At 48.7% G+C, this 142699-nt stretch overlaps 3 protein-coding genes and 1 long non-coding RNA gene across 23 annotated transcripts; 2 read left to right on the forward strand and 2 right to left on the reverse strand.

Moving 5' to 3' along the window:
* The first annotated feature begins 6445 nt into the window (after positions 1-6445).
* On the forward strand, positions 6446-25431 carry GJA5 (gap junction protein alpha 5). Of its 3 annotated transcripts, none has more exons than XM_056329250.1 (2): positions 6446-6752; positions 22516-25431. In XM_056329250.1, exon 2 carries the CDS (start codon positions 22569-22571, stop codon positions 23676-23678), a length of 1110 nt encoding a protein of 369 aa, XP_056185225.1. In that variant the 5' UTR covers positions 6446-6752; positions 22516-22568; the 3' UTR covers positions 23679-25431. The 3 variants fall into 3 exon arrangements, with proteins under 3 accessions (XP_056185225.1, XP_056185224.1, XP_056185226.1); XM_056329249.1 differs by having other exon boundaries at positions 6446-6746; XM_056329251.1 differs by lacking the exon at positions 6446-6752 and adding an exon at positions 11406-12005.
* Positions 23995-40265, reverse strand: LOC130144953 (uncharacterized). The gene is made up of 3 exons (XR_008820321.1): positions 39418-40265; positions 27360-39306; positions 23995-24129 (listed from the first exon to the last, which is right to left on the reverse strand). It is a non-coding gene; the product is annotated as an uncharacterized LOC130144953 (long non-coding RNA).
* Positions 40266-41199: 934 nt separating this feature from the next.
* ACP6 (acid phosphatase 6, lysophosphatidic) lies at positions 41200-48900 on the forward strand. Of its 4 annotated transcripts, XM_056329453.1 has the most exons (10): positions 41200-41476; positions 42082-42210; positions 42301-42431; positions 43088-43167; positions 43947-44034; positions 45615-45747; positions 46480-46580; positions 47954-48049; positions 48259-48424; positions 48722-48900. In XM_056329453.1, the coding sequence occupies exons 1-10, from the start codon at positions 41297-41299 to the stop codon at positions 48860-48862; spliced, it is 1245 nt and encodes a 414-aa protein (XP_056185428.1). In that variant the 5' UTR covers positions 41200-41296; the 3' UTR covers positions 48863-48900. The 4 variants fall into 4 exon arrangements, with proteins under 4 accessions (XP_056185428.1, XP_056185429.1, XP_056185432.1 ...); XM_056329454.1 differs by lacking the exons at positions 41200-41476; positions 42082-42210 and adding an exon at positions 43337-43436 and having other exon boundaries at positions 42300-42426; XM_056329456.1 differs by lacking the exons at positions 41200-41476; positions 42082-42210 and adding an exon at positions 43337-43436 and having other exon boundaries at positions 42417-42431.
* Positions 48901-54707: 5807 nt separating this feature from the next.
* BCL9 (BCL9 transcription coactivator) lies at positions 54708-115872 on the reverse strand. Of its 15 annotated transcripts, none has more exons than XM_056328465.1 (10): positions 87092-87109; positions 70209-70291; positions 69212-69337; positions 66890-67196; positions 64974-65290; positions 63872-64061; positions 63236-63335; positions 60567-62796; positions 58311-58571; positions 54708-56906 (listed from the first exon to the last, which is right to left on the reverse strand). In XM_056328465.1, the coding sequence occupies exons 4-10, from the start codon at positions 66940-66942 to the stop codon at positions 55789-55791; spliced, it is 4269 nt and encodes a 1422-aa protein (XP_056184440.1). In that variant the 5' UTR covers positions 66943-67196; positions 69212-69337; positions 70209-70291; positions 87092-87109; the 3' UTR covers positions 54708-55788. The 15 variants fall into 15 exon arrangements, with proteins under 15 accessions (XP_056184440.1, XP_056184439.1, XP_056184432.1 ...); XM_056328464.1 differs by lacking the exon at positions 87092-87109 and adding an exon at positions 86598-86759; XM_056328457.1 differs by lacking the exon at positions 87092-87109 and adding an exon at positions 84189-85629.
* Positions 115873-142699: the final 26827 nt, after the last annotated feature.

Below are 142699 nucleotides of genomic sequence, written 5' to 3' on the forward strand. Positions count from 1 at the left end.
TTAGACTGGTAAACTACTTCAGCAATTTCCTTCCTTTTACCTGTTCATGATCTGTAACAAAGCTTCCTCCTCAAACCAAGGCCACTCGTCCTCCTAAATAGCTTAATCTGAGGAATTTTTTAAAAATAAGATGAATAATTTCTCCTTTTACTACTTTTCTTGATATGCTGAAGAAATCCTGTACGCTGGTATGATTTACCTGTACAGAAGCAGCTGCACTGACCTTGACCTGCTACAGACCATCTACTCCCAGCAACTTATAATCATAGCATAATTCAGGTGGGAAGGGACATCAGGAGGTTTGAACTTCTTGTTCTTCAACTTCACCAGCTGAGATTAGCCTTCCTTTTTGACACCAAGTTTCCCCAGCAGCTCATCTTTACCGCCACTACTAGGCAGACCAGGAGTCTAGCCTGGATTGTGGCAAAGCTGCGGGTGGTACAGCTCAGAGGGCAGCCTGTCACCCAGCTGGGCAATTCGGAGGCTGCTGTATGTGATGCAAGAAGCCTCAAACAGTCCCAGAGCTCTGAGGGCTATAAGATGGCTTAAGGTTCAACAGGTGGTGGGTTTCCTCTGCTGTTTCCCCATTCTCCTTTACTGCAGCTCACAACCCAGTCGAGAATGAATTTCTCCATATTAACCACACTTACTGCGTCACCACCTGTCCCAACAATGGGAAATGCTGCAGCGCATTTCTGACCGCCACCAGCTGAGTTCAGCAACTTGGACACAGGGTTAACAGCAGAAGACTAAAGAAAGCAGAAGGCCCAGAAATTTCCACCTCTGGAGATCTCTGGCCATTACCAAGGCCAGACAATATTAATGTTGGCATCACATTAAGTTTCTTCAGCTCCATCTTCTTCTTTTTTCATAGATGAAGCATCTCACAGCTTTGTTGCAGTTGGAAACAAAATGTGAGCTCCCACCCAGCGCAGCACCAAGTAGCTTGCCTGCACAAAGCGGGCCAGATGCCACTCCACAGATCACCACTGACCTCTGCGTGGATTCCTGTAATGCTGCTCTATTTGCTCACACAGCTGCAGGCTACTATTTCAGATCACTTCAGTAGCTGAAAGATAATCTCGTGTCATTCCTCTGCTGGAGTTTCCATGCGGGTCCACTTTTCAGAGTGGAAAATAATTCTTTTTAACTATATGAAGCCATTTCTCCAGGTATCTTTCTTAATGCAAGGATGATCACACAGTTCTGAGCAGAGGAGGAAAAATGGAAAGGATTGCTCATGTGGAAGGGAAGTTGTGTGACCTGGACTGGAAAGAATTTGACTGGAAGACTGGCTTGGATTTGCCTAGACCTATCAGATAGGAATGGGAGAACTTCTCTCAAAGGTTTTGGGGATGGGGCTGTAGGGTGTGCAAGACAAAGCACCTCACATGATCAGTATGGGCAGCCGCAGGAGCTCCAGGAGAAATGTTTATTGAGATTTACCCTAGACTGTGGCACTTGAGAGTTCTCCAGCTCTTAGGAATCCGATGGCATTAAAGCACCAGCAGCTACTCTCAAGGCAGCATTTCTCATGTTTTCCAAACAATTTGGGAACTGCAAATCAGCACAGATTTCTCAGCTCAGTAACTGTGATGTTGCCTCAGCACTTTTCTATCAGCATACTTCAAAGCCCTTTAGATTTTCTTCCCAAATGCAGCCATCCATCCTTCTCCAACAAATCTCAGACCTCACTGATTATTACCAATAAAATTATTGATGTTAGAAATGCTGATGCAGGAAGATGAGGCTATTTAAGAGCGTTTCACCAGATGTTAGTTGAGTGATACTGCACCGTTTCATGCAGCACATTGCAAAGCCTCTTTCTTCCCTGCTGCGTTAAATTGTTACTTTCCCAGAGAGAGAAATGTGGCTCTTCACAAAGCTGGCCTGAGAGGAAAGTGGGAAGAGAGTGTGGGAATGGCAGACAACATCAAGGCTGCCCATTTCCCTATTCTCTGCTTCTTGTGAGCAATCTTGCATGACTTTTAACCACTGCCGTTCATATCCTGATGTGCTCTTTCAGTGAGTACATCCTGTGGTGTCCCCAGTTTGGTAGCCACGCTCCTAGATAGTGAACGCATTGTCAAAATATCAGTCTTGGGTTCCTCTTGGTCTGAAAGAACTAATTTACTTTTCTCCTTCAACAGGATTAGGATGACTCCAGGAAGCCTCCACATCATACCTTGTGGGTGTCACATGCAAAAACCATTAATCCTACTAATATGCATTGCTTAAGCATGTCTGTTTCTCACACACACAGAAAGGCAAACCATATCATCCCCAACCAGGAAAAAAAACGCTTGTTATTTTAATAGCTATTTTTGTCATATCTCAGTTGGGGGTGGGGGGGTAGTTCTTAAGGAAAATACGTTTCAGTTTCCTCACTGAGAAACCAAACTCTGCATTTGAGCACAGAACTGCAAGATTCAGCTCAAAACTGATGAATGTACAGCTACTTCAACTTGTTTCAATCAAGTTTAAATATCTCTTCCTTTTCCAGCATTTCAAGGAAAACAATAAACATCAGCAAACAAACACAATCCTGTCTGACATCACTGACTGGTCAGATTGGATCACAGGCTTCTGCATGAGCTCATACAGGGGTCATGGCGCCGTGCAAGCCCACTTTGATATCATCTGTCAATCACCAAATCAGAGAGGTGAAGAAACAGCAATCCACAAATGCAACGTCTCGGTACAGGACAGCAATTTTGCATATAGTTTTCTGCTAGGTGTCCCACGATCACACTTCATCTTCACCTCCGCTAGCATTAAAAGCAAGAAGCTACAGTGTGCAAAGGACCCCGTGAGAATGCAGTGCCTGGATTTATACAGAGCAATCAGCAGTTAGGATCAGAGCAGAGTGCATCGCACTATGTATGAGCAGCAAGGGGAGAGAATTTAAATGAAACTAAATGGGAAGGCAAGTGGGGAAAGCCCTATGTTCGGCCACTGGCAGGAATTCAGCGCTCAGAGAATTTCCTAGCCTCCTCCCCACTATTTGTAGCTTTAAACATGAGCATTGCTTGTGGCCAGCTGGGGAGCCGGGGTGGCTGGCTGCATGGCCTTGGCTGGCTGCTGCGGGGAAGCCGCGGCACTCGCTTCCTCGCCTTTGTGGCTGTAGGTGACTAACGCACACACCTGTTTCCTCTGCAGGCTGTCACCTCTTCTGGGCACCGGGCACTGCTAGGAAAAGTCAAGCAGATGGCTTTTTACCAGGAAACCCAGGTGTCCAGAAATACAATTAAGGAGATTTGAATTGACCAAATCCTTCACCCTTCCAGAAAGCAAAACTGGATACAAACCTTTTCCAAGCTTTCCTCTAATAAACACTCAGGACACCAGCTGACATGTACAGGTGCCTAATGCATCCCCGTGAGCCTATTTGCCGTTACGCAGCCACACACAAGGTGCAGCATGAAGGAGCAGGGCTGCCTGCTCCCCTCGTAGTGCTCGAGTCAGCCTCACGGCACTCCTGGGGAAGGGAAGCCCTTTGCAAGGCACCTTCCCTGCACACTGAGCACCACAACCTTCCTGGGAGTTAGTCTAGCTTCTGAGCTGTTGCCAACGAAAGAAACATAATTTTATTCTATCTGTGTGTGTGTGTGTGCGCGCATCCATGCACGCTTAGCACGTGGATATTTGGTCCTCTAATATAAAATGTACCCCTCTAATCTGCTTGGGCCAGCCATGTCCTCCCTCCATTTGCTGTAATTCATGTTGTTCACAGAAGGCTTCAGAATCCAGCCAACACACATCACAAAATTGGTGGGAAGAACCATTACTCATAAATTTGTGCAATTAATTCAGTTCTTAATTTTACCCAGGAGGTCATGTCTTGAAATGCTTTCAGACCATCACAAAAGAGAACAAGCTGGCTGAGAGCAACATCCACCATCTGAGAATCCTCCCATAACTCAGGCTGCTTACTCTTCAGCTTCACTCACAACCATCCAGGCACATGTCTCCTTTTCCTCAAATCCTTTTACTTTTTCTTCCTTTGAAGCTGACTTCCAGGGAAAGCTCTAGAGAACTTGGCCTTGAGAGCAGATTCAAGTTCTGATTATTCTTCCCCCGAGGAAAATGCATAGAGCAGGCTGAGGTCCTTCTACCCCACAGCAAAGCTAGCTTGCTGTATGATGAGACGTGTGCCTGTGATTCATTCTACACGGGCAATATTGCTCAAGCAGCCTTTTCCTAAAGCCTCAAGCCTTAGGGCTGGGAGATCTTGCAGCAGCACAGCTATCTAATCCCACCACAGGAGAGAACATCCCAGGAAATCAGTGCTGGCACTGGCACCACATGGCAGCATGTTGCAGCCTTCTTGGGTGAGAGGTCCACCAGCATCCCTGCATCCAGCTGGCTGGTGTGCTCTGTTATCCCAGAGGTTTCTGAGCAATCATATTGGCTCCTGATTGAAAAAACTGGAGCTTCAACAATCTACATTTTCTAGTCTATGACGTTTGTACATCGAGAGACCTTCACCCACACCAGTGGCCCCAAGCCATAACTACATCAAGTTCCTCACGTGACCAAGTCTTTGCAGGATCTCTGCCTCAGGGACTCCCGCGAGTCCAACAGTCCTGAGCAACCGACAAAAACCCTCTCACAGCACACAGTCGGGGTTGAAATTACTAGAACAAAGTGGGAATTAAGGGATACCAATCCAGTTGACACAGATTCCAAATAAGGGCAAATAAAATATTTTTCTGTTGCCAGAACACCATCATGTGATTTGCACATGACATCCCTTACAGCAGAGGCGACTGAGAAGCATATTGACTAGCTGGTATCTGCCTCGGAATTCCCCCAGCAAAACTGGCCTGGCTGGCAATGTAGTCTGCTTAACTTCCAGGCTATTAAATCTCGTTGAAATCAATGCAACTCAAGAATGTACTTAAAATTAAGTAAACGCCTACGGACTGTGATGAACTAGGATGCTGCACTGCTCTGTGTGCTTCTTTGGCTGATTTGTTTACCAAGCAAATATCTCAGAGGGATAGAAATTAGAGAAGCCTTCTAAAAGCTGTAAGAATACCTTAAATAAATGTGAGATTGTGGCATTTACATTAAAACTACCAAGTCTCTCAAGTTTCTTAGGCCCTTTCTGAGATCATGCACTCACTTTGACCCTTTTATAAGCATCTAACCTGGATAAATTAAAAGGAACATATAAACGGAGATCTTCTACCACTTGCCAATACAAGATGCATTATTACCCTAGGCCTCAGGGAAAACCATAGCTTTGCATTCCCGCTTTTGGTTAAGCTAATGAGGAGAAGAAGGAAGAGAATTTTTGAGGTCGGCTCTTCTTTTCATCTGAAAAGCATTGATCAGAGCTTGCGTGCATACCTCTGCGGACTCGGTGCCTCTCAGTGCCTGACTTTCTAGAGACTACTACTGCACCATTGCAAGGAGAGGTGAGTTCTTCCTATCTGCTCCCTGGAAGCGGGTTAAACAGTCAGCTAGCAGCGAGCCCTCTGAGAAAGGGATATGGCTTTGCATTAAGCAGAGTTCGTAAATGCTTCTCAGTTACTTGCTTTATTCTCTTCTTGTTTCCTTGCAAACGATACAACTCCTTAGAAAGGCTCGGGCGGCATGGACACTTTCTGCTTGTGAGTTTAAAAGTTGGCCGTCCATTCTTCTCACCAGCCACGTGCCAGCGTGTTTTCGGTGACTTAATGGCACTACTACTTTGGGGTAGCGGAATGGGGAAGCAGACTGCAGCTGCTTCTGAAGGATATAAATATATTTTACAGACGGGGGGCTGCAGCAGTCCAACAGAATCAAGGACACCTGGGCTCTATTCCTGGCTCTTCTGCAGACCTGCTGTATTGCTTTGCACCTTTCGGTAGCTCTAAACAAAGACTTTTCCTGCCAAATTTGTAATCTTAGGTGTGAGGCTTCCATGTCAAAATGTGAGCCACAGTAAGGAATTTGGGGTGATGGGGCTAGCCTACGAACACAAACCCAGGCATTAATTTGATAAAAACATCCCACGAAAGTCACTGTGATGGTGAACACCACGTGTGGCTCACAGGCCACCCTTACTCGCACCATTTACCAGTTAGCCATCTGCTGCCTTCAGATATTATTTTATGGTTTTCCTTTGTTTTCACCAAGGCCTAAACAGGAATGAAACTGTGAGCCTTGTCGCTAGCCCTTTTAAATAAATAGCTCTGCCATCGCTCTAATAAGTTTGACAAGTTGGTCCCAGGCCCTGGGCAGGAAGCTAATAAACTTCAAGTTGCTTTTCTATTGTTTTCCTAAAACAATTTGACTTCCTTTCTGATAGCCTCGAATTCCTTCAATAAAAATAGAGTAGCTGGGAGCCAGAGGAAGAGCTGAACTTGAGCCAAGTTGTGCTTACAATGCCGCCTGCGTAAGATCACATTTTTATCCTGATCCATGAAGACTCTTTAAAAGAATAGCAGGCAGACAGCTGCCAGTGCATGTCAGGAACAGCTCGGGAGCTAGTCTCCCCCAGCATCAGTCCTACAGGCTTGAGGGAATCTCCAGCCAGTGAGACAGTGTCAGACCACAGCAGGAGGCTGAGCTCCTGGGAGCTGACTGGGGTTTGCTTACCCTGTCCAGAGTGTCCTCCCTCAGAGACGGATCTCTTCTGGGAGCTGAACCCTGACGGAGAGGTGGGCTCCAGCAAGACCAAGGAGCTGTGCTGAAGCTCACCCTTCAGTCAACTTCACCTGCTCTTCCCTCTACCTGTGCAGGCTCAGCAAAAAGAGGTAAAGGTCTGTTCTTTCTGTTCTTCTCACTTTGGGAAACATATATATGTATACACACGTCTATCTTTGTAAAGCAGCAATTCATCTAGCTGGAAGTTAGGACAAGATGAATGTCTAGTGGCTAGGTAGATGAGGACCCCGTGCTTGAAAATGACTTGCTGGTCCTTTGGACAAACCCTTTATGCTCTCCATGGTTTGGTTCCTCCACCTGTAAAGCAAGGAGCGTGTTTATAGGAGCTGTAATTACATTACCATTTGCAAAGCACTTCTCTGCTCAGAGATGCCACAGAGTTGAGAACTGGAAGCAGTAGCTGTGAGAGTGCTGTGCTTTATTTCCAGTAACATAAAGCTCACAACTGAGCAGTCACTTTGGGACAGATGATCATTTCTCCTCAGTGAGATGAAAAAACCTTCCAGTTTTTCTTGCTGAAAACTTTACTGGTGAATGAGACTAACATATAGTGACGTTTCATGCCTCGCTGTTTCTTGTTTCCTCTTTCCTCACTCTGTGCTGGTTTGGTACTCTGGGCTGGGAAGGGGAAAGCATCCTTCTGTAATCGAATAATTTGGGATTTTTTACTAAATAAGGAACTGTTACTATACGACTGCTCCCCCTCATTCAGGGGCCCATCGTCACATGCTGCTCCTGTTCCCCTGGGTCCAGCCCGTCCTTGGGAACTTGCCTCCTGCTGGAGGATGCCTTCAAGCTGTCTCCAGTGGTCTAATGTATAACAGAGAACTTCCTTCTCCCTCCTTCTCTTTCAATCATGTCCGCGGTTTTTTAGATAAAATGTTTCACCAGGCAGGTAGCATCCATCAGTGCTTTAGAGAAGGTACTAGAGGTGCCTGTCCAGCATGGGACAAGATGAAGAATCAGAATATGTGCAGTGCTGTGGCCAGGCATCAGAGATGAAATACATATGAAAAGTTTCTATCTCAACCGCTGCTGGGTGATGTTTTTTTCTGAAATTTCCCAATGCAATAAATCTGATATCCTCCCCAAGCACGAAGTCCTCAGTAATGGCAGGAAAGGACAAGACATTTTCCCTTCAGCCTCTGAAGTTCTCAGATCTCAGGAGAGCATCTACCCACATTCCAAACAGCCTTCCAGCAAAGCCAGATGCTCCGAGAACATGTTTTATGTGAAGAAGGTCTTTCATATGTGAGCTCTCAAATATATTTGCAGACCTTCTCCACGCATTGTGTCGGCTTGCTCTTTTTGTTTGTTTAAAGCCCTGACACAGAATGAATCTTCCATTAAATATCTATGGGATCAATGCCAAAAAACTCATCACACATACTCTATTCAGGATTTACCTGGCTTCTGTGTGAAAGGGAGCGGCTCCGATAAGGCAATAAGGCAAGTACAGGAAACAGAATGAATAAGGGACCTCTTGGCTTATCAAGTTCAATCCCTTTGAATAACAGGCAAATACAAAACAAATGGCCTTTTCTAAACTTACTAAGCTCTGTCCTAAATCTCATTAGGTTTCCGCCCTCACTTGTGCTACTAGAACGCTGTTCCAGCACCTCCTCCCCTGCTCTGTTGCTTAGAAACCTTCTGATTCCCAACCTAAATTCATTCATGGCCAATTTATATCTATTTATTCTTGTGCCACATTGTCCTTTAGCTTATGTAGCTCTCCCAAACCCCAATTTCTAAAAGTATTTATAGGCAGCAAACCTCTCATCTCTTAACCTTTGTTCTGCCAGACTAAGTAACTAAGCTCGCTTATAGTATTCACCCTGCAGGCACATCACACCGTGTTTTAATTACCTTGGGTAGCTGCACTAGCATGAAGTTCAGTGCAAAATAATGAATGCAGAAAAGCTCAAACGGGCATGGCATCGATTTTCAAATCGGCTCAAATCTCTCTCTGCAGTCACTTCTATGACTGATAGGTAAACATACCCTTAGCCGAGAGACACCTTCCGTCCCTCGGATCCCCCTGTTGCCTCTCTCTGCACCTGTTCCAGGCTGGATATCTTTCTTGAATGCGGGTGAGCAGCACTGCACACATTATTCTGGTGGAGTCTCACATCCTCTTGGATGACATTCATTTCACTGGCTGCAACTGGAAATACTGCTCTGTCCTGAAAGCTCACTAGCCTTCCACCCCGACATAGCATCACTGGTTCCTCCTCCTTTGGTGACCTTCACCCAGGACATTCCCTGTCTCAGTCCTGCCAACGAGGAACTCCCAATTGCTAAAGGAGATTCCTGCTACTCCCTGAGCAACAAGTTCCTAGTGTGTGACTTTGCACTCCCCTGCTCAACCTCACCTGGATCGCTCCAGTCACAAAGAGCCTTCAACTCTCCGAGTGCTGGAATCCACCTCTGCCCTGGTGATACCTCCCAGCTTTGTTCCATCAGCAGATTTCACTAACATTTCTACTTTCAGTGCCAAGGGTAATTAACACAAATATTAAAAAATATCAGTCCCAAGAGCAACCTTTGAGCAGCCTGACAGATAACTTCCCTTCAGCCTATTAGGGAACTGGTGTCTCGGTTTTGTCAGTCTCTTAGCTGCCTAAGGATTTCTCCAATACTCCCTGTTTTTTTTTTTCAGCTGAATCTTCTCTACTAATTTGCTTCTTCTGGGACACCGTATCATATGCCTTACTGAAGTCTAGGTAGATCAGGTCTGCTATGTTTCTTTGACCTAGGGGGTCAGGAATCTTACCCCAGGAAAGCTATTTACCTCTGATCAAAAGATGGTACATGTCGTGTTATTTTCCCCTAACCTCCTGGCTTTATTTCTCCTTTCCTTCAAAATCTGTTCCACAGCATGGTAAAGTGCTGAGATCTGCAAGCTGCACATGGCAAGCTGTCAGCTGTTCTCCTCATTCCCACTGTCTGGGGGAGCATTCTCTTCCACTTGCTCTCCTCACTCAAGTCATACAAGTTTTGCATAGCAGTCTCCTGGGGAGGGGAGGAAAAATCCTTCTTCCCAGCTTATCAGTGGGCAAAGCAGCTATTTCTCTAACTGTGAAGCTGAAGAAGCTGCCATGACCCCTGGGTTTCCTTGAAGAGAGTGCAGTAGAGAAGGGACAACACGCAGAGGGGCTGGCTGAGGTATCCGTACAGCATCTCTACTCACCTTTCTGTCTTTTGCCTCCCTGTCTGCCTTCACCCATTTCCTTCCTGTGCATCAGAATTCAAATAGTTCCCAAAAACAACAAAAGAAAGGATCCCATAACAGTTACCTCACGTGCATGATGCCCGTATTGGAGAGAAACCTTCTCCCCTGCCTCGTTCATTCAACAGAACCAGGCTGGATCTTCTGGATCCAGAGATGAACTCTGTAGGAGAATAAAAGTGCCACTCAGGAACGATACCGGGGTAGGAAACACAGAGGAGGGAGCAGGGAGAATCCGACCTGACCATCCTGAGCGTACAGCAACGTGTCAGCCATGCAGGGAGGGGATTACATCTCAGACGGCTCGCTCACAGGACCTGCCTCTCCACAGCTCATGAGGAACGCTTGACAAGCCTTAGCTAGCCTATCCCAAAGCCATCTGTGAGCTAGATCTGTATTGTTAACACCTTTTTTTGGACACTTCTTTGGTGAAGTCCTTGACAATTTCACTAGCATAAAATCAACAGGACTTCACATAATAATGCTTTATGGAAATTACTCGAGAAAGGTGAAAGAACGCAGTGGTATTCTCCTTCCCATGAAATTCCATCACAGGTATGCAACTGCCAGGCAGCAGAGGGAGGGACAGCACCAGAAACATTCCCATTTTCTTGAAAGCCACAGAAGGCCTTTCAGTAAAGTTCAGAATGAAGCAGCAGATGACTACGGGTCTCCCCGCACCAGTTTACTGAGCTGCCATGGGAATTCACGGTGTTCATGTCCCACGCTAACCATGCAGCCCTCCTGAGAAGGAGCTGCCCTCAGCTTCAGAGGGAGGGTGTCCACGCAGGACATGCCTCCGGAGGCGGCCTCTGCACAGCACTGTCCCCACGTAGGCTGGCTTTGTCTTGTGACTAAAAGGGATTCAGAGGTTAACTCTGAATCTAAATTAGCAGGAGAACGGTGATTAGCTTAGAAGAGTTGCCAGCACTATGTAGTCTTTCTGTGGACTGCCTTTGCTTCACGAGCTACGCTATCTGCTCGCATAGGGACCGCTGGGCAGTTATGCTCTGGGTGGGAGATATCTAGCCCAGGATGGATTGCTGGAGGGACACCCGCCGGAGCTTGTGCACAGCAAGCCTGTTCACAGGGCAGCGGAGTCTTCTGTGCAAACCTCACCCTCCTGACACTGGTTGTCTGAGACCAGCCTTTATCAAAGCCAGGAGACGTCTCTGGCTCACCCTCCCCTCCGGGGCCTGATGGGCAGGAATCAGAGGCTCGACTTGACCCACACACGGAACACCAACCTTCAGACACTGGCTGTGCCAAAAGCATTTCTTTAGAAAGGCCCAAATGCTCACACAGCGGCCCGTGTGTGCGCAGGGAGGTGGCGGGGCATGCGTATGTGTCAAAAAACACCTCTCCTGAAGGGCAGGTTATTCTCTTTTTATCAGGAAGGGTGCCCGTCAGACCCTCCAGGGAAGCATCTGGTGCCCTACAGGAGAAGGCCACGGCTGCCCTGGGCCCCTGGGCCAAGCCAGCAGAGCAAGTGTTATGCTATTTGCAGAGGTGGAGGACCTCTACACACGGACTCTGCTTTGCCACGTTAAGCCGAAATAAGTCAGAAAAATGTCCTTTGTTGATGTCTCGCGTGGGAGAAGCTTCCCAGGGCTGGGCTGGTGTAGCTGTGGGACACCGCTGTCTCTTTTCATTTAAGGCAGGCTTAGACCATGGCGTGTTATCTGGGGGAGGAGGTGTGAGGGACAGCGGCAGCGGCGACTGGAAGGGACAGCGCGAAGCCGGCAGCAAGTGCATCCTGTCGGCATGGGGAGGGTGGCACAGGGAGAGCCTGAGAATGGAGAGGGAGGAATGAGGTCCATGGTCTTTAAAGGATAAACAAGAGGAAACTAGATTTGAAAAGAGCAAGATTAAGCTAGAGGGGGTGGGAGAGACGAGAAAAGTAGGTGAAGAAAGAAGAGGGGGAAAGGCAGAGAGCCAGTGGGGAAGACAGAAAGTGACACAGAAAGGGGGGTGGAGAAAGAGAGAGGAAGAGAGAGAGAGAACCATATTAAAGGAATAAACCCAAGCAACTGAGAAGAACAAGGAGTCCAACTCAACCTCAGAAAGGAAAAGTGCTAAAGCAAGGAAAGGAGGCAGAAGACAAGACACTGGAAAGCCGGTAAGTAACCACGCGGGGGAAATAACAGAACTGCAGAAGCATCGATGGCAGATGAAGCTGTTACACTCAAGGAGAAAACAGCATGAGGGGAGAGAAGGACGTGGTGAGGCAGGAAAAGAAGGACGGCCAAAAATAACCCAAGAAATTTACTTTTTCCTTTCAATTTCTCTCCAAAACAATCCCACTAGCAACAAGATGGGTTTGGGACATTTTCAAAATTAAACTCTTTTTGCCAGACAGCTACCAAAATGGGGAGGAAGCCTCCCTGCGATCAAAGGGATAGCAACAGACTTCAGTGTACGGGAAAGCAGCATAAGAGCCCCAAGTAGCCTTAGACGTTATAATGTGCAAATTGCAAGTTTCTGTCAGATCCCGTCTCAGCATGCTGTCAGGCTGCTCAGGGGAGGGTGGTGAAGGGAACTCTTACCTATGAGAGGCTCTCAGGGTATAAACACTTGATCAAGTGTCTGCGTTGAACCGCCTATATTCCAAAGCGCACAGGATGGTTTCAAAATATCGCCGTTTCTTTTCCTTGAGAATATTGGGTCCCGAGCGGTCTGTGACACGGAGCCTGGGAATGCAACTCAAATGTAGAGAAGTGCCTTGCTCGTATCTCCCAGTCACCCGTCCTGCACGCGCCACGGGGGGAATGCCTTTCTCCTCCATCCCGACACTGCCCAGGGCAGCCTCAGCAAAGAGGCACACAGACCTGAAGGGACAAATGCCCTCTCCCACTAACAGCTGCTGCTTACTTTTATTTGCCTTCCTAAGTTTTTTCCGCTTTTTGAACTTGGAATAATCATTCAATTATATTTTCCATAATTGAATACTGGTAGCGTTGTCACTGCATTTCAAAGAATAGTTTGGCTTGAAAATGCGGTACCCCTATACATCCACCTGGAAAGAAGCAATCACAATGAGTGTAAAGGTTGCCTGCTAATTGCCACCTCTGATCTGTGCTGACTCCTTTGATTTCCTGAAGGGTCATTTTACTTGCCATTTGTCATGTCTAATGAGCTTTGTGGCACTCTGATTTTAACAGCTCAGGTAAACTGAGGCAGTGCCTCTGTCCCTGAAGTACCATAAAAACAATTGGAGGATCGTGTAATTAGCATTTATTTAAGGACAAACCTTAGCTAAAAAAGTCATAGGCTGAATGAGCCTTTATCGTTGAATTCTTTCTTCATGCTAATAAACCTGTCAAACTATCTCGGTGAAGCAGTGTGTGTGAGAGTTTTTCCCTACTGCTGCCTATCTGACCCTCTCTTTAAGACTAAAGAACTTAATGCATGTAATATATGTGTGTATATGCATGTGCAGCTAGGAGCAGGTTGAACTGTTATTCAGAAGCCTCACAGTATTCAGTATTTGCACCAGAAGCAAAAAAAATCTGCATTTGCTGGTCTTTTCAAATTCTGCTCTGAGAAGAGCACAGATTTCTAACTCTTTTCCCCCTTTGCTTAGGAGTAGAACAGTAGTTTAGGAGAATTCCTGAGGCTTCAGGGTTTAAAATACTCATCAGGCTCCAGTCGCTTGGGAACTATGTTAAGTATTCCTGCTACTATAACTATTTGGGGTTGTTGGTTTTTTTCCACTCAACAGTATATATTATCGCAACATTTTAGTATTACGAGCTTTCAAATGAAAAATTCAAACCTTGCCAGAAAATACAGAACTTCATACTCTACCCTCTCTTTTCTTTTTGACCTTCAGGCAGATTTCACACATTCTGCACTTTTGCCCTTGTTTTGTGACTTATCTTGCAGCATTGAAAACAGACAAGAAGGAATGAGTAATTCAGCACTGTACCATGTCATTAGGGAGCACATTTCAGAGACTGCTCCACACCTCGGGTGTTGTTGTATGAGGCACAAGGACAGAGGCTTAAAATTAGAAATAGCTCCCAGGAGGCACCAGAGAAACTTCAGTTTGGGGGCTAAGAATTTAGGGGGGGGGTGGGGGTGGTGTGTCAATTTTACAGCTATTGATAAGCAACAGAGAGATCTCTATGAACTCGAGAATGCCAGCTCTTTCCTGCAACAAAGAAATATTTGTGCCACACAGTAAGCAATGAGCACAGAGACGCATGCTTCTAAGTCTCTCTAGTGTGTCTATAAAGAGGGGTCAGTGGTTTTTAATGTAAGAACCGAGGGGGTTACACTTACATTTCCATCCTTCCTCATTATCTTTGTCATTATGGACATGCCTTGAGAATGGCTGAGAATTTCCACACGAAACTCCTCTCCCCTAGAAGCAGAGAAGGTGACAGATGCCAGTCTGTGTCGCTTTGGAAGGGAAGCAATGCGGTGAGGGTGACTGCTGCAGAGCTCCAGGGTCTTCGGCTGATTCAGATGTCTGGTGAAGGGAAGGAATAGTGGGATGGGAGGAAAACTGTTTCCAGTTTAAAATTAGATAAAGCTCTCCAAGAGGACTGAGGTTAATTCTTGCTTCTTACTCCAATTTCCTCTGTTATGATGGGGCAAGCCACTTAAGCCGTGTTTCTTCACAAATGCCCCCTCAGTGGTGTCGTCTTATGGATATCTGACTTGTAGATGTGGTCCAGCTGGTGGAAGTGATAAACTCTCCCACTCCAGCATTAACCACACAGAGCTCTGCTTTGAACATACATTATATAGTGCTAAGTACACTGAAAAAAAAACCCCAGATTAGCAACATTGCCAAACAGTTTCAAAAATTAATGAACATTTTTTATCTTAATTTCTCACTGCCTTAGTTCCTCAGCTGTAAAGCTGATCTAATACCACCTCCCCACCTCCGGGTGGTAATGAAAATAAGTAAATTAATAATTGCGAAGCAATCAGATACTGTTGCGATGAAAGCCATAGGAAAACCCATGAGGAAACTAATAATTCTGTCCTTAGAACTGAACTTGAATAACGTACAGTAAATGAGGCACAGGCCACCCACTGAACAATGAGGAGAAAAGAAAACATTGAATAGCTGCTGTTCAAGAAAGCCCCAGCCAGGCTGGCACAGAACAAGGCAGGCATCCTGTGCAAAGAATGAGGTGACAATGTGAGGATGTGGTTAAAGGCTCATAGCTATGAGGCACAGGCACAAAGAGATTGAATTAAGATTACTGAAAACAGTAACTCTAGCATTTCCTAACTCCCTGCCGCTGGGTTTTGCAAATTCAGTATTAGATGTTTATAAAGGGGTGGTGGTGATGGTGCATGTATATACGTACATACACTCAGTATATAAAATAACCCACTCACAAGCTATAGACAGACTTCACTATGAATGAGAAATTAAATACTTCAGGCAAGGATACAGCAGTGAGGCTGGAGTGTGAAAAGAATCTTACGGATTTTTGGAAAGAAGGCAGAAATGAGATTTGACAAGGTAGTACTAAGTGGGAAGTAGATAGTCAGTGAAAAATTCCCCTTTCTAAAGCTGAAAGCCTTAGCAATCTGGGTGCTGTAAAGAGTTAAATGGTCAAAACTGCCAAAAACCTGAGGCAAGGCTCTGCAGGGGGGAGCTTGACTGTAGGAGAGCAACTGGGAAGTGATAGGCAGGGAGACACTGTGCGGAGAGTAGGGAAGAAGGGATGGGAAAAGTCTGAATGAGAGACCTCTCCTTCTCCCATTACCTCTCCAGTCTGTTTCATTTCAACACTATAACAAGTTGCACCTCGTGCAGTCTATGAAGCAGCCTAAAATCACATGGGCAGGTTTTTGCTGCTATATTGGACCCAGTGTGACGCCTGCCATCCCCGGCACCCTTCTTATACCAGCCTCCCCTGCTGACTCAGCAGCGCTTAAAATCAGCTTCTCTCAGCAGAGCTCAGGAACAGCTTTACTACAGCAGCCCCCAAATTTCTCAGCGTGTTTCTCTTTCCCAGAGCTCTCCCTGCCCTGTTCGTCCCCTCCCCTGTATACAGCGCTGGCCAATTCTGCATTGTCTGCAAATTCATACCAGTTAGCGTCTCCCTGCAAAGATAAAGAAACTGGAAAGAGCACCACGCTCTGTACCGAATCCTGACCTGGCTGCTCTTCAACCTGTTAGGTAAGGAGTAAGAAGAGTAATATCCATTAGCCTCTTTGCAGCATTTACATCAGGGAGAGAATTGGTGGTTTTTTCTAGCAAAAAGCACATGTAAGGCTTCACTTAGCTTATCCCAAGTCCAGTTTCATCAAATCTGTTGGGCTCTCTGGGGACCCACATTTCTCTAAGGCAAAGAGAGAGAGTCCCAAGAGAATTAGAGGGGCTCCCTGCATGCTAAGTGCAAGCCCGGGTACCACTGTCATGTAATTATTTGATGCATCCTTGTCAAACACAGTGGGACTAATTCATTCCTCAGCTTGACTCATCTGAGTCCAAGGTCTTCTCTCCTTGGTCTCCAGTATCCACATCAGGCAGAGCTTTGCCCTAATATTTGGACACATGAAAGCATATTTTGAGCCTAGCCAAGGGGAGAGGAGGAAAATAGCAGTAGATGTCCTGGACAGACAAATAATAAAAATGCAGTTAACTGGGAGACTGCCGCTTCCACCACCACTTCAGATTAAAATATTTCACATAATAATGCCATCTGTGTGTGTAACACATCCCTGATGTACACACTTGGAGGTGTTGAGTGATTTCCCTCAGTCTTTGTCTTCATGCATGTCAGGACTGTGTGTGTGTTCAGGAGGTGACGGGTCATTCAACTCCCTTATCTTCTCACCCACTCTCTTTTTTGTGAACTCGGAGATTTTCCACATTTGGAGAGGAGGGGGAAAGCACACCTCATCAAGGAATAACAAGCTGTCTGCAACTGCAAGCAGGGCCAGTGGTCTGGATACCAGTACGACCCTTCCAGAAATTGCAATGAACTCAGGAGAAGCAGAGGGATGAGAAACATCAGATGTCTGTCTTCTAGGACAGGAACTGTTAACACAGAGCTCTGCCTCTCCCATGAGATTGGAGCACTGGAGTCAAAGTCACTGCTCCTGATACTGGTCCAGCACAGGACTTTGAACCCAAGGAACTAGAAAGGAACCTAGGCAAACATATCAGATTTGTTGGGGGTTTTTTGAAGCATAAAGATGTACAAACCTATTTAGTCCAGATCCATACACAAATCAAGAGTTACAAATTTGGGTAAACAACTGGCCTATTTCAGGAAGAAATTTATCATAAGCACATGCATGCATATACAAAGCCAGAGGGATGGTGCTTGCACAAAAATGCCTAATAGGTCACTGCTTGTTTGTTGTATACACATATGAAGAAGCCAATATCAGTAAACAGTGAACAAAAAGATACCTGCTGAGGTGGGCTTTGGCATCAATCTATGTCACAACGCTATGAAAAGCCTCCAGCACTCACAGCATTGTACCCACGCTGGGCAGTGCATTTCTAACCTTATTCATCTTCTAATATTTTAAGTCATGTGTCCCCAAAATGCATCCTGACCAGGTCCTGGCCACAAAGGAACACCGTGTAAGTACATCAAAAAGGCTGCTTCTTCCTTTTGGGCACTCACCATGGCTGCGCACCCTGCCATGTAATGACAAGTTAATCTCTTAGAAAAGCACAAAATAATAATAATAATAATAATAATAATAATAATAATAATAATAATAATAATAATAATAATAATAATAATAATAATAAAGAACCTCTGGTTCTTCTGTGTGTACCTGCTATAGAAGAGTAGTACAAGAGAGGTTTCTTTCAGGTCACCAAGACAGTATTGTCCTGGGGCACAGGAGAGAAGGGCTGTGGTCTGTAGAAGCAGATGTTCCTTGTGCTGTAGAAGCAGTGTTGTGTCGCTATCACCAAGTCTAAGAGGCAGTGCTGCACAGAAAAAAAGACACAGGTTTGCAAGTCACAACCCCTGAGCTCTGTCCCCAGACTGCCACTAACACAGTGACCTCAAACTTGCCCTTTTTGTACCCCATCGATCACCATCTGCAGGACAAAGATGACAGCATCTGCACTGGGTGGGATGCTGCGAGGCTGGATTACTGCTAACGGAGGGGCTGGAGATCCTTAAGTGAAGGTGCAGCTGTATAGCAAAGCAACGTTAACTAATTAATCTCCAGCACAGAACTGAAAGTGTCCTTCCTAAGCATCGACAGGTGTGAGGGGCCAGTTCTGCAGTGCAGGGACCAGTCAGGCTGCAGCCTGACATTTGTCAACACAGGGGAAAAGATCGGTGTCTGCATACCACCCATGGCAGCTAGGTGTTTAATTTTAATTTATTTTAATTAACCCACACACTAGCCTGGACCTGGTATGAGGTGACACAGCTGGAGGAAGGAAGGCCACAAGCAATTCCCAGGCAGTGACCATGCCATAGGTGACCTGGATGCTCCACTGCACAGGGCTGTCACTTCTCGTGTGCCCAGTAGCTAAAGGAGATGGCTACCACCCCACTTGGTAGCCCAGAGGGGATGGACTTGTTGCATGGCCTCCACACACAGCCCCACGGCTGCTGTGTGAGCCTCTTCACGACATCTTGGGCCCCAGCCTTCCAGTTCGTTGGGACATCTGGTTCACTATCAGATACCTTTGTATCCAATTGAACAAGTCACAGACACAGACTGGGCAAAAATACAATGGCTTTGACTTCGTTACTTTCCCCCTCTCTGCAAGCTGTGCTTGCCCCACACAAAGGAGCCTTCCTCGTAGAGCCTCTCCGCGCACCCCCGGGACCTGCCAAGGGGAAGAGGTGAGCCCAGCGAGGGAGATCAGAAACAGCATTATAATCAGGCTCTCCACTTTATTTTAGAAACATCCTGCAGAGCTGGCGACCTCCTGTCACCTTCCTTGTGGGAAAAGTTAGCGTGAAGTGTCAAGCTCAGCTATTTATATCACTGCTGATAGCCTCGCCTGTCTTCAAAAGAGGGGGAAACTTTCTTCCTAAAACCCATGGGGAAATAAACTCATATAAAGAAGATGATTGCACACGAACAGCCCTCCTGGCTCTCTGGTGTGAATTTCCTAGCTGTTTGGCAGAGCTCTGGCTAGTCCCACCAGAACGAGCATGCTGGCTGGAACAAGCAGCAGCGATGTGAAATGCTTGCCTGTCCTTCAGAGCATGCGGCATCACCAAGAGGATGGGCAAAACTGCTCTGAGAGCAATGGATGCTTCCCCTCCCGCAGAAAAAGGCAGTGGAAAACAGGAATGGAGGAGAGCAGCCCACGGCTGGCAAGCCAGCCTGGCATACTAGCAGGTGCTATCCCCGCTGGGGTATTTTTGTCATGGAATTTGACAGTCACAAGGCAGCCCGGAGCTAAGCGGACTTTTTTTTTTGTTTTGCCCAGCTTTAGTAGCGTTCCAGGTGATGATTAAACCAGGACGGGCACGTCACTGGGTTTGTGCCAGGCGACGCTGCTCTTTGTCATACGCACGTTTGCGGGTGCCAAGATCCCATGACGGCGCACAGCTCCCCTGTTGATCCAGCAGAAAGCTGCCAGCCAAAAGGACAGCCGGGCAGCGGCACGGCCCACGGCTCTGCATGGATATGCATGACTCTGCTCTCACGACAGTCTTCTATCAGGTGCTGAGACCCCGCAAAGGTACCCAGAGGTGTTTTTTGCTGAGTCACGTCAGAGCAAGACAAGATTTGTCTGACCGAGCCCAAACGAGGAACACAAAAGGCCACAGACGCTGGCATTCTGAGAGGTCAAAGTAGGCAAGGACAACAGTAGTCTGGGAATGAGGAAAGGGAACTATATGGAAAATTCCCAAGAATAGTTAAGAAAGGCTAGCTCAGAGGCAGTCCTGCGTAGCCAGGAAAAGCTGTCAGGAGGTGACAACAATCCCTCTCTGCTTACTGGCAGCAGAGTGCTAGATTGCTCTCTTCTGCTGCTCTAGAAGGCCCTCGGTGTGGCATTGCCAGAATAGCTCACTAATAACTAAAAAACATCTAAGCCAAAAATACTGCTCTAGGAGGGAAACGCCTTCTCTTGGTTTTCAAAGCCCATTCTCCTGTGGCCACCTACCCCCTGGCAGCAGTGTCTCACCTCTCTGTGAGGCTGCAGCAGGATGCTCGGCAGGCATCTTTGGGCAGCCCCTCCTTTAAGCAGCCTTGTGCAGGGGAGCAGCCGGCAGGGAAAGGCAGAGGAAATGGCCCTATTATCCAGCCTAATCCTCACGGCTGCCAGCCTTGGATCCTTCTGATTTACATCCTCTTGGAAAATTTTCTTCATGCGTGAGCCAGGTGAATTACTGTTATTCTCGCATCCATTAACATTTTTATTTCTGAATTCCTCTTGTGCTTACATTTGCTTTACTTTGTGTTCTGTACACATTGATTTTTACAATTTACAAGTGTCTAGGTTTAGCAGCCTTCCCTAGGGAAAACAAGCCATGGTAAAATTTCAAACTGCCTGCACATTGAACTGTAGGTAGCTGGTTGCCTTGTCTGCACTCTGGGGAAAAAAAAAAAAAAAAATTAAAACCCCTGACTTCAGTGCAACAGTATGTAAATATTTCTCATCCCTGATTTATCTGCCTGTATTTAATGCCCTAGTACTCACAGAGTGAAGCCACACGCTAAATTCTCCAGAATGCGGTAACTGTGCTAAAGCCGTTTCAGAAAGTAAGACAGACCCACACATTTGGCAGTTTTTATCAGCGCAGACAAGAGGAGTCAGAAAGACTTGCTGATTTTCTGCATTACTGCTCCTCCAGTTCTGGGCTGGCAGCAGATGAAAGCTGCTGCATTCACCAGGCAGCCGCCAGGACCCACGTCAGCCCGAGTGCAGCATGCCTGCCACAGCAGACAAGAGCCAAAGCCCATCCTTTCCTTCCCAGCGCGCCCTTTCTCCCTCCTCACCCGGCTTCTGGCAGGCGGTGGGGCAGCAAGTGGCCACCTCCCTGCCTCCTGACCTGCACAGTCCTCACCTTGCCACAAGGCAGTCCTCAGCAGCACCGGGAGTTTAGGGATTCAACTTCTGATCTTTGCCCCATCCATCCTTGCAGATGGACGCCGCATACAGACAAGCGATGGCATAAGTCATCGTGTGCGCTGCTACGCTGGATTATATCACTCACGTAACCAGAGGAAGGGATGCCGTTACCCCAGCAAGTGTTCTCTCTCTGTTCTCCAGCTCTTGCTCACAGGAAAACTGCACAATATTGCTGCAGTAAATTTTCAGCTTTTAACAGTGTCTACTCTCCACAGACATTCTTTGCACAGTAAAACTAATTGGCTCTTAAAGACAGGCCAAGGGACAATAAAGAAGAGTTAACAATTTGGTCCCTATGGCTTTGGGATTCACTTTGTCTAGTGCTTTTCATATTTCATTATGATAATTATTAGGTTTTTCATGTATTTATCAAAAGCATATTTTCAAAGAGAGTGACTGTGGGAGAATATTCTCTCTGAGGTAACACTGCACACTTCATAGCACCTGGCCCTTAACTCATGCACAGGGGAGGGCTCCGCTGGGAAGGTGAGTATGGTGAGTATAACTGGATCAAATGATTGCTCAAGCACTCCCGTAGAGACCCACAAAAGATGGATTAAACCCATCGTTCTCTGTTTATCCACGAGGTTAAGTGACTTGGCCAGAAAAAGTCTGTCAGAGTCAGAAACAAAATTGAAGCAGGCCCTTCTACATCTTCACTTTGCAACCTTACTAGCAGCCCACCAAACCTTTCCTCTCATCAAACCACCTACCAAACAGCGCTTCCCAGGAGCTGCTGGTCCTCGGGCGGCATTCCAGAGGAGACTTTTCTTTGTCTCATTTCAACTATGAATTTTGTCTGCTCTTAAGCAAGAGCAAGATCCACCATACAGAGTTTGCAGCAGTCCCCTCTCAGAGAGGCGTGACAGGGTGGCAGCAGATTAGGTTTGCAGGGCTGGCACAGCTCATCAAAGTCTTCACACTCCCCAGAACATTTGCAGCTTGTAAATGAAGCGCTTGCAACTGGCGACACTGCAAAACCAGAGCAAAACCTATGGCCAAGGGGCAGGTGGGCAACAGAAAGGTTTCCTCTGCATTTCTTTCAGTGGTGGCATCGAGCCCAGAGCTGCGAGCACTTCACATTCCAGCTGTCGGTGCAGGTATTGCACAAAGGCAACATGAAAGTGCCAAGGCACTACTCAGACCAAGCTGTAGACTCCAGTCTTACCTCCCAGGGGATCAGCCCACTAAGGATTCCTCAGAGTGCAGTTTGCAGACAGACGAATGCCGCTTTAACTGCACAGTGCACAGAGGATGTAATGTACAAACAGCAGTGAAAGAGCTTTCTGAACCAAGAATAAATCTGGCCCATCCTCACAGCTTTAGCAGCCCATTTAATGGATTGTAGTTGGGTCATGCCAAAAAGGTGACTTTTCATTTCAGGAGCCGAATAAAACAAAAAAAAAAAGCAACACAGTATTCAGTTGATGTGAAACAAAATTTTCATCAAACCAGACCTCATTTATTTCAGGTGAAAAAAAAAAAATCCTTTGACACAAAACAAATCATTTCACTCCATCCTTTCCTAGTTGCCCATTTCCTAACCCTCCTTAGAACCACTCTCTTCTATTTTCTCCCACAGAAGCTGTGTCTAATTCTCCCGTCAAGACCTCTCACCACTCCTGGTGAGCTGAAATGGGGGACTGGAGTTTCCTGGGAGAGTTCCTCGAGGAGGTCCACAAACACTCCACAGTGGTGGGGAAAGTCTGGCTGACCGTGCTCTTTATCTTCCGGATGCTGGTGCTGGGCACAGCAGCTGAGTCCTCCTGGGGAGACGAGCAGTCTGACTTCATGTGTGACACCCAGCAGCCCGGCTGCGAGAACGTCTGCTACGACAAGGCTTTCCCCATCTCCCATGTCCGGTTTTGGGTCCTCCAGATCATCTTTGTCTCCACCCCATCTCTGGTGTACATGGGCCACGCGATGCACACGGTGCGCATGGAGGAGAAGAGGAAGATGAAGGAGGCAGAAATAGAGGCTCGAGAGATGAAAAGCAACGGTGACACCTACTACCAGCAGAAGTGCGCTGCGGCAGAGAAGGCTGAGCTGTCTTGCTGGGATGAATCAGGAGGCAAAATTATACTCAGGGGCAGCCTGCTGAACACCTACGTCTACAGCATCTTGATTCGCACGGCCATGGAAGTGGCCTTCATTGTGGGACAGTATGTCTTGTACGGGATCTTCCTGGAGACCCTGTATATCTGCCAGCGGGCACCTTGCCCCCACCCCGTCAACTGCTACGTTTCCCGTCCCACCGAGAAGAACGTGTTCATCGTCTTCATGCTGGCTGTGGCGGTGCTCTCCCTTTTCCTCAGCCTGGCTGAGCTCTACCACTTGGGCTGGAAGAAAGCCAAAGAGAGGTGCTCCCGGTCTTACAAACCCAGCCCCAGCACAGCCCCCGGGAGACTGGAGTCTGCCCCGCAAGTAGAAAGGGCCCAGATGTACACTCCTCCACCAGATTTTAACCAGTGCTTGTCAAGTCCCAATGGGAAGTTCATCAGTCCCTTCAGCAACAAGATGGCCTCCCAGCAGAACACCGCCAACTTTGCCACCGAGAAGGTCCATGGCCAGGAGGATGCTGCTGGTGAAGGGCCCTTCATTAAGTCCAGCTACGTGGAGAGTCCAGAGGTGGCCAACGAATGTGTGGCGCCCGCCTTCCCCGAGAACTACTTCAATGAGAAACGCCGGTTCAGCAAGACCAGCCGTGCCAGCAGCAAGGCGAGGTCAGATGATTTGTCTGTGTGACCTGTCTCCAGGAGGGATGAGAAGAAGGAGCAGTCTCAGCACTTAGAAAAACTTCTGCAAAGTGGACTCCAGACTCTTACCACTAATCTCTCTCTGTTTTAACACCCCTGTGCTCCCTTTCAGTGAACATCATTGTTATATTGTAGACAGCATCTCTCACAGCTTAAGGCAGGGGCAGACACTGGGAGACAGGCACTGAAGAGAGGCGCCGATCTCAAGATGTGAACCTCTTGGCCATATTTTCATCACGAGACCCACAGGGATTGGAGACTCACCGTCCTTAGCCTGGTAGAGCACAGGTCACCAGACTCCTGAGGCTGCCCAGTGATACCCACTTCGACACTGTATCCACCAGACTGACTGGACCTCAAGCCCTTTGCATCTTCTTTGGCATCCAGTCAACATTTGCTAGATCAGCTTGGCAATTATACTGAGCTGAAGCTTCTCCCACCTGCAGGGACAGAAACACACCATCAGGCTTTCTGGAAGACACTCTCATCTGCTTTGTTTTCTCTCTTTCTAACCACCCCCACTCCCACCCTTTTCTCTACCTGAGCCCAGATATTTTATACGTTTACCTATACAATAAATCCTACTTGAATTTTTTGACACTGTGTATATAACTTCCCCATGAATGAGGATGTCTGTGGTCCCTCACGCACAGCTGCTTCATGTCTAAAGTTGGAATCCCTTCCTCATTCCTAAGTCAGCACAGCAGACTGGCCGCAGGGATATTGCTTAGATGACCAGTTGATGGAAATCAGGGAATTTTCCCAAGATACTTGTGTCATCCATTCTAAGCAAGACATCCATTAACAGAAATAGACTCTCCTGTGAGAACAGATATCTTACCAGTAAAAAAAGAGGAATTACCATGTTGAAACCAAATGGGCTTCCCCCCTTTAAAACTCATCTTTCAAGTAGCCTGAACGCTGCTGCAAGGGTGCTGCCAGCTGCCAGCTTGAGAGAAGAACATCCTTTGTTTATCTGCAGAAGAGGTACGGCCTGTGTCTTCTCCTCACTAACATAACAAAACACTTCAGCAGCTTTTGCAGGGAGCAGGAGTCCTCTCCAGGTCCTGCACATCACTCAGCTCTTGGCTGCCCTCTCAAGCCTGCCAGCCAGCACAAGCCCAAGTATTTGTCCTCACAGCAAGTCTTTGTTCTGCCATCAGGTCATCTTCATCTCTGCTTTCCATCCCTAGCGCGTACGGCGTAAGAAATCACCCATGGACCAATTCTTTTTACTGCTGTAGCCTTTTCAGAGCAGCCACCAGTGCCCAGCACCGCACAGCGAGCCCGGTGGGTGAGGTCCGTAGGCAGCTCCCGCCCTTGATACATTTTCTCGGTGCAGAGCCAACATCCCTTTTTTAAAAAGCTTTGCTAAACAGCTAAGCTGCTCCCTGCCATTTACCCTGTGCTGCCCTTTCAGACACAGACCACAGCTTCCCAGCACTGGGCTGTGGGAGGGAATGGCTGGGGACCAGCTTACGAGGGGACCGAGCCATCCTCTCTTAGGGCCACCGAAAGGGATTGCGAATCCTCGCTCCTGACACACGGTTAGCTTTGGTACAGTTCCCTGTACATATACATACATATTCACACACACACGGGGGGGGGGGGGAAACATTTTTTTGTTTGCAAGTTGTTTTATACATGTGTATTTTTTAATCCTGAAAAGACCTGCGTGCTCTCCTTAACAAGAGATTTTAGTCAATTGTGTCTAGGTTTCTCCTAATAAAGTTCTAACTCCATCTCTCCTTGTTGATGTTTCTCCTCTCACGTGGCTGAGAATGAGCTGCTAGCATCGACCAGGCTGCCCGCCAGCCTCTGCTGCTCAGAGATCACAAAAATTCCCGTTGCCCAGAGTGGCAGGGACGAGGGGAGGGCTCGGCCAGGGGGATAAATAATAAACATCAGGAAATGATTGATTGACTGGCTAACAGAAACCCCCTCCAGCTCCCCTGCCTGCCTCTGCATTACCAAGGAAGACTGGGAAGAACTGGCCAAAAAGCAGAGCCTCCCCCCTCTTGCAATGGAAAAGCTCCCTCCTTGCATCCCCTAACACACCTCTGCACCCAGACGGGCCACCTGCATGAGGCCAGCTCAGCGGGGAAAGGACAGCAAAAGCTGCCCCTGAGCATCTGATTGCCTGTCCATGGAGTAGCAGGGTCCTGAAAGGCTCTTTAAGAGGCAAGGTCTTGAAAGACATTGAGAATCCACAGCTGACCGTCTCTGCAAAGGGTTCCTGTGGGTACTCAGCTCACTTTAAGATGTAGTTGCCCAGCCCAAAGAAAAACCCTTTCTTTCCCCAGCCGATGCCTCGCCTCTGAACTTCATCTCTGCTCCCACTTTCCAACTTTCACAGGCTCCCTCCTTCTGACCTTGGATCCTTCTGTCCACCCAAAGGAAGTGCCCTTCTTTCCTTTCTCCACACAATCTCCCATCTCATGGGACTCTGCAGGCTGGGAAGGTAGAGACCAGTAAAGTACTGGATCCCAGCAAGGAGCCTGGGGGGGGGGGGGGGGGGGGGGAAGCATAAAGAATGAAACCAGAATTTGATGAAGACACTGGGACTAGGACTTTCAACTGTGTTAGAAACTGCAGGGACCCTTTCAGATTAAAGGACCCTTGGTCTGGGGGCTTTCAGCCCAGAAAGGAGGATGCCCCCTGAGCACCCACAGGTACACAAAGCAGCAAGGAGGCAGGATTAGCCCTGCAGGCCTGAGGTTTTTAACTGGTATGTGCACAGCCATGATCACGCCTGCCCCTTAGGGTGGCACCTTGCTGGGACAGTTGCGCAATGACTAAGTCAGGATCACTCCCCTCAGAAAACTTGGTTACTGAGTGACATTACTGTTTCATAGGGCCACTCAAGCACTACCCCAGGCCTTGTTTAATAAACTGTTCTTAGTTAAGAACAAGCAATAGGACCAAACTTTAAAAACTCTGAGCTACAGTTGCACAGCTGCACGCTGCATCTATACTCTGCTGCAGAGCAAGGTATAGATGAAAAACAAGGGTAAGGAGCTCCCTTATGCCATTTCAGTCCTCTGTAGTCCAAGCGTGTTCACAGGTGGTGTTTGGGTGATCTCTGAGACCACCGGAGTACAACCCAGCTCTCTGTCCCCCAGCCCAGAGGATACACATATCAAAGCAGATAATTTCCCTCTGCCACTCGTTTCTTAATGCCTCCCTGGTTCTGTATAACAAATGGGGAATATTTGACGGATGGATGTTTGCACTCGCTGACAGACCATAAGCTTACAATTCCTGGAATCCACTGTCAAGGCCGGCCAGGCTATCGCACCACGATAGGAGCACATTTACTTCAGCCAGAGAGCAGAGAGGCTGGCCTGTCATTTCAGACAGAATTTTTATGTATTGCTTTGTGCCAGACAGACGGATGGATGGACAATCTTATAGTTGTGACCTAAATCAACATTATATATTAAATTCAGCCCTTGGATAGGCACTCAGTCTTTAAATGGCAGTACTGCAAAGATAATGCTCTGGGGCAGGGGGGAGAAAATGTGGGAGCTTTTCATTCTGCTGTCATCCCCCCTTTCTCCAGGTCTTACCTGCAGGGTCTGCTCACCCTCTCAAAACTGTGAATTCTCCAGCGACAGCTGGAACTGACATTTAACAGATGTAGTGTGCCCAGTCATCTTGGTCAGCATACCTCAAACCATTTCAGCATCGCCTCTAACTGGTGTGTGAAGGAGCCAGAAGTCAGTTCTGGTCTGCAGCCTTGTGCTGATCAGCTGCCGAGCCCAAGATAGGAGAACAGAGAAATGTGTGTTTCAACAAGCTCTTAAAACAGAAATACTTAATCCTATAAAAGGAAAAGCTATATTTAAAAATACATAGAATGCCAAAACTAACAAAGTAATGAAACGAGACAAGGTCATGCCTGTAAGTCCCTCTCCCCAGACAGCACAGTGGGACAGCTGAGCAGGCTAAGAGACAAATGAGGGAGAAATTGAGAGACACACTTAAAAGTAATGGCTGATCTAGAGCACATGGGTCAAGCAAGTTGTTTCCTCTTTCAGAATATGTGAGCGAGGCAATGCTCAAGCAAACTCAAAGCTGGTAATATTTCAGACTGTTACAAGGGAACAGGTAAAAAGATGCCAGACTACACAATCTCTCCTCAAACGCTTTTCCACGAAGTGTCACCGAGGCCAAAGAATTAGGAAGACTCAAAAGCCAAAGAATAATAAGCGCTGCGTGTCGAGAGGAATGAGAACATGCTTGACTGGGCTGCAGATGGCCAAAGTACAAAGAATGGAGAAATTCACAATTCAAAAAGTCAGCGGAGCATAGCAGAGAGCCCGACCCGCAGCAACGGCAAGCACTCCAGGCCACCAGCATCAGCAGGAGCCACGGAAGAGCAGCATTCCTGCCAGCTCTGCTGCCTCCTGGGAAGCCTGGGACTAACACAGGCACGAGGGGAACTGCTGTCCCCCGGGGGAGCCCCCTCTGTCACTGCTCCCTTGGGAGGCTTTCAGCGGCAACGCAGTCTGGCCAAAAGGATGCTCAGGCTCATAAACAGCCTGTGCTCAGCAGGCTCTAACTATCCCAAGGGATTCTGGCACCTCCTCCCAGCAGGGTTACAGGAGGGGTGCCTGTGCAGGGCTGATGCCAGTTTTTGCACACATTCGCGAATAAAGCGCAGCGTTTTAGTGATTAGGTTACCAGCTGCAGCAGAGGTGTGGATGGACTGAGAATGAGGATGGAGTGTAGCAGCTTCTTAAGGTACACTTTTTAGGGGGAAAAGCTGTGACTTTGAAGTGCAAAATCAATAGCTTTGCTTTTGCATTAAATGTTCATTGCTTATATGGTCTAGACGATTAAAGAACTTTCTGGGGACCACAGGAATTGTAATACCATATAAACAAAAAAAAAAAAAGTCATGAAAATGTGATGACAAAAAAAGAAAGAGGATCAAATGAACTTCTAACACCCATTCTAGCCAAATAATGTAGAAATGCTTCATTTTTCCTACAGTGAACATTGGTTTACATTTTTTTAAATGAATTTGCTGAGACCACATTCACATACCACCACTGGCTTCCCACAGACATTTGAGCAATTGAATTTGACGGGCAACAGAGTTCTCAGAAAGCAAACGTCAGTCATGGAAACCTACATTTTAAATTCATACAGGCCAATATCCACCCCAGAGGCAGCTGTGTGTTCCTCCAGCCATCGGGAAGCACAAACAATATTGTGTTAACTAACACTGTCAATCACAAACCGAGCAATGCACCTCCACTGGAGAGTACGTGCAATAAATAGACACCAAAAGATGTTTTAAAGACAGTTGTGCATTAGATCAGTGATAGCAAACATCAGAGAGAAGCATGATGGTGGAAACAGTGGTTACTTCAAATGTGGGTTTAGGTCCCTTCCACTAGTCCCTAGGAGTCTGAGACATGGCTGGGAATCCTCGATGCCCACGCAGGAACCCCGCAGAAGGATGGATGTGGTTAAGGGGCACAGAAAACCCTGCTTCCTCAGCTGCTCGTGAAGCTTCTATGGGAAGGTTCAAGTCCTTCAGCAGTTTCTCCACGTGAACGCTTTCCACCATTGCACGCTCCCACACAGAGGGTTTCATCGCCCCCTTACAAGCCCCTCGCTTCCCAGGCACAAACGTAGCAAAAGCACTATGAAGGCACTACGGCGCCGGCATAAAACATGCTCCTCGTCCTCAAATGCAGTTTGTGACGCTGGGCTTTGTAGCCTACCTATTAGGGCAAAATCACTGGTCTCTGGATGAATAAAAGCAATCACACCACATTTTCTCTCAAAAAGCATTCCCCCAGAGCAAGCCAGGAAGCAAAACTCAGAAAAGCTGCAATATTTACGTATTCCTTTAAAATTATTTCTGGCCCAATGCCTGTAGGGCTGCTACATTAAGCCATTTTTATCACTCGAGGTGGCTACATTTTATCAACAGATTAGCCACTTTTTTTTTTTTTTTTCATTTCTTTATTACAAACTCCATTTGGCTGGCCCATGACAAGCTCCTGTGAGTCAACCGCCCCACTGCAACATTTGTAAGAGAAAGAGCAAGCCCCCTGCAGACCACTGTTATTTTTTGAGAGGACATCTCCATCTCCTGGGGCTGGACCACAGCAGCAAGGTGCTCAGGCTGGGGTTTGTGAGCCATTATTCACGTGCAGGAGCCCCTCTTTATAGTACGGTTAATTTTGATGGGAAGGGCTAAGACAGATGGGGCCAAGCCAGGCATCAGAATGAACTGTTAGGGACCCACACAAGAGTTAAATTTTCTTGTTCGTGTTGGACATGAACCTAACCCTAAAAAGGCATGTCAGCAACGGTCAGCTACATGATAACATAACGAAAGCAAAAGGCACCATCGAGAGATTTTTCTAGAAACTGGATACGGGCTGGTAGGGCATGACATTTCTGACAGCAGCCCCAGCAAAACCCAGCATTCTCATATCCAGCTACACGCAGGGTTTCACCAGAAATCATGTTAGCCACCAGCTCCTACCCTTAAAAGGGAATCAGATCAGCAGGGAGAGGCAAGCCTGAGGTCAGAAAACTGCTGCTATTTCTTTGGGTTTGTTTTTTAAGTAAATGTTGGGCCAGCTCTTCAGCCTGGGAACAAAGTTTGAGGTTGAAAAGTGTTCCTGACAGAACCAGTTTGATGGGTGCCAGGCTACGGGCAAGACATTTCAGAAACAAGTGTCTAAAATTAGCCATCGCTAAATCACGTAGTCCAATGAAGCCATGTTCAGTTCCCACCTTGCTTTTCTTCCATTTCAGCCCAGATTCAAGAGAGCACTTAGGTACACATGCATAGCAGAAATTACCATCACCTTCGCTGTATAACATGCACTGTCAACCCAAAAACATATGTGGTAGCTGGTATTTCACTGAAAAATGGATTTTTTTGCCATTCATTTTCCTCTCACAGTTCATGAGAACTCTTTTCTCACCGTTTTTTCATCTGTAATTAGGCTTTGGATTATTTTTTCCCCTCTGTGGTCTTGTATTTTCTTAGGATACAGTTACACTTTCCTCTCCATATTACTAGTTTCTTCAGATTCATTTCATCGTTGGCATTTCCAGAGAAATGCCAAATTTGAGGACTTTCTGAAACGTTCGTTAAAGTGCCCAGCCCTAAATCAACAACAAAGACATTCATTAAATGAAAGAGAACTCAGAATAATCCTCACTGATTCCTGACGGATAACTCTGACCACACAAGCACATCACCACTCCCAGCACAGTGAGGTACCCGAGAGCTTGAAGAGACCATCAAAGGGAAAACACTGAGATACTTTAGCCCTTTCCCTCTCCTAAGGTGTACTCAGGGCTAAGGTGAACAGCCTGCTTCCTATGGTGCAAATAGGCTACAGCTTTCCAAAGCACTCCTCCCCACGACCTACATCACAGCTGCCACCACCCTGCGCGTCTTTCGAAGCAAGCAGCAAGGCTGCAGGGCACAGACATACATGCATCGCATCACAACATCACACAGCCATACCATCCCAGACCCAGAAACCCAAACACGGCCGGGCCTGGCTGCTCCGTGCTTGCACACAATGCCAGCGCCGACGTTACCCCCAGCACCTCTGCACCACGCGCTGGCCTGCAATGGGAGTCTACAGCTTGCTCTATGTCACCTACCAAGACAAGGTAAGAAGCATTTTAATCCTAATACATAAGTACTAGCAACAGTGACAACATCTCTGACAACTGATGCTCTTCTAACAGAAGCCCTCTTATACTGAGAACTATTATTTTAATTAACAATTGAAAAGCACAGTCTAGGGATGAGGTAATTTCTAATTGTTGCAGTGGGGTTTAAAAAGGTATCACTGCTAATAGAAGTTACTGACCCCATCAGAAATTATGGGTTCAGGTCCTTTCCCCTACACTAAGCAGACAGTCAGACCAGACAACCCAGCATTAAAACCTACAAATCTGTGAAAAATTCACTGTGGTCAATACACTGCAGTTCATAATGATTATTTTTTGTCCACAGTGCTGCTGTTTGTTTCAATCCATTTAGCAATATTCATTAGCTCCCCACTTCAAATTAGGGTAATTGAGAGTAAGAGAACATGTAACGGTTTTTTACTAAGGGCGACGTGCCACATTCCCTTCCCTGATTCATTTGCTGACTCTGTTGACTTGCAATCACGTTTTACCAGGAATCGTTCTTCAGAAATGCCAAATGCATTACGAAAAATGTTGTGCTGTCCCTTTCTTACCATCTCACTATCACTAAAGATTTTAAATCATATGTTTCTCTTCCGATTTATTCTATTATCTTACAAGGGGAGGATATTAAACTCCTATGCCAACACGGTTTTGCCTCTGACCCTTTTTCATGGCTGAAACCACAGATATTGAAGCCGTAGGAAAACTCATGTGTGTCACCAATCCTTAAAATAAATACTAAAAAATAGTCTTACGACAAAACCGATGTTAACCATACCATTGCTTGGGATACTTCACATTCTTCCTCTCAAGGAATCTCAGTCACCCGCGTTAAATGACTCCCAATTGAGACATGAGAACTGGCAGCAGCATAAATACCCACGGAGCCCTGGCTGGTACAGCTGACAGCCAGCTGGGATCAGAATGGCAACAAAAGATAACACTGAGTCTGGACAAGCAGCTCAGGCACCAGTCTGAAATTTGGAGCGCCCTTGGGTTCCTACTCCAGCAAGTTTTGTGTCTGACAGCAGGCAAGTCACCCAAGCCTTTCTCTGCCTGAAATTCCCATCTGGAAAATGAACATAGTGGCCCTTGCCTCCTGCTAGGGAGGTGCCAAGCTCCTACAGGAATGCATGCCCTCAGATAGACAAGAGATGGGCAGGGGAACCAGAAAAAAAACCCACCTTTGTGTCCACAGGAAAATCAGTTGCAGAAGAGGACAAATCAGGATAAAAAAAAAGTTTAAACTCCATGTCTGGAGTGACAGTAAAACACAGATATGGCACTGTGTGTGCACCCAATGCAACATGCACAAAAGCAACACAGGACTATCTCCTTTTTGTAATAGCAGTGTTGTTGTAGCCATGAGGGTCCAGAACTGTCAGGCAAGACCTGAAGGAAAGGTCACATACGTCAGTCAAGCAGCTACTAATACAGTTCAAAAAACAGCTGAGCTCTTGCACATACAAAGCCTTCTGCATGTGCTTTGCTATCTCACAGCCTTCCTGGTGAGGCAGGGAATAAGCATTATCCCCCATCCGCCAAAAGATAATCTGAGTTTGAATGGCCTACTGAACACTGCATGTGAAATTACACGGACTTCCATTCAGCTCAGGTTCCCAGCTCTCCCTCCACAACGCTCATCGTGTGTCAGGACCCAGTTTCAAGTTCATTACCTTCATGTTTTGAATTAGCCCCTACCTGCTGCATACAAATGTACTATTTGCAGCTAACACTTCAACGGCTTTCAAAAACAGTGAAAACTCTCAGAAGAGATGCAGCTCGGTCCTTCCAGCACTGTTGCACGACTCGGGTTCCCAGGTGCTGTGCTCTGTTTTGCCATGGATTCCCGGCATCACCGGGGCACATCATTACATCTCCTCACAACACCGTCTCTCCTGGGTGTACACCAGAAATCACAACGATGCCTGTACGACTTCACTGGGGAATGGCACAGATTAGCAACTATGACCTACTTTGCACTGCATGGATGGAAGACACTATGGACATGTGAACCACAAAGTTAATACAGGATAACTATGTATTTCTTCATTCAAATCATCAGCTGCTGATTTGTAATGGATTTCTCTTGCTGATTGCACGTAATAGCAATATGCATGTCCTTTGTTTATGAATGTAAAAGACCCACGGTACACCTCAACTGTCTGCTAGTAGTTGGCACAAAGGGCATTCACCCTACAGTTCTGCAACCGGTATCAGACCCGATCTGGAGACTGCCCAGCCTCTGCCATAATTCAGCTGGTTTTGTGCTTCCTCATAGCTGGTGGAGGGGAGCAAAGTGGTGTTGGCTCCCTACTGATTTACACCATCCAGTGTCTGTGTCAGTCTGATATGCAAAACAGTTTTTCCATTTGACCATATGAAACGTATTAAAGAGACCTGCCACACATTTGCAATTAGGCACTGAAAAAGAAAGTGACAAGACTCAACGTCTGCTTTGAGAAAGTTCCGGTTTAGGCCAACAGAACTGAATTTCACAAACCTTTGGGGAAGATGCAGTTTTTAAAAAAGTGGCTTTTTTTCCCAGGATATGAAAGCTGCAGGACCGAGAATAGAAGGACGAGTTATAAGCCTTTCAAAGCAGGGATTTATCATGGAAATTCTGACAACCGTCAATGTGAGCAATGCCGCCAGGCACCACTCTCGATCCACAGCATCTTTCAAACCTGTCAGGAGTTTTTAGAAAGGGCTAAAAATAAATGCAGAAATGCAGCAATATATACACACACACATATATATACATATTATTGTTCGAAAAAGAACAGGTGGTCCTGCCAGCAGTGTAAACATAGACGACTCTTGAAAACAGCTAACAAACACCCGGCTAAGCAGCCTTTCCTAGCCATTCAAGCAGCACATTCAGAGCTTTCCTTGAGTTCTCCCAGTCTGCAAGCCACAATCATCTGGGATCCTGACTCTCTGTCATGACAAGGCCTGAGGACTTCCAAGCGTCTTGATCTCCTTCACCCGACGTATTCACACAATTCCACCCTCCTGACCTCCCATGGATTATTGCCCTTCTGAAAATAACACACATGGAACAGCTGGTGGGGCCAGAAACCTCTTGAATGTAAATAGCACTGGTCCCCGAGACGTTTATGTCCTCTCCTCTAGCTCCCCACCACTTGATCTGACCCCTATCCTCATATAACAAAGATGAGTATATACTGCAGGGGAAAATGGCTCAGGGCACTACGGACAGCTCAGAAGGACTGAAACGGCAAGCCTGGATGACGGCATGTTGAAACCCATCAGGTCCACCACCCGCAGGGAAGGCAAAGAAGAAAACTGGAAGCAGCCCTGGAGCCTTAAAATTTATCCTGAGCCTGCAGCAAAATAAGAGGATCACATCTTACCCCAGATTCCAGTTATGCCTCCCCAGCCCACCACAGGAAGAAGACTGAGGTCGCAGGGTGTATCACACACATAAATTCTACTGCTTGGGCACTTCTGCGTAGGTATGAAAAAGCATAACAGAACAACTTTGCTAGGAAGCCACTGTAAGGCTCAGCGTGATCTCCCCGTAGCTCTCTTACCCTGGGCGCTTAGAAAAAAGCGACTATCATTTACACTTCTACCATCTCCTTTAATTTCAAACCACTTGGTGTAATGCATATTCACAAAAAGCAAAGGAGGTGGTAAAGATTAAAAGCACCAAATGGTTAAATGCTGCCACAGGGAAGCATGTCTGCCACCGCATCAGAGCAGGACGCAGCATCTCAAACACTGGCAGCTCTCCCACTGCACCCAAACAGCTCCACCATGCAGACATGAAGAGTGCACCCGACAACAGCTTATCCAGCTTGTTTCTGGAGGTTCCTTCTTACTCCAGCCTTCCTTTGCGCAGGAAAAGCACTCTTTCAAAGTTGAAGAGAAAACTGGCCTGCTGTTATCCCAGAGAGGCGCATAATTGAGTCGGCATGATGCCGCAGACTACCAAATGCAGCAGATGGCTGTAGGCATCATCCAGTTTAGGATGACAAAGTTTGGACAAAAGAAAAACAGAAGGCAGGGAGTGCATCTTCTGTGCTAGATTACAGGGCAGGGGATGAACCTTCACACAATCGGTGTGTTGCCCACAGCGCACAGCCGGCTTCCAGCTCTCTTGCTACCACACCGACAATGACCAAATGCCCACACTTGGAATTTAAAAGGAAAAGATAGGGAAAATCATGCCGCCCTAGGCAAAAGGGACATGAAACAACTGACTCCTCGATACCCTGTTTCTAAAATCCACCGAAGAAAATCTTTGAAAATGTCCTCATGACACCAACTCTAAATGCCATGACTTGACTTCCAGGACTGTCCCACATAACCTGCAGCAATTCAGAAATAAAAATATGACCTGCAAGTATCGACAGACCATTTCACTGCTGGAAGGTAAACTGCTGATGTGAAAGCATGCAGAAAAGGAGACGAGATGCATAGATCTGTATGCCGTACCAGGAATGGTGCCTTGAGGGAGGGGCTTGGTCTCCAGTGGCATTTAGGAGTGTATTCTTGCTGATTCCACCCCAAAGGATCACAGAAATTAGGAGTGGAAACATTCTTTCCATTTCCCCAGGCGCCTTGCTCACAAAGCAGCTGGCTACAAGGTTCACAACAACAGACAGACTGGAGTACACAAGAGTGATACAGCTCCACAGGAAAGAACACAGCACACTCGAACAATTTATAAATAAATTTCTGCACTTTGCAAACACAATACAGTTTGCGTGCCCAGACTGACTAGTTTATAATAGCCACCATGGTCACCCATCCTTGCAGGACACAGAGACATCACCGTTAGCTCTACAGTCAGAATGGTGAAAGCTGTTCTGGCTGCAGGGCAAAGCGTCCTGTGACTCTGAACATGAATGCTGCGCGTATTCTTGCCCACGTTGCAAGAGTGGAGACCTGCCACTTACAACACCTGAGGCTGTGCTAGCCGTCGTCACTTCAAGGGACCAGAGCGAAAGCACCTGAATTGGACTCAGAGCGCCAGCCATGGCAACATTTTGGGATGGAAGGGGTAGTTGGAAGGGTAGGAAAACATTTTGTGCTAGAGCAGAGCAGCAGACACTCCACCAAAAAGCCGCTCTGGCAAGCAAAGTACCTGGCCATTAAGACGTATTCCGTGCACTCCATGGAGCTTCCCCAAAGAGGCACATGCCCCACAAGAGCAGGGCACGGAGATACCGTGCTTGCCATGAGCTGCTTGTGGCTCTTTGGGCAGTCACACCAGCCTGGTTATGCCACCACGCTCCTCCGGCAGCCAGCATCACTGCCAGCTTCCCAGAGCAGCTGCAGCCTGTGCGGTGTAGAGCTGTGGGAGAATGTGTCCAGCCCAGCCCAGTCCCCTTGCTGAGCAAAAAGCCCTCGGGAAGGAACCAAAGAAGCCAAGGCAATGTAAGTCTATTTTCTGACCCCTACCATTCAGAGGGGAAAAGCTCACCTACTTAAGGGGTGTCCAAATGCTATTTGTGTCTCTACTAGGCAGACATTTTATGGTAAATCTCCGATTCACACCACAGCTACAGCCCTTTGTTCAGGGAGGTGTTCACCTAATCCAATAAACATAAAATACTGGAGCTCATCAGGCTAAATAGTTTCTTTGGCAGGTATTTTTTAAACAGTATTTCCTTTCTATACATGTCGTGGAACAAAAATCTAATCATGATAGCTGGTCACACACCTTACCAATGCTTCAGCCACAAAATGACTGCATGGCTTGGTCAAACTATGAAACTCACCGTGACTCAGTTTCCTCTTCAAGAAAATCAGGATGAAAATGCAAACTTAACATACAGGAGTATTCTGAGGTGTCATACATTCGTGAAGCACTATAAAAAGGGAAACGACTGCAATAGTAATATTTTGCGAAGGTAGTAATCATTTTAATTTGGTTAAATTCCAGCCAGGAGGAAATCTGCACTCTGCTTTCAGAGTGGAAGGTTTCCTGAAACTTTCTCGTTTGTTAGAGTTCATTAACTTCCTTCAGTGGAACAAAACCCACCCACAGTGGCCACGGGATTAGCCTTCTGCTCCTTGTCTGGTCACAAAAAGTAACAGAAGGGTAAAAATAACAGGTCCTTTGAAAATGCTTTTGTAAAGATGATGCATATTAGAATAAATTTCTAACACAGTTGGACAAAGAAAAAAAAGGGCAACACCATTTGCTAAAAAATTGACAGCCGCCTGCTATTTTGGAGAGCTCTCCTCTAATTGCACACACCTGCTGTGGCATGGTATATTCTAAAATATATCTCAACAGTAACGCTGCTTGGCAGCAGCCAAGTCCCCCCAGGAGGGAGCCTGCAGTCCCAGTCTTCGCAACTTCACAGGAACTGGGGTTTTATTCCAGGGTAACATTTCAATGGACATTCAAATAAATTCACTGTGAGCATCTTTCCTTGTTCCACCTCTGCTCATTTCTAGCACATCACCTCTCACGCTCTTCCTCCTTCCCTCCCTCCCCTTAACTACTTCTTCCTATTCCCCAGCATCCTTGCCCTGCTCACCCTCCCACAACACAAGATTTAGGCTTGATTCCTCCATTTGTTATTTTCTTGGCTTCTGAAATATTTTTTCCTTCTCTCTCTGCTCATCATGCATCTGTGTTTCACACGCTCTAAGCTCAGAAAACTGAGGTAACCCTTTCAGAACAGCACTGCTTTGAGAAACACGAGGAGATCACCAAATCCCCCCATCTGCAAGCCCTGGTGGCCGCGCCAACCTCTTGCCACCTGCAGCAGTTCCTCCCTCTGGCCTTTGTGCACGTCACCATCCTCTCCCTCCTATTGCTCCTTCATCCTTGTCCTCCCCCACTCAAAGGACTTGCTTTTTATGGCCACGTTTTCCTCCCAACACAAGGCAAATTATTCAGTTGTTTTTGTCGCAGATTTCTATCTGTAACGTGGTATTTTGACTCCAGAATGGTTTGAGGTAACTTGCGCTTAAATCTGGCAAGCACTGAGCCACCCTGGTGATACAGGTTATAGATGGGTTTCCAGTGGGTCCCCCTGGGAGCAGGAGATCCTGGCTCTGCAAAGTGGACATTTACAGGCACGTGCGTTCAGCCTGCATGGAGCTTGTTTCCGAGCCTAAATGTCAGCTTGGCACCCGCGACACATGTATCCACACAGGACTCCTCTTTCTTTCAGGGGTGACCTCATGGGAAATAACCTTGTGTTTCTTTTCAGGATTTCTTTAATTGCCTGCAGTGGAAAAAATGGAAAGCAGGACAGCTGGGAGCCAGGGAGAAATAGATGGGATAGGAGGGTACGCTGGGAATAGGGACACTGTGTCCTCTCATCCTCACTGTCCCAGCTGGCCCCAGGCAGCACAGGCAGCCTACAGGCTGCCAGCACTCACTGGAGGTGCTGAGCTTTTGAATTCAACAGGGCCAAGAGAAGGGTCTCTGCTGGTGTAGAGTGCTGCCGACGCCAGGCCAAGGACCATGATGCCAGCCCTAGCGTTAAGCGTTAGGTATGGCTTTCTGACATTCACCCCCTGTGTCACCCACGGCGTGCCGCTGGCAACAGACCAAAGGAAAAGTGGCAGGAAGCATACAGATGCCCGAAAGCTCAGAGTCCAGGCAGGCAACAGACCACGCAGAAAATCAAATTCTTAGAAACAAAGGCAAGACCATCTGCAGAGGATGGGATGCTCCATCCTAGGGCAGCAACGAGGCGCTGAAGGGACTCCTTTACCCTTGCAACAAACCGCAGGCACTTTGCGAGCCCCCAGCGACACCAACTCCTCACTGCAGCATTCTGCACTCAGTAGCTTTCCTGAAGACCTCATTTACTGTAGACATCCTCTTTGGCCCAGTCTCCACAGCATTCTTCTGGTGTGCTGCCTTTCAAAGGCCACAATCCACCAGTTCCACCGTCTTGGGGAGTGCCCCAGCTCCCAACAGACAGTGCCTGCTTCCAAATGGGAAAGTCAGAAAGAGGGAGATAGCAAGTGCAGTGTGGTCAGGCCTGCAAATGTCTACAGAGAAGTTAATAAACTGATCTTTAAAAACAGTAAAATACCTGCTTGGTAGCTTCCACCAACGTGCCAAATTCCTGTAAAGCTTCCCCTGATCTCCTTGAAGACTTTAAAAAATGTTCACACCCTGAAAGATTAAAGAGAAATGGGGGAAGGCAGAGGATAAGGGTAACCAGGAAAAGGAGGGCACCAAGATCCATCAGCACAAGTAGGAAGCGGGGGGGGGGGGATTAATGAGGTCCTGGGTAAAGTAAGAGGTCCAAACCTGCAGGAAAAGGAGTACTGGAGCCTATAACATACCTAAAGAGGCAGGATGGCAGACAGGGGGGGACAGAGGAATCCCCGATGAATCCAAGTCAAACACACATGGTCTAAAGAACAAGCAAACTGTTTATCCCCTGATAAAAATATTACTTATGCCAGAGTACTGTTACCACCAGGTCTTGAACCAGAAGGTTCGCAGGAACCAAGGAGACGAGGAACCTGTTGATTGCTTCATAACGCCCAAGAAAGGCTTTAGGAAGCCTCTAGCTTTCACAAATAGGGCAGTTACTGGCCACTACACTAAAAAGATGCTAAATAGAATTGAAGTTAATTTGTAGAGTCACTAGTCCTCCAGATCACCGCCAGGAAAAGAGAAGCAAGGGCCTGAAGAGACAAGGAGCGGAACACGCACCTCCACGCATGGGGTTCACGTTCCCTCTGGGACAGCTTCGAGGAGTGCTGCCGGGGGGACCGAGGAGGCGGCTCCCATGTTACAAACAACCCTGAGGGCCTCCAGGTAACACCGGGTGACCCACACGGGGACCATGCCCTCCGTGCCTTCCCCCGCCTGGCTGCTGCGGCTGCCACCGGCCCTGCGCCGCGGTGGGAGGAGAGGCCAAGAGCGGGTCCGTGCCGCTGCCCCCTCCCCAGGGTGGGAGGAGAGGCCAAGAGCGGGTCCGTGCCGCTGCCCCCCCCCCCAGGGTGGGAGGAGAGGCCAAGAGCGGGTCCGTGCCGCTGCCCCCCCCCCCCAGGGTGGGAGGAGAGGCCAAGAGCGGGTCCGTGCCGCTGCCCCCTCCCCAGGGTGCCCGCACCTGCGCATCCGAACTGGAAAAGGCCGCGTTTGGCGAACTCACAGCAGGAAAAGACGTTATCTAAACAAGAACAAACCGCCGTTGCCGCATTTAGCGCTGATGGCAAGGCTTTGCCGGCAAGGTTAACGGGGCGGCCGAGTGCAGGCAGGGAGCGAACTAAGCGATGGGCGAGGAGCAGAGCCCTTCCCCCCCTCACCTCCGCCATGCCGTTACCGGGAGAGGCGGCGGGGACTGCGGGCAGGAACCCTTCCGCCGAGGGCACCGGGCTGCGCACAGGCCCCGGGCCCGGCAGGGCTGAGCCTCCCCCCGCCAGCGGCTGCTGACCGGCGGCAGCGGGGACCCTCCGCCTCGCAGGCCCCTTCCCCGCACCCAGCTCAACGCGGGCCCGGCGGCCTCCACCGGAGCGCGCTGTGCCGGCGGAGGGGAGAGCGGGAATCGCTCACCCCAACCCGGCCCTGAACGACGCCTCCCTGCCGGGAAGCCGGGCCCTCTGCGCACCGTGAGCCGGCCCGCAGGGAGCGCCCGCCCCGGGAGGCGCTAACACAGGCGGCGAGGCGAGGCGAGGCGGCACCGCCGCCCCCCGTGCGGAAGCCCCTCTGCGGCCCCACTGCCCCTAGGCCCCCCCGGCCCAGCCCGGCCCGGCCCCGCCGCGCAGGTGTTGGCGGCGCTGCCTCCGCCCCGGGGCCGCCCCCACCCGCCGCGCCCGCTGACGGCGGCTTCCCCGGCAAGCCCGGCCCCGCGGCGCGCCGCCCGCCGGGAGCCGCAGTCCGCCCCCGGGCCCGCCCGCCCCCCGCGGCCGGTGGGGGAACTCCGCTTCCCGCCGGCCCCCGCGCAGTGCCGGGCCGCCATGGGCTGGGGCGCCCGGCTGGCGGGGCTGGCCGGGCTGGCCGTGTGGGCGCGGCGGCGGCGGGCGGCGGCGGAGCGGGACGGCGGCGGGGAGCGGCGGGGCCTGGAGCTGCGGCTGGTGCAGGTGGTGTTCCGGCACGGGGCGCGCACCCCGCTGCGGCCGCTCCCGGGGGCAGCGCCGGTGAGGAGCGGGCCTGGGCCGGGGCGGGGGGGTTGTTGCCCCTTCCCAAGGCGCTACCGAGAGGGAATCTGGGGGGAACGTGGGGGAGCTCCAGCGGACCCCCGCGGGCGGGGCGGGCGGGGGCAGGGTGCGGGGCCGGCGGCCGGGACCCCCCGGGGCAGGGGCGGCGGGGCCCGGGCCCGCAGCGGCGGTGACACCGGGTAGCGCTGCCCCCGCCGCCGGTTGGGGCCGGTGCCCGGCGCTCCCGCTCCCCTCGGGCTCCTCGCCGTTGGCCCGGCCCCCGGGGGGGCGGCCGCTGGAGCCGGCCGGTGGGAGTTCGGGTGGTTCGCGCACGAAGCCTTTTCAGTGCGTAACGAACAGCAGCGATAGCGATTTCCCGCAGCTTCTGTCCCGTAAAGGCAGGGAAGCAAAGCAAGCGCTTCGCATCCCGCGCACCGTCGGCGGGGGATGCGCCGCGGAGGAGCAAACCCAGCAAACGTCGCTTCTGCACGCAGAGATCACTTTGGTCCTGCATCGCTGGCAAGGCAGCACAGAGGAACAGCCTGGCGTTGGTTAAAATGCTCTTGAAAGTCCTCATTTTCCATTGAAGCGCTGTTTTGAAACAGGTGGAATGGCATTCCGCTCTTTTAGACGTGCCCGCTCACACCGAGTTTGATTACATGGTGACTGACCTAAATGGAGGCCCTCGCCCTCCCTCGCCCTACGAGGAGCAATACAAAAAGACCACGTTCAAGGTGAGGCTGCATTTTGCGGTGGTTTCATATTCCCTCTGTAGGCTTTATTTTCATATTCCTCTGGAGACCCTTCCTTTTCTTTGTACTTAGGGTGGTGCAATCGCTGGACAGCTGACAACAGTAGGGATGCAGCAGATGTTTGCCCTGGGGGAAAGGCTAAGGAGAAGATACGTGGAAGAAGCCAACTTTCTCTCACCAACGTTTAAGCCCGCTGAGGTCTTGTGAGTTTCTTGGTTCCCTCCTGGATCTTCCCATCCTTCCTCCCTCTCCCAACAAGCAGCCCTGTGCTAGGGCAACTTTCTGACCAGCACACCCTTCTCTGCCCTAAGGCAGACTGTGTGGCTCCTGCCCCTTCACCTTTGCTCAGCCTGCGGAGCCCGGTACTGGAACTCACTCGACACCCAAAGCATTCAGTGCCCCAGCCATCCCGAGAGTGTTGCCAGGGACAGGTTCATCTCACCTAGTTTTAGCTATTGACGGTGGTACCATGCATCTTTGTGGTGAGTGAAGGGAAACAGGCATTTCTGGAGCACAGTTTAACCCACTGTAGCTTAAGTGACTAAATTTCAGTGAGATGAAGCACACTCCTGCTGCTCACATCAGTAATGCTGGCAGCATCTGGTTCAGGATGAGATAAAAATTATGCTAGAGAAGTGCCGATTTGTTACCTCCACTTGCCTCTGAAGGGAAGTTAAATAGACATCTATATCTGAACTGCCCTTTAAGACGGCTATAAGTGAGGGAAGATGAATCCTACCACGGGTTTCCAAAGCCGCAGTGAAACCAGAACCTTCAGTTCCAGCAAGTCCTCCCCAGCTGCAGCTGTGTCCACGTGAAAGAAAAAGTGCTACCTCACGGACTGCTTTCTCTGTTTCAGCATCCGCTCCACTAATATTTTCCGGAATCTGGAGTCCACACGGTGCCTGCTAGCTGGGCTGTACCAACAGCAGAAAGAAGGTTGGGGAGACTTCTGACTCGTGTCTTTCCTTTCTCAGTCTTCCCTAGATGCACACACACCTTGCTCATCCCAACTCTCTCTGGGTCCCAGCTGTTGCTTCTTCCCCCTACTCTTCTGGTTCTGTGGGTTCTTACGAAGTTGTCACTTGCTCCCTCTCTCTTTGTGTAGCTTTCTGCTGGTGCTCAGCTTGGATCTGTTGCCATGAATGCTGACATTTCAGACCTACTGAGGAGGTTAGCTTCAGAATCAAGAGGGCAAAGAGTTCCAGGTCCGTTGTTCATGAGATGCACATCTGAAAAAAGTTTCTCAGAGAAACCCAAGTATCTTGGCCAAGATCCATTACAAGTTCAGTATCTGGAGTAACTTTCAGTTGTATCCTGCAACTGACAACTACTTGTATGCCCTAGAAATACACTCTGGGTTTTCAAGACATCACCTCTGCTCCCTCCGTATTCAGTTCCAGGAACAAGCAGTAGGAGTGACTTGCCAGAGCTCCTTGCACTTCATGACACAGAAACTAATTTTTGGCACATACAAACACTAGACAAATTGAGCACGCAACTAGAAAGCTTTACAAGGTGCACAGCAGACATCCCTGTGGAACTAAATGCCGTGTGCACAGAAACAAGCGCAGTGGCTTGTCTGGCAGGTGATAGCTCAGGGGGAATTGCTAGTTGGCAACAATGGACTTGAGGACAAAGACTGTGGGAGTGATTAAAGCAGTCTAAAGATATGCAGATGCACTAGTGATTGCAGAAGCTTCCTTCTCCTTCCACAGGATCTGTTGTCATTGTCACTGAGGAAGCAAGCTCTGAAATCCTCTACCCCAATTACCACAACTGCCAGCGCCTGAAATGCCTGAGCAGGTAATTGCCCACCATATCTCCCCCTATGATTTCACTGCTGTTTCATTTCAGCAGTAGCAATTTAAAACAGCACATTTTCTTCCCATTTCCCAGTTTCTTCCCCTGCCACTTACTGTTCTTTGGAATGGTTAGCTAGTTATATAAAACACTCAGTGAGCAGAGTCATATACCAAGCAGTGGCACCATAAGAAAAAAAAAAAATAGAGACTTTTTTTTTCTTGAAAGACCAATTTAATTTAGTCTGTGTCTAGCAAACACTCATTACTAGCTAATGTACAGCTATTCTGCGGCATTGCTGCAGGGCAGAATTAATGTCATCTACATCCCTTAACAAGCCTTTCAACTGTGAACATATTGGGCCTCCTTTTATATTCAACTTCTGGTTCGGGGGTTATTACAACATTCCTGTCACATTTATACCTTGAAGAAACTGAAATATACTCAGCCTTAACAGATTTAACAAAGACTAATGAAGTAAAATAAGGAACATCCTACATAGAAAGAACAGTTAATGTTTGCAGAGTCAAGTACTCTGAATGCCTGTGTCAGGTTGGGCATGGGGTGGAATCTGAACAAGAAAAAAAATGTATTATGGCTTAGTTGGATTATACAGTGCCATATTTTTGTCCAAAATTCAAGAGTTGTCAGAATTCACTTGCAAAAGCTCATTATATAATGCTTGATTCTGCAGGCAAAGGATTGTTTCTTGAAAGTGGTGAGGTGACAGCCCATAAAAGCAGCACATTCAGCCCCCTCTAGTAACATCAGCTGTCCAAAAAGGGAGTAAACTGCAATCTCTTCCACTCCCCCCTCAGCCCACCAACTGAGTACATTGTGTGACCACATCAAGGTAGATTTTTTTAAGCTGCAGTAATAAGCACAGCCTCAGCTTATAGGCTACCTATGCCAGAACTTCTAGTACATTTGATTTCAAACAGAAACTAGAGCTGTCCCTAAAAAAATAAAGAGCAAACTTAGAAACTTTTCCCACCTCCTCCCCAACAGATCAGGGTCAGAGAAGACCAAACCTATGCAACATAATTTGCTTTAAGTACATGACCAGCATGGATGTTCCAGCTAACCTTTTAAAAATAAGTTTTAAACCAGTGTGAAGAGCTTCTAACAAAGTGAGAGGTGAATTTAAAGCTCTAAGTGAGTACCTAGGTGTTTCCCTTTTCCCACACCATACAGCGATCAGTTCAAAGCTGCTACCCCTTCTTTTTTCATAAGGCAGTTAAAGGTGTACTCCCTGAAGACGCAGACTTCTTCTGTTCCAGTATGACTAGATCTGTTAACTGATACACAGCCCTTCCTTATGGGAACCACTTCTGAGGTGTTACCATCTCATCTTAATTTTTTTCCCCCACCTCTGTGAGAGCAGATAGCCACCTCCGATCCTTGACATCTAGATATGGTGTCTGTCTGCTCTCCATCTTAGACTTCCAACATCAGGAATCCCTCATTCTGCGGTGCTTCTTTTACCCCTCACTGATGTGAGGCTAGGGTCACAAAAAAACCCTAAAACATAGGAAGTCTGATGTATTAAAAATTTTTGGTTTGTTTTCTTAATTCCCTGACAGGCATAAGTTGAAGAATGTTCTGCAACAGCCAGGTATCTCTGATGACTTGAAAACAATTAAGGAGAAGATGGGTATCGATGGTGATAAGTCTGTGGATTTTTTTCTCCTCCTTGATAACATTCTTGCTGAGCAGGTGAGCTGAGCAGTTCTGTTGCACTGTCACAGAAAGAAACATCCCTTTACCATGCATATGGAGGAAACCATGGAGTGCCAACACCGATACCAGTGGGTACCCCAATACCTTTCTATGTAGTCCATAAAGTTTGTAGAAACAGCATTTTAAAAAGAAAGATGTGGAGTAAGCCTTGCTCCAGCATGGGTGAAGACTCATCTCCAGTACTTACCTTGAAATCCAGTGCCTCTTTTAAATGTAATGAAGTAGAGCTAAGAGCAGTTTGGCCTTGCTTACCCCGTTTACAAAGTGCTTTCCCTTTTTGGCAGTCAGCACTTAGCAGCGTCATCATAATCCTGGTTCCACCGTACTACCTGTAAGCCAGACTGCTTCTGCCACTGGAAGGGAGCTGGGCTTATTTGTACCCCCCTTAGTACCTCTTTTTTGCTTGAGGTAATGAGAGTTGGTCTGGCTGTTGGTTGAATAGCTCAAGGGGTTACACTCCCATCACGTAGAAATGTATCCTCGAGAACAAACATCCATCCTTTTGGTACACAGAGAAAGTTCTGTGTGTTTAAAACCACCCTAGAACCCCTCACGTGCACACCGTAGTACCGTACATGGTGCTACAATACTGTAGTACAAATGCTGTGACATGAACAGCTGTTTTCTGTGGGCAGGCATCCATGTGTCTTCTGGCTGGGTTCAGAAAGGGTCAACCCCCTCTTGTTACACTACATCTTCTCCTTTCAGGTGCACAATTTGCCAAGCTGCCCTGTGCTGAAGAACTTTCAGCAGACAGTTGAACGTCGATCTGTTGACTCGGTGCTTTTCCTTCTGGAAGATGGTTCGAGGTGATTGCCTGTAGGCCTCCAGCCTTAAGGGTTGTCTTAGGCTCAGCCAGGGCAGACGAGCTACACCAGCTTACTGCAGCAGACAGAAGTCATTTCTGATCTGCTGCATTCCCCCACCAGAGGCTACCCCTCACGAGGTTTGTGCCTCAGCCATCTCAGTAAGCCCAGTGCCTTCAGCCAGAAACATGAGCTAGGAAAGAGGAGGCCATACTGAGGAGGCCAAGATGTAGGCTTGCATCCCGTTTGGCTGACAGTCACAGAGCAAGTAGCCTCTGAGGAACAGTAGTAAGCCACTGAGGTAAGCAGAGAACACCTCAGTTGCCACAGTTGTTTAAGGGAACTTGCATCAAAGGCAAAAGGAGAAGAGCAGAGGAGATGCTGCCAGCCTGAGCGCTGAGGCGGCCCTTGCAGGTGCACAACTACAGTCTGAATTCCAACCTGGGAAGTTTATCTCAGGGATGGCACCTGCACAGCTGGGCTGAGAAGTGTTAGTGCTAGTGGAAAAGGTGATGCCAGGCCTTGCACACATGCAACTACTTGCAAAAGTACCTGCTGCTACATGCAGTTAATTACCTCCTCCACAGTTGTTTGTGAAGGCGGCTGAGTTGCTAGCCTAGCAGCCCTTTTCCTTTCGGATTCATTTGCAGCTGCTATATTCGCCAGCTCTTCTTGGGCGGTGGTATAGGACTGCCTTTTCTGTTAAGGGCCTTAGCCTTGTTTTTTAACTTGTGTTAGAGATCTTGGGTACCGAAAGACTGATTTTCTGATTTCCCCCACTCCCACAACACCCAGGACAGTCACAGTGGCGCTCATCCTTCATTTGCACTGATGTATTCATTAGGTAGAGCGAGTCTCTTCACACGAGAAGATGTGTAAAGATCTCTTTATTCAATACAGGGGTAAAAGCTAATTTTAAAATATAGCCACCACCTTCTCGAATCCCACCCCTCCCCTTCCTGCCAAAGACCCCAGCAACTTCAGCTGCTGTTTTACAGGCAGCTGCAGTCATCTTCCCTAGCTGAAAACCATGCATCTAAAAAAAATCACAACTAGGGAAACAAAACAGCATAGAGAACATCAAGGAGTTTCTAGATTTCCCTTTATGTGGGCCAGACCTCATGAGACTGCTTGTTAACACCTCTCCCCTCCCAATCTGCAATCACATTAGAACCTCTGTGGTGACTATGTAACTGCTGAAATAAAAAAGTAACCACAGGAGTTGCATTTAATAGTTCCTAAGTACACGCTATACATGTTATCAATTTGTAGGAGAAAAGCCGGTTCCCAGGTGTTCATTTGAAATTATTTAATTTGAAAGTTTAAAACCTAGTAATTTATTTCTGCCTTTTTTTTTTTTTTTTTTTTTTTAACAGAGAAGTTCTTCAGATGAGTGTTGGTCTCCTTTTCTATACCTTACAGAAGAACATTACAGAAGCAATAGATCCCTCATCTGCAGCTGAAAGGGCCAGGTACAGGGCAGATCTCTTCTTCCAACAGTTATAAATTCTGACTTGCTGTCAGTGCAAAAGGCTGGTTCAGCAGGATATTGAGTGTGTGTGTGTTAAAGAGAACGAGTGCTCATCTGCTAGAAAAAGCCCGAGTGCTGCTGGCTATCCATGGAGGTACACAGCTAACATGTTAGGTTTGGGTTTTGTTTGTTTTTCCCCCTTTTTAACAGAAAGCTCATTCTCTATGCTTCTCACGACGTTACCCTTATTCCTCTCCTGGTGGCACTGGGCACCTTTGATCACAAGTGGCCACCTTATGCTGCCGATGTGACCCTGGAACTCTATCAGCACCAACAGTCCAAAGAATGGTTTGTTCGCGTATCTTACCATGGAGAGGTAAGATCCCAGGGGAAGCCTCTTGTACAAACCTTGGGCTTTTGGTTTTGCCATGCATCTGTGTAAAGGTGTGAAACAAGACTTGTTCTGAGCATGCCATCAAGCCATATAACAGGGTAAGACACCTACCGCGCATCCGTGGTAGCCAAGATATCTGTTTAGGCAAAGACTTTGAACCTCTGCCTCTCCGCGTCTGCCTCGACTAGCGTATTTCCCTGTTGCAGAATGCATCAGTATCAGCAAAAAAGGGCTTTGCCAACACACAGGATCTGTGATTTTGTCTCTTTGCCTTTGCAGGAGCAAGTGGTGAAAGGATGTAGAGCAGGTCTCTGCCCACTTGAAGAATTTCTAGAAGTTCTTTCACAGTACTCAGTCAGTCCAGAGGAGTACGATAACCTGTGCTCCCAAATGGAGGGGAATCGGCAAACTGGCTCATGATTAAGTTGTCTTAAATTAAAATTAAGTTACTGTCACAATCTTTGACTATTTTTCTTTATATTCCTGCCAGCCTTCTCCACTCTAAAGGTATTTTAGATGAGGGGACTTTTTCCTACCAGACACAGGGTGGCACAGCGTCACTTTCCACTGTTAGCAGCCAGTTGAAAGAAGCCACATAACAGAATGGCTTGAGTTCACTTCTGAGGTAGCCAAGCAAAAGCACAAAGGCTGAAAACAGCAAGGGAGAGAACAGACTTTTTAAACGGCCCTGCTGCTTCGGGAATATGATAGAAAACATACCTGTTCCTCATATGCTGGGACTGTGGGATGAAGCCCAGCTTGCTCTGTGCTGCCAGACTTGAGAACTTTGACATAACGATTGCTTTTGTGTATGCTGAACTGCAGAAGCCACTGTGCCTTTCCTTTTCTCTTGTCATGTTGGAGGGTTGCTCTGCAGACAGATGAACCTCCCAAATTGCATAGCGTTTAGCTACCCCATCTTCTTGAGGGCATTTTTGTGCACACAAAACCTCTCCAAAGGGACAGAAAGCCTCCAGACCTCTTTCCTGCACTCCTGTAATTATGGAAATTCTGCTGCGAACATGCAAAACAACCACAGTGGGCCAAGTACAAGAACATGCACTCTTGGTGAACTCTGCTTAATGTGCTTTAACAAGGAAGTCCGGGGAGCTGCTATTGACTTCAGCTTTGAGCAGCGTTGCATCCATTTTGCACTTCATGAAACAGGAATACACCAGCATAGCCAACAGAAGTACTTTCAATCAGTAAATAAAACTTGGATCCTGACCTATTTCTTTGGGATAAGTAAAGGCTAAAATAGGGGGACCACATACTAAAATGGCCCTGCAGTTTTGCTTCTGCATTACCCTCCCCCCTTTTTTTTTTTTTCCCCTCCACTTAGCAAAAACAGACTGCAGTGATGTTAATGTAAGTCATTGACAGATATGTGACTGGAGGCACTACAGTACCTTCTCCCTGAGAAGCGTGGGCTGGATTTACCTCTACTCTCTCATTAGCCTGCCCCCACCACAATTACATGTTGACACCATGCACAGTGAACAGAATAATTTGAATCCTAAATACATAGCTGGAGGTCTCACTGAACTGCTATTAGAAGCTGTCAGGAAAGCAAACAAAACATTGTTACTTTTCACCAAGTTTTTATACAGCCTAAACCCGTAATGCCATTATATAAAAATCAATGGCCCTACCCTTGCTTAAGAACAGTGTGTTCTGCTCTGATCAAGCTCTCCGTTATGCACAGTCTGAAGTATTTGGAGAATGGCGATGGAAACATCAGGCATACGACTGCAAGTTATTTGTGAGACGTGGACTCCTTGGGAAAGGGGTATCGGGGAACCGCATGAGAAGCTTTGGCCACACCACTAGACAAAGGGGGAATTCACACACCTTCTCCTAAGCAAGAGCTAGGAGCATCTCCCAGCAAAACTGACCAACCACCAGGTTAAAAACCGCAACATGGGCAAGACCAGCAGAATTCAGCAAGCTGTTCTAGTGCAGGTAAGATTCTTAAAGGGCACTGCATTCACACTTGAAGTGATCGTATCACTCTAAGCAGGGTAACACACATTTCAGTAACATTTCAGGGAAGCAGGCCAGCTTCTTGGCAGTGGCAAGGAAGAGGCGTCTGCTGGGAACAGGTTACTTCATCATTGCCCTCTACAGGGTTTCTGCAGTGCCCTGTGTGCCCTGCTCCAGCCTCACCCTGTCCCTCAGCGTAGAAGTGGTTGGGCTGTGCATTGGTCTCATCCTACTAAACAACTCCATGGCAGTCGTGGCCCACAGTATCGAGGAGGAGTTATTTCTGACCACAGCTAACAAACAGCCATTTCAGAAGAGGCCTGGTGGGACACTGGAAGTTTTAAGACCAAAGGACACAGGTAAGTGGGAAGTGCTGAACTGCAAACACAGCATGGAAGAGCTGAGACATTTCTGAGAACGTGCAGTAAAAACTTCCAGAAATCAACAATTTCCCATGGAACCAGTGCATTTACATAAATAGGCTGCCTCCTTCCTAGGACTGGGAAAGACACAAATCCCAGGGGACAGAAAAAGAAATCCAAAACTTTCTTACCCTGGGCTGTTACTATGAGAACTGCTGACACGAGCAGCTAGTATGTACAACCTCAGGTTCCTTCAAACTTGAGCTGGGGCTGCTAACCCAAGTTAGTCTGTCTGCCTTGCTATATTAGTCCAATGCAGTTAACGCAAGTTGGTCAACTTAAGCCTAAAAGACGTCCTTCTTATTTTGCATTGCAAACCTATCCTCACACAATATGTTTCATTTAAGGCAATGTTAGTATAGTAGGTAATTGGCAGGAAAGATGTCAACTTAAATTTAAGGTTTTGTTTTCTCCTTGTGTAAACATCCTTTTTTAAAAAGTTTCCAACATCCCAGAAAAAAACCAGTATCACTTTTCTCTCCTGCCTCATTCTCTGACTCAAACACAACCGTAAGCTTCAAACCTGAGTGCATGAGTCACAAGGACCTACATCTCTCGGCACAAAAGGTTTGCCAGTTAAAGTCAAAAGATCAAGAGTTTAGGGATCTTGGCATATTTGTCAATAAATCCAACATAATAAAACTAGTAGTCTGGGTCTTTATCAGGAGTGCTCTTCAGACCTTAAAACGTGCTTTAACCGTAAGCAGAAAGAGCATGATAAAGCTAGGTGGTACATGCCTACCACAACCAACAGCATTAAGAGAAATTATTGGAAACTATGTGGACTGGCTAAAAACTGAAAAATCTTTCACCTCACCGGAAAGATGACACAGCACATATGCAAGACAGCTCACCTTTTTTAGCTTAAGAACTACCACCAATTGTTACAGTGAAGTGCTCTACTAAATACAGGCCTATATCAAACAACATGGATCATTTCTCCTTGAGAAGTATCAAAATACGGAACAGGTTTCAGCCAACAGCCTGCCAAGGCTGCAGGAGGAAAACAGTCACCATCGTGAGTGCAGAAGAGCACCACCAACGAAACACAGCATTTTCTGCCACCAGAATGAAAACCAGCACAGCAGACTGGCACCATACCAAGCACTGCAAAATTAAGCCCCATATATGCCATGTTTGTAATGGCCCCAACACTCTGGCACAACAAACGCTGTGTTCCAGCAGCCTAAGAACTGCGTGTTTAGGATGCATACTTATCCTCAGGAAGAGGTGGGCACCCACATCCTACTCCAGGGTACACATATTGTGCCAGAAGCACCACCAGCATTTAAATCCCACCCAAGACCAACGCGGATCAGATCTCCGCATACTGGTCTGTCTTCTGAAATGTTACCCACTAGATGCCACTAGGAGGTCGTGACTAAACTCGCAAGGCTGGCTACTTGCTTGTCAGGTCTTTGGTAGATTAGCTAGCCCATGATACAGGTACAAAGCTCACGTTTATTTGGACAGCGCTTAAAACTGCCAGTGCACTTCACAGATGACCTGTTCGCAACAGCCTACTACTTTAAAACAAACAGATTTCAAATATTTTAAACTTTTGATTTAGCAGGCACATTACTTTGCATTTCAGAAGTTCACCATCTGCTGGGTTTACCTTTTAAGTCTCTCCGCACTCCGGCTGCGCAGCCATCTGGGATGAGATAATTTGAACAGCAGACTGTTTCCTCCCATGTTACTAGAGAGGAAGAGCAGCCAAGCATGTATGAATAAAGCCTATTTCATTCTTTCAAACAAAGGTGGAGGAGGATGATTTGAAAGTTTAAAAAAAAAAAAAAAAAAAAGAGGGGGAGGGGAAGAAAACTAAAAATGGCAACCTCACTTTCCGTCTTCAACTGTACCATGACTACCAGAGCTGAGTCACAGTTACTATTGATTATAAATAAGCAGGAGAGAACAGACCCTGACTTACAGAACCCAAGGTGAATTTGCAAAGCTGGCAACTAGAAAGCTTTTTCATTTGCAAAGCAAAAAGGGGAGAAGTAGAATCAGAGGGAAACAAAGAAGTTCAGTTTACATCTACCAAGTCATTTTTCTGACTGGAGCCGACTAAGGTATTAAGCATCTTTTGTCCATCAGCTAGTGCAAACCAGGCAATGCCACTGAGGTCGAGTGCACCTACGTGGACTCAGGAGAACTCACATCATCTGCATTTTCTGTAGGAAAACTCTTGTTAAGATACCGAATGCCAGCATCTTAAGTTAGACAGACACAGAAGGTACTTTAATTATCCAGCATTTTTTAAATGTACCCTTTCACTATCAAGTGGCTTTGAGACAGTGAATCCCCTAGGCTAATTTTTTTTCTAGAATGACTCACAGTCACCTTAAATCCTTTGCTATTCAAAATGCCTCAACAGACATAGGAGGCACTGCAAAAGGCTGTTAAAAAAAACCCAAACCCTCCAGGTTATTTCCACGTCAATCAAGAAGTTTGCTTTGACATGGTAAAAACAGTCAGGAGTTGTGGCAGAAGTGGCAACACTTAAAATGGTTGCACCGTGACAGTCCCCATGCAAAAGGGAGCTGTGCAACCGTTTAAAGAAGAGGTAACTCCGCTCTACAGAAATAACACTTACTGTGTCATTGTCAGCTCTTCTTAAAATCTTGACAAGCCCGTGCTTCAGGCACGCTGCTTGTCAGAGGGAAGCACCACAACATACATCCTACACTTTGTCAAAAGAGTAATTCTCACCCAAAATCATTGTAAATTTGCATGACAGCACAAAGGTGAATTTGGAAGCAGGCAACAGAAGGCTCTGAGGCTTGCGTGCCTGCAACGACGCGTGGCTTCACTCATTTTGAAACACTAGCAACGAAACTTTGGTAAACTGGCCACCGACAGCAATTTTTTCCACCTGTTAAGCATCAGTTAACTCCAAAAAACTCTCACGCACAAGCATATTAAAGAGACTCATTCTCCACGTGAAGTTTCACGCCAAATAGCCAGCCCTTTGAGGAAACTACTCATTGAAAGAATTTCAAGTAACAGTAGGTGGAAGGAGGGACAGAAATGACACACTCCATATACAGCACTGGGGGACCGAAGAGCAGCCAGCCAGAGAGCCCTGCCCTAGAGATCCACACCCCGATCTTCTCCAGGAGCAGGGCTCAACTCCCAGTCCATGTTTCAGCATCAAGTCTTCCGCTCCTCATAGACAAAACCATAAAACCTTCTCGCTGAAATTCTCTCAAAAGGCAAGCTCGAAAAGACAGGGGATTAGGAGTTGATCGATGAGAACTGTGGCAAAGCAACAATTTACCCAGCAGGGTTTTCTTGATAAAAATCTGCGTACTGATGATTTCCCTCTCACCTTTGGTATTTAAGCTCATCCATCCCCCACTATCTCAGCCTCTGAGCACCGGCAGTCCAAGACCCTACCGGATCCAAAGCCCCCAGGGGGACACTCAATCCCAGTGCCCCGCCGCACAGCACTGGACCACGGTGCTCAGCAGACAGACGCTGCTGCTCAGGGAAAGCTCAAAACCACGTACCTTGTAGTGCTGCAAACACTCACCAGGAGGAAGTGACAGAGACGATGTTTCATCTGTTCCTTGACCCTCGACAAACTGAGGAAGAAAGACTGTAACAATTGTCCCTGGGGTGTTCTGAAATAAGACCTTACTCCGAGAAAAAACAAGCTCAGTTCAGGATTAAGTGAACAGAAGTGCCTTGCAAGGAGCATGCAGCTGCCTACAGACCAGACTTCTAGGAGCTGCCAAAGCTTGCCGCACCTGGCCTCTAGGCTGGCTGTGACCGTAAGGAAGAGCAAGCAGTCATCTGGCCAGCTGTCTGATGTACACAGAAACAACTGGAGTGGATAAAAAAAAGACAGTTCATTTTTGTAAGAAACAATATATTTTATTTTTCTGACACCACAGCCCTGGCGAGTGGTTTTGTACCAAATTTAATGGAGGTTACACAGAACGTTTTACGCTGGGGAGGAAAAAAAAATAACCACAAAAAAAATCCTGGATAACTTTTAGTGTCTGTTCCACTCCCACATTAATAAAATCACTTGGGGTTTCTAAGAAAAGGAGAATAGGAAACAGTGAGAGAGACTACTGTAGGATGTAACAGTGTCCAAGTCCAGCCCCTTCCTAAAAGTGGGAAGAGTCCCCACATGAGGAGAGGCTCTCCTAGATTTACTCCCCAAAATAACACAACGTATTGCAGCTGCCATAGGAGGAGACAGAAGGGGGACGGAGAGAGAGAGAGAGAGAAGCCTATTTAATAAAGAGTGGGAGGGAGAGACAGAAGGTGCTGGACAGCACGCCATAATTTGAAAAATATGTCCTTAACTTATTATTTATTTCTTTTAAAAGATTCTCCTCACTGAACTTAAGTTCCTTTTTGTGCTTTTCATTAATACTCTGCTCTGAGGTCGTAGTTTGGTTTTTCTATACATTGGAGTTGAAGGAAAATAGTCCGAAGTTCTGAAGATGGATTCTCCACCTAAAGTAAACAGCCTAGAATCCCATTCTCCTCTCACCCCAAAGACTAAAGTCTCTGCTAAAATCCCTTTTACAATATAGTACAGTACACAAAAAACCCCAAAAATAACCAAGAGTCCTGGGAGAAGCCAGTCCGAAGGACGTAAACATACAGAGAATGGTGCAACTTGTGACAAATGGCAATTCTCAAAATACAGCTACAGATTCTCAAAGCAGGTGCCGTCACGGGATACCCAAGTCCACAAAAATAATTTTTAAAAAATAAATCTTAAAAAAAAACAACCTGTTAAAATGAATAATTTTTTTTTTCAGGTAATTCCATACATTCGAGATTTCCCAAAGCGTCCTCTGGTCTCTTTTCACCTATTGCATGGCCAAACTGTACTCCTGAAGCTCCCAAAAAAGCCCTCAGGACTTGGAATCTCATCTTGACAAGGATCAGAACATCCAGTCTTATGGTAGCAGCTTAAAACATCATGTTCCCTGGGTTTCCAGGGCCTTGGCTAAATCCTCCCATGCCAACGTCAGCAGCCATACCTCGGGGCCTCATTTGGGGGGGAATCATGATGTTTTGTTGGGGTCCCATCATGCCCTGCATTGACATCATCATACCAGGCGACCCTACAGGGCCCGGGTGGCTGTACAGCCCTGCGGGGGCTCGGTCCTTGCCTGGGATCATGCCCACCGCGGCCACAGGGTTACTCATTAGCGCGGGCTGGCCAGGCATCGCCGTCTGTGCTGGTGACATCATGCGGTGGTGCGGCCCCATCATGCCTTGCTGCAGGAAGGCAGGCGGCCTCATCGGGTTATGACCTGGCATGGATGGAGCCGTCCCAAGAGGGATATCTGGAGTTCCCACTGGCCCGGGGCCCCCCATGCCAGGCAATGTTAGTCCCATCCTCGGGGTCTGCTCTCCTATCATCCCCTGCATGTGGGAGAACCCAGGCCCAGGACCCTGCGGCTGCTTGCGGCCGGGCACCTCCCCACGAGGGAAATACTGTAGTGTCTGGCTAGGCTTCTCCGACGGGATAATCCTGGACAGGTCAAACTCGGGTATTCCCGTGGCTCCAGGACGGATCACCTCCTGCAGCTCTGGATCAGTGAAAACCGAAGGCATATTGTTTCCAAGAACAGTGAAGGAGTCTGGACCGCCAGGGCCTCCAGTCTTGCAAAGTGCTGGATCTGTCGAACTTTGGGGCAGGTTGGTAGGACGCCCCAGAGGTCCTTCTCCGTGGAAGCCCATTCCTGCTGGGAAGTTGCCTTGTCCACCGCTGGGCCCGTTGTGTGGAAATGGCACCTGCTGCGGAGGGGACTGTACAGGAGGGAACCCCTGTGGGAAGCCCAGGCGTCCTTGAGGTACCATTGGAGACTCCTGGGAACCGTGCCCCATCATCGGGTTGTGTGACATCAGGCCGGGTCCCACGGGAACCCCATGAGGAGGTATATTGGGTCCCATAGCATTTGGAGAGGGCATCTGGTTGTTATGGGAAAGAGGCTGGGTCATTCCCATTGGGCTAAGGGTTGGCATTGGACCCACTGGGTTTGGACCTGAAATTCGAGGATTCTGAGAATTAATGCCCATTCCTAGGGAAGAAATAAGGAATCACATTTAGACAACAGCGAACAATAAACAATAAAGCTATCGAGAGACCTTTCTGCAAGGTTACCAAGCCCGCGCGTGCGCACAAAAAAAATTGTGCTAATAAAAATACATCAGTAGTGGCTCTGGAAAATGTTACTTTAACCAGAAAACTGAAACCATCTGCACAGCTGCCTCCCTAAGCTTGTCGCTGCCCTATCAACAAGTGATCAAAGCCTGCTCTGCAAGTACAATCTCAATCCAGCCCACACCTTTACTGCTTCCCTGGCACTCTAGGTGACACAGGCATTAACAAACATGTCTGTGACCCATTATCGGTGTATGGACACTTGTCCACTGGGAAGTGACTGAATCTCCTTTCAAAACTCAAGTAGAGATAAATCAGGTGACCCTCATAAGACTAAGAGGCGGCAATCAATGAGGTTAATGAGCTATCATCATGAACTTATTCAATTAGCCAGCTTCCCCAGGTATATTCAGCCACTCTGATCATTACTGTGTGAGACAGCAAAGCTACAGGTAAACTCATCAAGAATTCATTACCAATTGCCGGTTTCATGAAACATCCACCCATCCCCTCTTTCAAGTATGTTAATTCAATTGGGTGGAGGGGCTACCGCCTATTTTTGCATTAAACACATGGGTATGTGTTTAATTTAATTAAAGTTAACATTAATTTAATTAATTAACATTAAGCTATCAGCAGGGACTGGATTTCTCATACGAACACGCTCACCCACAAGACAGCCCAAAAGAATGATGTTTCCTTTTACTTTTTCTTCAACTTTCTCATGTAGGGACCAGGACAGTTTTTTCCTTCAGTCCTGGCTGAGGTCACCTGCCCATTACACATTCCCTATATGAAAAGATGTACATTTTGAAAAAGCTCTCTAACGCTCTCTAACGTGGATTGACAAAGGCAATCCACGAAGCCCAGAAAAAAACGCAGATGATTCAGTGTCAGAAAAAAACAAACCAAAACAAAACCACTGTGACACTGCCTTAAGACAGGGAAGAATGGTTTCCTCTCGATAACATGTTGTAGGTCTGACCCTTATTCCCATGAGCAGCCTTCACTCACACAAGTAATTACAGTCTGCCTGAGTGAAAATCTCTCCTATGCATAAGGGTTTTCCAGGTTATACACTTGCTGCAGAGCAGACACTTTCTGGACAAATTAAAAAAAAAAAAAAAAAAAAATGGTTGCAATGAGAATTCCTGTCTCCCCATTTCAGAGAATTGCAACTGTTTTCCTCAAAAACAACCCATGGCTATATATTCTTCAAGGTTTTTCCCCTCTCACAATCTTCATTTGATGAAGCTTCCGTAAAAATCACCCTCACTGTACTGCCTGATAGCTTGGGCTGATGTTTCTTTGAGTTTCTTACCTGGTACGCTGTTCATAGGTGGTAAGTTTGGGGAGCGTGCTGGAGGGGAGTCATCATCCGAGCTGGCCACAGTTTTGATGGCATCGTGATAGAGCGGTGTAGAGCTGGGCATGGCAAATTTGGACATCCTGGACATCATAATGGAAAGGGGATTCTGGGAGAGGGTCGGCTCTGGGGGCATTGTGTAAGGACTGCTAGAGGGAAGATTTCCAGGGAGAGTCACAGGAGCAGACTGGCTAACTGTGGAAGGAGGTGGACCACCTTAGGGGCAAAAAAAAAAAAAAAAAAAAAAAAAAAAAAAGGGGGGGGGGGGGGAGGGAGGAGAGAAAGAAAGAGACTTCAGGTTTTTTTCTTAAAAAAAAAACAAACAAAAAACCCACCAACTTTTCAACTATAAATCTCAATGACTAGAAATCCCTTTTATTGCAAGAGACCATCTGACTAATGCAGTCAATGCCTGTGAAAGGTAACCAGAAAAACAAGCCTATTGATCAAGATGGTTAACATTAGTTATCCTGGATTCTGCACTTCTACTGGAACTATCTTGAGCCTCTACAAATCCACATGAAGAATTACCAATTATCTGAAAATCCTACTGTTCAACTTCCATACACTGATGACAGACTTAGGTACCAGGTCTAGCCATAGAAATCAAAATCTAGTTAGTTAATTGTTTCTACACCCACCAAATGTCAACTGTAACTCCTCCTTTTCTTTAGAAGGCAAACAAGCACACAAGACATAGGCAGCACAACAAAAGCTGTAGCAGATATTATGCAGAGACATGTGAGCAGATTTCTGACAAGCTGCATCAGCAGCTACAAGTAAAACTCCCTGTTTACGTTTTATTTCAGGTTTTCTATACATATATTTACTGTTCTTTCCATTTAAAGAAGCATTCTCTGCACCTATTAGCTGAATATCATCCTTGCTCTCCCAAAACTGGAAGTGCAGTTAAATTTATTTCGAATCTCCTTTGTTCTTCATCAATGAATTTCATGCCACCCAGACCACATATGAAGGAAGATGCTAAACCGAAGTTGTGCTGTCACTGAAAATTCACCACACGTTCCCCCGCTGCCCCCCTCTCCCTGCCAAAAAAAGGAGAACAGAGAATACAAAAATCCTGCAATGCCAAAACATTTATGCTTCGGAAGAGCTGCATGTAAAAGCATTCATTAAGCACAACGGTTAGGGATGGAGTAAAGCACTTGGTTCTGACTTGTAGGCACTCAGGCTGATGGCAGGCTCAGCATCAGCAGCCACGATAGATGCCAACCACCAAGGCTCGCTTCCCTCGGTGCAGAGACCCAGCCGGCAATCCCCACAGCCCGTGAGAGGGGCCACCCGTCCCGGCCCCGGTCCCCACAGCCGGTGCCAGGGGCCACCCGCCCCGTCGCGTCCCGTCCCCGGGTCCCGTCCCCGGCGCGGCCGCGCCGTTACCCGCAGCGGCACTAGGGGGCCACGCGGGCAAGCGGCGGCTCTGCGGGCGCGGGGCTGCCCCGCTGCGGCGCTGGGAGCCCGGCCCGAGGGGCGGGTGTGCCCGGGGCCCCGCCGGGAGGGCCGGGCAGCGGCAGGGCCGGGCAGCGGCAGGGCCGGGGCCGGGCAGGGCCGGGGCAGCGGCAGGGCCGGGGCCGGGCCGTGCCGCCCCCCGCCCAAGGCCGCTCAGCAGCGGGGAGCGCAGCGCCAGCACCCGCCCCCGAGGTCCCCGGCGGGGCAGGGCTCCGGCGTGCGGCTGCGGGGCTGGCTCCCTCCGAAACGGCGCTGGGTCAGGGCCGGTAAACCCTGACAGCACCGGCCGCACCTGAACCGCACCCAGACACGCGACCGGCCAGCTACACTCAGCGTGTCTCCCTAGGAGCCTTTATCTGCAGCATCTTCTCCACAAAGCTACGATCAGCAGAAGCTACGGCCAAACAGCCAAAAACCCCTCGAGAAAGGACTTCTCCCACCAACACTCCACGTCTTTTCACACCTCGTGACCCCACCATTTCACTTGCGTGTCCTCCGAGTGACCAGCCCTCACCTCGACACCATGGGAGGCAAGGTACAAACCCACAAAGGCAGCAGGAGGAACAGCCCACGCGCTCCGCTCGCACAACCTCCCACCAGACCCTCGGCACAGCCTCCAACAGGCGAAGAGCCATCCAGCTCCTGCCACCCTGCAAGAAACCTCCTCCCTCCCCTTGCTGCACCCCTCGGGGCAACCCACCGCCAACCCGGGAGCCAAACGTGGCGAGCAGAGGTGGCACTCACCCGACTCCACGTTCCCCAGCATGGCTGGGGAAGACATGGTGAGAGATGCCTTGTGGTTTGGGGGAATCCCGGGGCTCTGCAAAGGAGGCTTTGGAGATGAGGTCCATCCGGGAGAAGGTGCAGGGAGAGACGGAGACTTGAGGTGGACAGGAGAAGCAGCAGCAGACCCCAAGACAGGGGGGGACTTAATGGAAGCAGCGGCAGCTGCGGCAGTGGGGCCCGCAAGCATTCCTGCCAGCTGGGAGGGTGTCTGAGGAGACTTGAGGTTCCCCGAGGGAGACCCCATCATGGGAGACTGGACCTGGCGCATCGTGGGAGACTTCAGGGGGTTGATTCCTGGCGAATGCACCTGACCGGCTGCGGAGATATCCAAGGGCTTGCGGCCGAGGCTCCGCTGCGCAGGGGGAGCAGTGTTGAGGCTATTAGGGTTACTGGTGGGATTGAGAGGTAGTGGCGGCATGTGGCTGAGCCGGTTGTTAGTCCTTTGGTCAGGCCCGATCTGTTCTCTGAGATTTCGGAGACCGACTCCTGGGCCCTGAGACATGGGAAGGAAAGGCCTGGGACCCATGCCATACTCCTGCTGCGGGTGCTCCCCAAACGGCAGTGGCACCATTTTCTGCTGCGAGGAGAGCATCTCCGAGACACCGGGGCGCAGTTTCATCATCTCTTCTGGCCCGACTCCTGCCTCCCTCAGCTTCTGAGGGACCAGGGGTGGGTTGGACCCCATGCTGACATTCATGCCCATGTCCCCCTTCATGCTGCTGGGACCCATCCCGAACTCCAGCTCCCTGCTAGAGGCCATTTGTGGGGGTATTCCTTTCGGGAAGTCCCCCCTGGAGGGGCTCATCGGCCCTTCCACCGGCATGCGAGGGAAGATGGGGTTGTTCCCAGGCTCCATGTGTCTCTGGGAGGGCATCATTCTGTTTATCTCCATGCCAGGCCTGATGCCTTCCATGTTCAGGCCAGGAGGGAGGCCCATCTGCTTCTCCGCCAGCTGCTGCTGATAGAGCTCTTCAGGCAGGCCCTGCGGGTTGGGGAACCGCTCCCCTCGGCCAGGGCCGCTGAAGACACCCTGGCCAGGAGGGAAGTTTCGGCCATCTGGGATTTTTGGCACGTCGTCTGGCCAACTAACTCCCGAAAGCCCAGGCCGGGAGGCGGGATTCGGGACACTGGGGCCCTCCATGTCAGGGTTCATCATTCCTGCAAAACCAGGCAGGCGCATCTGGCTCCCGGGCACATTCGGATGAGGAGCCATGCCCCTGGGGGGCAGAGAGTGCGACATGTTCATGCCTTCAGGGAAGGGCTCTGGACCCCCAGGTCCCCAGCCCTCCCCAGGGGTCATCTGGTAGGGAGGGGGAGGGCCTCGGACCACCCCACGAGGCCCGTGCTGGTGGACCATCATGTCCTGCAGGGAACACTGCTGCACAACCACCTGCTCTTGCTTTCTTCTTTTCTCCTCGTAAAACTCCTGCTGCAGCTTGAGCCAGGCCACCTGCTCAGGAGTCATGTGGTCCAAGTGGTCTGGGCCTATGGGTCCTGACTGGGAGTTCATTGGTGGTGGCCCCATTTCATCTGGGGAAAAAGGCATGTCCCTGTGTCCTTGAGGGCCAAACGGAGCCCCTCCGTCTGTCCGAGACCCTGACCCTTTGCCTAAACTTTGGGATTGAGCCATCATGGCCTGTATCGGCCCTTCAGGTTTCTTTTGGGGACCATCCAGCACCCCAGCATTTGGGGGTGGCCCCCCACTTTGCCCTCCCGCAAACTCCTTCTCGTCAGGGAAGAGCATGCGCTGTATGTCTCTCAGGGTCTGCAACGAGCGCTCTCGATGCTCCAGCTGCTCCTGCGACAGTCCGTCTGGATTCTCGCCCAAACTGGACGGATCCCCACCAGACACCGGCTGGGGAGGACCTTTGGGGTCTGCAGCAGAGCTATTGCTACCTTGGGAAACTGGGCTAACTGCTCGGTTATTGGGGGTTGAACTTTGTCCAAATCCTTCTGTCTGCAACGGGGTAGAGTTGGCAGGGCTGCCCACAGACATCACTTTGCTTTCCACGCTGGGGCTGTCCTGATCTATGGGACAAGGGGGGCCAGTGGATTTGGATACTGGCGCTGACACAGGTGGAGTCGGCTGCATTTTGGCGTTCTGGGGAGGGTTCTGGTCCTGGGCAGTGGGGGGCTGGGGCTGCGGCAGGGGCTTGGGTTCAGTCCGAAGTGCAGTGATCTGGGGGTTCTGCAAGAGAAAGCCACACACTGTCACTCACTCTTCTTACAGCCCTATTGCATAAGCAGCGGTGCAAATGAAACGCCCTGTCTCAACCCCACCAGCCCACACTTTGCAAGGAAGGGTAGCCTTCATGCAGTGATTACAGAGCAGCATCTTGGCCACGCAGAAACCTGTTTTCCTCAAGCATTACAGCAGGTACTCCTTGCCTGTGTGCTAGCTCTGCATAAGCAATGGGTCTGAAATATACTACCAAATATCGCAAGACTCAAGCTCTTCTTTGGATCATCCAAGACATTTATTTGCAGAAGGCTAGAACAACAACTCTCCCTCTCTTTTCCACCCTAAAACTTATTTCAGGATATAAATACTCATCCATCTCTCTGAATCACATGCACACAAGCACATTTACCATTTCCCTTCCCACCCACATGCAGGTATTCCCTACCAAGGGTACAGTATTTCGTTCCGCCTTGCTGTTTGAGATGTTCTGGATATGAAAGGACACAATGGTTTCCACCTGTCCCTTCAGCACAGCTTCTGCAGCCCTGCAAAGACAGACAGACAGGTGCACATATCCAGTTGACGCTAAGAATCCATTTTTATTAACCACCCTCCTCCCTTCTCTCCTTCAGCTGAAAGAAGGGAGAAAGACTTAACCACACATACTTCACTCTAGATGAGTAGCAAAAGAAAAACGCTTGCACCTACAAACTCATCAGCATTCAGGGTTCATGTCTCAGTTTAAGCCATCCTGGCTGCTACTCACTGCATGGATTGTAAAACAATATCTACCAGCATTTGCCAAATGAACAAACAAGCAAAAATGAAAACAACCAAAAAACCCCCACAACCAACCAAAAAAAATAACAAACCAACCCCCACACTTCAGAGAAACAATAACTTCTCAGAGGGCAAGAGAGTGACATTCTCCACTCCAGCCTCTTCAGCATCCCCAAAACAAGTAATGACTTTTTGCTACAAGAACACACTTGATGGAGAAAGTGTACTTGAGAATCTCTTAAAAAGGGAGCACAAATATAAGCCCCGCTCCCTGAAGACATTCAAGCATCTACCTACTTACTTGTTGGCCATCTCAGTAGAAAAGACGTAAACCACTTTGGATGGAGTCTTCTGCCCACTTGCTGGCTCCAAAGAGGCAGTCAGGCCATGAGAAGGTGTGGAAGACCTTGGGGCTGAAGCATTCGAAGGAGTCATGGAGTGTGGTGTGTGTTGAGACTCCTGGGACTTCACATGATCAGCAGAATTGCAGTCTGGAAGGGGAGAAAGAAGAAAAGAGGGGAATCACTACCTTGGGAGCTCCTTGGAAACCATTTCTGGAAACTGATCAGAGCTCTTCCTCCTCTGAAATGTCCCACTTGTCTCTCAAGCACCACTAAAAGTATTCTATTACACCACACACCTTCCCTCTAATGCCGTGCTGCCCTTCAGGCACCACTGGGAGAAAGCTCATTTTGTCCCTTTCCAAGGCAAGTGGCAGTTCCCAGAGCTGATCCCTTTGAAGTCTCTGATGGCCACACAGAGTAGCAGGAAAATTACACACCAAAACAAACAGACATAAATATGTCTGCACCCAAGGAGAACACTGTGTGAAACTTTACTTCTTTTCCCTTCAGCCACCTTAGCCAGGTAACCTAGCAAACAGATAACAAAAGGAAAGATGGACAACTGCACATCTAGCGCACATCTTTGCACTGCCTCACACAGGCAATGCTGGAGCCAGGAACAGAACACAGAAATCCCATTTCTGCCTTGTGTTACCAGTCAGGGTGCTAGGGGTTATGTATCTGTGTTGACAAAACAGGCTTGCATTTTGTTCAAAATCCCAGTTACAACAGAGCAGTTCCTGAAAGGCCAAAGGCCAGAAGGAAACCAACAGGTTGCAGTTGTACTTTCAGATCCTCTGGAGGAGTTTCAGAGCTACAAGGGAACTTTCCCACCAGGGTCAGGTCTGCATTTTAACTGAGCATGAACAGGTCATTTACCAATGCCAGCTATGACAACCTCTCCTCTGCCTCTCTCAAGACCTTCAGAGACTTCGTTGGTTCGAACTTACAGAACCCCAGACAAATAAATGTTTCTCTAACACTTGCATAGCGATTCTCCATCTCACAGAGGACTAGGACTAAACGTCTGCACTTGCACACAAATCCTAGCAAACGTACCTTTGATTTCAGGGTCATCATGAGGAGTCCCAGCTTCCCTCTGTTCAAAGGAGTCTGCCGAAATGCTCCTCTCTCTCTTCCCCTTCCCCTTGGCACCATTTCCAGCCCCATTCTTCAGCCCCATGCTCCCACCTGGGCCAGGGAGCACTTTAGGGGGGTGACCTCCACTTTTGGGGTCACAGGGAGAGGGCTGGGATTGGCTGGTGGAGCCCCCTTGTTTGCCCTGGTTGGAAAATTTGGAATCCAGCTGGGGGTTGCCAGACGGGGACATCACTGTAGGGGGACGGACCATCACCTCCTGCTTTGATTTGGGGCTACTGGGGACAGAGCAAAAAAAAAAGAAAAAAAAGGAGAAGAAAAAAAGTGACAAATCACACCACTGATTCGTTCAACCCTGTAGGAACCAATCAGAGAAGCAGAAGCAACCACTGCCACCTTTGCAAGCTAAGACAATTGCTGACAAATAAAAAATGCCTGCAAGCTTAGAGTCATGCAGGTGCTTTTTTGAACATGCCCTGAAAGGGTTATTATCCAAGATGGGATCTCATTGCTCAAGAAGGCACCAAAGCAAGCTACAGACCTGCCAGATCCCAGGAACTGCTGTCACATGAGGACCTACCTCTGGGGCTTCTGTCAATAAAGACAACGGTTTCTATGTGCACAGAGAAGCGCCTCACACCAAGACCAGCTCAGAGTAAACAAACAAGGCACAACAAAGTTCACCTCGCCACTCTCCTGGACCCCAACGATATGCCACAGCTCTGATCAGAGCAGACCCCACCACCCACACCCCCTCCCTTGCACCTCCCTATCCAGTTCTACAGGGAGCACAAGGAAAACCCAGCATTACTGCAGCATTCATCATACATTGGGGCGAGCTGCCAGGCAAACACAAACCTCTGACCGTGAAAACAATTAAACCAGCTACAACCTGCCTCTGAATAAGGGAAGAGAAGGATACCATCTCACTGCACACTCCTGCAAAATGGGGCAGATGAAACTTCTCTAATTTGCCAAAGGAGATTCAGAGTCTTTCTTTCCCTCTTGATTCAGCAAATTGCATCCTAAAAATATTTTGCTGCTCTGGGTTTTACAGACATACTAGCCACCCCCCCTTCCTCCTCACGCTCCAGTCACTCCATTGCTATCGGATCTTCTGCACTGTGTTTTCCCATCTTCATCACTACCACTTCCAACAGGCAGCGCTTGCTAGCATCCTCACTGTGGGACTCACCCAGGCAGTTTCCTCCTTTGGACAGACAACTGACTCAGAGGCGTTCCCTCTCAATTACTCTTAAGCTCCAGATGACCTCTAAACAATCAAACTCGAGAATGCTGTCAATCAAACCATTGCAAGTCCCTGGACACTGCTTCACTTCCATATTTTTCCCCTTCCAAATTAGTGGAGGAGAGATACTGACCTGCTGCACCGGCAGGTAAATGATGCAGAGGATCTGATCAACTCTCCAGGCTGTTCAGGCCAATAATATGGAGGAAGCATTTTGTGTGAAAGCACAGACAGGGAGACCTTCTGCTGCCCAACCACCCCTTGGGGAAACAGATAATTAGAAGAGGGGGAAGAAAAAACAAAAAAAAAGAACCCCAACCAACCAACAGACAGAAACAGCATGTTTACTCTCCTACAGCCTGTTCAGACACCTGATGGGAGGGAGGAGGGCACAAGGAACGGAGAATCTGCACATCACAGGTTTACAGCTTTCAGCTCGTCCTGAGCCTAGCAAGCATGGAGGCTCCCCAGCACCGTGCAGCCAGCACTCAGGTACTCGGTGGTTCCGATGGGCGCACAAAGGAGGACCAGCAATTCACATGCACCGGTCCTTGGCCAATCCTGCAGCAGAGCGGGGACAGCATCGTGCACCAACCCAGAGCAGCTGACTGCAGGCTCTTCTCCTTACCTCTGTGTGTTGCCTGACGGGGAGTTCCTCACTTTGGGGTTACTGGAATGCATTGACAGAAATCCTGAGCTCACAGTCTCACACGCGCGCAGATGGGCTCTCGTCAAGTTCCTCTGGGGAGCGTGCCGCCAGAGGCAGCGTCGAAGCACTTTCTGCCACCCGCTTCTCTCAATGCTGGCTGTCTGCTTGCCTTTTTTCTCTTTGTTCCTCTCTGGTTTTGCACTGGGCACTTCCCTCCTGCAGCTCCAGCATTCTCTAGACGCGTGCCTCCTGCTGCCCAGGGGAAGTCTCGCATCTCCAGGGCACACTGTTAAAACCACCCCACAAGAGAACAGAAAACCAGTGAGGAACTTCCCAAGCAGATGTATCTGGTGCGAAGCAGTAAGCGGCAATTCTCCCCCCATTACTGAGAAGACACAGGAGAAGAGCTTTCAGATCAGTACAGCTCTGTGTTTCAAACTGGAGGCAGCCCTTGCTGGCCGTTCGGTTTACAGGCAGTGAGGCCATCTTCCCTTCATCCAAAGGAAACCACTCTGAAGTAAACAAAACAGGGAAGCACCTCGTATCTGGACACTTTCATTCTGTATTTGTGCCCAGCTTGAAGACATCTCACAGCAAGTCAGTAGGAAGCCAAAATTACAAACCCCCAACATGACTTAGCTATCCAGGACTCTCCTGTGGATGGCCATAATCTGATATTTCTTAAGAACATAAACTCTGTTCAAATCTTTTGCCTCCTTGGTCCAATATAACTAGACATATGTTCAATGATGCGTGCTAAGGGTTGCACAAAGGGAGGAAAATAAAATAAAATGCCTTCCTGACCACCTGTAAGCAACCAGCTATGCTGTGATTGCTCTGAAAACACCAGGTTAGTCACTCAGTGTATCTATTAGAAAGGCCAAAAGATCACTAGAGAACTACCTCTCTAAATTTGCTCAGCAACACTATGCAGACTCTTGAGGCTTTAAAAAAAAAAAAAACAACCAACCAAAAACAATCACACAACAAAAGCACTTTTTTCAGCTTCTTTCTAAGAAACAATATGCATGACACAGGCAATAAGGCACATAAAACTGTTTCTGGAGGAGGAAACTATTGAACATTACTGTTTACGTCCTTTGGGCTAAATTATTCTGGAACAAATTTCTGTCTTGTTTATGTTTCAACAAAATCTCTCCTGTTCATCTCACCTACTCAGATGCAAATCCACTTAATTTAGAATCTAACCAAGATTTATTGTTAATGTATTAAGCATTGCTAGTTAAATATTATTCAAATGTAAATATTCCTGGTTTTCCTTCTCAGCACCCAAAGAAGCAGTTTCTTCCCGTGTATATCAAATGAAACAAAATAAATCTCACCAGACTGGGAGCGTCTTGAATTTTATGAAAAAACTACTGTTCAAATTGTGTTTAGAAAACAAAAATTGGTTTGCTTAATTGCTGACACCAGAGGATTAAGAAACACAGGCACCACATGACCAACTAGCCAAGGAGTTACCAGTAACTTGTAGTATTGAGCACCATGGGTTTCCAGTTCCCCAAATATATCTTGTTGTGAGGTTGTGCCATTACAGTTTTTAGTGACTTTGCACTGCTGTACATGATAGTGCTCCACACTGCAGTTGTTCCATGAAGCTCTGCATCCTCTCCAAAAATTCTCTTCTCTACCACATGCCTCCTTCGTAAGCCACAGAAATCATCCTGCTCCCTATTCTCACCTCCACCGTGCTGCACAAACCCATGACTGTGGGGAATGTTTCTACAGTAAAGGTCTCATTTTTAATGCCTTCTGTTAGGTAATCAGATGAACTCCAGTCTGAGCCACACACTCCACAGGATCCACTTGCCTCTGGGGCTATCAGCTGGTTAGCCCTCCAGTTATGCCAGCAATGTTGGAGTTACTCTGTTACTATTGTTACCACTAACATGCTGTAATTGGAGCTGGTGCTATACAGATACATTAAAGACAAGAGAGACCATCTTCACGAGCCTCTACATTGTACCATCTTCGCATGCAAATTTGGCTCTGTTTTGACAACAAAATCGTAACATTATCAACAGCAACCAATTCCACTTTTCAGAAGAGATTTATGCATCTTTAAGTCAGTGCAACTCAGTGATACATTGAGTTCCTCACTTATGGTGAAGGTATGACTGAAAATAGGGTAAATTTCAGGTAAAAAAAAGAAAAAAGGAACAAAGTAAGCAAAGCTCAATGCTAAAAGCAGGATGTAGATGTCTGTGTGATGAACTTAAGTATTCTACTTGTTTCACCCTCTGCTTTTCCACTTTTGATATTTATGCATTATCATGTTACCTGTTATTGTAAGATGAGAATTCTCTCAGACTCCCAGTCTTGCACAGTGCAATGAGAAAACATGAAGAACAGAACCAGGATCACACTGGCTGCACAGTATTTCTGACATCACCAAACTTTCAAGTACTTCACGGGGGAAAAAAAAAATAAAAATCAACCTCCTCCAATTTTTTAACCCTACTTTTTTATTATCCTATATACACGTATCTTCCATCTATTAGAATTGATGCGCTCTGCAAGGGAACTGTATTTTCCAATCTCACTTTAAATTTCTTCTTACCAGAGAGAGCTATAAAGGATACATCAATATATTCATTGGTGGAACAACAGCAGCTCAACCTCCTCGGCTTCTCATTTCTGCACACTGGGAATGTACCATCTTTTATAATGTGAAATGGAATGTCTCATGGTTTTTCTAAATGCACTTCTAACATATGTATGTCTGGGAATCTAGGGTTCAATAATGGAAAAGCTCTAGAGAAATGTATTTTGCAGCTGGAGTCTGCCTGCCATAGCAAAGCCTTTATCATTGCTCTAAAATTAGAGGTAGGGTCACTGACAGTGAATGGTCAAGCCAGCCACTTTTCAAGACATTTTGGCAAGCTACATCCAAGGCTGCATTTTCAGGATTGCTTTAAGGTATGCCAAGCAACAGCTGCAGGGAAAAAGGATGGTTCAACTGGCTACTCATTCTCACCACCTCTCTCCTGACCACATCAGGGGAAGATCTGAATGGGAACAAACCCAAGGGAAACAGCAGAAATCTCTATTCAGCTGGATTAGTCCCCTGATCTGGTTGATCATGTAACCACATCAGCGCCACTGCCAGCTCAGAGGAGGAAGTGAGAACAGGTGAAAAGTAGCCTCACCCCACTTGGTTGCAGCTTACAATTGGGATGGCTTAAAATGTCTTCAAACCTCAATTGCAGAGACAAAAGAGATGGACCCACAGCTGTGGAGATATGATAGGTCCTCGCCTTTCCAACAAGTAGCTTACCAAGACCCCTGGTGTCACGACACGGCAGTACTCATTGTGGAGGCCATGAGTTGCAAACCACTTGTCTGACAAGAAACGATCACCTGGAAAAAGAAGAGAGGAATAGTTTCACCAACAAGAATGCACAGCCAAGCTGTGTGTCCCTCCCATGCAGCCAGCCACAGAAGCAGAGGAATCGAAACTTGCTCTGAACCATTGACAAGGGGAAGCCTCTGCTCAGACTGGCAAGATTTGTCAGCAGTGAAAAAGCCACCGTCAGAATGGAAAAGTCTGAAGATGTGTGCTCCGCATAGAGGGGAAATAGGTCAGACCTGCTTTAGCACTCCCACATTTGAGCTAGCTGGATTCCCATGAGCTCATCTGTGCTTAGAGAAGCTGGCACAAAGCTCGGACATGTAACCTCCCCTTCTCTGCACCCATCTCTCTTCAAAGGCTCACCTTTCCCTCACTATGTGCCCAGCAACTTCTGCCAAACCCCTGTGCTTCATATATACAATCTCCTCCACAGCCAGACAACGCATAAATAAAAACATCAAGCATCAGGTAAAGCCAGGCAATCACATCCAGGGGAAAACCAGGCAGGTTTTAGAAGGAAGAAGCACTATCTGCTACTGTTCTGGCAGCTCCTGCTTCACGTCATTGTGCTACACTACAGGGAGAAGGGGATCCAACTGCAAACCTTCCCAAGCAAGACATACTGCAAGCTTGCTCAAGATAGATAGGTTAGCCCCACCTTGCACTACGGTTATTTCCTATAAAGCCAAAAGAGTTCCATGCCCAAGAACCGATCAGCCACACTTTCAGTAGTGGAGACAACTCTGCATCAATTAGCGTTCGCTCACATGTTAAAGCAAGTTTAAGTACCTGGAAGTTCAGTCATACAAAGAAACACAGACTCTGTGGAACGGCTTAATGCTAAGTTTGAGGTCAGTAAAGACAGACAGAGCAGCTACCTGCCAGATTCTCCCTCACCCACCGTGAAAACTGGAAATGCTGCAAGAGCAGTATGAATCCAGACAACTTTCACACTGTGGGGGCCAGCGCGGTCTCTGGGAGCACGCTCAGCGGTTTACACAGCATGGACAGTCTTGCAGTTAAAGTATGACTGCAAACTGAAATCACTACCAGAGGTTTTCTGTGTAATCCCAACGCATTCTGCTGACCAGATCTCCCAACAGGAACACAGGAGCTGTTGCGAGGCTCAATTAGTTACGCATTGTGAAATCCTGCGCATATTCTCTTCCCTCCAACATTCTCCAACTATTATCTACTGCAGCTTCACCTTAATAATGTAGCAATGTGCTGCCATGTAATCCACTTCAACAAAACCGAACTACAAAGCTAGTCCCAAACAATGCAGCTACATTCTCCACCCAGTTCAGCCAAATCAAACAATGAAATCATCGTGATAGACCATCCTTATCTAGCCAAGTCACACCTGCAGACAGAAGCTGAAACAAACACCTATCGCAACAAGCTGCTTCATCCAGTAAAACCTACCACAGCAGCATAATCATCCCTGAATCCAATTACCCAGTTATATCTCCTCTCTTCTTTCCCCCACCCCACCCAACAAAACAATACAGACTATGCCATGCCAGTGCCAATACTGACACACCTCTACCAAAGCAGTGACAGAAATCACCTTTTCCCTAGAAAGGAAACACATGTGAACACCAGCACACATCAGGATGGAGAGAATCTGTCACAGCAAACCGTCAGAGCTCTATTGCTTGAAACATTCAAGTCCAACTTGGCAAAGTACTGAAGCAGGGCAGCCTCACAGACCGCAGCTCAGGACCGCAAGAGGGATACATATGATCTGACACGATCCATCCTTAAGGCTACCCAGACAGTTATTGCAATGTAATTTCATCGCCTAGTTTACCATCTCTGCTGCTCACCTGCATAGTCGGTGCCAAGACAGCTCGCTTCACAGTGAATTTAAGAGCAAAAGGGTGAGAATGTGTAAACAAGCAGCTACTGCAGAGTAACTAACAAGACACAAATGCACATCTTGGTTTACCCTTTGGTAAAGTATTCATGAACCCTCCCTGTACTTCTACGAACTAGCCATCACATTACCGTGCTGCAAACAGAAGGGAAAAAAACATCCAAACTAGCTTATTCCTACTTTATGCCCTTAAACTGCAGAAGCTTGATAGTGGCAAGTGGTCAGGTACTTGGAGGTGTACAGCATTACGGCTGCTTCAGCAGGAACAGCTGCAGTTATCACCAATTCACTTCAGTCTTTTCTCCCTCTTTGAGAAGGAGAATGTGGAGAGATGAAATAAAGGCATACCAAGTAGATAAAAGTATCAAACTTGTGGCCTTACTGTGACACGAAGCATTAAAGGCAAGAAACCTCTTTCTCTGCATACAAGAAAGAGCAAGCTTCTTTTTTCCCCGCGGCCTTTCTGAGACTGTTAGTCTGTGCTGGACTGAGGGTGGTGAGAGCCCAAAATCAGCACGGAAAAAGAAAAAAGGCTAGAGACCTGCTGCTACAGAAAACAAACGGTAACTCTGAACGCAAGCTGAGCCCGCACCCTGAATTGCGGCTGGGATAGTGGAGTAGGCAAGAAAGAAGAGAGTGGAGTAAGAGACTGCTCTGGGAAGAGCAGGAGCTTCAGGAGGGACCAAGAACAGCAGCACCAACAGCCGTTCATCCTGACAGCCACCAGGAAGCAAACCTCTGCATGTGCATCCACCAGCGGATTCCCGGTGTGACCCGAGAGGTGGGGTAAGGCGATGAATCAGCCGACATGCTCCTTCAGTGCAATTTTACTGGGAAGGGCACATCCTATTGCTCCGACCCTCATTCAACCACATAAGAGGGAGAACAGCTGCACTGGCAAAAGGTGATTCCACTACACCCAGGACACCCCAAGAGCTACCACTGGTTTTCACCACATGCTGCACTTAGCAGTTTTGTTAAGCATTTGTTTATTTTGCACACTTGCAGTTGAACTGCACCTTACTTTTTAATAAGTTGCTGTTTAACAAAGTACTTGCTTACACACCTCATTGATAAAGAGTGCAACTGGGAAACAAGGAAGATGCAGGAGGTGTCATTCAAGGCTTTTATTGAACCGTCAGACTCCCTTCAGATCATATAAAAGTAAAAGCAAACAGATAAATTGACAAGAGTATTCTACACCCCACATGCCTCCCCGTGACACTTGTGGACACAGGGACACTTCAATCCCTTGAACCAGTCCCAATTTCCAGATAAGGCCCCTACTAAGGGCTTTTAACTACACCTTGAAATCTGCCTCTACCTCTTAGCAAAAGCTGTCCTCCTCATCCTTTCCCATGAATGCATAAAGCATGCGCTTATAACACGACTAGTATTGGACCCATCAGTATTCAAATCGATTTGTCAAAAATGCCTCCTGACGTACGTACACCGAGTGCATGCTGGACCCAGGAAAGCAACTTCAGCCAGCCTAAATCTATCCAACTCAATCCCTTCCAGCCATCACTAGCACTTGTGACCCAGCTGAAAACTAACTCTAGATAAAGATATGATTAATTTTCAGAGACAAGCTTTCCATTCCAGCCAGCCAGGTGGCCACATGCTCACTGGCATTGGCACAAAGGAGGCAGCAGCGACCGACAGCACAGGCGTGGATAGGCTTAGACTGGTTGTTCAAATCTACTTGTATTCTTCGCCCACGAAGTCCCTCTGTCCTTTTTATGAAACCCCTAAAGAACTACTGGGGCTAAAGACACAGTATCAATACGCATGTCATCCGGACACAATACAACTCTGCTTGTCCAAGCAAGGCATCAGCAGATGGGCCTGACGACCTACTGCCCTGGCTCTTTCCATTGCAGGGTTTGCAGACCTCATCCTTCAATGACACCGTAACGCTACCACACAGTAGACTTTCAGCTGACAGGCTCATGCCCTCCCTTCTGCCAGAAAGGCAGTGGCCACTTGCACCAGGGGCACCTCATTGGCACATGGACCATATTCTACCCAAAACAGCTGCTGACTGGGGAAAACACCACGTTCTGTCGTTCCCTAGTGAGCCACAAATACCGTCTACTTAGAAATTATTTTCTCAACATCATGAACTAACTTATTAATACTAAGCTGATTAGATAGCAACTCACAGCCAGTCACCAGTTTCTAGATGGTCCTAACTTACCCTGAAGCAGTATGGACTTTTCTGTGTTTATGTCTTGCCAAAGAAAAACGATGGCCTACACAAAGTTCTCACAGTTTTTCAAAGCCAAGAATTCCTCCTTATGCACATCAGAGAAATCACTGCTAATCCCAAGCCTGCACAGTGTTACCTCTTTGCTCATAGTCTTGCATCACAAGCAACTCTCAATCAAAAGAAGAATCAAGAATCTGTCATCTGAACTAATTTTCCTACACAAATGCAAAGACTACGCAGTCTTCACCGGGCAGCCTTACAACCTCCACAGAGAAAATATCTTCTCCTGTACCGGTGGCGCATACGCACCTCTAAATTGTCCGCAACTGCACGTCCATGCCTTAAAACACAGAGGAAGGGGCTGAGCAAAGAGAGCCTCGCTTAAAATTAACACCTTGATGACCTACAAGCACATTGACATGGAAAGAGCATGCAAGACTTCACTGTTACAAGGAAGAAAAGTTCCTTTGAGTAGCCTGGATTAACGTAAGAATTTAGGACAACAGGATAAGCCTCCCAGAAACTCTAAGAATATACTTAATTAACCACCCCTGCCTGTGGAAATGCAGTACATATGTTCATACAAACATAGCTCCGCTGAGCCTACCTCTGCCTGCCCATCCACATATCTTGAGTAAGACAGTGCAGATACCCTTCCTCCCACACCTCACCCCCCCAACTCCTATCACCACACACATGGACGCTTCCTGAAATCCATTCACAACAATGGCCACAGAAAGTCCAACCTTTTGTTCTCCATCCTTAAAAAGTGCAGTCAAGGCAATCACTGACAAAGCACAATAAATATAAACCCAAAGGCTCAGAAAATGAAATGTTTTATGACATTTCCATGTAACCATCCACTGCTCTCAGACAATGGTATCTCTACCAACTATTCTCTTCCTTCTGACAAGCACATCAACAATCAACAGAAGCCATGATGAAAAGGCTGTTTAAGTAATTATTCTTTCTAGGTATTTACAAAAATCATTCTGAAATAATCTTCTGCAACAGACGCATTGTCTACTACTCTCATAACCATCACTTCTATGAGTTGTGAGTAACACTAACACTTTTTATCAAAAGGACAACTATGTGTCAATTCAACTTTGTTTTCAGTGCATCTGACAATACTTCAGTGTGTGTTAACACAGTGGAGATGAACGGCCATCCTAGACAGTTTCTGATTTTGTACAACTCTTTCTACAACTCCTTCCCTAAAGTAACAGGGAAGACAGGCAATTACGGACATTGGTGAGCAGATTCAAGGTGCACATAGCCAGACATGAAGTCCCTTTCAATTTCCCAGATACTACCACGTAAAAAAAAAAAAAAAAACACTTGAAATACTTGGTCCACCTGGAACTAGAACAACCTCTTGGTACATTCTGACACAGTTCCAGAAACCAGTCTGGGGCAAAAAGCTAAAAGAAAAACCCTAAAAAAACCCCAAAGCCTAAACTACAACTATTCACTTCTGTACAGGAATGCTATTAACGCTTCCCCTTGCTGTTCACACCATTTCAGCTTCACCAGCATTAGTGGCATTTGCAGGTGCAGGTCGGCTAGGCTGCTGCCAGGGCGTTAGGCACGCTGTCGCATAACCCATAGCACACCACGACGTCGCGAGGACCTCAGCTCAGCCTCGGTGTACTCCAGCACAGCTGCCAACATCGGTTTAGCTCCACCTATGTTAGCAATGCTGGGAGCAGTCTATGTACATTACAACTGGAGTTTGAAGCACTTCACATGGGAGCGTCACTTACCTTAGCAGCAGCTTGTCTGCTCTAGAGTTCCTACTATTGTTAACACTGATAAAGATCAAAAGCTCTAGCAATAAGGGATTTTTCAAGAAATGTTTTAACAGTATTTCCCTAATATATGGCAGGCTTCTGCAGCTTACTACATGATGTCAGCAGCTACCACCACCAGCACCAGCCAGCATTACATGCAGGAGTCCAGCAGGTAACACTAGAGCTTTCCGCGGGCTGCTTTCATAGCTTTTCCTTCTGACAAAACTCCATCTACTTTTCAGGAAGTAGGTAACGTGTTCACAGCCAGAGGTGATCTCTTTTTCTCTTATTTCTCTGTGTTTATTTTTTCTGAAATTTAGACAGGGACATCGATGTGAACAACTGTATGTAAAATACACCTGTATCAAGCTTGCCAGCAGCCCATTCTTCAGGAACTAATCTGCAGAGGGGGAAGGACGTAGAAATAATGGATGGGAGGACAGAAGGAGTCAACACGTAGTAACACCAGCAGAAGGCTTGGGAGAAATAAGCCACCTATCAGTTCAGCAAGTAAAAAAAACAGGTGCTTTTTCTTTTCATTTCAGCATCCCTTCACTAGGCTACCAGAACAAAAGATAAGAAACAATCCTCAGGCATAACTCCTCAGGCTGCAATCTTGTCAGTTCTCATAAGCTAAGTGGGTCTGGGATGGGTCAGTACAGGACAGACCTCCTCTGAGGAAAAGCCAGCGCTACAGCAAGCGGCAGTTCTCCACTATGCTGCAAGGGGACATCACACATGATGCCTGACAGAATTGCTGGGGGCAACCAACCCACACACCTTCCTTCATGTTAACCTTCGCCTTAACAGGTATCTGGTCTCTCTCTTATCCCAAGCGAGCAGTTTTTCAAGACTCCCAGCATCGCTACCTTCCAGCGCTGCCTGTGAGACCCGTTTTCACTCAGGACTGATGCCACCAGCCATCCCTCTGCTCTTCTCTCCTACACAAGCCTCCTGCTGTCTTATAGCACCAGATACTCACACCTGGGGAGCTCAGCACTGCAAAACAAGGCATTCCCACAGGTGCAGAGCTGAAGAATTACTATATCATGCAGTTTACTGCTGGGTAAGATGTATGTCAAGGGGTACATGTTCCTGGCACATGAACCTCTCATTTCTTTGCTTTTAGACCTGCATTAGGCACATTAGATGCAGCACAACCTTTAGCAACACAGTGGAGTGCTTCTGTATACTGGTTTCCTAGTCATTAAATGTAGGATCTTAAACAGAGCAATGACTCTTCTAAGGAGTAAGGCACTTCAAAGAACTCCAGCAAGCAAAGACTACATGTACACAGTGCTCCACGATGCTACATGACTATATCAAAGCTGCTGTGATGAAAAACTGACATTTGATAAATAACATGAGGTCACCTAAAAGATCTCAAAACACTGCATGTAAAAATGTTATTTTGACAAGAAATTAAGCAATTGTATAATCAGGTCTATTATCAAATCTACTGCTTTGACATGATCTTACAAAAAATATGAAGAGCATGCAAATCCAGTTGCTGCGGGATCCTCCCTCACTCAACAAAATATGTCAATAAACTATATTCTTGTTTGTGTACATCCTTCCTACTTTTAAGATGTATACGCTTAATATTCTTCTAGTTAGCCACGCGTGTACAGCAAAGCCTAACGTACTTCAAAGTACTTACTGTACTGTATAAACAGAGCGCTATTTTCAAAGACTCCTAACTGTCAAATCAAAGCTAGCTTTCACAAGAGCATTCAGAAGCATTTCTGCTGGATGGTGGCTATTTGCCTGACAGTTTCAACTTTCTATCCCCAACTACAAGAAGGTTAATTTTTAATTTTTTTGAGAGAAAAAGAAGAAAGCATTTTTTTGCTAACAAGCTGTCAATCCATTTGGGCCTGAAGTTCTTTACTCCCTCCTCATGCATACATATACAATGTGGTGGAAAATTTCAACTCTGCTAGCAAAAGTTCCAAGAAGTGTCTCTCCATACATAAGACTGCCTAAACTTTCCACCGTAACAGCTCTCACTGTAGAAGCTGTGACTATTCACCTCAACAGGCTACAACTTTGTTTTATATTACACTGCAAATACTTTCCTAATCAGTCCTCAAACAACACCAGATTGGTACACCGATAAAACACTGCTATTTCACAGGCAGTGGAACAGCAATATCAAGACACCTGAAGAAGTCAGTCTAGCAAAATGCAGAGACCATAGCTCCGAGCAACCTGCAAAAGGGTCTAGTGCTTGATCTTACCCAGTGTTTTTATCAGTGAACCACTAAACCAGAGTTTTCCTTCAGGTTTTGCATAATTCTATACACACTGCAAGGGCAGCAAAGATAGCTTCATGCAACATACACGAGCCGACTCACAGATTTAAAGCAATTTGTAGAGCGTAAGTAACATGGTCAAGCAGATAAATCACAGGCACGTTAAGAGCCAGGTTCTGTTCTCAAGTTCACCACCAAATCCAACCTAATCTGGTTTTAAGAGCCCATGGGCCCTAGCCACACTACTGATAAGGTAAAACAGGTATCTGCACCCTTTGTTCAGAAGGCATAGAGGACAACAACAGGCACATGGACACCATCCAGTGACAAGATGGGTCAGCAACTTACAATCCCCTTGTTCTACTGCCATGCAGACAGCCCCAACAGAAAGCTAAATAGCAAGAATACAGTGGCACTGCTTTCTTAAGAGGCCAATCAGCCACGGAAACAGGACAACCACTCAAAGTAATTGCAAACGTTAAGAGTTGAGCAGGCAGCTGTATGGCTACCTGTGCCTGAAGCACAACTGCTCTGAACTCAATACAGAAAGCAGCAAGCTCTCCCTCAATTCCATATGCAGTTAAATTATTGCGTATATCATACACTCTTTTTGCCATAGATTGTACCACTAAGGAGCACTTAAAATCAGTATTGTTTTCCAGACTACAGCACCCAGTTTCCAGTGAACTCTCAGAGGATGTTGCTCCACCACCTCTCAACCCTGCTTTGTGGAAGGGAATTATGTCACTGGTAAAGCATACCTTCCATTTTCCTTCCTTCAAAAGGATTTCATTGATTCTGCCTAGGCTTTAAAAACAAACAAACAAGCCAACCACATTACAGTTCCACTTTTCCTCTCCCTTCCCTATTCTACAAGCTCCTTCCTTTGCAGAGGCCAAACAATCAGAGAGTTCACCTCTGCTTTTAAGTCTGGGAAAAAAATGGATCTCTGAGCATGTCTATCTACTCTAAAGAGATAACATTCATTCTTCAGATATGGTAAACTGCAATTTCCTAAGAGTCTTTAAAATAAATTCAATCAGTGTTGTCAAAGTAAATTGAAAACAGAGTGCTGAGATCTGACTGCTGAAGAGGAGGCAAGAACAACCCACAGAAGTAGGAGTAAAACAAATGTAAAAGGTCAGGTAGCAGTAGTTCACTTTGCAATAGCCACAGTTTCGTAGCTCAGACCAGATTTCAGGATGGATCACCAGGATCCAACCAGAAGCCTATGCAGTTCAATGACACATCTCACACACTGGTCTCAATCAAGTTTCCAGAGAAGTGTGAGAGAACCCCGCTGCAAACCCAGGCACAACAAGCTATTCCCTCCCTCTCTTTCCCAGTATAGAAGGGTATTTGTTAAAGCAGAACAAAAATCAAGGTTTAGACTACAGGCTTAGTACCTCTTCCAAAGTTTCTACTGTCACTGATTATGATAATTGAATATTATTCTTATTCCTACAGACATCTGATCCTTTTTAACTCTTGTTGAATTCTTGCTCCTGATGATTCTCACAGCATGAGCTTCACTGCTTAATTGCAACCACACTAAATAGTCTATCATCAATTTACACTACATGTTCCGTATCATCAGTCAGTCTTGAAGCAGCAGAAACTTTTCCATAGCTAAACCATCAAACTCTTCTTTTTACCCGGTTTAAAGCTTCTTAAAGAGGACTTCTCTTTTTATACATTGCATTCAGAGATGAGAAACATTTTTGGCAAAGAGAACAAGGTAAGCTGAAGGAACTGTTCTCAGGCAAAGGAAGGTGTAACAAATAGGTGTAAGTAACATTTAGCAAGTTTAGCAGACTCTTAGGGGTATAGATGAGCATTCCTCTTGGCAGCAACACCAGCTTAAAAAACTGCCACTACCAATATTTACTTCCACTCCTGCACCACGCTGTCTGATGTGCCCATACAACCATTTGCATGGCCAAACCATGAACCAGTTTGGCAAACCGATGCACGCTAAGTATAATTACTTTTTTGCCAGGCTACTTACAATCCAGGGCAGTTCCTTGATGCGTTTCAGTCTATGGCTGCTCCAGCACACACAGAGGGGTGGTGCAGAGTCAAAAACAGACCAGCGAGCGCCAAGGACTCTTCAGAAGCCAATTCTAGCACCAAAATAAATGCTCACAGGCATACTAACAAAGGGTGGCTAGGCCTATAGGTAAGGATACAGTCACAAAGTAAAAGCCTGCTTCTTCAAAAATAGAAATTTAAGTCAGTGTTGGAACAGTTCATTTGAATTCAGCACACATCAAAACATCACCTCAGGTTTTGCTATTGTTTTTGAGCTAACTAGCGTTTGTAAGACCCTGCGGTCTTAAAGGCAACTCTTCAGAAATTTCCCAACAGATGGACTTTTTTTGCTCAAGTTCTTCAAGATTAACTGGAATTCCTAATTATGAACAAGGTTCCTGTTCTTCTGCATTTGTATCACTCCCACCACAAAGTGGGGTCCAGCTCCAAAATGATTAAACTTTTAAAACAGAAAAAAAAACCCAAAAAACAACCTAACAGACAAGTAAAGGTACAGGGGAAAACTATTTTAAATACTACAGGCAGAGCAGTGCTCAGACAAAAATTCAGCAATGTCCTTCCATTCACAAACTGCTCTGAAAACCTGAGTTAACACCTTCATTTTGCCAGCAGGAAGACTAGAAGGACTCCAACAGAGCTTGTAAGCAGGAAATCCAAGCCCATAGCAAATCTTGCTGGGTTAAAGGACTTGGTATCTATGTAAACAGACCACAGACCTTACCAAGGCACAGAGATTTCTGTGAAGTCCAAGGCCAACGCAAACTAGATAGAAGGATTTTATGAAGGCTGCCTGCATCACTGACAAAATTAGGGTAAACTTCTAGAAAGCAGAAGAGATCAAACCCTGCTAGGTAACACAACTTACATTTAAGATGGGAATTAGTTTGAATACTCACTTGCGTGTAAATTGCTCCACAGGATAAGGTTGTTGTGGTTGGGGGGTGGGGGGGGTGGGGGGGTGTCCATTGAATTTGTAAGAGACCAACAAAATTCCTGAGCCATAGGCACAGCTCGTAAGGCAACAGAATTGACATAGCATGTCAGGAACTCAAAAGGAAAAAAATAATCTAGAAAGAAACATGTAGAAATAGGTATGGAAAGTCAACATATTAGAGAGTTGCAAGCCTTTGAATAGCTTGGAAACATGGATCAAAGGCACTCCATTCTTATCCACCTCAAACATATAAACTGTTCAGAAAAGTTGTTGTATATTAATATTTTAGCCTTGTGGCTTACAGTTGCCTTAGTTTCTATATTTGGATATTTAGTGACAAATGTAGTTTCTCTGGCTGTGGAGGACTAACCCTGAGTGAAAACAATCCAAGTACATGAACTGTAAAGATGAAATGCAAGATGGGGAGGGGGGGGGGGGGGGGGGGGGGGGGGAAGAGAAGCACAAGGAAGAAAGAGTCCACACCCTTTGTATTCACAATATACAGAAGAGATCTACAAAGTTTCAGGTTGTATGAACAGAAACCTATTTATTTTCTGTCACTTTAAAGTTCAGATCCTGCCTAGCTTAGAAAACTGTTGTTGTTGTTGTTTTGCTTTCCCCTTTTGTGATCAGTTAATTTGTTTATTGGTCAACACATCTCCCCAAAACAAAACAAAAACTAAAAAAGGCACCTATACACACACCCCTAGACCACAAAAAGATGGTTCCAACAGTGCTGTCATAGTCTAGCTACTTCCCTCACAACAGAGTAAACTGCAGTTTCTCCCAAAACATCTTTATTGCATTTATGAGCTAAATAATCTGTACTGGGAAAACTATACTGGGAAGTCAGCAACAGAACTTTACCAAACGTTGCCAAAACCAAGTACATACACAGGAAAAAAAGACACCCCCAGAAGAATTTCTAAAGTTAACCTGACCAAATATGAGCAGCTGAATGGGAGGGGGACTTAGACAAAAACTTGTTTAGGGTGGAGGTTTTTTTGTTTGGTTTTGTTCACACTTATTTAACGTCAATGATTGATTAACATTTTGGATAAAGGAGGTCTTTGTTAGTGATCAGCATCTCCACCCCTTCAATTAAGGTGTTAAGAGTTCACAACAGTGCAGTGAGACCCAAGATCCCCAGACCCCTCTCCACACACACACACACACAAAAAAAAAACCACAACCAAAACCAAACACCAAAAACCACCAAAAACCAGATCAACAACAAAAAAAACCCAAAACCACCACATCCACCCCGCTGAAAAAAATTCCAAAATCCCAAAACTGACATGGTTGCTAAGTCCAAGTTAAAAAGAGAAAGATGCCTTTCTTTTGTTGTTTGAGGAGGGGCCAGCAAGGGAGACAGGGAAAGAATATGAGCCCTTGAGCCATTTTTATGCTCCGAGTAAGAAAAAGGGCACATTCATTAAAAATAATCTCTTTGGAGATCACTGTTAAAAAAACAAAACAAAACACCAACCACCACCCAACAGAGCCATCATGCCAAATTGTCCAAAATGGCTATAAAATCTCACCAAAGCAACCCCTGTCATTCCCAGGAGAAAGCAGATCGGTCTGCCATGGGATATGGGCATGTGCACTCTGTGAGCACAGGATGAACACACAACAACCGCGTAGTTAGCCTCTGTGTAACTTCACCAGTTCAACACCTGTAACTGCCCACTGTAGACAGCAACCGGACACGACAGCCCTAATATAAAGCAGGAGTAAGGTAAACAAAAATACAGGAATAAAGCTGTTTAAATATGTTAATTCTTTCATTCCATACCCTGTGATATTTTTTTATCTGATTTCACGTAATGCCTTGCCTAGCTTCCCAACACTTGTTTTTGTAATATTTTGAACAATCACTGACCAGGTATTACCTTCCAACAAAGCAGAAGAAAAAAACCAAAATCTACACTGCCTTTTTTTTTTTTTTTTTTTTTTCCCTCTCCTGCCTTTTAAAGCTTGATACACTTAAGGATGCTTCAGAGCATCCTATGATGTCTGTGTGGGCTTTTCACAGAGAAACCGAGGACAAGATACTTTCAAGGAAAAGAAAAATGTTACTGGAACCCCTCAAAACTGGAAGAACTGTTTCCCCCGCTTCTCCAACTGTATTTTGACAGTAAAGCAACTAGTCACCAGCAGGGAGGCTTAATGAGACAAACTTGACTTGGCATCTCTTCTTCTCTGCCCAAAGTCAGTGAGGCTAATGCTCAAACTAAGGAGACGTTACTTTACAAGGTAAGGACTACAAGATTTGGTGCTCCTCTCCCAGAAAGCGAGGTTCACGGTTATTTCCAGACCAGTTCCAGAGTCCAAGTTAGGTTTGGCTCTGAAGGAAAAAAAGTGTCTCCCCTTTCACATTGGTGGGCTTTGAACTGTTCCACAATCAGCTCCCTACTGCCACTTACTATTTCATACTTTCTTCCTTCGCTGCATGGCAGTTTCCTCATTTCTCATTTTGTTTACTATTAAGCCACTAACCATGTAATCATCCCACCTTAATATTGTATAGTGAAATAACAACCCACAATTGACTGTCACATCGGGTTCTTCCCATCTGTGTCCTCATGCTTTGTCTGCCCTCCCAAACTAACACCCACCTTCCGCATCCCAAACATTCAATCGTCAGAGGCCTTTTTGGTCCCATCATCCCATCGCCAACACAAGCGGCCTCCAGGACAGAAAAGTTGGACAACACAGAAATACAAGGTGATCTTTCTCATCCTAGAAGTAAAGCCTTGCTGCTTGCATGCACCTACCTGTCCCATCATTTCCCTAAGCGTTTGAGGTCTCCAGTGTTGGGGTTTTTTTCTCCCACACACATCCAAGCCTTAACCTCATGAACTTGAGTATCTCCACAGATTTAGCTTCTCTCATCCCCACTGACAGCCTCCCATACACCCCTTTGCAGTAAGCCAGGGCACAGACTCCCTCTCATGCGTGCACACACACCGTGCCTCTTCTCTACCTAGCAGAAACACTTCCAAATAAAACACATTTCCCCTGCCTTGTCAGATACTACTCTTCCCCACAATCCCTACACACAAGATCCCCTCCCACACTCTCAGTATCCCACAAACTCCTCTTGCACAACTATCCTACATACCAGTTTGACGCTACACGCTTAGCTTCCCTGGATTCCCACTCCCCTGAACTATCTCCACTGCTTCCCAGCTCTGCACCCCTGCAATTCCCTTCCCAACATGTACACTGCTGCCCCATACCACAATCCCACTCCCATATCCCTTTCTCCCAAGCACTTAAGTCCCAGCTCCTCACATCCTCCCATCACTACAATCCATCTCCTCATTTATCAATTTATTTCTCCCCAGCATACTCCATACTTCCTCATCCACCTCTCCACCTCCCTTCCTACAGACACCTGTACTTCAGCTCTTCCTGCAACAAAGCTCCCCATCCCTTCCTCACAGCACATCCCAGATGATCTAATGTCCCACGTACCGTCTCCCACCCCCTCACTGCATGCTTCGCCTCACACCCTACTCCCTACATCCCTACTGCAGGCTTCTGTGCCCCAGCCCCAACGCGGAGTCCGCACACACAGCTCTCACCCCACTTGCATCAGCTTTTTTCTCCTAGGACAGCCAGCAGAGGCAATTCCAACAATTCTAAACCTGGTGTTGCAGCCCCTCCTATGCTACATCCCAGCCCCTCACTGGGATTAAAAACTCAGAGAACTACCTCTGTAAACCACCCAGCGCCATCCTTTCCATACAGCACAGCCCCTAGGGCACTCCAAGCACATCAGTGCGCCTCAGCACAGCACGCTCCACTCACCTACTCACACAGCACCCTAGTGCTGCAGCCCACCGCACCCCACACAGCACAGCCGTGTGGGCACCCAGTGCCCCCAGCACAGCCTACGGCACCCCACACATCCCTCCGCACAGCAGAAGCCCTAGGGCATCCTCCTGCACCGCAGGGTATCCCACACACCCCTCCATGCAGCGCAGCAATTCGGGCATCCCAGGCACCACAATGCAACCCAGGACGCCCCAGATACCCGCCCACAGAGCGCAGTCTCTGTGGCATCCCCTGCAAGCCAGAGCAACCCATAGAGACCCCAGGGCATCGCCTGCACCACAATGCAACGCAAAGCGCTCCACGTGCCCCTCCTTCAGCATAGCCGCCAGGGCTTCCCCGGCACCCTGCACCCCACACAGCCCGCCACAGGGCACCCCCTGCACCCCACACAGCCCGCCACAGGGCACCCCCTGCACCCCACACAGCCCGCCACAGGGCACCCCCTGCACCCCACACAGCCCGCCACAGGGCACAGATCCTGGGCACCCCCTGCATCCCCCACACATCCCTCCATAGAGCACAGCCTCCAGGCACCCCCTGCATCCACACATCCCCCCAGAGCACAGCCCTTACAGCACCCCCTGCACCCCACACATCCTCCCAGAGCACAGCCCCCGGGCACCCCCTGCACCCCACACATCCCCCCCACAGAGCACAGCCCCCGGGCACCCCCTGCACCCCATACATCCCCCCACAAAGCACAGCCCCCGGGCACCCCAGCACCCCACACATCCCCCCACAGAGCACAGCCCCCGGGCACCCCAGCACCCCACACATCCCCCCACAGAGCACAGCCCCCGGGCACCCCCTGCACCCCACACATCCCCCCACAGAGCACAGCCCCCGGGCACCCCCTGCACCCCACACATCCCCCCACAGAGCACGGCCCCCGGGCACCCCAGCACCCCACACATCCCCCCACAGAGCACAGCCCCCGGGCACCCCAGCACCCCACACATCCCCCCACAGAGCACGGCCCCCGGGCACCCCTGCACCCCGGAGCACCCCCTACCCCTCCCTCCGGGGCGCCCCGCATGGCGCTGCACAGAGCGCAGCGCCGGGGCACCCCCCGCACCTCGGAGCATCCCCCACCCCCGCCACGCAGCACCCCCGGGGCGCCCCTCGCACCCCTCACGCCGCGCCGAGCCCCCGGGGCACGCTGCGGAGCCCAGCCGAGCCGCCGGGGCGCCGCCGTCCCGGGGGCAGCGCTCCCCTCAACCGCCGGCGGCGCCCCCTCCCCGCGGCCCCCCCGAGCCCCCCCCAACTCTCAAACTTTGGGCGGGCGGCGGCGGCCGGTGCCGGTGGTCGCCCGGTGCCCGCCGCGCCGCCTCCCCCTCACTCACCGCCGGGCCGTGGGGGAGGGGCGGGGGCCGAGGCTCCTCTCAGCCCCGGGCGGGAGGGGGCGGCGCAGCGTCTCCCCCCGGCGACGGCGGGTCCTTCCCCCTCCCGCAAACACACACAGGCTCCATTGTCCGCCAGCGCCTCCCCCCCTCCTTCCCGCACACATGGTACCGCCCATCGCAGCCCCTCTCGCCCTCTCCCCCCCGCCCGCTCCCCCCCCCCCCCCCCCATTTTCCCCACACCGTTCCCCCCCCCCCCCGCCTGCCCCCCCTCCCGCCGCGTCCCGCAACCCGGAGAGAGGAATGGTACCGCCCGTCGCGTGCGCCCCGCCCCGGGAATGGTACTGTCCCCTACTCACTCCGCCGGCGGGACCGCCTCTTACTCCCCGTTCCGGGCAGTGGTCTCGCCCGGCCCCCCCGCCCCGCCCCTCCCCAGCGAGAGGGCGGGGACAGTGTCCCTTCCCCCTCGCACACGCTCTCCTCCCGCCTTCGCCTACACAGTGGTAGCAGCCGGGCTCTTAAAGGGACAGGCCCGCCGCGGCGAGCGCCCCCCGGGCCCGCGGGAAGCGCCACCCACCCCTCCCCGCCGCCCCGCCCCTACCATTAACATAGCCTGTCCCCCGCCCCGGGGCCGCCCCGCCCCTCCTCCCCTTTTAAAGAGACCGCGCGCCCAGGGCGCTTCTTAAAGGACCCGCCCCTCCCGCCGCCCCGCTCCCCTCCGCGGGGCCGAGCGCCGGCAGCGCCCCGCTCCCCGGGAGGGGCCGCGGCGGCAGGGGGCGGGGGCTCCGCGTGCCCCGGTGCCCGCAGCCGCAGGGGAGGTGCCCGGTGAGGCGGGGAGGGGCCGGTGCGGGCCCCGGGAGCCGTCTCCCCTGCCCCCCCCCCCCCTCCCCCCCTTCCCTCGCCCCGCCCCGCCCGGCGGCGCGCTAGCACCTCGCGCTCCCCTGAGGCGGCGCGCGCGGGGCCCGCCCCCTAACGGCACCCCTAACGGAAACGGCGCGGGCCCCGCGGGGGAGGGAGGCGGGGGCGCGGGCGCCCGCCCGCCGCTGAGCCTGGAGGCCTCGCACGGCCCCCGCGGCGGGCGCACGGCGGGGCCGGGGGCGCCGAGGGGAGGCGGGTGCCCGGGCCCGGAGCCTCCCCGGCTGCCAGGGCCGGCCTGCGCCACGGCACCTTCACCGGGTGCCGCCCCGGCTTGGCGGCGGGCCCCGGCTGCCCGCAGCGGGGCTTACAGGCCCTGGGCAGCCGAGGCGGGCGCTGGGCATGGCGGCCGGCCAGGGACGCAGCGGCCATCCCGGCAGGGGCGCAGCCCAGAGGGGCGGGCAGGACCGCGGCGGAGCGGCAGGGTGGCTCGGCCCGCGGACACCTGGCGTGGAATTTCCCTTCCACGTATTTCTGGAGCAGGAAGGGGCCGGCTGGCCATGGGCGAGGCGGGGGGGCGCGGGGGAACTTCTGGAGGAGAAGCACGTTTCTCCTACCTGTGGCTGAGCAACTTGCCTGCCCACCAGCTGCCGGGTTGGTGGAGCCGCTCTGAGATCTGAGGGCCTTTTCTGGTGGGAGAAAGCACTGGGTTAAGCAGCAGCTTGCAGCTAAACAGGGAGGAACCAGACAGTAATGACAAACAGACACAACCTATCAACTCTTAAATATGCTCAAGGGCCCTATCCTGAGAAAATGCTCTACGTTTGGGGGATTAAACGTCAATGTAGTTTGAAAACGGCTGGCAGTTAAGAGTTTTGAAGATTTGTAGCAATCCCCCGCCCTTTTTAGCCGGCGACTCGCTCCGTGAAAAGAGCACTTTCGACATCCACTAATCCTTCTCCTTCACCTCCACAAAATGTTCTTAAAATGGGCGATCTTGTGGGTTCTAAGGAAGAGCTTCCCAAGCCACCGGTGGCACACGGTTGCACAGAACCGCTGCAGTCTAATGAGAGAAAGCAGGCTGATCGTTTTTGCATATCTGCGATGCCTGAATAACCTGTTTTGCCAATACAACATAAGTGAATAGAAATGTGGAGCGAATTCTCCCTCTCCCTTTATCCTCAAACGACCCACTCTTTACTCTGTCCAGCTCCCACTTTTAAATAACCCAACTCTTCGGAGGATGACCCTTTCAGCACTGAGCACTCACCCCGGGCATCGCTCTGGCAGATGAAACCACCTCCTCCCTTTGCTCAGCCCTCAGTCCCTAAGGGGCTTTTCCTCTTGTCATCCTTCCCCTCCCCTCGTTCATGCCCACTTGGTAACATTGTTAAAGAACTCTTTACAGCTTCCTGAGCACTGCAACAGTACCTGATTCACACCTCTTACCCTAGACATACTCTTCCTTGAGGGGGATACTTCCTTACCGCTGGTTCTCAATCCCTGCCGCTTTGCAGACCACAGCCCTCAAAGGTTTCCCACTGGACAGACTTTCAGCCCACTGATGCCTCTTGCTTGCTTCTCTCCGTTACCTTTTCCAGACAAGTTCCTGGGGCTACAAGTGCCCCGGATCCACAACCCAAAGGTGGAAACCGTTGGTCTCTGGCCAGCCTTCCCAACTCACCGATGCTAGCCCTACCTGTACCTTTCCACTGACCACAGCAGCACTTTCTAAAGCTGAAGTGTTGGTTGAAACCTCACTGATCAGCTCCACTTGAACCACCACCACCTTTATTGCCATCGGTTCAGCCCGCTGCCTGACCTGGCATATAAGCCTTCTCTATTTTCACATTGATACAGGTCTTTTATAACCTAACACCTACAATTCCTCCTCTCCTTTACGCACCCCACACCAGAGAGGGCTCGGTGGACTGAGCCCAGGAAAGGTTGCAACAGCAGCACAGAGTAGACCAGCCAGGCAGCAAAACACAGCAGAAGGGAAAGATACGCCTCATGGTGCTTTAGACAGAAGACCCAGCCTTGCTCTCACCGACACTGGGGACCCATCGTGGTTTGCTTAAAAGAAAGTTTGTTTCCCCTGGGCAGTAGAGGCTGGAGTTTTTCTAAGGAGCCTAAAGGAAGCCAGGCACCCAACTTCCTTTTCCTGAAGGTACCTTTTGGAAATCCTACCCCGTGCTTCAATCCTGACACATGCAACATCAGCGATAAAATACGAAGTGTTAGCAGACTGCCTTTTTTGTTCTCCTCCTCCTCTGACCCGCTACTTTGCTGTATTGTCCCTTGAGGAGTTAGACCAAGGAAAATGCTACTAGTTCGCAGATGCCGTGGTTCCTCCAACTCCCCTCCCTCCCCCCCGACCCCATCCCCCCACATTTCAAACAGTTATAAATGACTGTGCAACTCTGCAGGCAGCGGTCTCAAATAACCACACCAAGCCTCTCCCCTCCAACGGCTTTATGTCTCTTCCTTCCTCTCTTTGGGGCTCCAGATAGCAGCCATCAAGGTGTTTTGCTTCACTCTCAAGTGAAGTTGCTACTTCATCCGCCACCTTTGGGAATCTGCCACAGCAAACTGCCACCAGCAGTGAATTCCCAAGGCAGGGATTCTCAGCTGAGAAATCCCTCCTGCTGTCCTTGAAGGGTTTTACCATGGGAACTGACAACAGGCTCCCAAATGATCTTAACTGCGATGATAGGTTGTGAGGCAGGATTTCAGGTAGCAGGAGCACCAGCCCATGGGACTGCCACTGCCAGCATTGAGAGCATCGCCCCGTACCGGGGCCTTGCCCTCGCTTGGCCAAGCTCATAAAAGCTGCCCCTGAGAAGTCAGCTGTCCCAGCTCTTTAGAGCACTCCGGCAAATCCAAGAGCATCTTGGAAACATTACAGCTCTCACCACACTGCGTACACTCTCCTCACAAGTCCCTGGCTGCAGCAGGGACAGAAGATCAGTCTTTATTCAAAAGCGAGGTTCCTCTACCATTAGAGCAAACGAAGACTAAGGAAAGTTGCTACTACAGGAGCTCCAGTTCTGCAGAGCAGACAGATCAGACAAGATAGGCCTGCCGACAAAATACATTTGCATTACACTTTCTATATATGGTTCAGAGCATGGCACACCCCATCGTGGCTTTTATTCTCTTCAAGGGCTGGGCCCTACAAACACTTAGTTTTACATGTGTAAGTAGAGTCCCACTGAAACACAATGGAGCTACTCATGCAAATAATGTTAAGAGTGTGTAGGGCTGTGGCTCTGTTTCACTACTTCATCTGCAGCAGACCCAGTTTAAGAGGATCCTGCCATGCTCTCTCATAATTATTGCCACTCACTTGTGCCAGTTAAACTATTTACGTAGCCACGCTCATAGGTAAGCTCTTTAAATTATCCAACTTCTTTTTCTTAAAAACCCTGCTAACAAGAACACATCCTTAAAGCTGGACCAGCTCTGATGCAGATTTCATCCCCACAAGCAGCTGAACTGGCACAACTGGAGGAGGTGGAAACATCTGAGGAACAAGGACTTTTGAAGATGAGATTGAGGGCAGGCAAAATGGTGACATGGAGCCTTAGCGTGTGAAGGCTGGAGGCATTAGTCTCTTCTGAAGTTACACCTTGCTCCTGACCATCCACTCTCTGACGCGGAGCCTCTTCCCCAACCACACAGCCGTTCCACATGAAAAAAGTTTCACCTCAAATGCAACAGCAGATTGAGCCCTTCCAATCATTACTGCTTAAAACCCTTCCCTTAAGAAAATCTGTCACCATTAAGAAGAATCTACTGATGGCCACTCTACCCAGGATCAGGGATGTGCGCTCCTCCTTGCAGGTAAAGGATGTAGTCACCATGCGCATCTGTAGCCAGTATACCGCATCTTCTGCGGTCAAAGGATCCCTTGCTATTAGCTTTGACATGGCGCATTTGGGCCATGCAAAGCGTTCCCTACAATTATTTTTTTTTTCCAGTTTATGGGCTGTTTTATCTCTAGCAACTCTGTGCTGAAAATTGCATCACGTATTTCCTGTCTGCTGAGGCAAGATTTCCCTCTTTCAGTGTGATTATAACCTTCCAGCAGGGAAGCTCCACTAACTCCTTAAGAGCTTTGCTCTCTATACTGCCTCCGACTTGTGCATTCATGTACACCTGTGCAAAGTGGGTGTAAAGCACTGTCGCTGTTGGAAGTGAAGAACACACATCATTAGGAGGATGTTTTGCTTTGTTTGTTTGCTTTGAGTTTGAGGGGGTTTTGCCCTCTTTTTGCTCTGGTGTAAATGATCAGAGGAGCTGCAGGACCAGAGAGAGAGAGATCAGGCTCTATGAAATCTTTTTCTTACAAGCTTTGAGTTTTACATGGCTGCGTGCTCTAATGAGCCTTTTTGAAAGGAAACAACCCATTTCTGTAAGGAATCCAGGTGATTACGGTTCGCTTACTGCCGTGATCTCTCTGCATGGGCACAGGGGAGCTGCCTTCATGAATCTTGCTGCAGGATGAAGTCTAAAGATGGGACAGTGTGAAAGAGATGGGAATGGACCACAGGGAAGAGGAGTTTAACACCTACTTAGCTTGGGGGAAAAAAAACCCCCAGCTTCTTTCAGAACGTCTTTTATTTATTGTAAATCATTCCTAAAAGATTAGGAAATCAGGCCTGGGGGAGGGGAGAGATTGTTGTGGCTTTCTAGTTCAGTGTCTTGTGTCTTTTGGTATCAGGCATCACCCTGAGTCTCCCCAGTTTTGCTGAACCTCAGTCCTGCAGACACGAGAGAACATTCTTAACTTGGTTCGGGTGAAGAAGTCCCTCTGCAGCCTGACTCGTGTGGGCTTCACAGAGACTCACCGCGGAAGGAAACGCAAATATATTCATTTCAATGTCAGTATCCATACACACACACACACCCCTACCTCTGTGCCCACTACTGGCTTAAGACCACTCGTAGCTCACCGGTACCGATTGCTACTGCCTCGCTGGCTGCAGTGCGCAGAGCTCTGTTAGGAAGGAAGCTGGCTGATGGATCTGACCAGCACTGGCTGCACATCACCCTACAGCAACAGCGTACAGATGATGGCAAAGTCAGCTGGGCAAGAAAGGCTTTGCCCTCACTTCTCAATCTACACCGAAAAGGGAGAAACTGTTGATCTTGTGTTTTCCTTTTCCTACTCGCACGTGAACACCCAAACAATCTGAGCCTTAACCAAGTTCAGGCTGGAGCACGGAACTGGGCCTGTGGTTAAAATAGTCTTCCGGATCTCCAGAGACCCTTCTAGGTGATCTATCCCCCTTCAAGATACTATCCTACATCAAAACTCTGACATGATGAATAAATCCCAAGTATTACAACATTCCAGTCGCAGGAAGCTCCTGCCCTATTTAGAAAGTCATCTCTCAAGTCAATAAGCAGGTATGAGGCAAATACCACACGGCCATAGAGATAAATGCTCAGCTTTATCTCCCATGATTAAAAAAAAAAGGAGACTAAGGAGGAGAGAAGAGATACTGAATCAGAAGGGAAATCAGGTAAACAGAATCTGGGGAAACGTATGCTCATGCACTACATGAAAAATGTGAATTCATACTAAACAAAGGTGGGAAATTTTGGCATACAGGAGACTCCAAAATCAATGTCTGCCCAGGAACACTGCTCCCGTTACACTGTCCTCATGTTTTACAGGGAACCGCTAACACACACTGAGTGCTGTGGTGCCGCCAAGAGAATTAGGCTGTGGAATTGCCTGACCCTTGAGCCTTTTAAGATTCTCAGCCATGACTTTACACTCCCTTTGTATGTGTATGAACATCTTTGACTTCAATGAGAAAAGACATGGCAGCAGCTCAGAAAATCGCCAAATTCATCTCCTGCTTCCATTCAGCCACCTGCTGAGCCTAGTCCAAGATAGCAAGCTCCCTTGCACAGCCACGCAGTTATGTTCTCTGAAATGCCTGCCCCAGAGCACCAGGACACGTGTGCACTTTCATGGTGTAAAACCAACCAAACGAAATTTCATTCCCAAAGGAATATCTCTGAGAAAGCCATGACCAGCTGAAGAAAGCACCTCTCACTAGGAGCATCCTTCTCACAGAATAAATAGGAGGAGGCTAAGTCTGCCCTCAGACAGACAGTAGTCATCATCTGTCGCCAACACATACAACAGCTCTCTCGGCATAAGAGGCTTTTTGTGCCTTGTGCTGCTCCTCCAGCATCCCGCCGTGCCTGCTGTACAACAGGGCGGCAGCGCACGCAGGTTACACTCACGGACTACAGCTGCCCCTACAGTCAGAGCACAGGTATTCACGGGTAAAATTTTGCTCGTGTCTCTCCTGCAAGGCTACAATAAAATAAAAATAACTTCAGCATGATTTCCCCTCTAGATTGCGCACAAAGAAGAAACCAAGCCCCCACTGTACTGCAGACTGGCCCGTTAAAGCGAATGGTTAAATTCTTGCTATGAAAAAGTAGGCGTTGTTGTCTGTTTTGTGAGGCAGAAATCAATATTCCCGCCTCCTCTCCTTCTGTTATTTCACCTTGAGATACTCATGCTCAGATAGATGAGATCTGAATCTTACTCACTGTTACTGCAACTTTTCTCTCTCCAGCATTTCACAGGGTCACAGATGTTCTTGGAGTCCTAACCTGCCTGTAATTTACCACTCAGCTCCCTAAACTGAACACCACTGGTGACTGAAGTAGTGACTGATTTTCCTTCCCAATCACACCGCTGCAGCTATTTCTATTTATCTGCACCTTCTATCTCAGTCATTTTGCTCCCCGTGCCCTCCAATAACAACCCTCTCTCTGCCACAGCCTCTTTCTTCTCTGGACCCCTATAATTCACTCCCCAGTGCTAGCCTCTTCCGCGCCGTGGCCATGTCATATAAATGATGTTTTATTGTGAAATGCCCCTTCTGCTCTCTGTCTCCCTTTAATCTAAATGTGGGGGGAAGCGGGGGAGTAGCTTGGTTAAGTCTATGAATTTGGGGGGTGGGGTGGGGAGTGTGCAAGGGGGGAAGGACCTGGGTGACTGATGCTCAGCCCAGGGAAGACTGAATCGATGTTGGCTGGGGAGAGACAAGCAGGGTACGATAAGGCAGCACCATACCTCAACAGCTGCTCATTCAACTAGGTTTCCCTTCGGTGGTTCAGATTCAGGGGCCTGAACCAATTCCTGCAGATCAGGTAGCAATAATGCCAGGCTGACTGGGCTGTTCTGATGAGTCCTCTTGGATGCAGCTCTGTCTACTATCATGCCTGCCTCTATCACCTAAGGATTAGACAACTGCAATATGCTCTGTTTGGCACCATGCTTTAAATCCATTCATAAACCGAAGGCAACGCAGAACTCAGCACTCTGTTAGATAAGCCGCGTCTCTCACCCACGATCATTCTCACGTTTCTGTTCCATTTTATGCCATCTGACCACTGGTTTTCAGACAGACTTTAACATGTTCCTGTTGACCTCCACCTAGTGCCTCACAGACCAGAACCCTTCCCACCTGAGAAATCACCTCTTATATTTCCTAGAAGCTGCAGAAAAGGCATCAGGTATTTTCACACAGGTACCTAGGAGAGTAGAGTTGAGGGTTGTTCAGCCTTTAATTTACTATTGTTTGCTGATGACAGTCTGATGAAATTGCTTGAGTTCTAATGAAGACAGTTTTCATTATCTGTCATTTAAAAACGTCAAGGGAGCTTAGACTGAATGGATAGGTGCTACCTGTTGTTCCAAATAGCTTTTGATGAAGGGAATACATTTCAAAAGTACCAGTCGCTGATTTACAGGTGCTGTGCAAAGATTACATAAAACAGTGAGATCCCTCCAAAGAAAACAAGCAGATTTCCCCCTTGCTTTTTAGTTTAGACATTGGCTTATCGTCAGTGTGGTGCTGATTTTTTTCTGCAGTAATCATCGGCAGCCTTCAGATCTGCAAGTTCCTAGATGATAGAGGATAATACTGACAAAAAAAGGAGTCTTCACTATTAGAGGGCACTTGAGGGTGTTGGCTTAGCTGCATAAATGCTTCACTCTCGTTCTTTTGCATTTTTCTTGTGCACTGTTATAGTGCAGACTATGGACCACTTTAGCAACAGATGTCATGACTGGACATACTTCTGCCCAAACATTTTGCTAGTCCCTCTCTGCTGAAGGTGTTGGCCTCTCACAGCTTAACTGCAACAACAGACTGTGTGAATGTTCCTAGTCCATCTGAGCACAAAATCTGCCAGCTTATTTTAAAGCGTATCTGTTCATTCCCTAGCATGAATACATCTGCTTACAATACCTGCCTTGCAGGTCCGCAGAGACACCTAGGACAGCATGTTTCTTTTCTATCTTTATTCTTCTATTTTAGAGCATCCTTTTAACATGTGAGAAGGTGCTGCATAGGGGACCTGCCTTGGTAATGTAACTCTGATGGGATACACTCCCTTGTGCCTTGGCTTGCTTACAAGATGGGCTGTTCCTACACACAACCTATACCATTTGCCTGTCGTTTCTATCAAACCATGACAAAATGAATGCCAGCAGTCCAGCCAGCATGCAAGGAATGCAGGTAGTGCTCTGGCTACAGTGTCTTTAAGAACCACTTGCGTTTTGGTAATTGCTTTTGTATGAGTATCCAGCATCAAAGACTGTAGCACTGATCTCTTTTAAACATTTAAATGCTGAAGCACAGGTACCTTCCACTTAAGAATTAGACAACAAAGACTGCTGCTGCTTTGTCCACACAACTTCAGCCTGCCTGACTCTCACGTAAGGCGGCTGGCTTCCTCATCCAGGTCCCTGTTCCTCCCATGTGCAGAGACTGCAGTGTCCCCCATGGTGTCCCAGCTCTTGGTGGGGTATATCGTGTTCAAAACTAAGACCTGATGGTAATGAGGAAGGAGAGAAGGACTGAGCCTTAGGATGGCGGACTCTGAAATTCACAGATGTGGGGTAGAAGTAAGAGCTGTTCTGAGACCTGATTATTTCTGCGTCTTGTTTCCATTAGGACAATGTTTCCCAGGCACTTACTCCAGCCATCCTTACAAAGCATCTCCCAAAGAAAAGGGTTTATGTTCCTGGCAACATGTTCCAAAAAAACATGTCCCTAGCTCCCTGCTGCCATAAGCAAGCACAACTCCAATGATTTCAATAAAGCTGCACTTTCTGTGGCCCTAAGGCTATAACACTACAGTAAACAAAGCCAAATACCGTAAGCCAGATGCTTTAAGGTCTTCAATGGCTTACACATACGATCCACCAGAAGATGGCTGAACCCACACTTCAGCTGGCTCGCACAGAGCACTTTCACCCACCAGCAGAACATGGAACCCAGGGCCTCATCCTGAGGCAGAGCAATGGCTGGTGGACCTCAGCCTGCTCTCCATGGGCACTTCCCCTCGGAAGGGCAGTGGTACCTCGCTCCTCTGGGCTCTGTGCTGCGCCGGCACCCCCAGCCTCCCCTCTGAATCCTCTGCTCTCTCCAGAAAGAAACCCGCACCCCACTCTAATGGCCACAAGGATGAGTCCAAGCAACAAAATGCTGATACCAAAACCAAACCACCTTACAATTTCAGCTGCTCACCACTCCGGTTTCTTCACTTCCCCATTGTACAGCTTGTTTTCCCTTTACATCTAAACCATCCAGACAAACACCACTCACTCCAAGCAAGGGATAGCTCAAGGCTGTTGCCAGACTAGGTTTGGGACACACTGGCACATGCTGAAAGCAGACCCACGGCTCAGTTAGATGACAGCGTACATCCTGGAGTAAGAAGGATGTAATGCTGGAGAGTTGCTCAGGACTGAGTGAACACAGCGAATGAATGGTCTTTCCAGCTTCAGAAGTGGTCCCTGAAGGCCAGCAGTAAGGGACTTTGGCTTGATAATATAGTCTGGGGAACGTACTGCACACAGATCCAGTGAGTAATGTTGAAAATCCATAGGCAAAGGAAATGTTTTAAAACAGAGGAGGAAAATCTACTTGCAATCAATACCCTGAAGGTCTCTAAAAGGAAACTCTCTGCAAAAAAGGACACATTTGCCACATATAAATCTTTAATGATATCTTGTAGTTCTAACAAAGCCTTTTTTTTAAAAAAAAAAAAAAAAGCAGATACTGTAATACACCTGATAGAGCAATCATCCTCACACAGCAAAATATGATTTTCACACCTGGTAAATGAAATGACTGCTGCATCTCGAGGCCAGGGTTAGGGGCTAAGGTGAGCTGCTAATGGAAGGTTAGAGACCACATAACAGCTCTTCAGGGAGCACCCTTCAGATGCTCTTTTCATGTACAGTAGCACACAGTGATCAGAAGGCACTGGCGGCACATACTAAAGTCACTGTCACTGACAGCGGTTCTAACTGTGCAGTCGCCAGTTGATAGCTCGGGTTAAGATAGCCGGCTGGCACGCCAGCGCTCCTCAGACCCTGGATAAGACTCACTCTCTTGTAAGAGCAAGCCTGTATTCTTTCATCTCCCTCCTCGTATGCCTTCTGCACCCCACCAGTGTTAACCAGTCGCCCTCTCCTCGCAAACGAAGAGTGAAGCTATAGAGCCGAGACAACAAACTTTGCGACCGCAAACAGCTAGAGCCTCTGAGCCGTGACAAGAAAAGCACGTGGTGAAAATCAAGGAAAAATACTGATCCCAGGCCATGCTGGTGGGGACCCAACGGCATTCAGAATCTGCCCTGTATCAGCTCGTGAGACCGCTAGATCCAGGCAGGGTAGCTACACAGTTTGCCAGTCACTTGGGAACAGGAGAGAAGTGAGACCTGTGGAGAGCCAGCAGGCCCTGGAGGTACAGGTATTTACAACAAAAAAATCCGGCTGGAATCTGCAAGAAGAAGACGCACGGAGAAATATACTGCAGGCACTAGCACCAAACAAGACACATGGCTTAACAAGATGCCTTAGTATATCCGGCTCCATAAATTAGACTGGGATTCCCAGTTCTTTAGCTCGCAGCTCCTGCTGATTTCTGTGGATAAAGGGGATGTTTGTCACTCCCAAGATCAGATGCCAGATCGAATGCTTTTCAAGAAGTACACAGATGAGTGTGTTCCTAGGGAAGAACGAGCTAGAGCTAAGCCTTCGAATGAGCACAAGGAGAACCTCCTGCCCACAGACAGGAAAGTGGTAACCTCCTTCACTTCCTTTGTGGCTTTAACCTAAACCACAACTCCTCCCTTTGGGTTAGGATTCTCTTCCACTCATTCAGATGTTTGTCAGCTTGTCTCTCTCTTAATACCCAGCATCCATCGCTGCCACATAGGGGAAAAAAAGCGCTCGTCGTCTTTTCCTCCCTCCCACACCCCTTTTGCAGTTTCTTCCCTAAACAAGAATGGCTTCAATGCACAGCAAAGCAAGTTTAAACTACAGCTCTTCAGGCACCGACACTGAAATTGGCAATTGCAACATGAAGGAGCAGGGAGAAAGGAGACATTGGCATACCGGCTACACCAACGTTTGGGAATGCTGGTAGTGAGGAAACGTTGCTGCCAGCAGGAAAAGTGATGCCAAACCAACTCACAGGGCTTTTCCATGAGCTCGAGCACTCCTTCCCAGCCTGAGGTGCAACATCCCTCTTCTTCCCCAGAGAGCCTCATGAGGAGCATGGACCAGGTGCTGAAAGCAGGGGGTGAGCGCAGTGAAAAGCTGTGGCACCACACAGGAGGCCCCTTGGCGGTGCATAGAGAGGTGAGGACAGGTCCCACCACCCCTAGTGTGGGGCATCAACGAGGGAGAGGCAGCAGCTCCCCCCTCACGGAGATCCCATCATCTGCTGAAGGGAGGTTTAAAGATGTGAGGAGACTGCGGCTCCCACCCAAAACCCTTGTCCAAAGGCTTAACCCTTTGATCCCCAGGTGATACTGTGGGGTTTTAGGGAGAGTTGGGTCTTGTGGAAGATTTGAGCAGTACTGCACAGCCATTTTTTTCTACCTTATAATATACCAGGTAGGCAGAGAGGTACCTGGGGGAGGGAACCTCTCCCACTGCTCCCACTGCTCCCACTGCTCCACACCCGGCAGCCACACATGGTGTCCAGTGATGCAGTCCACCTCCCACTCCCAGGACACTTTGGGACTATGTAGGGTGAAAGGGAATGTTTTTTGTTCCTTCAAGGTTTCCAGAGATTTCAAATCATTGCTCTATATCTGATTGGGGTAAAAAATAGTTTTCAAAACTTATACCTAGAAATTATGACCAAATTAATTAAATGCAAGATTTTATTTTACCTTCTTGAAGCACTTCATTTTGACAACTTCAAAACTTTTCTCCTTTTTTTTTTTTTAAAGATGGGACACAAAACTGGAATCAACTTTTCTCGAAAATAGCAACAGTTTTGGCAAATCAGCAATTTTCTAACAAAAATGTATCACTGGAGAAAAATCTTGACAAAACCTAGTTCTATTATTTCCTCCCAGCACCGCACAAGAATATGCCTCCGTGGTGTAATTCAGCCTTAAGTTTCATAGCAACTCTGATTCAGACATATTGCATGCACAGCTATTAGAATATGCCTTTGACATCATGAGAGCAATGCAAAATAGTGTATATACAATATGGCCAAGCAATGCTGCTATGGAAACTCTTGCTTTGAATTCCCGTATATGGGATGTTTAAATTCTTATCCCTAATATCACTTTAACAGAATGTTGTATATTTTATTTCCTTGCTCAAGTCATCTCCCTCCTTCTGGACTCTCCCCTTTGCAAAAGAAAAGTGCTTTTGTGGGTGAAGCAGAAGGTGATGAGATCTGCGCCGCGTTCCTGGTGTTGCCATATACACCAGCGCCATGAACTATAGCAAGGGAAGTAACGGATTTGTGCCTCAGTTTCTGCAGCTGTACTATGGAAATAAGATGACGTTTTACTTCGGATATGACTCCAATGTGCTTTGAAGTCCTCTGTGACAGCCAGAAGATACATGCATCCTTATTCCTATTTGTTACTTTCCGTAGGCGAGGAGTTACTGTCCTCTACAGACCTATGCTGATGATCTCTCTATATTGAAGAACCAAATCAGGAAGTAGTCGCCCACTCACGTAGCGAACAGATAAGTAATAAAGCAGCGCACTTGCCAAATCCTAAGGAGGTGGTTTCTTAAAAAGACATAGGAAGCTTTCATGTTTTGAAGCTGACTAATTTCAGAAAGTTCCCGTTTCGCTCTCTTTTTCTCAAACTTCCTCAAAAAACATCTGTTTACCTGCTCTTCTGAAGTGTCTTCTGCTAGGGGGGGTCTGACCGGCCAGACTAAAGGTAACCATGTGGGAAGAAAAGAGGACACTTTATCTGTCCACCTCTTCCATTTGCAAGGTGCTCCTGGTGACCCTAGTGGTACTTTGGGGGTCTTACCCCGACAAGGAGAGGATGCTGCAGCCAGCAGCGGTCATCCAGCCCTGCCCACTGCTTTGGGGTGCAGCACATCCCGGGACACATGGCACCACCTCCTGCAAAATCTGAGCAGAATGTGCAATCTCATAACGATCACCCAGCAGCCAAAGAAACTCACCCGTGCAATCCAGTGATCACAAATGCAGATTAAGTTACTTGCATTCATCTGATGGTGTAATTGCCAGACTGCACATTCAAATGAGTATTTGTTTAACTGTGTGATATACAGATAGAGCTTATGCACTTGAGGCCAAATTCACCCCTGTTGTAATTTCCCTAACTCCAGTAGCAATTACTCAAAGGATTAATTTGGCCCATAGTGTTTCCTAGTATGTGTGATTCATCATTTCTTTCCTATAACAAAGAATAATACACTGTTTCAATCAGTGGTGATGTCCTGGCCTCCTTGAGGCTGCCGGACTCCCTGTTTAATCAGACATAAAACAAATCACTTGCAGAGGCAGAGGCGTACAAGCATGCTTTAATTACAATATTGTAACACCAATTAGAGATCTATCTAATCGAGGACTCAGTACTTCCTACTCGAGTATTACTCCCATGTTGGGATAATTACTGCTAATTAAGCTTGGAACTAATTAGGCCAAATGATCTCATTTATACCAACATAGATGACTTCTAGGAGTTCACACACACCAAAAAAAAAAAAAAATCCAAGGGCGATTTTATCATTCCTGGACTCATCAGCACTTTGCTTTTGAAACGGACTGTCCCTCCCTGATGGATAAGCCCTGTGAAAACCCAAGTCCCACATCTCAGATGATCTCAGATTCTCCCAAGGTACAGAAACGCTCTCTGAAGGCATTGCAGTTGGTTGGCTAGCCCAAGTCACCTTCTGCTCTAATAGACACAGCGGATTAACAGAGCTGCGCCCCATCACAGCCGGGTTCATTCAAAACCTGGAGGCCACTCGCACAGTTACGGTGACAACTTCTCAGCGCACTTAGCACTACCTATACTGTCACGATTGCTGCACAGAATAAGGAGGTTTGCTGGAGGGTGCTGTGCAGTGTTAAGACTTCAAATAACTTTAAAAACATTTCTTAAACACACCAATAGACATACGTACTTGTCGCATGATTTGCATCAAAGCTGCGTACAATTAGAAATTGCATCCCAACGCTTCCGTGACGGTGGCTCAGCTGTGCTGTGGGTGATGACTGAGGGAAGAGGCTGACTCTAGCTCATAGAGTCACAGAGTCACAGAGTTCCTTGCAAAGCCCGTCTGTGCTACAAGACTCCCCGTGTTCACAGTCTGTCTAACAGAGCTGGCTTTACGCTGCAGCCAGAAAAATAAAGGACAGCCCGCTAAGCTGCATTTATGCTACAGCTTCTCCTCCTCCCCTCCAACCCCAAAATTTCTGCACCAGCTCAGCACCGAGACACTCAGGTAGAAGAGACACCCGGGCAACTACCATTTAGGCCTGCCCTTGGCTTATGGAAACAGCCGCCGGCAGTAAGTAGGGTGCTCCCCACAAAATACTGACATGGTTGAACTGGTGGGTAAAACAGAGCTTAAAAACAAAACCTTTGAGGACTGCGTTTTTGGCTGCATATTTTGGGAGCTATGAGCTGGCCAGTATTTCAACAGTTGCTTCTCACACAAAGATGGTTTGCACCAGTAGCGTGATATTGTCCTGCGGTATTTGCTGATTTCAGTTTCATGGCCGAGTGAAAGAATGCCACCTACCAAAACACCAGCCCCACCTCTCAAAGTGACTGGACATCTTTCAGATGCGAGGAGGGACTAGTATCCAAGAGCTGGCTGGGAGCACCCATCCTGGCACCCATCTGTCTGCGCTTTACAAACTTTACAAACCTCCTGTCTCTGGGTAGGCAGAGTACCTCAGCACCTCTGCTTAGCCTGCCACATCTGCTGAGGCTGCAGCTGGCACGGCTGTGCGGTCAGGCGGTACAGAAGTCAAGAATGGTTTCAGTCACGTTCACTGCACAGGCCATCTTCTTTCTGTACGTCCCTTCTTCCTACTCCTGCCTCAAATTCAGGCCTTCCAGGATCCGCTTCAAGGCGCAGCGTGCAGTAAAACCTGCTTTCTCTTTACTTTTGGCCTTCCCTCCCCAGCTGCCTCTATTACTCCTAAACCTTTCTCCTAAATACTTAATTTTCTCACACTTCCTCGTACTTCAGCCTGGAATCCTGAAGCCGTTTAACCCAGGAATTCACCATTGTCTCCAGGTCTTCTTCCAGCCTGCCCCTTTATCCTCGCAGCGATCATTGTTCCCTGGTGAGTCACAGACACCACCACCCCCCTTCTCCCCTCCAAATGCCTCCTGAACAATCTTCTCTTTTCCAAAGCCTGTCAAAACCAAGCCCAGCAGGATTCCCTACACCAACCTGACCTGGTTACAATACCTCCTGGAACTGATCCTCCAGCTGTCTGTGAAATTTCTGTCGAAGTGCCACTTCTTTATGCAGTACCATTAGCAGAAGATTAATAAATAATGCACAGGAATAACACAATCTCCAATAAACAACGTACTACTACTCCTACTTTCTTAAGTGAACAACAGGGATCCTAAATCTGATCTCTCCCTCCAGCTGTTACCCGATCCTCATCTCAGCTACCAAACTCTCTCCTCCCTCCCCTGGCAAGCCTGTCATTCCTTTCTTTCCAGATGCCAATGCCTTTGCTGCTACCTCCTCCAGCCCAAGTACACTAGCAGACACGAATGCGAGCACCCGTAAAACACGAACGTGAGCACCCATACAAGACGAACGCGAACACCCATACAACACGAACGCGAGCACCCATACAACACGAATGCGAGCATCCATGCGCATACCAGGTTGTGTGTTGAAAATGCACACACTTCCATACGCTGCAATACAGTAGCCCACGGCCCACGGAATCATATTTGGCTATCTGCTGGAACCCCTGCAGGAAGAGGTGAGTTGGAGGAGATCTTCTAATGGAAACAAAATCACTGAACCTAAAGTCTGAGCAAGACAGTGGTAGATATATGATCAGGGCAGTGTTCAGCAGAAGCACACATTGGGCCCAGGGGGCCTCTCTGAATGGCATCTTCAGCGTTAAAAGGGAGGAATTCAGGAGCTTTAGATCAGAAGTGCATCCCAAACGGGCATTAGACTCTAATAAATAAGACGCTTTACACTGACAGAGTGCCAGAAACCTCCTAACATCCTCCCCAAGCTCTGCAAACAGGCGTCTCTTCAGTTGTCGGTGGTTGGGATGGCAGAAACCAAGCAAACAAGCTCCCTACGTAACAGAGGGGGGAAGGGAAGCAACGTCCTGGTGGAGGAATGTGAAGTCACAACCACTACAGAAAGCACCATGAATGCTCTAATTTGGGACTACAATAAGTCCTTCAGGACAGGGACTGTCGCTTTCCGGTGTCTGGACAGCACACTGCACGACGGGACTCCAGTCCCGTATCAGCACTTCAGTATGCAGTGTACAAATATTTACTGTCACCAGCAGCCTGCAAAGAGAGGCCGTCTCAGATGGACCTCCCCAGGGGCATCTGGAGGGGATGACAGAGTTTTGAGTCAGTGACCTAAGATCCAGGCTTGGGAAGCTCGCTGGCAGTCACAGTTCAGTATGTCCTCCTTGCAGACAGGTTCTCTCAGTTATTTTCAAACACCAGTTTGGGGGGTTTAACACTTCTTTTTTTTTTTCCAGAGCAAATCCCATACTCTTATCCAGGGTCTGCCTACACGCAGAGGTCCAGTTGGTGGGTAGCCCTGTATGGCCCTATAAGGTCAACCCTGTATGTGAAAAGAAGAGGCACAAAGCGCAAGGAAACGGGCCAGAAATAATCAGACTCTCATTCTCCCAGCAAGCCAGCTACCGGAAAACAGCCAGGATCCCAGCAGCAAGATGGCAGGAGAGTGGGGAGCCTGCCCCTGTTCCCTCCCAGCCTGAACATCTGGGTTTGTACCAGCTGCATTTCCAAAAGGAAAGCAAAGGGGCTGCTGCTTACTGCTGGCAGCTGCCAGGTCCGTATCCTCAGCCCTCCCAAGAGCCCTGGCTCAGGCTCTTGTTGCGCAAGGCAAAGATGCATCCCTAAGTCTGAGGTTTAGAAACAAGATGCATTTATTTGTTATTATTTTCAGTTATCTAGAGTGCGGTAAAGGTCAGAACACTTATCTTCTGGGTCTGGTCCCTGCTCCCACTCATGTGATTCAAAACCAATTGAATGCTTTTTTTTTCATACTTCTCAGACAGAAAAAATCCAGTGGGAATGAAACCTGATACAGGGCATTTTCTAAAGAGGATCTGTGGGAAACAAGGATCCACCGCAATGGGAGGAAGGGGAGGCTTGTAGGCATTCCTGGGGACCTCCTCCCCATTAGACACAATGAAACATGAATAAAGATGGGTGGGGAGGCCACAGCTTTTTACCTAAGTTTTAACCTAAGCTCATCTCGAGGACTGGAGTGGACGTATCACCTACATGACAGCCCCAGCGCTGCCTTTGGGGTGACAAGACTCAAGGACAAAGCTGAATGTCCTGTGCCCTGTGCACGGGCTGCTCCATAATCTTCAAGATTAATTTATGCAAAACACGGGAAGACGTGCTTTTTCCTTTTGCAGTGAATGACTTCATTAACCTTTCAGGAGCTTGCCAACAGTGAAGTAGAAGCAATGGGAAAATCACTCTTCTGGGGGAAGGGGACTTCTGCTGTGTTGCTAACAGCACGTACCTGGGAGAGGCCAAAGACCCCAGCAGATGATGGACCCTGATCCAGAAGTGCTCTGCCTTCCCCCTCTGCTCTCCCAGCCACCCTCCAGTCTCTGCCCTGCTCTTGCAATGGTCCTTCTCCCCTAGCTGCTGACAGCTTATGGCGTGACCAGAGAGACAAGAAAGCTAGATGAGAAGGCAGACTAAGGCAGAGGAACACGATTTTGGAAAGAGTCTGGAAAGAGACCTAGCCCAGAGGCAGAGCAGGAGGGAGAGAGCAGGTAAAACAGGTGAAGCAGGTACAGAGAGGGAGAGAAACAGCTGTGGGAAAAAAGGGAAAAGGTGTATGGCACCTTGCATGGAGCACGAGGGATACCATCTCAGCATGCTAAGGAAGGGTCGGTCTGTCGTAGACACAGAAGGGAGAAACTGGGAACTGTCTGGGTAGGATTGCTGAGGCTCGGCTCGTGACTTTTATGAGCCTGAGATTGAGTCATGCCTGGCAGGGGCAAATGTTGGTGCTACCCAGAAATGGAGCTAAACTCCACTGGAGGCCAGAAAGTCACCATGATGCCCTGTCCTGTAGGACTCCTGATGAACTTCAATATGTGACCATCTGTGTGACTTCTTCATGCCTTGCCATCAGGAACAGCTGATGAGCCCTGATTCGGCCAGCTCTCCCATCAGCCTAGCTGCAGCCACCTCTCCCTGCCCTGGGGAAGCGACTTCTCCATGCCACATGTCCTCGTGGGAGGCAAAACACAGTCCATGAAGGGATATCCAAAAACCCACCACCTTTCAACTGTCGCTGCTGGCCAGGATCCTTGCAGCCAAAACCCCATCCCTGCAGGGAGATGGTTAAATAGTCTGCATCCACTCCAGCTGACTTGGAGGAAACTCTATCTGGAATCAGATAGTGGGACAGCCTCTGCATGGGATCAGGTGGCTCCCTCCGGCAGATGGGGAGAGGGATTCTCCCTAACTCAGTGACCCTGCTGTTCCTGTCCTGTCAAAAGAGCTACTCTTCCCCTGCTAAGCGCAGGTCTCCCAGGAACAGAGCACAGCTGTGCCAGTGGCTTGTGGGCTTCAGTGCAACTCTCCAACAAGATGCTGAGACCTTCGGTGTGAGCCCTCTCCCTCCCCCGTCACGGCTTTCCCTGGTAGAGCAGAGGGCCCTGAACTCAGCTGGGAGCGATGTGGTGGGACAACCACCCTCCTCTTGACAAGCACAGGCGTCTCCCAGCAGCCAGGCAGCACACCGTCCACGTTTTCAGGGCAGAGGGTAGGGAGTAGGACAACAGGTCAGGACCAGAACAAGTCGCGAGGCCATGTCCAAGGAGGTAAAAAGTGACGTCAGGAGACAAAATTTGTGACTACAGACTTCATCAGGCTTCCAGGCAGAAATAAAGTACTCGGTCATCGAAGTGACACCGTGCTGCAGCTCAGAACAAGACCCGAGGCAGCCCCATCCCAAGCCGGCGGCACACAAGCGCAGGGAGTCTCACCGTGCGCCGTCACAGGGCGAGCTCCACCGTGCCTGGCCAACGGCAGGGCCATGGCCGCGGCGGCAGGCTGTCCGGCCGGTACGCCTTGTCCTTCTCGCCCAGGCCCCGGCCAGCCAGCCCCACCGGCAGATCCCGTGCGGCCAGGCTGCAGGGACACACAGCTGGGGACAACGGACAGGGGTCCGTGGCAGACAGACGTGTAAGGGAGGAATTTGGGGGATAAACTAGAGAGAGGCGATAGGAAGAGTGCGCGGTGCATCAGTAGTGGGGGAGGGTAGAAGATACAGGGTGAGAGAAGAAAATGACATGAACAGAAGGAAGGGAGCTGCAAATAGAAGGGGATATGGAAACAGCAGAGAGAGACAGATTGCAAGAGCGGTGGAAGTAGAGGAGACCTAGAGGGACAGAATATAATAAGAACTCTTAAAATGAGGAGAGGGAGAGGGAGAGGGAGAGGGAGGTGGAGAGGAGGGGGAGAGGGAGAGGGAGGGGAAGGGGGAGGGGGAGGAGGAGGGGAGGGGGAGAGGAGAGGGAGGGGGAGAGGGAGGGGGAGAGGGAGGGGGGAGAGGGAGGGGGAGAGGGAGGGGGAGAGGGAGGGGGAGAGGGAGGGGGAGAGGGAGGGGGAGAGGGAGAGGGAGAGGGAGAGGGAGAGGGAGAGGGAGAGGGAGAGGGAGAGGGAGAGGAGGGGGGGGGGAGGAATAGGGATTTATGGTCTCCCAAAGAAGGCAGATGAAAACCCTGCATATTTTTCTCCTTGGCTTTCAATGATTTTGTGGAAGCAGAGCGAAGACTTGTCATCTTCATTTTAAGAAGGGAGGAACTAAGGAGCAGAGACTGAGAGAGGCAGTCAATGAGTGAGATGGTAGAAAGGAGCTTAGCTCTCTGCTTATGAGCCTTCGGTCAAAGATACACGTGAAGAACAGTCCTGACTTCTTTTTCCTGAGCCCACCAAAGAGCCCACTACCCAAAGATGGTAGGAAGAGGGCCTGCTAGAAGAACAAGAGATAACCCAAAGAAACAGGAAAAACAGAAGCACCTGCTCTTTCTCGCCAGCACCAAAGCCTCTGAAGATCCGGACTTAGACGTATTCAGAGTACATTAACACAGAACACACCAAAACAAGCACCGTCTGAGTGCTTACATGGAGAATTACCTGCAGGGAGAAGAAGTTGCAGTGTGGGTTCAGGTACTTGCTAACCCTACCAGCTTACAGCCAGCTGCAAGGAAAACCAAAGAGGGGTGCAGGGGAGGCTGTGCGACGGGGCTCTGTTCCTGCAACACTCACTAACGTCTTCATTTGCAGCTTTTTCCTTTTTTAGGTATCTAATATTTATCCAGTTTAATTTGTACCACCTTTGCATTTCAACTGCCACTATGGTAAACAGGCTTTTTTGTGTGTACAAACCAATACCAAGCCCCCAACGCCACGTACACCCCAGCCAAATACAGTTTGTCAGAGCCCTGAATAAACCATATAATCCGGTGCCTGCTTGCACTGCCGTACACACACGGGCAAACAGAGCTTTCCAGTTACTCATTGCACACAGGAACCCAAAGGTTCCGGTATTTTCCTAACCTCAGACAACACTACTTTATGGCTTGCTAGGGCAGGAATTGTCTAGGATTCCCTCATCAATGAGTGACGAAGGTCTCTCTGCTATAAACTGATGTTAATGGCAGGTTGTGTACCTTGTTTGTTTATTGCTGAGGAGGAATGTTTGTCGTGGCTGTCAAGTTTATAAAAATATTTCCATGACTTCAGACAGCTTGGCATTTTTACATGCAGCTGAGAGAGTGGGTGAACGTACAGATGAAAAATTGAAGAAGCATTATTAAGGCAGGGAAAAGAGTATCTCCTAGCACTACCAAGACGGCTTAGAAAGGCCAGGAAGGTCAGAGATATTTCTGAATAAAATGCATTTTTTTTCCCCCTCCAGGGTTTCTGAAAAGCTGGCAATAATTAAGCATTACAACACCTTTCTGGAGTAGATAAGTCAGCTGAGGCCACCTGAGGTTAAAGGACTTGCCTGTGATCACACACAGCAAATCAGTGGCAGAGAGGAGAATTAAACCCAACAGGCTTAGCCTCCCTTGCCCGAGCCCTACACTCCTGGATGATGTCCAGATCAAAGGACAGGAGCTGTGCCCACTGTAGACCTGACTGTCAAGCACAGGTCCTCCAAGACAGTACAGCAATTGGGCGAAAAGCTGAGCGGCAGGCATCCGCCCTAACTTAAAGATGGTAATTGTGAAAACAAGTGACAGAAGGCTGGGAAGCAGTGCCTAGTTACGAACTGTGGTGCCAAGTGGATTAAATATACATCGATGGATTCAATTACAAAGAGCAGCATGCAAAATGGAAGTGACTGCAGTCAAGGACCCAGGATGGCAAGAAGTAACCCCAAAATACAATCGTGGTTTTCAGTAGGAAGCAATCCCTGCTTCCAGACCTCGTGGAGAAGGTACAGCCTTTAGTCTCCAGGGGGACTGTCCCAGGCCACCCCAGGCAGTGAGCTGACAGTGACAACCAAGCCCGAGGGCTAGTGAGAAGCCTGCAGGACTCAGGTTTAGTGGGCTGAGAGAGATCCATATCACCTAATGCCGAGAAGCCCTTTGTTATCGCTGTCACCAGAGAAGCCGGGAGAGTGAAGTGGTGGAGAAAGTAAGCTATTCCCCTTCCCTGTTCCCCCCACCCTGGCCACCCCCCACCTCGCCAGGGCAGGGATGAGATGCATCCACTGAGCGAGGAGGAGGAGGAAACCTGTTCCACGTTTTGGGGGTCCACCCTGCCCTGGGCCAGAATATTCAGACACAGCCTCAGTCACATCAATATTGAGCCCTGCATCCCTCGGTGCCCAAATGCATGTTCTGTTTTGGGGGGGGGGGGGGCTGAAAGTACCCTGAAAGAATTTGGCAGAAGGCAAGGCCAGATCCTGACACCACCGATCAACCCGATGGTTCAATAGTCCTTGTCTGCAGTGGGAAGAGCAGCTCTCCTTCTTCGTCCATGCATCTCCCCAGGATTTCAAAGACTTATGAAATTATCATTGCAAGCCCCCGCCCAACTTCCCCCTGCGCTTACCACGACACAAGCACTACCCCAATCACTAGTAATACTTTAATTTCCTCCCTCTTCTTGGAGCAAAAATAGCAAGGATAATCATTCAGCACTCCATACACACAGCTGCCACCTGAAAAATGCAGGTGAACGCAGTTAAATGGAAAGGTAAGTACAATCTCAGACCATTTTTTGTACCTGGAGAACTAGACCAGCAGTATTTTGCATGCAAGATTACAGGTCTGTGTGTAGTTGCATTTTCACATTCCATTACTGCAATTGCACACAGCCAGTTACGTGCCTTAGCAGCAGCTTACAAAAGCAATTGCTGCTAAACATACAAAATCCAGCCCCCAGATGCACACGCACAAGACTAAAAAACTGGTCCTTATTTTTCTGCTACAGAAAAAAAATGTATTTGCTAGCTGCCTGCCCCCCGCGCAAACAGCACACCAGCTTATTTCCTTGCACTTGTATTTGTATGTCAATCCACATATTCATTTGAGCCTTGCAATAACCTAAAATGTATACAGCATTTTCAATTAGAAGCTTCTCAAAAATGCAAAAAAGGCCCCAGTTTTTGCATAAAAAATTCTTCTCCCAGCAAGCAACTGTAACCACCTCTCCAGCTAGAACGTACTGTCTGTTTAAGGCTCCAGAGAAACACAGCGCTAACCCTTTAAGACAGTAAGAGATGAATACTTTTTTTCATTTAAACTATAGGGGAGTTTTACCTAGATAGACTGCAATTTCCTGAGCTAGAGTCTGGCAAAGTGCCCGGGGCTAAGACACCCCCCCCCCCCCCTTCCCTCCTCCTTTTGGCAAAAATTACCACGGCGTCTTTAATAGAAGTAGTTTTTAGGGCTTTGTTTTTACAAAAGATGCTGAGACAAAACTCAGTTGTAAGCAAGCCCAGGTAGCGCAGAACCTCTTCCAAGAACTAAACTGATGTGTGACATCCTAAGCGTACTATCCCCAAACACCCTGCTGAGGGATGGTTCAGCACTGAGTCAGAGGGAAGCGGGCTGAATCACAACTAGCCATTCCTGCAAACTGCTCTCCCCACCCCCCCCACCCCAAGTTTACAATCCGAGCAGTGACCAGGTTGCTGTTAGCTTGGGAAAGCTGATGAGATCACAGTCTGGGGAGATACAGCCTCAGACAGCCTCAAGTTTTTGTTAATCAGCTCCTTGTTTTGCGTGGAGACAGGGACAGCAGTTGTTATACCAGGTTTACCATATGTTTATAATATTGTTGTTATGGGAATACATGTACAGTCCATGTCACTGGCAAGTTGCGCTGTTTTCTGCTGGAAGGACAAAACAGAATTCACTGTCCAACAGAGCGCCGAGTGTGCGCATACTTCTAGCAAAATTTATCGTAGCATGAGTCACGCTTGGTGCAAAACCGCATGCTTTCTTCATGTGATGGTGTGCGAGCCCGCCGTCGCGTCTGCTCAGGGGCACGCGGCGCTTCACAGTGGTACGCGAGCCATTCAGCACGCTGCTCCTTCCCTGGGAGGTGGGCAAGGCATCACCCCCATTTCGCAGATTTCAGCAGGAAGATCGATCCCAGCTTTAAAGCGATTTGCCTAAGGCTGCCCACAAAATCAGTGTCAGGAACGCGAGCTCTGAGAGACCTCTGTGTCTGAGACCGCCAGTGCTCAAACGGGACAAGCGAAGGATCAAGCAGGGGTGACGTTAACTCAGGTACATAACTCCGCATCGCAGAGCAAAAATATTTGCTCCTCCATGTGCCCCAAAATGGTGTTTAGGGCAGTGAGTTTGCTTACAGGACAGGGGCATAATGTGTTCACATGTGTCAGACTGTTACCAAAACTATGATGCCCGAGATGCCTGCACCTTTAGGTGTAGAGCAGGGAGCATCGGCGGTGCTCGCACCTCCGTGGGTAAGAGCAATGTCGGTGGCTCGAGTGCCTCTGCCACGCAGGAGCAGCACCGAGTAACTGCTGAGGAGAAATCCGCTTGTCTGACGGCCCCACCGCCACAAAACCCAGGTTGAAGGAGCGAAATACGCTTTGTTTACTGCCAGCCCCACCAACTCCTGAGCTGCTGCCGAAGATCTCAGAGGCGAGAGCAGCTGATGGGAGCAACACACAACCAGTTCAAAGGAAAACCGATTTACCCGTTTAGTCTCCTTCTAGACATCAGCAAACAGCGTAAGAAATGGCCAACTCCCCTCCCCGCCCCCATGCCCTGCCCCCCCACCCCCCCCTCAGCCCTGACACGTTGCCATTTTCTGTCCCCGTCTCCATGCAGCTAGTCACATCCCATGCTGTAGTTGAGGAGCAGCGTGCAGGGTTTAATTGTGCACACGCTCTCCGGGGAAGGGCGGCATGGGATGCAAACGACTGTCCACAAAGGAGCGGAGGCAGGAGGCCAAGGCTGGTTACTGGCCTCGAGTCATACTTGCTGATCGGCGCGTCGAGGATTTTAAAGCGCATAGCTGATCAGATCAGCAGCTTGTCCTAGAAGGAGAAAAGTGACATAAAATATGCACAAGCCTTCCTTCTGTCCTGACAGCAGGTTAAGTTTTCAGATGATGTGGAAACAGCAGCCTGCTCTCCTCCCCCCAACATGGTCTCCTCTCGTGCCTTTGCTGCAGCGCTGCCATCTCGTTCCCGACTCCCAAGACTCCACTCCCTCCCCAGCCTTCATGCTGAGGCTCAGGCTCTGGCCAGGGGGCTCCATGCCACTGTTTTCATGCCCACTCAGCCCTCGGCCTTTCTTCTCAGCATGCCAAGCAGGGGCTCATTAGTGTTCTCTGTTGTTAAGCTTTTGTGCCTCAAGCCCATCCAGCACCAAGCCGGAACAGAAAGGGCATCAAATCCCCATCCAGGGGGGTGCAAAACTTCCCCACGCTGCCAGCCCAGCTGGAATTCAAACAGGTGATCCCAGATAGGAAAGGTGGAGCATGCACACGTGTGACCCGTGCATGCAAGAGCAGCATGCAAGCTCTGTCTGCAATGAGCAGCCTCTTCCCAAAGAGAGCAACTTCAAGTATGTCTGACCCAAGACTGGTCCCCTGCGTGTGTATGTGCATAACATTTTTATGGTGTCGATTGTGTGCACGACGTCTGTGGTATGTGCCTGTTCTGTCATGGGAACGCTGCTGCTGTGAATGGAAAAGCCAGAACATGGCACATACTAGTTTGAAGCCTTAGCCGTCATTCACATCTTAATTCGTGCTGTCGTGAAGTTGGCTGTCAAATACTACCATTACCAGGCTGATAGAATAAGCTATTATGTAAACTGAGGAAAACACAAGAATTGGGCCGTGTCTGTGCAGGAACCACGCTGTGCACGTTGCCCCTCAGGAGGAAGAATGTGCTACACAAGCAGGTGTGTTTGCACAGACTTGCTGTTTCCGAGCGTGCAGAGGGGCTGGGTACATGGGAGCATTCACCATGAAGCCTTATTTCATCCTCACACGTATTTTCACAAGGGATGGATATTTTGCCCTTCCTGTTGCCAGATACCAGCATAACGAACAGAAATCTACAAAGGCATTTGAACAGAAGGTCCCCCTACCAGAGAAACCACCTCTGGAAAAGGCAAGGCACGCGCGCTCTCTCCGTCCCCTCAGCTGCAATCCTTGTCTGAGCCACTGTCACCCCTTGAGCTCGCTACAAAAGACCTCCTCCCCCTACCAACCACCCCAAACTCCGCCGAGCCAGAAAACTCGACCTCTGTTTTCATCCATGGTGAAAAGTCCTGCTACACCGCATTCAGCTTAGCTACGCTCCATCCCTGCTCGTGTCCTGATTCAATTCAAAATTCCCCCTCTTCTTAAAGCCCTCCAAGGAGACAGTCCAAGGTCTTCCTTGGACATCCTTCCTCCCCGCTCCCCCACCTGTCTACATCCTCCCTCTGAAGGTTTTCCACCCAGCATCAGAACCGTAGGTGCCGGAGCCGCCGCCTCCTCCTCCTCCCAGGTCCAGCTGCCTGGAACAGGCATTTTTCCTCCCTACCTCACTGCCTGACAAGTCTCCTTTCAAACACGATCTGATACTTCTCCCCCTCCTGTGACGATAAACCTCAGAGTCTTTCTCCCTGCTTCTCACATACCTCCATCACTGGACTCTATCTGACTGTAAAGCGTGGGGGATAAAGGTATCATGGAAAATGTTCCAGCAAATCATGGGGGTTTGCTTTGATTCTTTTTCTGCTTATTTATTTATTTCTTGAAGGGAGGTAACAAGTCAGAGAGAAGCTGGCTGAGATTTCTGCCGTACATTTTTTTTGCAGCAGCAAGATCCTCCATCTTCCTTGCTGGATTGAATAGGGTCTCAGGACAATTTAGACTCCCTCCCCCACCTCCCATTCCCGCTCATATTCTTCAACACATGATGCTCTCCCCCCAGCCTTTGACTGGGAAAGCAGATAGCTTCACTCTCTCCCCCTCCTTCGGCTCCTGCCTCGTATAGGTTGTACCAGGACATTAGGATGACGAACATTTGTGCAGCTCAGATTCTTGTAGGTTATTTTTTAACAAAACAACTAGAATCGACACAACCTGAATGATAGCACACGACAAACTTAAAAGACCTTGCGCGGATGTACCCAGCGCACTGGGAGGCTTTCTGCGTCTCATGCCAAAAGGCAGAAAAAAATAACCCTCCAAATTTTAACCAGACCCAGCACCGATGATGTGACGAGGCCGGGCGTGAGGATGAGGGTTTCTCTCCCCTCTGCCTTTTATGTTTGTTGGTTTGTTGGGGTTTTGGGGGTGTGTTGTGTTTTGGGGTTTTTTTTTGCTCTTGCACATTATCGACCCACCAACTGTAGGTTAACAGCCACAAAACCTCCAGGCAGGCAGCGGGCAAAGCAAGCCGGCTTCGCACCGCCGCTCTCACGCCGAGCCGGGCATTGACTTGCTGACAAACGGCGACGGGAAACACCGATGGGTTAAACCTCCCAGCATCCAGGAGGGAATAAAACACCCATGTCCCATCCCCGGGGCAGACTGCCCGGGCGTGCCCGGCTCCGGGGGGCTGGGGCAGTGACAAAAGCCCCCCCCCGCCCCGCCGCCCCCCCCAGCCGCCGGGACAGGAGCCAACAGGTGGAAGGCGCTTTCCGTCCCTGCCGCGCTCGCTGCCGGCTCTGCCTCCCCCCGCGCTGCTCCCGGGATCGGCGGCCGGGGGGAAACTGAGGCACGGCGCGGCGGGGACGGCCGCCGACCGGCCGCGGCGAAACTTTCCGCCCCCCACCCCCCCTCCCCATCCCCTCCCCGGGCCGGGGGAGCCGGGCAGCGCCGGGGCTGACTGCGGCACAGCAGCCGCCCGCCCGCATCACACGCCGGCGCGCACACGCCGCCCCCCGCCGCCGGGCTGGCAGCCGCGCCGCGCCGAGCCGGGGGAGCCGGCAGCGGGGAGGCGGCCCCGGGGGCGGCGGCGCCAGCCATCGGTTCCCCGCCGGCAGCGCGGCGCGCAGGGCTGCCCGGGGGCGGCGGGGCCGACCGAGCCGAGCCGAGCCGAGCCGAGCCGGGGCGGGCGGCGGGGCCGGCGCTTACCTGCCTCAGGCGGCGAAGGCGCGGAGCGGCATGTCGGGGGGCGGCGGCGGGGAGCGGGACCCTGCCGGCGGCGCGGCCTGCGCTGGCCGGGCGCTAGGGCAGCATCAAGGCAACTTAGGGGGAACCCTTGCGGGGCCTATTGTCTGCGCGGGGCGGCGGGGCGGCGGGGCGGCCTCCCCCCGCGGGCGCCGCGGCGTTTGGTACGGCCCAGGCATTCATGCCAAGCGGCTTTCACACATGGAGGCTTGTCTCCAGCGGCTGCTGACAAGCCACAAACAAGACGTCCCCCTCCCTCCTCCTCCTCCTCCTCCTCCTCCTCCTCCTCCTTCCCTCCTCCTCCTCCTCCTCCGGCCTCCTCCATGCGAACTCCCAACTCCGGTGACAGGCGGGCGGGCCGGGCCTCGCCGCCGCCTCTCCCCGCACGGCCCCGCGGGGGCAGGGGGAAGGCCGCCCGCCGCCTCCCCGGGAAAGCGGCACGGCAGGCCGCCTTCCGCCGCCCAGCCGGGCCGGGCCCGCCGGGGGGCTGCGGGGGTCCCGGCCTCCCCTCGGCCGGCGTGCCGCGCTCCGGAGGAGAGGCGAGCTGTAACCCTGCGAAGTAAATGGTACATGTCCCCCGCCACCCGCCCTGGCCGCTAGCTGTGGCCACCGTGCCCCGGCTCCCCGGGCGGCCTGACGGACAGAGGAGCCGGCGCGGAATTGTGCCCCGTCGCCCCCAGGGTCGCCCAAATGACGGCGCCGGCCCAGCGGGGGAGACCCAGCGCCCGGGCCTGGGGCCAGCTCCGGCCTGCAGCCCCCAGCCCCCCTCACGGCGGCCAGAGGCTGGGGAGAAGGGCTTGAGGAGGAATCGTGAAAAAACAAAGCCCTCGTGGGCGCCTCAAAATTTTCGCAAGCCCCTGGCACCGTTAACGGTGGGGGCGAGGGGGTTCTCCAGTGGGAAAGTTGGGCTATCTCCAGGCATGGCCAACCTGAGACATCCGGGAAGGGTCTTGCCCACCAGCGGGGCCACGTTGGGTCCGGGCTTGCAGAAATTCGGAGAAAGTTTTGTGGGTGGCTTCAGCTGAGAGGGTTCCCCGGACACTGGGGTTTGTACACCCTCCGTCCAACAAAAGCTAAACCAAAACACAGCCGGCGTGAATCGTTAAACCCTGTGCTGCCTTACGTACGGGTTCAGCACGGTTCAGGCGGCCCAGAAAGCAAACCACGTGACCGACTGTCATACGTTTCATAACGAAACCACAAAACTCAATCTCAGAAAACACAGCCCTGTCCAGGGACAACAACAGTTTTTTTCTGTGAGTCTCAGCAGAAAAGGTCTGCGGAGCCCAGAAGAGTGTTGCACAAGCATCGGCTGGTTTCATTTAATAAAAATAATTATAATAATCATAATAATCACCACTTGGATGGCTCTTTTTTTGTCCAATGATCTCAAAGACACTTTACTAACCCAAGCAAGTATTTTTATCTAAATTTAACAAGAGGTAAAACAGACTCGGGCTGATGAAGTCACCTACCCAAGGTCATCTCCTGATCCTGCAGCAGAAGGGAGAACGCACGTTTTTGAACTCGAGCGCTGAAGAGAAAAGCCACTTCCCAAAACCAGAGCTCCTACAACCCCCCCAAAACTCAAAAGTTTTACACGAGTCAGGGCTTCACTGTGAGAAATTTTAACCAGGTCTAATTTGTAGCTTGGATACTAGGACAGATGCAAATGAGGTGCTTCCCAGGAAAGAGAAATAGAGGTCAAGCGGGGAAGGAAGACTGTGACCAAGAATGACTGGGGAGAAAGGAGAAGTGGAGGAGCAAAGCCAGGAGAGAAGGCTGGAAAATCAGAGACGCTCTTACAAATTTCCCAGCTGGAAGACCAGGGCTAGCGCCAAGAGATCTGGGTGAAACGACTGAAGGCAACGTGGAGAACATGGAAAAGGTGGAAGAACCTACAGTCTAGAATTTGACAGGCAGGAAAATTAAATCAAACCGTCTGCGGTCAGGCACTTGGGAGTTGGCAGAGCACGCTCTCACCAAAGCCTTGGGCAAAGGTGTCAGTCACTCCCCCTTGAGCAGGCTGCCCGAGTGCTCCCCTCAGCAGGACTCTCACCTGGGTGAGTGCTGGGAGCTGGCACTTGCAGGCCCTCAGAAGAGGATGGCTGCCACACTCGACCTGTTGGAAGCAAAGCCAGATTATGTGCAGGGTGGTCGTCGTGTCCGGCTTCATCTGCAGTTGCTGCAACGGGACACAGGGCAGCAGCTGTGCCTACTGGTGCACAGGGTTCTGCAGTAAGGCTCTGACCCCTCTCCTGAGCCTATCTATCATCCAGCTCAAGGTTTCTGAGACTTCTAAGAGAGAGGAAAAGCCTCTCTGTATTGTCACAGGTTGAAGCCTGATTGTTTCAAGTACCCACATTCTGCTAATGGAGAAAAACAACCCTGGGCTAAACTTACCTTCTCTGGGCACAGCTGTGCCCGATAACTAGCCTTTCTCTACTGCTCCAAGTATCACTCTTTCAGGTTGTTTTTGAACCTTGATGGAGATGACTTGGTCTTCTTTTCCAGTCCCTGGACTTCCTAATGCCTAATCAGCCCTGGGTGAGGCTGTATCTCCTTGCAACTGATGAGAGCTGCTGCTCTTGGCAGGGTAGATTTTCCCTCTTCCTTCATTTCCATAACGTTTCTCTTCTGTTTACTTTCCCATTGCTCTCCTCATGGCCCCAGTTCAGGACGGCATGTAAGCACATGTTTAATCTCATTGATCTCATGGCACTCCATGTACGAAGGAAAACATGGGTCCCTTTGCCCAGTGACTGTTTATGAATTTTATGTTGAAGACACATGAGGTAAAAGTCAGAAGTGGTCACTCGAGAGTGGACTGGAGCGTGGGCTTCCCCCTCCTCTCTGCCAAAACTCCAAATAGCCAGGCTGGTGATTCCTGCAGATGCTTCCTCTCCGGGGTGTGTGTGTGCCCAGGGAAGCCACAACTCTTTTAAGAAAATCATTAACGCCTTTGGCAGAAGAGGTGAGCATGCCCTCTCTCTCCAAAACAGCCTTCGGGAGCTGGAGCGCATCCATGGGAGATGCAGACAGGAAAGCCCTGGGGCAGAGGAGGCAGTGCAGGCTGGGTCTTCCATATCCTCCTTGGGTGCTTTAACCCCTTTGGACACTGCGCCTTAAAAAGAAGCGTCATCCTCTCTGGGGGCTTGCACAGAGCCCATCCTGGAGGTATGCTCCTTCAGGCAAGGAGGTGTTTCATGTCCAGCTTCTGCTGCTGCTGCTGTTGTGCTTAACCTTGTCAAGTGGGAGGCTTTCTCAGATCAGTGGGGAGCAGAGCTGCTGAAGCCATGGGGCCTTGCTGTCAAAGATGCTGGACCTGAGGGCTCTGGGCATCCCCAGCACCAGGCATGAGCTCAGCAAGGGGTTGCAGGATCATAATTTGCTTTCAGACATCTAAAATTCACCTGTCTCCTGCTTTAGGAGACTAAGAGCTTCCTTTTGTTTGGCTCATCATCTGTCAAGTAGGAATTACAATGCCTTTTTCTTGCACTTCTATTTATTTAGATTATATGGTGAGGGATTTTGGGGAGGAGCAGGGAAATAACACCTTTTCAATATGTGCATGTACAATGTCTTGTATCATAGGACCCCAACCACAGTTACATTGTTTAGGTGGCTGCTGTAGAACAAGGAGCATGTAACAGGGTAGTCTAGCCTCCGTACATATGAATATACCTAAGTTTCCTTCTCTACTGCACTGAAGCATTCACCTGTTCCCTCCTCTATAAATACATGAAGAACGTGTAAAAAAAACCCTTATGTTTGTCCTGTTTCCCAAGCAGGAATGCATATACCTGCACCATATAGATATTCTGTGCATGCAGGGTAGACCAGACACCTTTAGAGTGCGCTGGGCATACTGTACATATGCAGATCACCTGCACAGCATATGCACAGCAGGTCTGACAATTTTTGGATTCGTTAGACACAGTGCATGCATGCATGCTATACAGTTCACCTCTCCAGTGTACATTCGACCTATCCTGAATTTCTGGATGTTCAGCAGCCCAGCTATCTGAAAGGCCTCATGGGCATGTGGAAATTCTGGATAAATGTGTGCAGGTAGTGAGATTTCTTCCCAACAAAATTCCCAGGTGGAGAAAGACAAGATGTCCAGGGAAATATGCACACGTGGAAGCTCACGATGCTGAAGAAGAGGGGGTGGTTCATCTGTACCTGTGCAGCAACCATCCATATCTCTTCTGATCTATGCTGCTCTGCCTTGCCTAGTACTTATTCTTCTCAGTTGAGTGCCCAGGCTGTTCTGAAAGCTGGGAGTTTCGTGTCTACTCTGCTACTCAGGATTCGCGTGGCTCTCTGTGGTTGCTCGTACACATGTATCCTGTCTCATAATGCATAAGCTGGCTGTGATTGCTGCCTGTCCCCCTGTCCCTTGCAGTAGATGCTCTGAAATGCTGTGCTTGGTCACATTTTGCAGCACTTCGGAGAATCTTCCACTCAGCCCCATTAGTTTTTCCCATTGTCAGTACAGCCCATCTAATTCCACTGCCATAGATGCTTCATTCCCGGTCAGACCTCAGATAAAACATCCTTAAGAAAATCTCAGGAATCCCATTATTGCCAATTTTCAAGCCATCTGTTACTTTTGTTGAAGTCCCTGATCTTGGATTCATGGGCTTATGCAAGAATTTCAGCCTTTGCTAAAAAAGGAAAAGTAACTTCCTTAGCTCATGCGGGGCTCCGACACTGGAATAGGAGACAAGGACCAACGAAGTGATCATGCATGTATTTTCATGCCAGGTTTCTGAGCTCATGCCCTGATTTGCAGGTCCTGCCTCTCAGTGTTGCTTTCTGGGGGTGACAGGGCATCGTTTGGCTGGTTTTAGACCTTCCTGCTGGAGGCAGAGGATGCGCCATGGAGTGTGGTGAGAGGAGATGGAGAGCTCTGGAGTGGTGCACTGGAGAGGTATCCTGAAGTCTTCTCAGCCGGAGGGGGGACTGTTCCTCTTGCAGTTGCCTTGGTTTATGGTGGGGTCACGCAATGAGGTGGTGCCGGCTGTGGTTGTAACCAGCAGGCGGAGCTGAGCTGAATAAACAAGAGCGAGCTATTCATAGCCATAAAGAGGGCAGAGCACTCCTCTCCTAGCAACACAACCAGAAGAAGAGCAGAAGAGCTCTGCCCAACTGGTGAAGAAATGTGTGTGCAAAATGTTGATGTTCCTCCCTTCCCGAGCAGTTCCCGCTCCATCGCTGTACGATGCCTGGAGACCTCTCACCTGACCCGCTCCCTGGCTCCAAAGCCTCTGTTTGATCTCAATGATGCACTCGTACAGGTGGTGGCAATGCCTGTTTTCCGGAGGTTGATCTGTAAAAACATCCTTTTCTGGTTTAAAAGACAAGCAGATCAGCAGTGAAAGGTGGGGTGCAAACCTGGGCAGTGGGCTGCGGCGGACGGGAGTTTCTCACAAGGGCAGGAGGAGCAGGGACGCTCCTGCCCTGCTGCCCATCCCAGGGTGAGTGCCGGACCAGCCTTGGTCCTGAGTAGCCACAACCAGCTGTAGGGCTGCAGCCTCATATCATCTCTCTGCTCACCTCTCCTTATCAGAAGGCCAATTACATCAACACCTGCACGTAGGGCTTGATTTTTTTTTTTATTTTTGGAGGGTGGGAGGAAGTCCTAGTGCATAGCTCTGGAAGCTTTGGGTGCAGGTATGTGATAAAGCCCAAAGCAGGGGAATAACACCAGGTAAATGTGCAGGGACATTTTGCAAAGGAAGCTAGTACACCCAGCCGTTTGAAAAATTAGGCATGTAGTAGCAAGGTACTGACAAGTGTTCCACACACCTGTAACACCGCCAGTAAATCAAGCGAAAGCATTTGTCAGCTCATCATTAGGAGAGTAATGAGGTAAGTACAACAGAATTTAGGGCAAGCAAAGAGGCCAGCATCTGTCTGCAGTAGATACCGCCGGAGACAAAGAAGAGTCAAAGTTTAAAAGAAAACGTGTCGAGTCCAAGCAGAGGGAACCCAGTCCCTAATGAAGAGCGTCCCTTGCTCTGATCTCTGCATGGTGCAGACGTACAGTCACACCTCTGGGAAGGACCCAGTCTGCCTTTGTCCTGCTACTGCCACATAAGGATAGACACAGACTCCTCAGCCCTCAGGACCACGTGCTTTTGGTTTTACTGGTCCGTATGCGTAACTGTCCCCAAACCAGCACACAGGTATTTTGATCTTTGGCACACCACGATGAGCAGATTGTTGACAGGCATCGCAGTTTTCCAGCAAGTTTTCAATGTGCAAATTTAATATATCATTGGGAACAAAAAAGGAGGGAGGGTAATCATAGGCACAATTACAACGTCTATCTGAAAACTGCATACTAGGCTTCCAGATCTCTCGCAAAACATGCCACCACTTGAACTCCAGGAGTAATTATCTTTTATGGAGTTTGGCGAGGAGAGAGGGCCTCGACTCATAGTTTGCCATTTGGTTACAAACTATTTGCTAAACAGCAGGAGAATGATCAAACCCGGGGATCCTGGGTTCTGCTGCTAGCTGTAGGACCTAGAGGTTAAAACAGTAGAGGGGCCAACTGGGTCACATAGATTTAGCCCACCTGGATGAAAGCTGAAGGGGTAAGAGAACTGTATTCTAGTCTCAGTGAATGCCATGCTGTGCAGCTTTATTCTTTATTTTTGCGTTGCAGGAGGGTTAGGCGTGCAAGGGGGCAGAGACCAATGCCTTGGCCAGCAAATAAGGTTAGGGGAGGGCCCTGAAACGTAAGTGAAATAGCAGCAGGGGAAAGGCAGTGATGCAAGGTGTGCTTCCTCAGCGCAGACTCCCTGAGTCTGCAGGAAATTTAGCCTGGGACTTGCACTTGGTGTACCTGATTCAGCTAAAAAAGCAAAAGCCCGGTAACAGCTAAGAGTACGTGATAGAAACAGCGATAAGACAAGAGAGAGTGAAGAGAAAGGAACAATTGATTTAATGCCTTCTTCATTTGTATTTAAATAAATAAAGATGCCAATAGAAGGCTCTAGGCACCTTACCACACAATTAACACAACCAAAGAGAAACCAAGTTACGCACCACTCCCACGCAGCATGAAATGATTATCCAGAATGTGCTCTGCCACCTCCCAGAGGAAAAAAAAATACTCGCTCCAGCCCTCCCAGCCTCTCCCTCCAAAGGGTGCCATTTGCAGCGCGCTTGCCCTGCAGATTTCTGCTGGGAAAGAGGGACAGCGTGCCCGTGGGACCTGCTGCCCTGCCCGGGACCCCCCTTCACCCTCTGCCTGCCCGCAGGCTAAGGAGGCAGGCGATGCTCCTAGTGACTAGCACATGGGAAGGGGATACAACATGCTGCTCTTCTTTCTCTGGTAGCGCTTAGCGGGAAAAATGCTGGCTCGCCCAAGACCCTGTAGACACTGAAGGATATTGTTGGCCCCAGTATAACAAGCTGGAAAACTTCTGTGTCCTAATGAAAAAAAAAAAAAAAAAAAGAAAAGGAAAAAAGAAGTTATTTCACCAGCAGTTATTTCACTAGCAGGACTGTTATAAGCTCCAGGCTCATAACGTTGTTAGTGTTTCCCCCACCACCATGCAGTTTGAATTGTTTCTGTTTCCCATTAGCATCTCTTGCCCAACGCTGCAGCTGCACAACCCCCTGCTCTCCCCGCCGATGGGGCTGGAGCTGACAGTCCTCCCACTCCCAGCCCTCAGCTCAGCGGGGACAGCCGGCCACCTTCCCCCTGCCTGTACCCAGCACCTGCAGCGGGCAGCCAGCACCGACACTGCGCCCACGCTGGGCTCCGCAGGGCAGGGCTGCACTGGGGGTTCGGGCAGGGCTGTGTGCCTTTCAGGGGTGGTGCCCGGGCACTTGCAGCGTGCCGGCTGCTCATCCCGCATGGCAGCGGTTACAGGGCGGGCAGAGGCTGTGCTTGGGTTCAGGTGGATGAACCTAGATGACAGGTGGTAACCAGAGACCAGTTTTCCAACAATCGTGCTCAAGCGCTAAGCCAGTTGCTCTCAGAGCTGAGGCAGTGTGCTCTAAAGTCACCTGTGAGTGAGGGATTTGTGCTGTGGGAGGGTCTCTCATGTCCCCTCTCGCCAGCCCCTATGATCCCCAGCCCAGCCTTTCCCCCAGGAGCCCCTGAGATGGTACAGTGCTGCAGGGTGAGCTCAGGGACATGCATCAGGCCAGGACAACAGATCAGGGACTGGGATAAGGCACATGAGTGGCATCCACCTGTGTGGCTGATGGTCCAAAGAAACCTAGCAAAGCTGGGGCATACAGCTAGGACCCAGAGTAAGAGGGCACAGAGGCTGGATGCCATGAGGGGGAACAGTAAGGGAATTAAAACTTCAAACTGCTAACTGGTGTTATATTGATGATTTTTTCCTGGCCAAATATCTGTTGTTATTATCAGGCAAATTAACAACCACAGTTGCTGGAAAAACCCTCTGCTGCAGTAATGTCTCTCTGCTGTCGTTAGCCTGAGCTACCTGCTCCAGGTTCAACGTGAGCTGCTATCCAGACCATCTAGGTGACTGCAGAGGTGCCGGGGGTCAAGCCCAGACTGGCAAAATACAATGTGCTGAGCACTGTCAGGTCAAAAGAAAGAGCCTACCTGTGTGGGTGTAGTGAGGACCAGCGCAGCAGCTGGTTCTCCAGACCTCTGGCAGATCTGGTGTGAAAAGGAGTGCAGCCTCTAAGTCACGTGTGAGCCAGGTACAGGAGACTGACATCACCTCCAGCCATGGTAGCCTGGTGGAACTTGAAAGTGCAAGTGGTCTTGAACCACAGATAGTGGTTTTGCTAAGTTAATCCTTACATCACCTCAGCTCCAGCTCTGCCCTCGTAGTTGACCTCTGACCATCTGCTCCGACAAACACATAAAGTCCTGCAGGATGAAATCACAAAGAGAAGCCTTTCAACACTCCAGTTACTTCCATCTGCCTTTGGGTTCTCTACAGGTTCACAGTCACCAACCACAGCAATAACTGGAGTGATCCTTGCGAGGCAAGGCAGGGTTGCCAAACCAGCGGCAGGTCTGAAGGTACTGGGGAATCACCGCTGGATACATCTCTACAGTGATGGGGATGACACCTGATGACAAGGCAATCCTTATGAAAGCTACACCTCACACATCTGGGTCAGCCAATGCCCTGAAGAGCTAATCTGCATGGTCCAGCAGCATTTGTCACCTCGGTGACACTGACACCTATGCAGTACAGAGAGTTAGCTCTCTACCAGAGCATACAGGCACAGCAGAGCTGGTGGGACATGAATCGGCTTGGGTCCAGCACTAGTCCTGCTTCCTCAGTTCAGCAGTGTGCTTCTGCAACAGGCCTTGCCCTTATTACTTTGTGCACAGCTTCAAAAAGATACTGTGGCTCCATGGGATCAAGGTCAGAAGTCTACAGGGCTCCATGGCACCGCATGGGCATAGCAACTTGGGTCCTCACTGGCACAGATATCCTTGCACCAGCTTTTACATCACAGCGCCAAGATGTTGGCAATATGCAGGGGGAGAAAAAGGAGGAATGAGTGACATCAGGAGATTTGTTTCTGATGGGGGGGATCCAGAAGGCTCATCCCAAAGCGATCTCAGGTACTCTTTGTCACCTGCCCCAGTGCCAGCTATGCCTCAGCACGCGCACTTACATACTCCCAGCCTGGCAGTCATTGTCGTGTGTCCCCTCAGTGAGCACTGCCTGGCTCTGAGCCTTCTCCTCGGGTTTCCATCAACTGCCAGAAGAGCTCCCGCTCTGTTGTCCCTGGTGGCCAGAGCTCACATTCGGCAAGCACAGCCCAGCAGTCCTGCAGGAAGGCACGCTTAACTCAAGGAGCTGAATTTATCTCCTCCCTCATCCAGCAATTATTTAGCTTCCTCTCCTCATTCTAGGTCCCCAGCCTGAGTGCCTCTGCCTCCTCGCACGCTGGATGCAGTCCCAGCAGTGCTCAGCCCTGTGTGTCAGCTGGGAGTGCACGCAGCCGCAACATCAGGCATGATCCCTGATCCCAAACAACACCAGCTGTCACCACCTCGAACCGCTGGGACTCGGTGGAATGGGTTTTTTCTAGTTCATGCATTCTGGCTGCCCCGAGCCTCAGAAACCCATCCGAGCTGTGCATTACTCAGCAAGCCCCAATCCTAACCACTGTCCCAGCAAGGAAAAGCCAGAGTCACTGAGTCACTGTGCTGCCCGCTCGGGGGCAGGTGGCAGGCAGAAGGAGGGGGTGGCCCTCCCGTGGGTCAGGGAAGCTCCTGGCAGCCTCTCAGCAGGGCCCTGGGCAGCGGGCTCACCCCATCCACAGGTGCCCAGGTGCCCAGCAGAGCTCCCTGGGGTGCTCCAGTGGCATGCATGGAGGGGAGAGTGAGCCAGGGCAGGTAGCACAGACATACCAAACCTCTGCGGGAGGATGCATGGAGGGAATCCTCTCCTATCAAACATCGAACCTTGAAATAGTATGGGTGACCTCGTCTGGCTCCCAGTGCGCTCTGAACGCTGGTGGGTGGATGTCAAAACTGTGCTGCTTAAGGTGGAAGAGCCTGGTCCACTCTCAATATATTTCCACAGGAATCTCTCTTCACTGGCTCCAGGGAGGACTGGGTTTGGGCCTGAGGGAAGGAGAAGAGATGGGATGCGAGGAATCAACCTGCCCTTGTCAAAGCTGTGCGGCCATTCTCCTGGAGGCAGAGAGAGCAAAGGGAGAAAATCCAGAAAGGGACAAAGTGACATCTGGAGCTATCTAGCTCCATAATTCTTTGTCTCTCCAGTATTTATTGTTTCTGCAACAGCAGCGATTAGTGCCCCCGCCAATGTCAAGGCCTCCCTGTACAAGGCACTGAATAGGCATAATGAGAAACAGCTCCTGCTCTGAGCAGCTCCACTGGAGAAGAGAGCGAGGGCACAGGGAAGGGGGACAGGGATGGGAAATGACTTGCTTACAGTGGCAGAGGCTGGGGGAAGAGCTGGGATCCCAGGCACAGGTCTCTCCGCCTCCCTCCTCTCCCTCTCCCCCAGCCCAGCGCCCTTGGCAATGAAACCACACTGACACTCCTCCTCAGCTCCATGCGGCTGCAGAGTTAATTAGTTAGGTCTGTGAATTAGTTAATTTCCAGGAGCGGTTCTCTCATTACAAACACCACACAGCAGGCATTTTACATCTACAGCTACAAGAGCAGCCTCTAAGCCCACAACCCTTTGTCAAGAGTAAAAATAGAAAACAGTTAGAGTAGATGGGAAGAGAGTCAGGAATAAGGCGAGAGCAGGGAAAGATGGAAGCACTACAAGTTCTGCGGAAGAATGGAGACTTCAAAAATACCCAGTTATCTCCAGAGCCTGACAGCATGCTTGTCATGGTTGTGAAGAGGGTGGTTCAGGGCTACACAAAGCCACCTCTAACAGTTACTTAGATTCAAGCACCTTAGACTCATTATAAGTAATTAGGGAGCCCATCCTAGCCCAGAAGTCACATCTTTCCACGTTGACTTAAGCTGAACAAGGCCCTTGGCATTTCTGTCCCACAGGGGTGCAGAGCAGCAGCAGCATGGGAGCCCTAGCAGGGCCAGGTGGAGGAAGGCAGCTGCGGGCAGGGGCATGAAGAGGGGTAGAAGCTTCAGCCCCCAAGGGCCCGTATGGATGAGCAATGCGGAATACTGGGGCGAACACATCCCTCTGTGGAGTCCTCTGGGGGATGAGAGGCTGCAGGAGGGACACTTAGAGAAGAGGGCAGGAGCAGGAGCAGGAGATGCTGGAGGACAAGCAAGTGCAGCGTTGGGCGAGCAGCCTTCCCGCTGCCTGTGCTCCTAGCCAGAGCCACGGCAGCTCACCTGCACCAGGGACGGCAGTGGGTGTGCAGCCTGGTCATGCAGGGCGTCAAGTGAACACAGGCAGGGCTGAAGTGCTGCCAAAGGCACGTCGCTGCGCGGCCGTGGCATACAACAGGCACGGAGCAACTGCGAGTTCGGTGGGAGGGTGTTTCCAGGACGGGGAGCTGGGAAGGGATGGCTAAGGCACAGGCAAGTGCTGGGCAGTGGGAAAGAGGGAGACAGAGAGGATATTGGAGAAAATAATGGAAGGGAGAGGTTAGGAATGGAGAAAAAGGAGATCAATAGGTCTCTAGAAGATAACACAGTAGGGAAGGAAGGGGCTATGGTGGCAGGTGACAGTGGAAGAACAAAGCAGAACAAGAGAGGCAGTGTGAGAAAGAGCATGAACAGAGTCAGGCTGAAATGAGAGACTAAAATAATGTCAGGGAGAGCACCCCTCAGACATCCTTCAGAAAGGAAGTGACAAAGAGAAAAAAAGGAAAAAACCCATAAAACACAAGAGGAAGAAGTGGTTATCATTTTTTTTTTTTTTTATCCTCAAGTGTAAGGTGCAGGAACCCAGTGATTGGAAACCACAGGCAGAACAGTGAAACTCCCCAACATGTGCTTGCACACCACAGACACAAATAACCAGGGGATGTAAGGACTGCGTGTTTAATTGGGGTGGTCCCCAGCAGAATGGCCCACCACCTTTCCTACCATGGTTTTGTGCTGGGCACAGAGCTCAGGCACCATCCACCCCAGGCAAGAAACCCTGTCAGTGACCCCCTGGCTCTGCAGCCTAGTGGGGGGACACTGCTGCCTTGTGACTGAGGATGCCAGGTATCCTGCCCGCGGGGACCCAGGGCGCTGAAAACATCGGGCTGCTTGGAACAGTGAAGAGCTTCATCTCCTCACCTCGGGCGCTCTGCCTTTTGCGTATGCTGAAGGCTTAAAACAGCCGCAGGGAGACAATGTGAACAGCGTTGGGGTTTCCCTGGGCTCCCCAGGGTAAGTGCGAGGCTGGCCTCAACGCGCAGAGCAATCCAAACACCACATCTGTGGTCCCTGCTCCAATGCTCCTACAAGGGTATTACAATCAGTTTTTCCCTACAACTTTCTTTTTAATATTGCTAGCTGTTTGGGCTGGAAAATGTGACTTGGGAAGAGTCTGTGGACATCTTGCTGAACAGAGAGCAGCGAACACGAGAGAACAGAAATGACATCCCTTGTCGTCCAGGCACCACCCAGGAGGACCAGCCTGCTGCTGCTCTGGAGGAGGGCTTGGGAGAGGAGGCTTTGTATGCTCTGCCACATGCAGCAGGTTTCTCCACCGAGGGGATCAAACACATCAGTTACAGCTGTGATTATCAAAGCCAATCTTTTGGTTTCGTTGGTCAAACTGGGGAAATCTCCCAAGTGCTTGTACTGCTAAAATAAGATCTTGTTCACTGGAGATTATGCAGAGCCATCTCTTTCCAGGCATATTTTGTTAGCAAGGGATTAACTAGGAATGTTGACATTTAAGTTGTTGTCACTGCCTATTTGAGGCTGAGTGTAGATTAATTACAGGGCAGTACGGCTCCCAGTCTCAAAGCTCCTTTTTACCAGGAGGAGTGACACAGGGCTGTGTGTGTCCCTGTGTGAGGGAGGGGTCGGACCTACAGGGCACTCCAGCGGGGATTTCAAAGGGGCAGATCAGGGGACAAGAGCAGGATAGTCTTGTGCTACAGAGGCGGCCTCAGCTAACACCGCATTAAGGTGAATGGGGCAGTGTACACGTACACCGATCGCAGCTACCGTCATTTCAGCTACCCTGCAGATGAAGGCAGGCATCACCTTTGCATAATTAAGGAATTGGGTAATTACTAGAGGTTCTTTGATTGCAGAACCATATCTATCTCCAAAGGAAAAGGAGGGGAAAAAAAGGGGGGGGGGGGTGGGTGCAGGGAAGGATGATGCCACTTCAGTGACTTGGCATGTCCTCTCGGTTCCCGAATGGCAGGTGACATTCAGGGCAGTGCTCTCCTTTCCTCCTGAAAGGTCCATCCGTCAGCCTCCGGCCCGGGCATCACAGATGACTCCGAACTAAACCAGCTCAAAATATCAGTACAACCATCCATCAAATCTCATTCACGCTGGATTTCAAACCTCATTATGATCCGAAAAGGCACAGGCAGAAATTCACAGTTTTATGACTGTCCTTGTATTTCCAGCACGAATGCATTCGAAATACCGCAAGAGAAGTGGTGCCTCGGCACACAGACATATGGCAGCGGCAGAAAAAGCTGCTCCGGTGCGATTGTTCAGCTCCATTTCATGGCGAGAGCTGCGCGGAGGGAGGGCTGCGCGCCGGGAGAGGAGCGGGGAAACACGCCAGGCCACGCAGAGCTGACAGCGGCAGCGGGTGCAAATGGGGGGGCAGGGAGAGGGGGGCAGTGGGAGGCGAGAGCAACTTCAGGGGAGAGGCAGCGACAACACCAACACCCCCTCCCAACAAAAATATAATGCAAAAAGGGGAAAGACGGGAAGAAAAAAAAAAGAGAAAAAAAAAGGAAAAAACGGAGAGAAAGGGAGGAAAAAAAGAGGGGGAAGGGGGAAAGCCAGGTGCGTGCATTCCGCTTTCGAGGGCCGCCCACGAGCTGGCCCCGGCCCCGGCCCCGGCCCCGGCCCCGGCCCCGGCGCGGGAGGCGGGACCGCGCCTGCCCCCTGCCGGCCCCGCCGCGCCACGACAGGGCGCCCCCTGCAGGGCCGCACGGCGCGGCCAGGCAGCACCGCCGGGCCCCCCGCCCCGTTCCGGCCCGGAGCCCCCCCCACCGGGCGGGCCCGCCCCGCCGCCGGGTTACCCAGGGAGGGGACGGAATGGACACTTGGAGCCCTGGTCACCCAGGGAGGGGACGGGATGGACACGGGAGCCCTGGTCACCCAGGGAGGGGACGGGATGGACATGGGAGCCGTGGTCGCCCAGGTTGGGCATGGGATGATGTGGGAGCCCTGGTCACCCAGGGAGGGGATGGGATGGACACGGGAGCTCTGGTCGCCCAGAGAGGAGACAGGGTGGACATGGGAACCTTGGTCGCCCAGGGAGAGGATGGGGTGGACACAGGAGCCCTGGTCACCCAGGGAGAGGACGGGATGGACATGGGAGCCGTGGTCGCCCAGGGAGGGGATGGGATGGATGCAGGAGCTCTGGCTGCCCAGGGAGGGGACGGGATGGACACGGGAGCCCTGGTTTACTCAGTAAGGGGAACTGTTTGGACAGGTAAGACCCTCCTGAAGGGCAGTGAAATGGAAAAGCAGCTTTCCTGGAGAGGCTCAGAGCTAATGTGTGCCTTTCACTGTGCGAGCAGTGTAGCACCACCGCTAGAGAGTGAGGAAGGGGTTGCCTGGCAGACACAAGTTTGCCACCCACACCAGTGGCAGACCTCAGCCTGCCCAGTATCTTTGCTCTTAGAGCATGTAATGCAAGGACAGTCCATGGGATAAGGGCCACGAAGCCTCAGCAAGGGACTCAGGCACTGTGATGGGAAAGGCAACCCAAACTGAAAAGGTCTTATTCCTACCACAGTGGAGAAGGGGCTTCTTCACTTACAGGGATGACATAAAATGGCCAAGGTGTCGTCTTGAATCATTAACCAAGGAGCGCAAGATTTGTGCATTTATTTATTTTTTCCCTCTCTGTGCAAGGGACTCCCTCCCTCCTCCTCGGTCGCGCTTGGCCAGGTGCTGGGAACCCTTGTGCTGAGCACCCGGCGCAGCAGCAGCAGCAGCAGCAGCAGCAGCAGCAGCAGCGTGCCTAACTGCCCCCCCAGGCCCTCCTGCCTGGGTGCAAAGCAAAGGCAGCAACTGCCTGTTTACAGTGGGAGGGTGCAAATTAGCCTTCTGGGAGAGCCCAGCCGCTAATTTCCCTGCAGCTCGGGGTTGGGCGCGGGGGAGATCTCCAGCTGAGGAAAACAACCGGGAAGGCAAGTTATCTGCCATTTCCTAGGGGGAAAGGATTCAGAGGAGAACTGTCTGAGCCTATTAACTGATGCTGGTTCCTGTGGAGAGATGGTGGCACACCGGTTTACGTCAAATAGTCTGTTTCCATCTCTAATACCACCTTCAAGCATTCAAAGCCAGCCACGTAGAACTTCCTTCCTGCTACCTTCTACAGCGCGTCTCTTGCCAATGATTTTATTTTCATAACAGGAGACCCGAAGCAGGGTTTGCAGTAAATGAAAAGAACCGTGTCCATTTGCATGGTTGCATAATCATGTTATACAGGGATCTTTCAGACGCTGGAGAGCAGAGCGAGAGAGAAAAGTGGGACGTCACGAGCGGGAGCTAAAAGCCAGATCTCTTGATGAGATCAAGGAATAGATGTGAAGTCAGTCAGATGGAGAAATGTCTGGATAGCTCTTCCAAACAGCCAGAGTCACAAGCTTAGCTCGGAACATAAACAAAGCGAGATGTTTCGGGGGGTTGGGCTAGGTTTTGTATAAACTCTGTTTCCTCTTCCATCATTGAAACCGGATGAGAAGAACAGCCTGTAGCCGGGATCCTTTGCCTCTCTGCTGAGGGCTTACACAGGGCTCAATGCCCGGAGCGGTCAGGCCAGGACTTTTCACCATCATCATATTCACTGCAGAGTGAAATTAAAATCGCTCACATTTGTGCTGTTGAATAAGAAGCCGAAGCTGAGCATCGCTGAGGAGTGGTATTATGCATTCCAGAACACACGTTTTCCTCTTACTAAAGAGTAATTTACCAGGACTGGCAATATTCCCTTTTGGATTCCCCGCGGACCTTTGCTTAGCCCAAGCCTCAGCCTGGGGTCACCAGGACCGCAGCTCTCTGAGATGGAAAGCATCACTCAAAAGATAAACATTATTAAACTGAAATGGCAAATTTTCACAGAAATGAAATATGCTCTGAAACAAAGGAAACCAAAACCAGGCAAGTGTAGCACGTCCTTTCTAAGGATGAGAAATGCATTTTAAAACCTAACATCACCCATTTTCTTCCTTATTACCCTAAAATTCCCACCTCCCCTCCCTTACTCCATTATTTGTTCTGGTGTCAGTAGTAGGAGGGTAAGAACATCTCCACAAACATTGCATGGTCCACTTTGTGACTCAAGTACTTCCGTGAAATTTTTAAAATCTAGGACATTTACCCATCCAAACCATTTAAAATGTTTAACCATCTGAAGGATTTCTCAGCTGCTTCCTCGAGTGTGAAGTCAAACATTGCCTATCCTGCAGAAAAGGGAGAGTGGGAGGACATGTTTTTTACATGTTGTGCCTCCTCGCTTCCTTTGCACAGTCTGATTTCTTGCTCACGGAGTAGGTAATGAGTACAGTGTTTAAAGGAGATGTATCCTCTGCCAGAAAGGACAAGGGAGCAACAAGTGCCCAATCTAAATTAACTGTCTTACCCCTAGATGCAGAGCTGTCATTGCCAGCCCCGAACTCGTTACAGGATTAAAAGGCTAGTGTGAGAGGCACAAGAGAGCCTTCCTTCCCCGAGCAACCTGCAGCATATGGCAGCGGGAGCCTGCAGGATTTCCAGTGGCATGAAGCACGACTGCCAGGGGCTGCCTTCCCTTTGATGCTTGGGCCTTTGTGCAGCATTCAGGAAGAGGCAACAGGTGACAAACAAACCTGGCCCGCTGTGCTCACATGGAATTCCTCGGCATGTGGTGTTTCGTGCGAGTGGGATAGCTGTCAGACATTGCCTCTTGAGGACATGTTCCTCAGTGGGCTCGGGCTGATCAGATAATCCTGGATTCCTCCCCCAAGCCAGGCAGCTCCGGGTTACCTGTCTCTGCACCACTGTGCCATGTTCTGCCGGCTGCAACTGCACCATGAGAACGGGGGCATTTATCTGTACCTCTTGTACCTCTTGTGCTCAGCATAGGCACAGCTTAGCTAAGCGCATCTCCTTTCACATCACTGCAAATTCCCAAGGGAAACATCTAAACCTCCCAGGGACTGTGAACCAGCCCCAAGAGTGGGACTGAGAAGCAAGCTGAGAGGGGTATGTCCACAGCGCACACTGCCGTGGGGCGGGGGGATACCCGGGCTACCTGCACATGAGCTTGTTCAGGCTCTGGAAGCAGACTGGGAGATCTGGAAGCAGACTAGGAGATACACACAGATGCTGCTTGCAGCTGCAAACCACTTGACATGAAACATGATGCATTTAGCACTAGAAAGGATGGGTAACTCTTACAGATTTTGCAGGAACTGAGATATTGCAAGTCCATTGCATGAGCCTGTGAGGGGGCCAAGGTATCTGCAACATAAAGATGAACAGGACCTTTTCATCAAATTCCCTACTAGTGTTCTAGCTGGTATCTCAAGAGGAGGAACGAGGCAGTATTTTTTCATTATGAGAATGTTCCTTTTTGGCCTGGCCTGTGCCACATACACCTTATATGCTGAAACAGACATCAGGTACTAAGCAGGGGAAAGCTCCAAGCAGGACTTGGTGAGTGATCTTTTGAAGCTGCTACAAAAAGCTAACAACTTGGCAAGCTCATACCATGCCCCAGGCAAAGGGGTTAGCCTGAGGTAGCAAAGGGACAAAAGTGGGGAGGGAAGGTGACTGACTTTGCCTCTGCGATGGCTCAGAGGCTTCTGCTCTACTTGTGGCTGAGCATGTCTTCTGGATGGCAACCATGAAACCAATACAGAAGAGCCCAAGGAATAGGCTCACTGCGATTGAAGCATGATCCACGTGGAGAGCAGCTTTTCCTGCAGATGTCTGAGCTGGAGAGACACCCCAGAAGTGCTGAGCTGTTGGGAATTGCTGATGGCTAAGGCTGACATTAGGACATCACATACCAAGGAGCACACCAAGCCACACAGACAGAGAAATCCTTCCTGCTGCAAACTAGCCATGCTGTTCATGATATACAAGTAGTGTAAACACCAGCAGACAGCTACAAAATGGTCATAAAAGCCATGACAGCCAGCAGGACAGACCCCATGCCAGGATAGGTCACAGTGCATCACAGCTGCATGATGTGGCCAGTGTAGGATATGGTTTTCATGTTTCGAAAATGTTTGCAAGTGTAGCTGGAACAAAAGTAGGCAAATAGCAAATGTCTATGAGGCAAACTACCAAGGGAATAACACTTGAGTAACACTTGGGTGTGCTGGATCAGTTCTAAAATTGAGCACTTTCCTCATCAGTGTCACTGCAAAGATGAACAAAATCATCAGAAAGAGTAACACCTAGAGGGACAGGTGGCGTGGAAAGCCTAGAAAAAACAATACCATTGTTGAAGTTTGAGTTCCTATTTATACAAAGATTTTTTTTTAATCTACTGGAAAAAAGATGCAAAAAAATAATTTGTGTGGAGACAGTGAGAGTATCCCGTGGAAAAAATCTTAGCTTTTCTAAAGAAGTTTCCAAACAATGGGCCAGATCTCCTTCAAAGTGACATTTAATCAGAAGAAAGAAATGCTGCCACTCAGATTTAGTGAGGAAGTGATCCTATTGTTCTAATGTTATTTTGTTTTACTGATGTTATGAGAAATTGGCTCCCTCTGGTCCGGATTTTTCCAGACTGGCACAGGACAGATACAACAAACAAAGAATGCCAGTAGGACTATAAATGGAATAGAACTGTAGTTTCTACACTTAGTTATGCCTGTATCTCACATACCGGAACAAAAAAAAAAAAAAAAAGGCAAGGGGGGGAGCTATCTTGACATGAACTTAGGGCTGAGAGTAGGTGTTAGTAAATTTAGGGTAAGATAGATCCCAGAGCACTGTGAACTCTCAGAGTTTAGCATTAACTTGGAAAAAAACCAAACAAAAAAGAAAAGAAACAACATAGTTCTGCAAATGCAGAGCTAAGGGCACCCAAACAAATGTGATTTTGTTGTGCAGTGCCACTGTTGACCGAAAGCATTGTTACAGTCACATCATTTTGACGTTTGAAACCAAGCACCCTCCCGTCTTCTGCCAGCCACCATGGTAATTCCCCACGCAGTGGGACTCCATCTTTGCTTTTTCAGATATCTCCATTTTTGGTTTAACCTTCAGCCTGAATTGCAAAATTTCTATTTGTAGCACATCAAATAGTTACTTCCATCCACCCACAACAGTTTTCTGTGAAGTTTACATTTCCATCTTCATCAATATATTCTCCGCATCTCTTCCATAATTTAAGCATTTGAATATACCCAAAAATGTGCGTTTCATACGAGATGAGTTCTACCACATCAAAGATCTCATGCTCACTGATTCCAACCTGTCTAAATACTCACATGGGTATTTATTTTACTTAACCTTAAAGCAAAGCAGCTCAGCTTTGTTGTGTAGACGATCCTTATATTTTCTTGGTTTTGTGAATTTGTATACAGATAAACAACATTCAGGATCTGACATTTCACTTTGATTGCAAGTTGCTGTAATTAAGAACCAAAGCTTTATGAATTTTAATCATCAGCTGTAAGTGGTACATTATCTCTAGTTCACAATGAAAGCAATCAAGTGGACAAGATATTTTTAGAGACATTACTGTGGTAATATTACATTAAGTAGTGGTTAGTACACTATTTTCACACCCAGTGATTTCACACATTAATGCGGCTATAGATCAGTGTTAATGACAAGGAAAAGTTATTTTTCAAGTAGTATGTGAGGGGTGGTTAAAAGAGCTACTGGGGATTTACAGTTGAGCAGCAGGAGGGGCACCACAGCAGGGCTGCAGCTGAAGACGCTCCAGCAGCAGGGGCCGGTTCCACTTCTGGAGCCTGAGGCAGAAGCCCTGGTTGTCCCAAATGGATATGGGTTAATGACAGGGGCAACGTTTTCTCCCTGTCTCTTGGGAGGGAATGAAGAACAGGAGGGGAGAGCAAGGCACAGTACCCCCGATGCTGGCGCTTTAACCTCAGAGCTGGTAAGATAAATCACATACCACATCTTGCCCAAGGCTGCCACTTCAGCAACACAACACTTCAAGGGGGGCACAGTAAAGAACAAATCAGAAACACCCTATAGCTTAGAGGAAAAAAAGGCAGGGAGTCTGGCACATTTTAAAGTTTTGGTTTATGCTACTTCATGTGGATATGACAACACTGTCTAGATAAACCTGTAAATACAGAAATCTCTTCTTTCAAGGCAGGAGGGACTAATGCACAAAGCACACAGCCCCGAAAGGAGTGCATTTAAGGTACTATTGTCCCACTGAAGGGTATCAGTTCATCCAAAAATTGTTTGCCTGAAACCAGGGCTAATGAGAAACACTGTTCTGGGAAGGAGAAATTCTTCCTCCTTCCTGGATTCTCAGATCTGAGAAAAGAGGAGCTCCAGCAGCCTCACCCTAGACCTGAAGAACATTTTATTTTACTGCAGAGGTCCTATGAGGATGTCAGGGCTGGGATTCAGAGAGCTTAGCAGCTAGTTGTACCAGGAAGAGAGTATGCTACATTGTTTGGATGTCACCGTGGCAGACAGCTGTTGTCACAGCATCTTGAATTCTGTTGGAAAAGCCCTCACAGAAAGCCAGTTCAGCTCCACAGAAGGTGGCACTCAGAGGCTAACGCTGCTGCAGCCAGAACTTTCTGATACCAGCTTCCTGGCAGCACTTTGCAATTCCAGTTCAAACCACCTAAGCAGGCCAGTTGTTGATGGCAGGTCATTGAGAGAATTTAGGTGGCATCCAGATGCAGTGATATAATGACCTACTTTGCTACTTTCCCTCACACAGCACCAGTTACATCCCAGTAACAGGCCAGCCCTCAAATTTGGTCCAGAATTGTTGGATGCTAGTGTACAAAGATTGCACCACTACTGCTCGGTGATATAGAGAAGCAGCATGGAAATACCAATCAGACTTTATGTACATGTTAAAATGTCTCTTACAATGTTTGCCTTCTTATTTTTTGTTATAGGGTAACCCAAGCAGCTCTGTCACAGAACAACTTGAAGTCGAAGCACAAGCAGAGCTCCAGGTTCTGCACCCCAAAGTAAGAGAGGAATCCTGCATCTGAGCAATGTATAATGCTCTTTGACCTCTTCATAAACTAAAGATTTATTTATTTCTCAGAATCCTGTAGATGCCTTCAGAAAGCAGCATTTAACTACATATCAGGGACCTATTGGACAGACCATATTCGCAGAAGTGTCTCTGCAGTGCACACAGACTGTACCACTTAGCAAAACAGGATGTTGAAATAAGAAAGGGACAGAACAGGAAAAGGTCTACCTGAGAAGCTGAGAGAAATACACGCTCTTAATATACCTTACAGAAAAACCCAATACGCTGTTTGCTCATTGCCTAGATTTTGAGGGTCTGCTGGGTTGTTTCTAGGTGGAGAAGAAATCATGTGCATCAGCAAAAGCGTTTCTTGATACACCTCTGTCTTTTGTTCCAGTCCCATTTGCCTACACACTGTGGAACTGCACAAAGACAGGGGGTCTCCCCGTAGAGAAATTGGAGTCTGCCTTTGGAGCAAGTGCTGTCTCTTGTCCCTTGCCAGGCAATGCTCCCCAGCTCTTCCCATGGACCTTCCTGGCGGCAGCTCCACAGCTCTCCATCCCCTTTTTCAAACAAGTCATTTGAAGCTAATGGTACCTTGTGTCAAGGCTGTGGCTTGGGGCACGGGCTTCTAGTCCTCTCCCACTACAGGAAAGAAAGTGTAATTCCTTCATCATTAGGTCAGACTGGGGATGATTTACGTATCCATCTATGCCTGTAATTAAAAACATAATGCTAGGAAAACATTAACTATAATAATAAAGTGTGTAATGAAGTAAGAGCATTCTTAATGATGTATCCATCCCGGTACGTACAGAAAGGTCTGCGCTTAGATCACACAGGGCTTTCTTCCCTGACTCCTTTTGCCTTTCCAGAGTTAGCTATGTGTAAAATGTTAATTTGGCATCAGTTGGCACAGGTAGAGGTCTCTATGCTAAGTGTGAAAGACACAGGGAACAGACACTTTTCTCTCATTCCTGACATCAAAATGCAAATTCCTCCTTTGGACTTCCGTGCAAACCGGAACTCGAGTCAGTGCCTTGTTTGTGATGGTGCCACATAGGGATGCTTCAGAGGAACATGTTAAGAACATCCCCAAGAATCACAAAATCTTTGAGGTGGGAAGGGACCTCTGAAAATTGCCTGGTCCAACCCTGGTCAAAGCAGGATCAGCTAGAGCAGGTTGCTTAGGGCTGTATCCAGTCAGACCTTTTAATATCTTATCTTCAAGGACAGAGACCCTGCAGCCTCTCTGGACAACCTGTTCCAGTGTTCAACCCCCTGACACAGTAAAAAAAAAAATATTTTCTTATGTTCAGACAGAATTTTTTGTGTTTCATCTTGTGCCTGCTGCCTCTTTTCCTTTCACTATATGCCATGGAGAAGTGTCTTCTTTACTGCCCCCCATCAGGCATTTATACACATTGATAAGATTCCCCTGAACCTTCCCTTCTCCAGGCTGGACAGTCCCAGCCCTCTCAGCTTTTCCCCGTATAAGAAACACTCCAAGCACTTAATTCTTTTTCTGGCCCTTTGCTGGACTTGGTCCAATAGCCTGTGTCTGTCTTGTACTGGGGAACCCAGGACTGGACACCACTCCAGGTGTGGCCTCACCAGTGCTGAGCAGAGGGGAAGGATCATCTCCCTTGACCTGTTGGTGATGCTTTTCCTAATGCAGCCCAGGAGCTGTTGGCCTTCTTTGCCACAAGGCCACACTGCTAGCTCACGTCCAGCTTGGTGTCCACCAGGACACCCACAGGTCCTTCTCTGCAAAGCTGCTTTCCAGCCTCTCAGCCCCCAGCCTGTACTGGTGGCACGGGGTTATTCTTGCCGAGGGACAGAGCTTGGCATTTCCCTTTGTTGAACTTCAGGAGACTCCTGCTGGCCCATTTCTCCAGCCTGTTGAGGTCCCTTTGAATGGTAGCACAACCATTTGGAATAATCTGCCTTATGCAGAGGGCTTTTCCTGATACCAAAAAGTTAGAGGTTGACTTAAATCTTGAAGGTACAAGGCATCATTACCTTGAAAAATTCAAGCACCCCTCTTGGTCATATGAATGTCTAAGGATTCTGAGAAGTATTTAGCTACATGCGGATCAATGTACCACCAGTATGAGATCACTGCATCACTCAAAAGTCAAAACTAGCAAATCATGAGAGCTTTTTTCAAAGAAATAAAACCTTTAAGGAATTGCCACAATTTCTCTAGAGGTAATACCTTTTCCAAAACACTTAAATCCACAAGTTTTTTTCAACAATCTGCTGAGACTGCTTCTGTAACACTCCAGCTTTAAGGCCAGGAGGTGTCCTGGCCTGGTAGCTGTCTGGTAGGGTGCCATAAATACTTAAAGAATTTCCTTGAGCAGATCATCTCTCTCTAAATGTTTATAGATTTTACAGCTAGAGCATGGATCTTCAACAGTCTATGAGTAAATTCTGCTGTTAGGCATAATCTACGCTGTCCCAGCCTTTGGAGACTTTTCTTTCTAAAAGATTTTAAAATTGGAACAATTCACAATCTGTGAAAGCAAATTGTTCTTGATCTCAGTTGGGGGAGAGGGAAATTTTATACCCAGTGAAGTTACTGCTACTTCTCCATCAAACTAGGCAGAAGCTAGATTTTTTTAGGGAACTCTCCCAGAACTTGTATTATTCAATATTTTCGTTAATGACAAGAATGAAGGAACAGAGGCTGAGCTTATTAAACTTTTAGATGGCACCTTGCTGGGAAGGGCTGCAAATACTCTGGAAAACAGACTTAATACTCAAAACAGCTGTGGTTATCTGAGAAAGTCTGGAACTAAAAAAGATGTTTTTCAAAAAAGACATGCACAATTCTACAGTTACTTAGGAAAAATCAGCTATTAAAATGTAGTATACAAGGTTAGGACAAGCTACACAGGAGCTACAATGCTAGCATTGGAAGTCAGAATTTGGACTTACCATGGAAGCAAGCCCAAAATGAGCCCAAACTTCCTACAAGTCTGCAGGCTTCATCACACAGCATGTCTTTAAGAAACGGGCAATTGTTGGTCAAGAATGACAGAGACAGCTAACCATGCTGTCGGATAGAGGAATGGACTAGAAGGCATCCCAATGCATCTTTCAGTCCTGGTTTTTGAGTTTTCAGTGATGCTGTATTTGACAAGAAGAAAAGTTTCACTGTTTGTTTCAGACAGGTGGGCGGCTCTGAGCTATGCCCTATCATCACTGACAGTCTGTCTCAGTATCCCTTTTAAGACAGATCTAGTTGTCTGACAACAGGAGGTAACAAGAAAACCAACAACTACTGCTTTTGGAAGTCTCTTCCAGACGCTCTCCTCTCAGATCAGTAAAAGCCTTTCTCAAATTTTCTACCTAAATAGAGTCAAAATCAGTCTCTACCTTTTCTCTTTTACATCTCTTTAGTTAGCCCTTTCTCCCGTGCTTCCTACTTCTCTTCTAGCCTTCACAATACATTTGAGTAACCAACAATGCTATCAGGAAAAGATTTATCTTGTTTTGAGGACTGAGTAAGCCAAGTGCTTTTAGCCTTGTGGGTGCTCTACACAACACAGCTGCTTGCAGCACATGGTCTAAGGACCTGGATTCCTAGCCCAAGGATATTCTTTCCAGTCCTGTTACAAGAAGATGTCCCAGGTTGCTGTAGAGTAGTACAAGCCGTCTATTGAACTCCGTGCCAACTGCTTCAAATCCCTTCTGGATACATGCATCTCTTGCTCCTCAGATCTTGAACGGTGGGTAATTATTCACCCTTTATAAACTGCAGGATTTACCTGACAGGTGAAGTAGAACTATTATTTTTGTAGCACGGGCAGTAACAGGAGGAACTCTGAGGTCATGTGTTTGAGTTGCTAGCTTAGTGCCCGCTACAACTTGGTGATTAGCAAAACAAAGACAATAAGGAATGTACGTTATGGTCTGCAATGGCCTTGAAAGCTTTTGAAGTCTCTGGTGTCCCTGACGACCCTTCTGTTATTTTCTTCTCTCTTCCCAGTCTCTCTCCATTTGTTTCACCTTTTATTTTTCCAAATGTATATAGAGACTGATCGACTTTTTCTACAAGCATCCCCTTTCCTGTTGGTGATAGCTCATTCAAGCTGCCCAAGTCCCTGAACTGCTCTCTAACCATCTGCTCTATGAGAACATCAGAGTAAGATGTGATGCTCTGACGTTACAGCCAATGTACTAGTCATTTAAATAGTGTAGTGGGATGCAAAGTTGCAGTGGAAGACTCAGTCTTTAAAAAAGAAGTTCAGCTCTGATAACTGTTCCAGTCAATGGAACTGCAATAGGGATTGTTAGCCTAAAGACTTTCCTCATGGCAAATTTGTCTCAGAAAGCAGGTTGTTCTCTCTCCTTAACTTATGTAGACACAGGTACTGAAGAATCCAGCTGGTTCATAGGCCAAAAGGTGTGCCAGACTGGAAAGAAGCCTACCACAAGCAAGAGGCTTAGTAAGAGAAAGGATTTTTTAAACCCCAGAGAAGTTCTGCTTTGAATTTGCTTCTCCCTGATTTTAATACAATCTTTAGCTGAACCAGAAAGAACTTTCTAGATGCCCAGCTAAGAGGGGTGTCACTGTGAAGGGAAGATCCTGCTCCTGGGAAGACATGAGCTAGTAATGCTTTGGAGACCTTCCTATCCTATTAAATATGGAATAAGAAGTTGTCCATCTTACTGCCACTTGAGACCCAGCTCTTACAAAGTTTGAAGAAACTAAACTAATCACCATTAGAAAACAAGGGTCAGTAAGTGATAATTAAGTAGCTTGGGGATCTATTAAAAAAGCCCGTACAAATCAATGTTTACACTATGTTGTTACAAATTAGCTGCGATGGGCATTGTTAAGAAACCATTTTTATAAGGCAAACACTGAATGTGTGCGCATTAGAAGAGTTCTCCCATGATTAGAAATCATAGCACAACTCATTTTATCCTGTCCCTAAATTAGAAACTTAATGCCTCAGTGTATTAGCAGAAGGAAATTCTATTACATTCAAGCAGTGTTAAGATACAGAAAGGCACAATTTTTGTGCAGCTCTGCAAAAATAAGTGGTTGGAACAAAGCTGCTCACAATTACGGTTCAATGCTTCAATGATTTAACAACTTGAATGAATTAACATCTGTGAAGTCACAAACCTCTAGGAATTCTCCAGTGATGATGGTCCACAGGAAACAAAGTAGCTGAAGCAATGACACTGGTAGTGACAAGTGCTGGGACTTTAGGAAGAACTAGAGTCCTCTCAACACTCAGCACTTCCTACATGAAC

The sequence above is a fragment of the Falco biarmicus genome, chromosome 2, assembly GCF_023638135.1.
Source record: "Falco biarmicus isolate bFalBia1 chromosome 2, bFalBia1.pri, whole genome shotgun sequence".
NCBI classification, from domain to species: domain Eukaryota; kingdom Metazoa; phylum Chordata; class Aves; order Falconiformes; family Falconidae; genus Falco; species Falco biarmicus.

Bases quoted from the DNA above. Each gene is read 5' to 3' on its own strand.
- BCL9 (XM_056328458.1), bottom strand. From the start codon at position 66,942: ATGCATTCCAGTAACCCCAAAGTGAGGAACTCCCCGTCAGGCAACACA. The intron at 62,797-63,235 runs GTAGGGAATACC...TTTCTCTTGCAG, and splicing joins AACGAAATACTGTACCCTTG to AACCCCCAGATCACTGCACT. The intron at 58,572-60,566 runs GTGAGTGCCACC...TTTGCCCCTAAG, and splicing joins GCTGGGGAACGTGGAGTCGG to GTGGTCCACCTCCTTCCACA.
- GJA5 (XM_056329250.1), top strand. From the start codon at position 22,569: ATGGGGGACTGGAGTTTCCTGGGAGAGTTCCTCGAGGAGGTCCACAAA.
- ACP6 (XM_056329453.1), top strand. From the start codon at position 41,297: ATGGGCTGGGGCGCCCGGCTGGCGGGGCTGGCCGGGCTGGCCGTGTGG. The intron at 44,035-45,614 runs GTAATTGCCCAC...ATTCCCTGACAG, and splicing joins CGCCTGAAATGCCTGAGCAG to GCATAAGTTGAAGAATGTTC. The intron at 48,050-48,258 runs GTACAGGGCAGA...CCTTTTTAACAG, and splicing joins TCTGCAGCTGAAAGGGCCAG to AAAGCTCATTCTCTATGCTT.